This window comes from Trematomus bernacchii, unplaced genomic scaffold (assembly GCF_902827165.1).
Source record: "Trematomus bernacchii unplaced genomic scaffold, fTreBer1.1, whole genome shotgun sequence".
Lineage (NCBI taxonomy): Eukaryota > Metazoa > Chordata > Actinopteri > Perciformes > Nototheniidae > Trematomus > Trematomus bernacchii.
This window is the reverse complement of record NW_022987332.1, coordinates 2,149,501-2,281,443: the sequence shown is the minus strand read 5'-3', so window position 1 is coordinate 2,281,443 and position 131,943 is coordinate 2,149,501. Positions and strand designations below refer to the sequence as shown.

General features: G+C 41.1%; 3 protein-coding genes, 1 long non-coding RNA gene and 46 other non-coding genes across 50 annotated transcripts; 16 read left to right on the top strand and 34 right to left on the bottom strand.

Moving 5' to 3' along the window:
- Positions 1–32,164: 32,164 nt before the first annotated feature.
- trnam-cau lies at positions 32,165–32,236 on the bottom strand. Its single transcript has one exon. It is a non-coding gene; the product is annotated as a tRNA-Met (tRNA).
- A 586-nt stretch (positions 32,237–32,822) lies between these two features.
- trnal-cag lies at positions 32,823–32,905 on the bottom strand. The gene has a single exon. It is a non-coding gene; the product is annotated as a tRNA-Leu (tRNA).
- Positions 32,906–33,084: 179 nt separating this feature from the next.
- Positions 33,085–33,158, top strand: trnat-agu. Its single transcript has one exon. It is a non-coding gene; the product is annotated as a tRNA-Thr (tRNA).
- Positions 33,159–33,435: 277 nt separating this feature from the next.
- trnam-cau lies at positions 33,436–33,507 on the bottom strand. The gene has a single exon. It is a non-coding gene; the product is annotated as a tRNA-Met (tRNA).
- A 586-nt stretch (positions 33,508–34,093) lies between these two features.
- On the bottom strand, positions 34,094–34,176 carry trnal-cag. Its single transcript has one exon. It is a non-coding gene; the product is annotated as a tRNA-Leu (tRNA).
- A 179-nt stretch (positions 34,177–34,355) lies between these two features.
- On the top strand, positions 34,356–34,429 carry trnat-agu. The gene has a single exon. It is a non-coding gene; the product is annotated as a tRNA-Thr (tRNA).
- Positions 34,430–34,706: 277 nt separating this feature from the next.
- trnam-cau lies at positions 34,707–34,778 on the bottom strand. The gene has a single exon. It is a non-coding gene; the product is annotated as a tRNA-Met (tRNA).
- A 586-nt stretch (positions 34,779–35,364) lies between these two features.
- Positions 35,365–35,447, bottom strand: trnal-caa. The gene has a single exon. It is a non-coding gene; the product is annotated as a tRNA-Leu (tRNA).
- Positions 35,448–35,626: 179 nt separating this feature from the next.
- trnat-agu lies at positions 35,627–35,700 on the top strand. The gene has a single exon. It is a non-coding gene; the product is annotated as a tRNA-Thr (tRNA).
- A 277-nt stretch (positions 35,701–35,977) lies between these two features.
- trnam-cau lies at positions 35,978–36,049 on the bottom strand. Its single transcript has one exon. It is a non-coding gene; the product is annotated as a tRNA-Met (tRNA).
- Positions 36,050–36,623: 574 nt separating this feature from the next.
- trnal-cag lies at positions 36,624–36,706 on the bottom strand. The gene has a single exon. It is a non-coding gene; the product is annotated as a tRNA-Leu (tRNA).
- Positions 36,707–36,885: 179 nt separating this feature from the next.
- trnat-agu lies at positions 36,886–36,959 on the top strand. Its single transcript has one exon. It is a non-coding gene; the product is annotated as a tRNA-Thr (tRNA).
- Positions 36,960–38,630: 1,671 nt separating this feature from the next.
- Positions 38,631–41,069, bottom strand: LOC117479913. Its single transcript, XM_034127030.1, has 4 exons — positions 40,871–41,069; positions 40,377–40,544; positions 40,049–40,144; positions 38,631–39,225 (listed from the first exon to the last, which is right to left on the bottom strand). Exons 1-4 carry the CDS (start codon positions 40,997–40,999, stop codon positions 38,911–38,913), a joined length of 708 nt encoding a protein of 235 aa, XP_033982921.1. The 5' UTR covers positions 41,000–41,069; the 3' UTR covers positions 38,631–38,910.
- Positions 41,070–58,216: 17,147 nt separating this feature from the next.
- LOC117479925 lies at positions 58,217–59,017 on the bottom strand. Its single transcript, XR_004555604.1, has 3 exons — positions 58,944–59,017; positions 58,570–58,639; positions 58,217–58,269 (listed from the first exon to the last, which is right to left on the bottom strand). It is a non-coding gene; the product is annotated as an uncharacterized LOC117479925 (long non-coding RNA).
- Positions 59,018–59,691: 674 nt separating this feature from the next.
- On the bottom strand, positions 59,692–59,763 carry trnam-cau. The gene has a single exon. It is a non-coding gene; the product is annotated as a tRNA-Met (tRNA).
- Positions 59,764–60,349: 586 nt separating this feature from the next.
- Positions 60,350–60,432, bottom strand: trnal-cag. The gene has a single exon. It is a non-coding gene; the product is annotated as a tRNA-Leu (tRNA).
- Positions 60,433–60,611: 179 nt separating this feature from the next.
- trnat-agu lies at positions 60,612–60,685 on the top strand. The gene has a single exon. It is a non-coding gene; the product is annotated as a tRNA-Thr (tRNA).
- Positions 60,686–60,962: 277 nt separating this feature from the next.
- On the bottom strand, positions 60,963–61,034 carry trnam-cau. Its single transcript has one exon. It is a non-coding gene; the product is annotated as a tRNA-Met (tRNA).
- A 584-nt stretch (positions 61,035–61,618) lies between these two features.
- trnal-cag lies at positions 61,619–61,701 on the bottom strand. Its single transcript has one exon. It is a non-coding gene; the product is annotated as a tRNA-Leu (tRNA).
- A 179-nt stretch (positions 61,702–61,880) lies between these two features.
- trnat-agu lies at positions 61,881–61,954 on the top strand. Its single transcript has one exon. It is a non-coding gene; the product is annotated as a tRNA-Thr (tRNA).
- Positions 61,955–62,231: 277 nt separating this feature from the next.
- Positions 62,232–62,303, bottom strand: trnam-cau. Its single transcript has one exon. It is a non-coding gene; the product is annotated as a tRNA-Met (tRNA).
- A 579-nt stretch (positions 62,304–62,882) lies between these two features.
- On the bottom strand, positions 62,883–62,965 carry trnal-cag. Its single transcript has one exon. It is a non-coding gene; the product is annotated as a tRNA-Leu (tRNA).
- Positions 62,966–63,144: 179 nt separating this feature from the next.
- Positions 63,145–63,218, top strand: trnat-agu. Its single transcript has one exon. It is a non-coding gene; the product is annotated as a tRNA-Thr (tRNA).
- A 277-nt stretch (positions 63,219–63,495) lies between these two features.
- trnam-cau lies at positions 63,496–63,567 on the bottom strand. Its single transcript has one exon. It is a non-coding gene; the product is annotated as a tRNA-Met (tRNA).
- Positions 63,568–64,153: 586 nt separating this feature from the next.
- On the bottom strand, positions 64,154–64,236 carry trnal-cag. Its single transcript has one exon. It is a non-coding gene; the product is annotated as a tRNA-Leu (tRNA).
- Positions 64,237–64,415: 179 nt separating this feature from the next.
- Positions 64,416–64,489, top strand: trnat-agu. Its single transcript has one exon. It is a non-coding gene; the product is annotated as a tRNA-Thr (tRNA).
- Positions 64,490–64,766: 277 nt separating this feature from the next.
- Positions 64,767–64,838, bottom strand: trnam-cau. The gene has a single exon. It is a non-coding gene; the product is annotated as a tRNA-Met (tRNA).
- A 586-nt stretch (positions 64,839–65,424) lies between these two features.
- Positions 65,425–65,507, bottom strand: trnal-cag. Its single transcript has one exon. It is a non-coding gene; the product is annotated as a tRNA-Leu (tRNA).
- Positions 65,508–65,686: 179 nt separating this feature from the next.
- On the top strand, positions 65,687–65,760 carry trnat-agu. The gene has a single exon. It is a non-coding gene; the product is annotated as a tRNA-Thr (tRNA).
- A 277-nt stretch (positions 65,761–66,037) lies between these two features.
- Positions 66,038–66,109, bottom strand: trnam-cau. Its single transcript has one exon. It is a non-coding gene; the product is annotated as a tRNA-Met (tRNA).
- Positions 66,110–66,695: 586 nt separating this feature from the next.
- Positions 66,696–66,778, bottom strand: trnal-cag. The gene has a single exon. It is a non-coding gene; the product is annotated as a tRNA-Leu (tRNA).
- Positions 66,779–66,957: 179 nt separating this feature from the next.
- Positions 66,958–67,031, top strand: trnat-agu. The gene has a single exon. It is a non-coding gene; the product is annotated as a tRNA-Thr (tRNA).
- Positions 67,032–67,308: 277 nt separating this feature from the next.
- On the bottom strand, positions 67,309–67,380 carry trnam-cau. The gene has a single exon. It is a non-coding gene; the product is annotated as a tRNA-Met (tRNA).
- A 586-nt stretch (positions 67,381–67,966) lies between these two features.
- trnal-cag lies at positions 67,967–68,049 on the bottom strand. Its single transcript has one exon. It is a non-coding gene; the product is annotated as a tRNA-Leu (tRNA).
- A 179-nt stretch (positions 68,050–68,228) lies between these two features.
- Positions 68,229–68,302, top strand: trnat-agu. Its single transcript has one exon. It is a non-coding gene; the product is annotated as a tRNA-Thr (tRNA).
- A 277-nt stretch (positions 68,303–68,579) lies between these two features.
- Positions 68,580–68,651, bottom strand: trnam-cau. The gene has a single exon. It is a non-coding gene; the product is annotated as a tRNA-Met (tRNA).
- A 588-nt stretch (positions 68,652–69,239) lies between these two features.
- On the bottom strand, positions 69,240–69,322 carry trnal-cag. Its single transcript has one exon. It is a non-coding gene; the product is annotated as a tRNA-Leu (tRNA).
- Positions 69,323–69,501: 179 nt separating this feature from the next.
- trnat-agu lies at positions 69,502–69,575 on the top strand. The gene has a single exon. It is a non-coding gene; the product is annotated as a tRNA-Thr (tRNA).
- Positions 69,576–69,852: 277 nt separating this feature from the next.
- trnam-cau lies at positions 69,853–69,924 on the bottom strand. Its single transcript has one exon. It is a non-coding gene; the product is annotated as a tRNA-Met (tRNA).
- A 585-nt stretch (positions 69,925–70,509) lies between these two features.
- Positions 70,510–70,592, bottom strand: trnal-cag. Its single transcript has one exon. It is a non-coding gene; the product is annotated as a tRNA-Leu (tRNA).
- Positions 70,593–70,771: 179 nt separating this feature from the next.
- On the top strand, positions 70,772–70,845 carry trnat-agu. The gene has a single exon. It is a non-coding gene; the product is annotated as a tRNA-Thr (tRNA).
- A 277-nt stretch (positions 70,846–71,122) lies between these two features.
- trnam-cau lies at positions 71,123–71,194 on the bottom strand. The gene has a single exon. It is a non-coding gene; the product is annotated as a tRNA-Met (tRNA).
- A 579-nt stretch (positions 71,195–71,773) lies between these two features.
- On the bottom strand, positions 71,774–71,856 carry trnal-cag. Its single transcript has one exon. It is a non-coding gene; the product is annotated as a tRNA-Leu (tRNA).
- Positions 71,857–72,035: 179 nt separating this feature from the next.
- On the top strand, positions 72,036–72,109 carry trnat-agu. Its single transcript has one exon. It is a non-coding gene; the product is annotated as a tRNA-Thr (tRNA).
- Positions 72,110–72,386: 277 nt separating this feature from the next.
- On the bottom strand, positions 72,387–72,458 carry trnam-cau. The gene has a single exon. It is a non-coding gene; the product is annotated as a tRNA-Met (tRNA).
- Positions 72,459–73,044: 586 nt separating this feature from the next.
- trnal-cag lies at positions 73,045–73,127 on the bottom strand. Its single transcript has one exon. It is a non-coding gene; the product is annotated as a tRNA-Leu (tRNA).
- Positions 73,128–73,306: 179 nt separating this feature from the next.
- On the top strand, positions 73,307–73,380 carry trnat-agu. Its single transcript has one exon. It is a non-coding gene; the product is annotated as a tRNA-Thr (tRNA).
- Positions 73,381–75,895: 2,515 nt separating this feature from the next.
- Positions 75,896–75,978, bottom strand: trnal-cag. The gene has a single exon. It is a non-coding gene; the product is annotated as a tRNA-Leu (tRNA).
- Positions 75,979–104,907: 28,929 nt separating this feature from the next.
- Positions 104,908–120,779, top strand: mtch2 (mitochondrial carrier homolog 2). Its single transcript, XM_034127254.1, has 13 exons — positions 104,908–105,042; positions 109,034–109,118; positions 113,673–113,779; positions 114,279–114,305; positions 114,396–114,452; positions 116,395–116,452; positions 116,551–116,602; positions 116,695–116,754; positions 118,210–118,303; positions 118,721–118,768; positions 118,845–118,912; positions 118,993–119,068; positions 120,074–120,779. Exons 1-13 carry the CDS (start codon positions 104,956–104,958, stop codon positions 120,158–120,160), a joined length of 906 nt encoding a protein of 301 aa, XP_033983145.1. The 5' UTR covers positions 104,908–104,955; the 3' UTR covers positions 120,161–120,779.
- A 112-nt stretch (positions 120,780–120,891) lies between these two features.
- znf414 (zinc finger protein 414) lies at positions 120,892–126,920 on the bottom strand. The gene is given in 6 exon segments (XM_034127241.1): positions 120,892–121,576; positions 122,224–122,458; positions 122,460–122,730; positions 123,851–123,956; positions 126,471–126,581; positions 126,782–126,920. Coding segments are annotated over 6 exon segments (942 nt in total). The 5' UTR covers positions 126,834–126,920; the 3' UTR covers positions 120,892–121,409.
- Positions 126,921–131,943: the final 5,023 nt, after the last annotated feature.

Here is a 131,943-nt window from a genome sequence, read left to right as displayed (position 1 = left end):
ACAGTGAGGTTCATTTGTAAAAAGTTACAATTATCCTGTTAATCAAAAATATTATAATTGTTCATTTCTACAAAGCTTGTTATCTCCAACAATCCAAACCCATTTAAAAAATCCCTCACGTGTTCCATACTGTATACGTCATCCCTGCAGAACTCTTCTGTTTAATAATTCATTTTGTTGTCAGAATCCTTCTGGCTGATCAAAAGTTTGCCAATGGCCATGAAGTGAGAGGGGAATACAAGAACAAAGGTAATGAAAAAATTAAAAGAACTGCTTTGAAGTTAGTAAATGGCACACACAATGAGCCTTGTGTGGTTTACTGTGCAACGTGAGTTCTCTGATGAATTGGTTATGCTCTTTACTCATACTACTGTACTGGGCAATACAACTAATAAAATAGGCAGCTACAAGGCAGCGGTCACAGCGTTTCCAAAAAACTGTTTAAAACTGTTCAATTCATGCAAATGAAGTCTTTGAAAATCTCTCTCTGACATCACCCTGAACAGTTCTGACATATATATGTATGAATGTAAAACCCATGCATATTTACCTGTTGTTATTATTACCATTCTAGAGTTCAGCTGCACAAAAGCAGCCTTGTCATGATGCATTTCATTGCATTTTAATTCTTTCCATGCCAAACTTTTAAAATAGCCTAAGGGTAATACTCATGCCAATTGACAGACAAACTACTTAATGCAGTTGTGAAGGTGGCGGGGAATTGGGCTGTTTACTGCTTGATTGCAAGTGCTACAGCCTGACAGGGGACCGAGTGTGTGTGGGGGGGATTAAAAGTGTATTAGGTGTAAGGATTGAACAAAATGTATTACTGCTGCCAAGATGGCAGACCCATCAGTTTGTTGGTCTGTATATTGGCAAATATCAAGAGCCTAAGAATATTTCAAAGGTACTCTAATGGACGGATTGGGCTGATTGTAACGAATTGTGGTTATCATCTGGTCGTCATTTAGATCATTACAATAAGCAATCAATAATTAAGAAATTAACAGAAGAAGACTTGATCCGATGAACATGTTGGCATATTTCAAAACAATCAGCTTAAGTTAAAAGATAAGTTTAGGGAATGATTGGTTTGAATGCAACAGGAAGTTGGTGTTCAGTGTTAGAGAATTATGGTTTTCTTAACAGCTTTGTTTCCAAACCTTATTTTACAGATGTCTCAATCAAAATATACGAATCCGCTAAAAAAAGAGTAAGAAAAAAGTATTGGCACAGCATAATCATCATACCACCAAAACTAGGCAGCATCAGCATGCATACAGCAGAACACAAGGGTTTACACAGCTGCATTTCTCTGTATAGCACTTGCTTTCTTCAAAGTTAATTTATTTAACACCAGCTCATATTGAAACTGCATTGTTAATAGGCTGAAAAGATTCTGCTTCACCTGCTCAGGGTTTGCAGAGGTGGAGTAGAGAGGAGCTATATCCACCTGTCAGGACTTTATCAGTCTGAGCAGTTGACAGCACTGACTGAAACACAATGTCAGCCCCCCCTCTCTGTGTCATCCTACATGCTTACCTGCTGACAGCTGTGCTTGACTTTGGCACCTGAGGTTAGCAGCTTACCGGCTCACAGTGACTGAAGGCAGACTTGGTGTTTCCTTAAATGCTGTTTGAAGTGCATAACAAGTTAATGTACAAGGTAGCACATAATACTTTGTATTCTATTTAAAAGGGAAATATGGGGTGAATATGCCAATATAATATAAGAAACTCATATATTATGTAGATTATTTACACACAAAGTTAATTATTTCAAGCCTTTATTTGTTTTAATCTTGATGATTTTGGCTTACAGCTAATAAAAACCCAAATTTCAGTATCATTACATTAACAAAAAACAGAATTGTCGGCCTTCTGAAAATTATGTTAATTTGTCTGAACTCACTACTTGGTTGACTCTCCTTTTGCATTAATTATTGCATCAATGCGGCGTGGCATGGAGGCGGTCAGCCTGAGGCTCTGCTGAGGTGTGATGGAAGCCCAGCCTTCAGCTCGTCTGGGTCTGGTGCCTCTCATCTTCCTCTGGACAATACAGGTCAGGACAGTTTGCTGGCCAATCAAGCACATTCATTCCATGGTTATGTTTTGGTACTTTTGGCATTTTGAGCAGGTGCCAAGTCCTGCTGAAAAATGAAATCAGCATCTCCATAAAGCTTGTCAGAAGAAGGAAGCATGAAGTGCTCTAAAATGTCCTGGTAGACGGCTGTGTTGACTTTGGACTTGATAAAACACAGTGGACCAACAGCAGTAGATGACATGGCTCCCCAAACCATCACTGACTGTGGAAACTCTGGACTTCAAGCAACTTGGATTCTGTGCCACTCTGCCTCCAGACTCTGGGACCTTGATTTCCAAATGAATGCTAAATGTACTTTCATCTGAAAAGAGGACTTTGGACCAGTGAGCAGTAGACCAGTTATTTTTCTCCTTAGCCCAGGTAAGACGCTTCTCAAGTTGTCTCTGTCCTGTCTGGAATGTGACACTTGTAGCCCATGTCCTGGATACGATAATCGTCCTTCTTCTGAGGAGCTTTATAGAGATGCTGATTTAACTTTCCAGCCGGACTTGGCACCTGTCCACACTTCCATTAGTACCAACACATAGTTGAATGACCATGGAATTAATGTGCTTGATCATATCGATCCATACCACGCCGCATTGATGCAATAATGCATGCTAACAGAGGACCAACCAAGTACTGAGAGCAGAAACATGAACATACTTTTCAGGAGGCTGACATTTCTGTATTTAAAATCTTTTTTTCTTTTGGTCTTATGTAATATTCTAGTTTTCTGAGATACTGAATTTTGGGTTTTCATTAGCTGTAAGCCGTAATCCTCAAGATTAAAACAAATAAAGTCTTGAAATAATTAACTTTGTGTGAAAATAATCTACATAATATGAGTTTCACTATTTAAATAAAATTACTGAAATTAATTAACTTTTCCACGATATTCAGATTAATTGAGATGCACCTGTATTTGTTCCTTTCTCCAACAGTACACCACCATGAGTCTTTATGTGACTCATTGCCTAGTCTGTGTGTTGCAATTGTTTTTACTTGTGATATAAAGTACTCAATAAAAAGTAAAATTACCGGTTTTAAAGGTCCCCTATTATGCAAAATGCACTTTTTGTAGTGATGGGAATTACGGCTCTTTGAAGGGAGCCGGATCTTATGGCTCCGTTCCTTTCTGAGAGCCGTTCAAAAGAGCCGTTCAAAAGAGCCGTTTATTTTTTAAGGGGGCGGGGTTAAGGCGAGATACACCAGGCAAAAACATAGTTTTTCATGCACTGGTCAATTTTGAGATTTTGTGCTATTTTGATTCCATAACATGTTTTCTTTCAGGCTTTTGGAAGGAAAACGTACAAAATACACATTTAGATGTTTATTTTTACTATAGTTTGTCTATTTGCGTCTGTAGATTTCTCCTAAATTCACCAAAAGTTAGCATTCTAACGTAACATAAAGTACCGCGACCGCTGTTTGCACAAAAAAAGAAAAGAAAAGTACTCCGGTGTGAAAGCGCCTATTTCAGAGGTATCGTTGGAAAGCTCCGTCTCTTGTGCACAATCTCATCAGATCCAAATATGGTCATTTCCTTTGTATCAGCAACCAATCGTGAAAGTACAAAGGGGTCTTAAACCAAAAACGAAATCTCATTGGCTGGTGTCAATTTCTGACAACGTGATTCGTTCAGATGCGTCACGTGGTGTGCTAAAACACTTCCTGGTTTAGCTTTCCGCTGGAAATTTAAATCTCAAAATGGCAAAAGAACAGTGAAAAAAACATTCACAGAGAAGACGACAACAATTGTCACTTGCACGAAGCAAGGTTAGACAAAAAACAAATGACCTTGACTATGAAATATCGTCACGGAGTGCGTCGATGCGCAAGCTATCATCCAAAGAACAGGAGGGTTTAGGTAGCACCACACAGCAATCTTTAAAGGTCGTTTTCTCAAAATTAGTGAGGAATTTCCACTTCAGTAGCACGTACATACACCAAACCTTCCAGTTATATTCCGATCAATATTCTGAAGGTTGTTACAGAAGGGTTTGTTCATATATCATTCATAGCCTGAATTATATAACATTTTATACCTAAAAACATGGCGAAAATTGATATTTTAGGGTTGTTGACAGTATTTTCTGATTTATGGAGTGATAAAAAGAGATATCGAAAATCCCTTCTGTAAAAACTTTAGATTCTAATACTGGATAAAATGTCTACCTGATATCTTTAAGTTAAAAAAAATTAAACCTATTCACCTGTAGTGTCTCGCCTTAATAGGTTTATCTGCGAAATATTCACCAGGATAATGATTGACTGTATTGCCAGAAATCTACTTTTACTCACAGAAAAATGTATAACTTGCTACATCTCTCAGCCAGCCAAACTACTACTCAAGCAGCATGTGTTATGCCATCATTTATTGGAAATTTGCATTCAGGAAAGCAAGTTCCTTAGAGTGGATTTATGGCAGGCAGTGAACCAACGATTTAAAAAGAACGGCTCTCACCAAGTAGGACTCGGTTCCCTTCGTTCGTTACCAAAGAGCCGTTCAAAATTGGATCGTTCGCGAACGTCACATCACTACAACGGAGTTGATCTAGATTTTCTGCCGATATGACGTAATATCTGAAATGTGGGCTGGCTTTACGCTCACAGCCCTATCAGAAACGTCGGTATCAGAAACAATGCGCGACGTGTTTTGGAAGTAATATGTCTGTGTTACATTAGCAAGCATCGCTAACACCCATAGCTAACCTGTACTGGAGAGAATATGTGTAAAGAAACCGGATATAAAAAGGTACTCCACCTTGTGGTAAACCCGCGAGAGAGAAAGCATTTGAGCTCCATACTGTTTCGGAAATAATCCTTGATGTGGTTTTGAACATGATATGGCGTTTAATCACGGCAGCATTTAGCTGAGAATCTGGGTAGAAACCATCTCTCTTCACAGAGGAGAGCTCATGCATGCTCCAAAGGGGCGTGGCCAGCAGCACCTCCAAAGGGGCGGCTCGGTTACATTTAGAGGGTCAGACCCAGAATCAGCACTTATAATAGAGGGATATGAGGCATGGCTACAATGGGTGATCTTGTTTGGTATTTTGAGCAAAACACTAGATAGACATGTTTTTTGTATATCTTTTAAAAGATACTTGAAAAAAAAACAAAGTAAACAAAATGACTTAGTTTACAGTACCATAATAACATGTTATTTGTTAGGAATATTTGCTGTACAAAAAACAAAGGGAACCAACTCAGTCTGGACTTGGTGAACAGAAACCAAATAATGAGATTAAATACTCAAATGAGGGGAAGCGTCTTCACCTGTGGGTCGAATGTAGAGTGAACAATTATAACACACTCTATAGATGAAGAGCTCTCCAGCTGAGAGGGGTCAATGAGGACTGCTGCCAATTTGGTTTTCCTTTTTCCTTTAGACAAGTACCTCTAAATAGCCACAGTCATCTATGAGTCACTATAGTATGAAGGTTGCTGTGTTAAAGCACTGAAGCAAAGGCAGCTAAAGTATTTAAGAGGGTGCTAGAAGGTATAAAGACAGTTTGAAATGTACTTCTGGTTAATGGTTTAAAAATTACTTTATCTTAAGAATGTTCTAGAATATGCTACATAAAATGTATGTTGGACAGTACCTAAGTAAATGAACTTAAGTACTGTTCTTAAGTACCATTTTTAGGTACTTTTACTTTTCTTGTGTATTTCCATTTCCTGCTACTTTACACTTCTACTCCACTACAATACAAATCAAATCAAATCAGGTTTTATTATATAGCACATTTTAAAAAGATTTTGGTCGAGCCAAAGTGCTGTACATGCAATAATAAATAACACATTACTACAATCGCAAACAGAAGACAATAAATTACAACAGCAAATATAAAAATCAAACACAGGGAAATGTCATGAGTCGTGCTCCGCTCTGACTAGAAGGCCAGGGGAAGAAGTGAGTTTTTAGTGTTGATTTAAAAACCCCTAGTGTCTGGGCCGACCTCACATGGAGGGCCAGAGTGATCCAGAGCCTAGGGCCGCTGCTGCGAAGGCTCGGTTGCCTTCGGGTTTTAAGCCTGGTCTTGGGCACTACCAGCAGCAGCTGGTCAGCCGACCTTAAAGCTCTGGCTGGGGTGTAGCGCTGGAGGAGTTCAGCTATATAGGCAGGAGCCAGCCCATTTAGTGCTTTTAAAAACAAATAAAAGGAGTTTAAAATCAATTCGGAACCGAATTGGAAGCCAGTGCAATGAGGCCAGAATTGGGGTGATGTGACGCTTTTTTGTGGCCAGTGAGGAGACGTGCAGCTGCGTTCTGCACTAGCTGCAGGCGTCTAATTGACGCCTGGTCCATACACACGTATAGAGCGTTGCAATAATCCAACCTTGTGGTTACAAAGGCGTTAATAACCCTTTCTAGGTCTTTACAAGATAAAAACGACTTGGTCTTGGCCAATAATCGTATTTAAAAAAAGCAGGTTTTGACTACGCTGCTGACCTGCTTATCAAATTTAAAAGCTCTAGTGAAGGTCACTCCAAGGTTCATGACAGAGGGGAGGATGTTTTCATTGAGAGAGCCCAGAATATCAACCGGAGAGGCTGGAGGTTGTGGTCCAAAAAAGATTGCCTCGGTCTTGCTCTCGTTTGAGGGTGAGGACGTTTTGGACTTTTCGAGCCGCGACAACAGGATGCTATGGTCCACAGTGTCAAAGGCAGCTGTCAGGTCTAACAGCACCAGGACAGCTGGGCTACCTGAGTCGGCGGCTAGGAGCAGATCATTAAAAACTCTTAAAAGGGCTGTTTCAGTGCTGTGCATGGGTTTGAAGCCAGACTAAAACTTTTCATGGATGCCATGCATGGTTAAAAAAGACTGCAGCTGGACAGACTACTCGCTCCAGGGCTTTAGAGTAGCTGGGAGATGGGCCTAACATTTGCGAGAATGGAGGGGTCGAGATTTTTTCTTTTTTAAGTAGTGGCTTGACCACGGCATGTTTGAAGGCGGCTGGGACACATCCTGAGCTAAGAGAGGTGTTTACAAGTAATAAAATACTTGCTCCAACTGAATCGAAAACATCTCTGAGAAGGCGAGAGGGAATGCTGTCAGAGGTGCAGTTTGTCGGGCGCAGGTGCTTGACTATATCCGAGAGAGAAGAGAAGGATACAGGCTCAAAGTGGTCGAGGACAGCAGGGCACAGAAAAGGAGCAGGATCTGGGGTAGCACTAGTGTGGGCTAGCCTAAGAGCAGATACTTTTTCAATAAAAAATTTAAGAAACTTATCACAGAGAGTAGTCGATGGCACAATAGAAGAAACATCACAGGGATTAATGATCGAGTTGAGGACATTAAAAAGAACCTGAGATTTATGGCTGTTTTTGGAGATTAACAGAGAAATGTGCTCTGTTTTGGTTGCTTTGACTGCCGTCTGGTAGTCAGAAAGGCAAGCACGAAGGATTTCTAGGGAGACATGGAGTTTATCCTTTTTCCATTTTCTCTCTGCACGCCTGCAAGCGCGTCTGAGAGCACGAGTACAGTCATTGAGCCACGGCTCTGAAAGAGCTTTGGTGCGTCTAAGCGTAAAAGGAGCAACAGAATCCAGTATTAGTGTACATGTCGAGTCAAACATGGAGATCAGCTCATCCGCACTAAGAGCACAGTTCACCTCTAATTTACAGATCGGAGAAGTATTAAAAACATCAGAAAACTATGAGGCAGTCAAGGGGTTAATCGAACACAGACGACGCGCAGGGGCACGTGATTCGACTCCTGCGGAAGGGATGGAGGTTGTAAACAGAACCGGTAAATGGTCTGAGATACGTGTTGCTGCACAGATTTCATCCACAGAGACAGACAGTCCAAACGATAATACTAAATCTAAAGTGTGTCCTTTTTCGTGTGTTGGGCCAGCCACGGACTGAACGAGACCAAAAGAATCAAGGAGATTTAAAAAGTCCCTAACCAGAGGTTTGGACTTGCAACACACATGGACATTGAAGTCTCCGGAGATCAAAACACGATCATATTTCACCATGATCCCGGACAGAAAGTCAGAAAAGTCATTTATGAAATCCTTATTGCACTTTGGCGGACGATACACGACTGCGCAGAGCATTGGCGAGGCCGGGTTCAGTTCAAAAAGCTGCAACTCAAAGCTAGCGTAGCTAGTTACAGGGTTGAAGCAATCGGCATTGGAGGCTAGCTCTAAACACTGATGCTATGCCCCCACCATGGCCGGTGGTACGGGGGGAGCTGAAGAATGTACAGTCAGGAGGAAGAAGTTCAGAGAACGGTGTTTACTCGCCAGCGTGGACCCAGCCCTGCTGAAAAAAACAGCTATAGACCAGCTTAAGATGGTTGCTGGTTTTAGCTGGTTTTAGCTGGTTTTTGCTGGTTTTAGCTGGTGTTAGGCTGGTTTAGTTGGTTTACCAGGCTGGACAAGCTGTTATGGCTGGTTCAAGACCAGCCTGGTCAGCTAAACCAGCATAGACCAGCATGGATGTCATGCTGGTCTATGCTGGTTTTAGCTGGTAGTTAAGCTGGATGCTGGTGAAGCTGGTATTTATGCTGGTCTACCAGCAGTCTTGCTGGCTAAACTGAAACAGATACAGACAGACAGAGAGGGCGGGGGACGGCGAGACGGCAGTGGTTGAAACAAAGCAGTATGTTTTGACTGGCACTAACGGCACAACGGTCAAGGAGTGAAGAAGATCAGTTGAGCGTTTCTGTGACTCCGCCCAGCGGCTGCTCTTCTGAGAGGCACCGCTCTGACAGCTCTGTCTACTGGGAAACGCGCTAAAAGTCCTTCTGGAGGTAAGCAACACTACACAATTTCACCAAGTCTGAGAGTAAAAGCTTTCTCGAAGGTTCGTTTTGCTTTCTTACAACGTTACGTTAATGTTAACTTAATATTACGTTTGCTAGGAGGCTAGCTGTCTTAGCTATCAACAGTTAGCAGCTAACGTTTTCTGCAGTTTGTGTTTCCCCTGAAAAAGGTGATGTAGTTATTTAAGGGTAAGTTAGCTTAACGTTATCTTACAAGTTGAGAGAGTTACGTTTTGTTTAAAATTGTCAATGTAATGCCATTAGAGGTTTTGTGTTGAACATGAAGTTAGCAAACTGTAGCTCTCTACCAAAGGTTAGCATGTTAAGCTGTACTTTGTGTGGCAGCTCGCTTAATACAAAGAGGGTTTTTGTGCTTCATTGTAAACTTGTCTTACAAATGTGTGTTAATCTACCTGAAATTGTAGGGACAGTTTTTTTCTACTCAATGATACAGACCATTGTTGAGGAGATGCAAAACATACTGTAAATGAGTTGGGTCTGACATACTTTGAGTAATGTTACTTTGCTGCTAAAAAATGAAACATTATCAGAAGAGGATATCACCAAAGTGTGTGATTCTGTCAGGGGATTTGATCTGTTCTCTGCATGTCGTACAGGGCCTATGTACACACTGCTCTGGTATTAATTAAAAATATAATTGTAAAATGTAAGTCTCCCGCTCTTGTCATCGTTCAGGCTTTGCATTTGAACTCCTATGACTGGTTGCGGTCTTGAAGTGAATGACTTCCTGGCCTTCCTGACATCCAGGAAAATGGTGAGATTCTAATCCATTTCAATGCCAAAAGCAAGTTATTGTTTTAAACTTTTTAATATGATTTTTTGGGGAATTTCAGTTTTATTGGACAGTAGAGATCTAATGGAAACAGTGGAGAGGGAGGAGATGATATGCAGCAAAAGGCCGAGCCGGATGGTTGCTGCTCCATGTGGAACGTGTTCTATCAGGTAAAGCACTTTGGTACCCAGTTATTTATGGTATTGAGTTTGAATTTAGCCTTTGGAAGGTATTTTCCAACAGTGCATTGTAAAGACTGAAAAAACAGGCTCAAGTTAAAGCTTGACATGATTTGGTCTTTTACTTAAAGGTGGGGTAGGTAATTTTGGAGAAACCAGCTCGAGTGCGCTAGAATTTGAAAATACACAACCGGAAAAAATCTGCCACTTCCTTACAGAGCCCCTCCTCCAACACACACGAGCGCGCACATGACCAATGAGGACACGAGATAAGTTTGTGCACAGATGGAAGGCTGACAGGCAGGTAGGCCATCCAGTTACTTTAGCCGGGCCGGCTAAAATGATTGGTCGTGCTTTTTACAGTACTACGGCTTCCACAGATGACATTTTTTTATGGATTTTTTGTCAAAGCACTTAAGATTTTCATTGCTATCGGGATGTTAAGACCATTCCATGGAATATAACAAAAAGTGTATCTCGAGCCGGTTTCTCAAACTTACCTACCCCACCTTTATGTGGATGTTTGTACTCCTGTCTTCTTTTATTTCATTATCTTTCTTTCAGGTGTAACATCTACCGATGGTTGTACATAGACCTCCTCCACCTCTTTGCTGTCCTACTAGTCAACCCTCCTGAGCCTTTCCTAAATAGTGGTAAGTTGTTTTACAGTTCAGTGTACGTTAATTTAGCAACTTAATGCTTTACTGCTGTTCAATAAACCCTATATATATACATCCATCAGCAATCAATAAAACAAATCATCCAACACAAAATAGAATAAATCTATTTATTTGTATACAACAGCATCTATTGGGACTGCGCATTGATGTCATCAAGAGCCATTGAGTCTACCTTTTGTAGTCGGCCTCTCAGAATGTTTATAATTTCTTTGTCTCTTAACATTCCTATAATCATTTGTTTTTTTATTGTTGGTATTGTTTTGTTCTTTATTTTTGTTGGGAGAATCACTTTGCAATTGTGTAAGTGCTATATAAATAGTTATACTAATATTATTGTTGTTACCATCATTACTATTATTAAAAATGTTTTCTTTGTTTTCTTTATTCATCGCTGCAGAAAGGATCATGCCAGCCCACATCAAACACCTGATCAAGAACTTGTGAATCTTCAGGCAGAAAAGATGAAAACACCTGTTCAAAGTTCCAGTTCCCTGTACATGGAACCATGCCTGTCCTCTGTTCCACATGTCTTCAGTCAGTTCTGGACCCCATGACTCGGACACTAGTTCTACCAAGGCTCATTAGAGGTAAGCAGTGGTAGGAGAGTGGAGTTATCTTTGTATTTAGGCTGCAAGTCGACAAGAATAGATTACAAATCGCTTAAAAAATTGTTCAGACAAGAGGCACCATGTGTTACGCAGGTGTGGCGCTGTTATAGTCTATATAATATGCAGTTGAACTTTAAAATTAAATTATTTCCGGTGCAGAGACAAACACTCGAGGTGGATGTATAAAGTACATACTGGTGTTAATAAAATATAGCGTATATCCCTCAATTTATCGACAATAAGATTGACAATACATACTTCCGGGTGTAAAGTAATATATCTATCATACTGTAGCAGGGTGTCCGCGGGGTCTCAAAAAGTATTAAAAGTTGATAAATCAATTTAGCGAAAATTAAGGCTATTAAAAAGTATTAAACGGCATTTTCCAAGGTATTACATTTTGTAGCTTGTTTTCAATAAGTATATCAATTGTCCAAAGAGGTTGTATTCTACAGTCTGCCTGAATGTAATCATTGCGTAGGTGTGTAGTGTGATTCTGTGTAGTTTATTTATGGCATCCCGTTGGATTTGACGTCATCTGAACAGGACATCGCACGCTCACTGCTTGATAGCGCGCGAAGGTCCGTTTACGCCGGTTGTTAAACAACATCGTTATGGGGAAATGCAAGTTTGCGTCCAAATGGTTGGACGATAAGGAGGAAGGACAATCAATACTGTATATAGTAAATGTGAGGTAAAGTGTGTCGCCAAGGTAACCGATTAAAACTCCAAGTGGCGATGAGGTCTTAAAATGTATGGAAAGGGTCTTAAAAAAGGTCTTAAAAGGTATTACATCTGACTTCAGGATTCCTGCATATACCCTGTGTAGATCCTACACATCCACTGGAGGTAGATTCTGAAAGTAAAATATACACTTCTCACTAGAAATGTAATCATAAAGCATTATTATGGCCAAACTGTCCTACAATTCAGGATTTTCCACTGAAAAAAGTGTTGGATTCAAGATTCAAAGGTTTTATTCTCATATGCTCAGCAGCTACAGTGTAGAAATGTCAATGCAATTCTTCTGACCTGAGCTCCTCCAACAATGCAACATATACAATAAAATACAAAAATACAAAATAAAAAGTAGTGCAAAAAGTGTATATACATTTAATATAATAGAATATGATATTTACAAGAACAGAATATGAAATTAAATAATGTAAATTAAGAAAAAAATGTAATATGGTGTATTGCGTGGATAATAGACCCAATCACAGTGAATGTTCAAAACTAAATTTGATACATTTTTCTTTTTCATCTCACAGTGCACATATTTAAAGGAAACTTATCATGCTATATTTAAATGATATATTGTAGGGCCATACCTATATAAGGTATATTTATACGTTTCTGTTTTCGAAATACCAAACAGATCATGCATTTTAGCCATGCCTCATTTCGCTCTATGTGTTGTTTGCTGTCTACGGGTCTGATTTTGTGAGCTGCAGCTGACCACGCCCCCCTGCAGGAGAGGGGAGCCGCTCTGATCAGCTGCTGGGCTGTCAGAAGAGGGGGAGAAAAAGAGATCTCCGTCCTCCGTGTTTTATTATAGCCTATATAGAGTCGTTATTCATTTGTTTTAAAGCTCAATAAATAACAAAGAAGACCTTTGACCGGCACTTTTCTAATTTTGTCCGGAAGATTTAAACTTTAACGGACATCTTTGGGTATTGAGGAAAATAGAGAGGGTTGTGTTTTCTGACACTTGGTGAGTTCCCTGGAACACCGGGGACACATATTCATGTATAAAAGATGTACAAAAGTGCATTTTGCATGATAGGTCCCCTTTAAGTAATCATAACACAAAGCTAAAAGTTAATCTGTTTTTCCTTTCTCTTTTCAAGAGTGCTTCAGAGGATGGCTGAATTCACAAAACGTGGAGAAGACTGAGAGGGAAAAGTTGGCCGGTTACTACATTTCCCAAAAAATACAGGACCTTGTGAAAAGCTGAAAGAAACAGTTGAAGGAAACTGCTTAAAAATATGAAGTAATGGGTGTTTTGAAAATGTTTTCAAATTTGTGTTAATGTTCATTGTGTGTTATAAATTATTTTCCTGCTTCTAATCATTTGATGTATGAGTATTTATTTACAGACAATACATTCTATACATTCTGGTACCTTTCTGGTAAGGTAGGTGCTCTGATCTGAAATGATAGATTGAGCTACTGCAATTGGGTGAGAGTGTTTCATCATCATATATGACCAGCTTAACCATCAAGTAATCCCAGCTAAAGTTCTACTCAAGATCATACAAGTCTGACCAGCTAATGGTGACCAGCTAGAACACTGTGACCACCAGCTTTTACCAGCTATCCTGACCAGCTAATGGTGACCAGCTAGACCACTGTGACCACCAGCTTTTACCAGCTAAGCCAGCTATCCCGACCAGCTAATGGTGACCAGCTAGACCACTGTGACCACCAGCTTTTACCAGCTAAACCAGCTATCCCGACCAGCTAATGGTGACCAGCTAGACCACTGTGACCAAACCAGCTATCCTGACCAGCTAGACCACTGTGACCACCAGCTTTTACCAGCTAAGCCAGCTATCCCGACCAGCTAATGGTGACCAGCTAGACCACTGTGACCACCAGCTTTTACCAGCTAAACCAGCTATCCCGACCAGCTAATGGTGACCAGCTAGACCACTGTGACCAAACCAGCTATCCTGACCAGCTAAAGTGTCCAAAACCCCTCTTAACCAGCAAACTAATCCAGCCTAATATTGACTGGCTGGTCAGGCTGGTCAGGCGAGCCGACACAGGCGCCATCTTCCCACACACTGGTCATTCAAAGGCAAATATAGTATTTTTTTTTTACTATTTTTTACAGCTTTATGTCATAATGGTGTTAGAATATTTTGAAAGTTATATCATAATTTTGTAAGAAAATGTAAAACTTATGTCCTAATTGTGTCAGAATAATGTCAATTTTATGTCATAATGGCTTAAGAATAATGTAAAAATAAGAATTAAAATGAGAACTTGCGACAACTACCTCCCAGTCACCGTACCACTCTTCATGGAAACAACATGGCAACGACAGCGCAGAGCCCTGCTGCCGATTGTCTCTTGAATGCAGCTTAAAGGTAGGGTAGGTAAGTTTGAGAAACCGGCTCGAGATCGCTAGAATTTGAAAATACACAACCGGAGAAAATCTGCCACTTCCTTATAGAGCCCCTCCTCCAACACACGAACGCGCACATGACCAATGAGGGCACGAGATAAGTTTGTGCACAGATGGAAGGCTGACAGGCAGGTAGGCCACCCAGTTATTTTAGCCGGGCCGGCTCAGATGATTGGTCGTACTTTTTACAGTATTACGGCTTCCACAGATGACATTTTTTTATGGATTTTTTGTCAAAGCACTTAAGACAGGGACGGACTGGCCATCGGGACATCGGGACGAAACCCGATGGGCCGGTACTGAAGTGTGTGTGTGTGTGTGTGTGTGTGTGTGTGTGTGTGTGTGTGTGTGTGTGTGTGTGTGTGTGTGTGTGTGTGTGTGTGTGTGTGTGTGTGTGTGTGTGTGTGTGTGTGTGTGTGTGTGTGTGTGTGTGTGTGTGTGTGTGTGTGTGTGTGTGTGTTGCCTGCTGTGACCACTTTAAAATCACTTCAAATTCCTCCAGCTCAGGATTTAATCTCTACGCTTCTGACCTTCACTCTTTTACAACCAGAAATCTTCAGGGCAAAACAGAGTATTGTAATTCAAGACACAGAAGACGCAACTTTATTTCAGGTAGCTTTGCTTGAGATGAGAACAGTATCAGTCATGACAAAAATGAATTAGTTAAGTTGAAAGCAAAAATCTTAAGTTTAAATAAAATTAGGTTCGACAAAATATTATTGCTTTCAACTAACTTGATGCAGTTATGTGAAATTCGTTGACATAATACATTTAAAGTCAGCGTTTCAGTTTTTTCAGTGTATAGATTCAGAATCAGAATCAGAATACCTTTATTAGTCCCACAGAGGGGAAATGTACATAGTTACAGCAGAAAAAGAGCCACAGACAGCTTAATGTCTGTGCTTAAGTTATGATATAATACAAAAATTAAAAAAAACGTACATCATTTTCAAAATAAACATCCTGTAACAGTTCTTAGGATTTAGCAGCCAGGTGTATATTACACAGTTATTAACGGCATATATCGCATATATCGCACATTTAGCACATATTGTAGTTGGATGAGTATTTAACAGCAGCAAGTTACACAATTTATAAAATACACATCTTGTAACAGTTCTAAGGATTTTAGCAGCCAAGTATATATTACACAGTTATTAACGGCATATATATATATTGCACATATAGCCAGTGGCGACTGGTCATTAGGGGCAGGTGGGGCACAGCCCCACCTAGTGTCAGCAGAAAGTATTACAAATAATGATTACAAAAATGCAAAAAAATAAATAAAAAAATATATAAAATATATTTTAAGATCATGTTTAATCATCTGATTCGTCTGTACATTGCTGTTTTAGTCTGTGTTCTTCTAATTAGTGTGTCTACAGTCACAGTGTGTGCCTATTGAGCTGTTTAGAGCCATGTGGGACAAAACCTGATTATGCCCCTCCCTCTCGCTGTGAAGTCAACGGTGACTGTAAAAACTACACTGCGCATGCTCAGAGTATTTTGTAATGAAATGTGTGTGGCAAAAAAATAATGACCAGAGGGGCATGGAGCTACCATCCCCACCATACGTCATCTCAAATCATTCAGAGCTGATTGGCTGTAAGTACGTGTGCCGCGAAAAGTGTGGTGTGTGAAGAGGAGACGAGAGAGCTGCAGTGACGCGTCCTAAAACCAGGAAGTAAGCTGCGCATGGCTTCCCTCGACAAAAAAGCAATGAGATTTCTCCAGAGGATTTTAGAAAATAGCTGGAAATAAGATCTGTGGGAAACGTACCTGTTAGATAAATGCACGTTTTGATCAGCCGGATAACATCCACATGTCTACCCTACTTTTATAATTTTTTTATCATAAATCTATGGATTAGATTTATGATAGACTTTTGAAACTACAAGAACATAAGGAGGACTTTTACAAAAAAGTTATAGACATTTTTGTCCAGAAGGATAGGCAAATGGACTTCATCTTCAAGTCAAGGTAAGACCGCAATTTGATTGAAAATGGGATCTTACTAAGAGAGAACAATTCAATATTTAAATGATAAAATTACATTTTTTGGGTATCCTTTTGTTGAACTGTCTGTTTAAAATTAATCGAAGCATCAGACAAAAAAAGCTTTTGAAAATAATATTATATTTTGGTTTAGGTCAAAATATAATATTTGTAAACCTGAAGAGTCAGTGCCAGTGCCTCACCAGCCATGAACCTCACTGCACGTCACTGCAGAAGCTTATATATAGACATCTACGTTTTTTGTGCCCCACCACTTTTGTACATATAAAAACGCCACTGCATATAGCACATATTGCACGTAGTTGGTTGATATTTCACAGCAAGGGGTGTTATAGTCTGTGTTGTTGTGTGTGTGAGTGGGGGGGGGGGGGGTCTACTAGGGGCTGTGCTGGTTGTATAGTCCGACCGCTGCAGGAAGGAAGGACCTGCGGTATCTCTCCGTGAGACAGCGGGGGTGCAGCAGCCTGTCGCTGAAGGAGCTGCACAGTGAGGACAGGGTGTCCTGGAGCGGGTGGACAGTTTGGCTGCCATTCTCCTGTCTCCCACCACCTCCACAGTGTCCAGAGGACTCCCCAGGACAGAGCTGGCCTTCCTTACCAGTCTGTTCAGTCTCTTCCTGTCAGCAGCCGAGATGCTGCTGCCCCAGCAGGCCACACCATAGAAAATGGCTGATGCCACAACAGAGTTGTAAAAGGTCTGAAGGAGTGCCCCCTGCACCCCGAAAGACCTCAGTGTCCTCAGCAGAAAGAGTCTGCTCTGTCCCTTCTTGTACAGAGCAGCAGAATTATCAGTCCAGTCCAGTTTATTGTTCCAGGTATTTGTAAGATTTCACAATCTCAATGTCCGCTCCCTGGATGTTCACTGGTGTCGGGGGGGAGTGTTGGCGCCGTCTGAAATCCACCACCAGTTCCTTGGTCTTCGTTGCGTTGAGTTGGAGGTGGTTCCTCTGACACCAGAGGGTGAAGTATTGCGTCAGCTCCCTGTACTCCCTGTCATCCTCGTTGGAGATGAGGCCAACGATGGCGGAGTCGTCAGAGAACTTCTGCAGGTGACAGGTAGCAGTGTTGTGGGTGAAGTCTGCAGTGTAGAGGGTGAAGAGAAACGGTGCCAGCACCGTCCCCTGGGGGGCCCCCGTACTGCTGATGATGGTTTCTGATTGACACTCCCTGGTCCTCACGTACTGTGGACGGTTGGTGAGGTAGTCCAGGATCCAGGAGGTGAGGTGGTGATCCACCCCCGAGAGCTGCAGCTTGTCCCCCAGGAGCGGGGGCTGGATGGTGTTGAAGGCACTGGAGAAATCAAAGAACATGATCCTCACAGTGCCCTCAGCCTTCTCCAGGTGGGAGAGGGACCTCTGCAGCAGGTAGATGACAGCGTCATCCACCCCGATGGCAGGCTGGTAGGCAAACTGCAGCGGGTCCATTGACGGTCTCGCAAGGGGCCGAAGGTGTCCAAGGACCAGCCTCTCCAGGGTCTTCATAAGCTGTGATGTCAGCGCCACGGGCCGGTAGCTATTAAAGTCCTTGGGGTGAGGGGTCTTTGGCACAGGTACCACACAGGACGTCTTCCACAGTTGTGGTACCCTCCCTTGCTTCAGGCTCAGGTTGAATAGAAGCTCCACAATCCCACACAGCTGGTCCGCACAGGATTTGAGGAGCCTCGAGCTGATGCCATCTGGACCCGCCGCCTTCCTCGCCTTACACTTCTGCAGCTCCCTCCTCACCTGGTTGGTTGTGAGGGACAAGGTGTCGTCAGTGGGTGGAGGGGGAGAAGAAACAGGGGCTGATGTGAGAGGTGTCTGTGAGCTGATGGCCGGGGGCTGAGTAGAGGTGGGAGAGGTGATTTATAAATTAACTCGAGGGCCGTATCAAATGGTCTCGCGGGCCGTATACGGCCCGGGGGCCCGAGGTTCCCCACCCCTGATCTAGATAATACACTCAGCTGGAAGGCGCATGTTCAAGGTCTGTGCTCTAGACTTCAACAGCCGTTGTACTTTCGGCGTCAACTCCGGGCTTTCGGAGTCGACCAGAAGTTAATGTTACTGTTCTATCATGCAGTGTTGGAGAGCATCATGAGGTATGGTATTACTGCCTGGTATGGTAACTTGACAGTGCAGTCAAAGTCACAGATCGCTCGCCTGGTACAGACTGCTATGAACATTATGGGGGTTAAAAAACACCCATCTCTCCAAAACATATACGAGCAGTCCATTATCAGACAGGCAAAATAAATTGTGTCTGATCCCACCCACATACTCCACCCAGAATTCCAGCTCCTACCTTCTGGTAGAAGATTCAGGGTTCCCAAGAGCAGGCTGAACCGCTATAAGCACTCATTCCTACCTATGTCCATTAAGCTTCTTAACATTCACATGAAATGAAATGTAGTCAAATGTAATGAAATGTACTTTTTAAATGTTGGCCATGAGGGTTGTGCAATAGGTCGCCATTGTCAGTATGTGCGTCTGTGTATTGTGTTTGTTCAAACGGTGTATGACTGATGATATTTGTATGTCTCTTAAAGTCTACTATGTTTGTATATGTACATGTATGCGGAACTGCAGGACGGAGTCCAGAACAAATTTCCTTACGGGGACAATAAAGTATATCGTATCGTATCGTGTCGTATCGTATCGTATCTATCGCCGGTTAGCATCGCCATGCTACGGAAGGCTAACAGCTGATCCCGAGGAAACGCCGGACACGGTAGTGAACAGAAACAATACTAAAAAGAGTGCAAAAAGTACGGGCTTGACGTCCATAGTGCAAGAATAAGTTAAACAAAAGTAATAAAAATAAAAAGGTGAGATAGTTTAAATAAGTAATATAAGGAAAACTACTCCGTGTGAGTAAGAGCTGCTGTAACAGGCTGCCACTCGCCTTACTGTCTTACGGCCCCTACACACGGCGGCGTGCGTTGACGCTTCAACGCTTCTGCCCATTCACTTTGAATGGGGTGACGTCACGATTCGCCGAACTGCATTCTGGGAGCAAAGCGTAGCTTTTCTCGCGGTGCTCGCTGCAAAAGTAGAGCAATGTTCTACTTTTGAAGCTGAGGCGGAGGCGTCAGCCAATCAAATCCCGCGTATGCAAATCTGACAGTTCAAGCGCTAGCCAATCAAACCGCGTGTATGCTGGGAGAGCCAGACCGCAGTTCATTTCCTCATATGCCAAAAAATTGAGGAGAAAATAATCGTAGCGGTAGGGAATCACCCGGTGCTTTCAGTCCCTGTTCACCTACCGGGATACAAACCGGAGGAGCCAGGCATGGAGGGAGGTGGCAGAGACAGTGGGTGAAACTGGTAGGTTTTCGCCTGTTTGGGGAGTTTATATCCAGTGTACTTCGTTTGAATGGACAGCAGGCATAGACAGTATATTTAGCCACCATGCAATGTTGCATAAAATAGCACTATAGACATTAATTAAAAATTGCTTTTTAGACATTAATGTCTATGGTGAGATTCATACACGGGAGCCTTTTTAAAGCCTTTTTACCCCGCTGCAAACAGAACCCCCCCTTCCCATCACAAACTTTACACAGACCCCCCCTTCCAATTATCAACTCCTGTCTTGTTTCCGCAAACTCTTGTGTCCTGCAGCAGCTAAACGTTTTGCAAGCCCCCATTCGTTTAGTACCTAAAATAATAGCCATCGCTTTTTCCAGGTGACAAACCCGACTTTCTGGTCACTTCTTCAATTTTCCAGCCCTTGGGGAGAGACACGGGAGATTCATGTGATTGGTTGTTGGTCGCGTTGCTCGCGTAAACTCCCCAAGCTCAAGACACGCCCACCGCCAAGCGGCAACGCACGCCGCCGTGTGTAGGCTGCGTTAAAGGTAGGGTAGGTAATTCACTTCAGAAACACTTTTTGTTATATTCCATGGAATGCTCTTAACATCCCGATAGCAATGAATACATTAAAGGGCCCATGTCATGGCCATTTCCACTGATCATAATTACATTGTTGAGGTATACTAAAATAGATTTATACTGTGCAATTTTCCAAACTCACATTGGTTTCGCATACAGCATCTCTGTCAAGCATGTGTATTCAGCAGTATTCACTTTCTCCACTAAACGACTCGTTGGAGCTCTTGCCCCCCCCCTCCCTGTGAGCCTAGTGTGCTCCGATTGGTCAGCTCGGCCACTCTGTTCTGATTAGTCAACCACCAGAGAGGCTCCGCCCGCTTTTTTCGGGGAACATCAGTGTAATGGTACAGCTGAGTGTGACGGCCCCAGGGCCTTTGTGCAGGTGTGTTGCAGGGCTTACGGTGGGGTGGAGCTGAAGAGGGTAATCAGCGCGATCACGGACACCTCCGTAGCCGGTGCTATTAATCCCAGCGGCCCGGAGTCTCTCTCCAAAGCGGCTGCAGAAGGACGAACTGAGCGACCCTCTCCCCTCGACCACCTATCTCTGCATTTACCACAATAAATGTGCCGTGGTTTTGTAAACTCGTGTATGTCTCCTTGCCTTTCCGTTGTGGCCTACGAGCCGACATAACAAAGAGTAAGTTATTTTTACCTGTAATAAACTACTACTGTTTGATGAGAAATCAAATCATGGTTTGATAGGCCTACTAAGTATTTCCATTAAACTTTATTTTTAGAAATGTACAAAATGAACATAAATATACATATATACACACGGTATATCATCCATTCCTCCTCCTCTTGCCTGCGCACAGCCGGTGCGGTGCGGTGCCTTTTAGCACGAGGCCTCAGTAGTAGTAGAAGTCCCGTCCCCGTCATGGATTGTCCGCCAGGATCTGGCTGGACGAAATCAAATGCAAATCACAAAATATTAGAGAAACTTAGTTGTTTAGATTCGTTAGTAGTAGTTGTGTAATGAACAGCTTGCCTGCTAATATGCTAACCTAGCTTTGTTTACCTTGGTAGCTAACACGATATGAACGTTAGCTTGGAGGAAAGGCAACTATAATGCAGTGTAATAAAACTACTATGAACAAAAGCTAGTGGTTCATATTAGGCTAGCAATAACGTGTTTATAATTGCAATCGTATACGGGTATTCTGCTACCATACAATGTAACTTGCATGAATACATTGTTTTGCGCTAGCATACAGCTAGCCTCGTTAGCTACATGCAGTATATGTACTGTCACAATGTACGGTAAATCACCCGGACTATACTGTATGAGTATTCCGTGTGTGTGACTGCAGACATTCTCCTGCCATGACAAACATGTAAGGCCATCTGCTGACATTGTAGTTGATATATTTAAACGCTAGCAACGTAGCATCACAAAAATGTTTTTTCCGACCAAATCTAGTAAGTAAGTAAGTAAGTAAAGCTTTATTTATATAGCACCCTTCACAACACGAATGTACAAAGTGCTTTACAGTACAGTACACAATTCACAGTACAACTAAAATGTAGAATAAAAGGCATAAAAAGGCATCTAGCTCTAGCTCCGTGTGTTAGATCGGTTGCATACACGCTACGCCAGCTATAATGTAATTACGTTTCGCGACTGACCGCACGGCAAATCACCCGGAGTATACTGTCAATAGGTATTTTGTGTGTGAATGCAGACATTCTCCTGCTATGAGATACATGTATGCAAGGCCATCTGCTGATATTAGAGTTGATATATGGAAACTCTAGCAACTTAGTTAGCACAGTTAGCACTGTGTCAATGGCTTAGCAGTCCAACACAGTTTACACATTTAAACAGTCTTGTTTGATAAATACACAAATAACAATGCAAACTTACAGGTTGTATACCCGGATCTTCCCCTGCTCCAAACGGTCCAAACAAGCTGTGCATATCCGGCCTCAAACTGGGCAATGTTTTGGAAGCTTTCGTCTGTGAAATGCCGGTTCTTCGAACCTCTGGAGGAGGAACACACTGCTGCTGGTGTGGCCATAGCTCTTCGGGATTGGTCCATTTCGTTCCGGGTACCGCATGACATCAGGCGGTACCCGGAAGAATCAAATGGGCAGTGACGTGTTGATAATTTGTGATCTTCTCGCTCCCAGGAAAGAAACTTAAAATAACGAGACGAATGGAGTCTCTGAAAAGGTTCAAATGGGTAGTTTAATTAAGTAACGTGGTTAAAGAACAAGCATGGGTGAATGGAGAGACAAAGCCGGTGTGTGTCTTGAGGGAGGCTGCAGCGAAGGGAAGAGACTGAGTTATCTTTCGTCCTGCCTTTTTATCCACGTCTCGTTGTCCCCCGCTGTGCAAATAGTGGGTGGCCCCCTACTCATTTGCCGGTTCGATATCGCGAGAGCACAGATGATTTTGACATTGATATTCTCTGCCTACTTCCTTAAGCATTTTCTCCTCATTATCTCTGTCATGACTTTCTATTTAATACCTTATAAACAGCTGTAATACTTAGTTTAGAAGTCCTAGTGGTTCCGCTCCGGCACAGTTCTTATTTTACGGAAATTCCCTCTGACGTCATAGCTTCTCACGTATCTGTAAAACACTACGATCAACTAGACCTTCATTTAATATTCAGCAGTAATAATATCTTAACGTCTATCGATGTAGTGTTAAAGTCCGTACGTTTGTGTGTAACACTCCAAGTCATTTTCACTTTACATTCAGAAAACGCAACATTAGTCACAAGCTAACCGGATAAAGGATTTTTTCAGAATAAAAGCTTGGCATTGATTTCCTGAGAACTTCCGGGCTTTTCCACAATAAAACAGCTTTAAACTGACGATATGTTTTAGACTGAATTATGCTGTTTAACATTGATTTTAATTTCTAACAATCCCTCCTTTCACACCATTTAAGGTGTGAACACAATACTAAAAGTAATAAGTTCTTCATCTGACTGCTTTTAAACTGACGGTATGTTTTAGACTAAATCATGCCATAAAACATTGAATTTTAATTTCTAACAATCCCTCCTTTAACACCTTTTAAGGTGTGAACACAATACTGAAATCAATGAGTTCTTCATCTGAACTTTGCATAGTACATAACTCATATCAAAAACATACTATCAAAATGGAATGGTTCAAATAACCGTCATCAAAAATACAAACAATACATTGGTTGGTCTTCTGGTGTAAAAGTTTTCCCTGTGCATAACTTTTAGTTTTAACATTCAATATCACTTTTTAAAATAGCAGCAACTTGTGGTATTAGAACATTTCTTACTCCCTCCTTTCACAGAAACCGTTCCCATACCACATTCAGTGTTAAGGCACTTGTTTTACAAAGTATAAAAACATACTATTTAAAAATCGCATCACTAATAACAGTATAAAACATAAAAGTTAGAAACCTTTTTTGAATAGTGCAAAGTAATACCACTTTGTAGCTGGTTCTTCATTCTAATGATTTCATCATTTGAAATATATTTCATCATTTGAAATATCACATGATTTGGACATTCTTTGAACAATCTCATCATTTATCATCCATATCATTTAACATCATTTACACACTGTCTTCATTTTCATCAATATCTGTATATGGGTTGAGTCGTCTTGTTCTGCTAGCAATTGAAACTGTTCCCTTATGAGAAATGTACCCTCCCCCCTTTCATACTTTTTAAAGTATGAAAGTAATATGTTCTCTAGAAAAGGCCGTGGTGATCAATCGGTACGTTAGGGTGTGGGTACATGGAATGCAACTCCAACATCTAGCACTCCCCTGGGCCCCCCTATGCTATCCTTGTACACTGTGGAGCCTAAACTCCCTCCTTTGACTGGTCTCTTAGCCCTACTGGTTTTGGGGTGTTTCGCCATGTTGATTAACTGCCCCACTGTCATTGGTACTGCATATAAAACATCACTGGCTGTACAAGTGCACAGGTCCCAGTCTAATCCTGTGGCAAGACTGCGTACAAGGTTTTAGTTCCATGATACCATCAAACATCTACTCTGGGATACGGCATTTCAGACAGTCATTTCTGGGAGAAGATTTTGGTCAGTTACAACAATTGGAGAATTTCATCACTTATGGTTCCTACTTCAGTACCTTTGGGTGGTCCGTTCTAATGCAGTGATAAAGTTCCTTAAATGGTGTGAAAACCGGTGGAATATCAATAACTCATTATACTAATTTCTCTTCAATTCTAGTCTACTTAAAGAACTATGCTAACCCCTTTAACAGTGTGTGGAACCTTGGGCGTCCGAGCATGTAACAGTTACTCCCTCCTCTAGCAAGGATTTTAAAAACAGTAGTTATTTCATCCATGGTTTGTAGTTCAATTTAGGAATTTTCACTTATGTATATGTTTCTACTTTAAATAACATCTCTAAATTTCAGGTCATCCCTGATTAAATGGATGACCATCAGGAGGTGGTGGCGCTTGTCTTTTAAACTCATAATTTGGTGCCGTGCGCTCCCTGTGAAGCTACAAGTAAGATTTAAAACAACTGCTGGGTGGGTTGGTTGACCCCTTCTCCCTAAACGATATGGGTTGTCAAAAATATGCATCATTGCAATGAGTGATCCAAGGCCCCGCATGTATTACTCCCAATTATATTGCTTTTTCCAAAATTAAATTTGCAATCGCTCTTTGCCCAGTGTCCTTTAAAACTCTACATCTTGGACAAACAAATGTTATTTCCACCTTAACAGTTCTCCTATGGTAATAACTATGCTACAATGGCGAAAACAATACTTTAGATTGGGATACTATATTTGGCTTGGTATTAGCTCTCCCTTTAACATTGTCCAACTAACACAGATTTGTCTGCTCTTATAGAGTGGTCACTAAAACTATCCCTTTAGCTCGAGATCAATATTGTAACACATTAGATCTCTACCAAATTCAACCATGAATAAAATCTCTTAGGGAATAATTCGTTTCCATGATGGAAAAATATAAAAATATGTTCTACTCTGTACTCCTAAATCCCACAACACTCACTGCTTAAAGTGTAAAGTGTGGTGAATATTTCCATCATGTCTACCCCTTTATCTCACAGTACCCTCAGTGTGTTTTAGGATTATTTCCTCATTTTACTTTAACAGTTTCCTCTTTATTACTATTTTAATTTACCAATTTATTAATTCATGGCTAATAAATCTTTTTGTCTTTACGTATTTATCAAGTCAATTCAAGTTTGTTTGTGAATAAGTGTGTTTATGTATAAACTCACTCACTCCCGTTTTCCTTTTCTCCTCCTCTTGTTGTCTCAAGCCACGACCCCCTCACATTCTGTTAGACCATGCCAACTCCTCTGTTTCCGTCTTCTCCTCAGTCCATCAGCTCTTAAATCCTTTCGCTGGTACTCTTTTCAGTGGCCCAACTGCTTTGCATTTCATCTCCTTCTTTACAGTCTCTTCGCTGTTGTATGGAGGGCGTATTCTGCTTTCATGTCCCACACTCTGCTCTTGTGCCAAATCTCGTGGCTCAGCTTGGAACTTCATGTCCTGGGTTAGGGACTGATGAGAGTATGCCTCTTTATGTCAGCATGCTGTTCTGGTTCTGGATGCCGCAGGTGGAGAAGGTTCTGGATGCAGTCTTGTCGTTGTTGGTTCAGCTCTGGTTCTCTGTCTGTTCGATGGAGGAGGAGGAGGAGGAGGAGTCTCCTATAGAGGTCTTTGTCTGATAGGGGTCGTAGCAGTCTGACAGGCAGAGAGAGAGAGTCCAGGTCTCGGGACGCATTACCTATAGAAATTCTAACACACTGAGGTAAAGTAAATCTAACCTTCTCCACTCTATCTTCTAATCATACTATCTGTTTTAAATGTTAAATGCCATCTAAACACAATTAATGTCTACTAATAAATGTACTATATCTCTAAACATTGTTTTTTCTCCCACTGTAACACATCTACTCCAAATAACTCTTTCAGGAAACCATTTTCTTCTATAAATTGAAATACTTACATGTTTCAAGCACCACATGTTTCACACACTATAAAAGGACGTCTCCACATATTCTCCAATATTTTAAATCTCACTATTACTTAGAACAATAGTAACTTTTGTGACTGGATACATCTGTGCACAGTCGCCACAATCTGTTGGGGAATTTTGTTCATAGAGTTTGTACATACAGTTGTCCTCGTGGGTTAGTACCCTGTTTCTACTGTAATAACTTTTCAATAATTGTGCTCAGGTCACCAGTCGGTTGTCCATAGTCTTAACGGGGGTGTTTCTGGTACAGACTAAAACATGGATCCAGTGTATTTGGAGATTCCCCTAAATTGTAAATTCCCATCACTTAAATATTCCGATCACTTAAACCCATCTCATCATTTGATACAAGAACTGCATATAGGGGGGGTGAATGATCTTGATTGTAACCTCCTCATCTTTGGGAACGAGTATTTCTAACTCCTCCTCTTGTTGCTCAACTGATCTTTTGGCTCTGGGGATAAGTGAAAGTCTCTGAAACACAGCTGGTGTTTTGTTAGTGATGTGGGCATTTTCTACGAGTGAACTAATGGATCCATGTCTTTCATGATATTGTACTCCCCATCCAACCAGAAAGGTGCCAAGTGTAATGAGCACAATCAACAATGCTATTCTGACTCTTATCCCTAGGGGACCCCATAATTGCTTTGGCTTTGTTCTTGACATTTTATCCATGGTTGTGTCAGTTATAAAATGTAAATGAGTACAAAAATAACGTATACGAAAATAGAAACAAAACGTTGGACTCTTTTTCAGGTGAAAAAACAAAATAGGTTTTCACTTTAGTGTACAATCTATAAAAATCTAAAGACAATTCGTCTTTTGAGCTGTTGCTATCTTAAATCGTATTTATATTTATTGTTTTGTTCCAGCTCTGCCAAATCAGTCCTAGCTTCCAATAACTTTTCTGGAAGTTGCCAGTGAAGGGTGACAATGTGTGAGGTGGTGTCAATTTGCTCCTTTTTCTTTACCTTTAAACCGGAGCGCGTGTGAAGTTCTTTACAACTTGTCACGGTTCCGACCACCGGGGATCAGCCCACTGTGTTTTGGGAACTTTCACCCTCACCCAATCACCTGGCCGAACAGGAGTCTCTTCTGATGTCTCGTCTGGTATCTGTGCAGTCTTTCCTAGCCTGTGTAGACAAAAACTTGGAAAATATTACTCAGAGCTCTGACATATTCATCCACTTCTATTTGTCTAATATCTAAAACTGGAGCACTCCACTCCTTGGAGGAGGCCCAAGCTTTGGTATACCTTTTGTTGTTATGCGACCTATTGTTGACAACATGTTATTATTTATCAACTACAACGTTACCGAAATCCATTATCTGACTAATCATGACCTTCCCTCCTTTGAGCATAAAATGCTCAATTAATATCGCAATGATTACTCTATTATGAATAGGACATGGAAAACCCATAACGTCGTAGCAAACACATATAAATCCTCTGTGTACCCACAAGGCGTACAAAGATGTTGTGTGATGCATCGTCTTCCAATGGTATAAATGCACATTGACTAAAAATCTGCCATCAGCACAAAAATATAGTTTACTTCTTGTTAGTTCAATAATGGCTTTTGTCATGGTACTATGTATCAGTGTTGCTGCGAAAAAAAACACACTGGTGTTGCTAATACGTCTTAATAGCTCTAGGATTAGAGATTGGCTGACACTGTTAAACAAACAAATCATGACAAAATAATATGTCTTTAAACTAGTGGGAAATACGAACTACTCTCACAGAGGGTTGCACGCAGAAGAACATGAAGGGCTGATGTCCCTCACTTAAAAATAGATATTGCTTTATGCACTACTTTATAAATCAACAAATTCACTTGAACATAAATAAATGAAGACTGATTCTTGAAACTGTTGTAAAAAACCCTACAACTTCTTCATCCAAGCTCAGTGTTATGTTATTTAGTTGGCAGCTCATGCCTTAAATCAGAAACTTCAGACCTATTATAAAAATGTGTTTATGAGAGAATGTAATCTGACTCCATATATACTTCAACTTAATAAATGAAGTTCCCCTTTAAACACAGCCCCGGTCTTCTGACGGGGTCTATCTATGGTGGCTGGTAAATGTTGTGCCAGTTTCTGTCACTCTGTCACTGTTCTCCCGCTAACAGTCACTCTCTAGTTCTGCTGGGTTCTTGTTGACTTCTTCACTGGTTTGAGACAAGCGATCTTATTGAAACACCTCCCTTTGTAGCCAGACTTCACCACAGCAGAATCGAGTTTCTGTTTTTTGGTCTTAGCAGCTGCACATCAGGTGTAGCCTGTACTGCCCCTTGAACTGCAGTCGATTTAAACAGGAGGACTTGGTAAGGACCCTCCGTCTTGGGCGAGGACTAGGCTTTCATCTTCATCTTTTGGGCAAAAACCATTGTATTGACCTCTCTAGCTGTGTGGGCACAATAGTTTTCTGTGTGGGGGAACAACATCACTCGTAATCTCTTTCCTTCTCATAATTACAAAAATAGTCTGCTAAATGTTCTACTATGTTTTAATCTTCTTATACTAATCTGTGGATGATTTATATTTAAATGCAATATGCTACTCACTATTGTTAAATAACATTCAACACATTCATGTTTGGCTCTGCGGGTGCTCCTAACTTAGTGTATTTTGGCGACATATTGCTTAAGTAGTTGGATATAGTTATTAAATGTATCCAAGATGAATCACTAATCTTCTGAATAGTACCTTCGCTCCTGATAGAAAATATCCTATGTCATCCGAACTTAACTTCAATACCTGGGATTTTTTTTTTTTTTTTTTTTTTAAAGATTAATAAAGTAAAAATAAAAATATGCAAAAAAGTTTTTTAATTTTTTTTTTTTTTCTTTTTTTTTTTTTTTTTCTTTTTTAATTTTTTAATTTTTTAATTATTATTATTTTTTTTTTAACCTTGTACAGTGGCTTGGCTTTGAAATATGCAAATAGAAATCTCGTAAAAATCTAGCTTTACTGTGTATAGTGTATTCCAAAGTGCATGAAATTATGCTAATGTCATAAACTATGTTTTTACTTCAATTGTGTGGTGTTTAGGTATTCTACAGTCTAGGTTGAAAGACTTATGTAAGGTTTCTTATCTTAATATCAGGAACCACCTGTGATTCTATCTATGTGTGATGAAGTACGTGTTCATCTATAATACTTGAAAGTAAACCTTAGCATAATTATAATCAATTGGTGTTGTATTTATACGTTTGTCCTTTTACCCCCATTTCTTGTGCAACAATTCTGTACAACCAGCAGAGTGTGCTGTTGTAATTTTTCAGCTTTTTTCCACCCTTTTTTAGCTCTTCTAAAAACGGACTTCTTTTTAACAAGAAGCTTATTTTCTTAATAACTACCTTTGATATGGGAAAGAAATTGACTTTATGATTAAACAGTCAAACTTAAACCAGCGAATACACTTGCAATCACAATGTTTAGGATTAATGGACAAAGCATAAAAACAGCCATCAGCACACACACTTTTTAGGATTAATCGACAAAGCATAAAACAGCCAAACCACATCGCACAGTATAAGCATAAGCAGGTAAAACTCCTTTGCAAGGACTAATATTTCAAAAATCAGATTTGAGCTTTTTAGAAAATACAATAATCTTTTTCTTCAAAAACCAAACTCCAACGGTATAGATAACCTGATTCAGCAAAATAGAATATCTAATTCCAACTTTGACTCAAGAAGAATGATTTTTTCTACACACTATGGAGGTCATGAATATTGAATTAGCCTCATGTGAGTGACACTGAATGGATTTCAAAAAGACAACAACTGGTCCTCTGAATTAGCATTTCACAGAATGGCGACTGCCATGTCATTGTTTGTCAACATGAGGTCAAAACAAGATGGCAACTGATTTCAAATGCTGACCTGCAGAACAAAGAGTTTTTTGCAAGAAGAATGGCTGTCTCTGATGCGTTGAAATCCTGGAGGTGTTGATCTCAACAAGGAGACCTCATTCCAGGCTAAACTTCAGAGCAGTATAACAGCACGACACTCTCAATATGCTATACAATTTAAACAAGTTAATACAAAATAGTTAGAGACCATCAAAACTATTTAGCCTATGGTCGTCTGGGCAACTCTCACGCTATTATGCGACCAAATGGGAAGCCAGTCAAACACTATTAAAAGAATATCGTCTATCTAACGCACGAATGCCGCATTTCTTTCCGTAATGCACACGCAATGATTAAAGAGTATACTTCAGACTTCCACAGACTCTTATCACCAATTAAACAAGAGACCATCTCACTTATTTGGGACAATGAAACAAGACGATTCCATCTGATCTTGAGACTAAAAACGAGACGATGCCATCAACTCTCTTTAACAAGAAGATTCCATCTTTAACTTGCTAATAACGAGAAAAGATACCATCTATTTCTCTGTCAAGAAGATACCATCTGTCTTGAGAATATACAAAACGACAAGAGTCCATCTATAAGTCGTCAAACACAATATAATAAGTAGTTGGATATAGTCCTTAAATGTATCAAAGATGAATCACTAATCTACTGAATAGTACCTTCGCTCCTGATAACAAATATCCTATGTCATCCGAACTTAACTTCAATATCTGGGATTTTTTTTTTTTAATTTTTTTAATTTTTTTTAAAGATTATATAAATACCGGCTTAAAAGCACATTAATATATCCGGCTTGGAAAACACACACATTATAATCATGCAGTTGGTTTAAAAAAACATGCAGTTGGTTAATGAATCAAAGAAAGGAAAATAGACTCACCCTGCTTGCTCTAAAACAACGCCACGTGGTTTGGTTTAAATTTATATTTAACATTAAATTAACAGCTGTTCTCAGGATGTCCTGCTCGCCGCAAAACACACAAATCTAAATGGTTCTATATAAGCTATTGAAGAATTTGATATAACTGGCTTCTCCTTACCGTTCGCATATGGGCCCTTTGTGTGTCTTTTGGTTCGCCAAAATCTCCGTCGAAACTAGCGGTTTCTCTCCCAGTGTCGAGATCACACGTCGGGGTCACCAAATGTTGATAATTTGTGATCTTCTCGCTCCCAGGAAAGAAACTTAAAATAACGAGACTAATGGAGTCTCTGAAAAGGTTCAAATGGGTAGTTTAATTAAGTAACGTGGTTAAAGAACAAGCATGGTGAATGGAGAGACAAAGCCGGTGTTGTCTTGAGGGAGGCTGCAGCGAAGGGAAGAGCCTGAGTTATCTTTCGTCCTGCCTTTTTATCCACGTCTCGTTGTCCCCCGCTGTGCAAATAGTGGGTGGCCCCCTACTCATTTGCCGGTTCGATATCGCGAGAGCACAGATGATTTCGACATTGATATTCTCTGCCTACTTCCTTAAGCATTTTCTCCTCATTATCTCTGTCATGACTTTCTATTTAATACCTTATAAACAGCTGTAATACTTAGTTTAGAAGTCCTAGTGGTTCCGCTCCGGCACAGTTCTTATTTTACGGAAATTCCCTCTGACGTCATAGCTTCTCACGTATCTGTAAACACTACGATCAACTAGACCTTCATTTAATATTCAGCAGTAATAATATCTTAACGTCTATCGATGTAGTGTTAAAGTCCGTACGTTTGTGTGTAACACTCCAAGTCATTTTCACTTTACATTCAGAAAACGCAACATTAGTCACAAGCTAACCGGAATAAAGGATTTTTTCAGAATAAAAGCTTGGCATTGATTTCCTGAGAACTTCCGGGCTTTTCCACAATAAAACAGCTTTAAACTGACGATATGTTTTAGACTGAATTATGCTGTTTAACATTGATTTTAATTTCTAACAGGTTCCAGATACCCTAAGGAGTTAATTGAAACCAAAAAGTTGTCAAGCCTTGGTATTGCAACAATGTTTGCAAAAGCTTCTTGCGACACAATATAGTGTCCACTTTGGCACTAAAGAGTTAAGCAATTTCACATTTTCGATAATGGATGCTTAGTCTTGTGAACGTGTTTCCTTCTGAATAAGGATGGAAAGGACAAGGACCCTACTGACCCAAAGCTTTTACAATTAGCAGAGGATGGTTTCGATCCATCGACCTCTGGGTTATGGGCCCAGCACGCTTCCGCTGCGCCACTCTGCTCACCTCTTTGAATCCAACGCTGTCAAAAATGTGGATGACGGATTGTTTGAACATTTGGAACCTGGGAGAACCGACATTTCAGCAGCTTACATGTTGGATTTTGGAACCAGGATAGCTAACAGGTGTGTTTTAACCATGTGCTGTACGTGTCATGTTAGTGTGTTAGCAACTGAAAAAAACTGTAATCATTGAAAAAGATGACTTTTTTTCACAATATTAACAATATTATGTTACTGTTCCAAACCCAGGTTATTTGTGTTGTGTTGCTTTACTCGATATGACTATTTTTCGACTGTTGCCGGGCAGAATAGAGGTGAAAAAAAATGAACTGGTTTGGGCTAAATAAAAACAAAGTCCGCATATACTTGTTTTTCTCGGTCTATTTAGAGTCACCTTGTAGATCCTTGTAGGTTTTTCTGTGTCTTTTTTTTGTAGTAACCAAGTCAGCAGCAGCATTTAGCATTTAGCATTTAACCAATACAGCTCTTGCAACACTGGATTTGGTCATGGGCTGTCTTGTAACAATATGCTTACATTTCTTTCCCAAGATCATGTCTCACTGAATGTTACAGTGAAAAACACCATTTGTCAGAAGTGGAATTCGAACCCACGCCTCCAGAGGAGACTGCGACCTGAACGCAGCGCCTTAGACCGCTCGGCCATCCTGACTGAAAAAGACAATTCTACAGTACATTTTGCCTGAAAAATAAAACTCAGAAATGTTCATTAATTAACTGACCCATTAATGAACAGCCCCTCGCACTTCCCCGGGTTGTTTTACCTCCTTCCACAGGTAAAGCAAACTGGAATATCCCCTACTTTGATTCAAAAGAAGAGCTATTTAAAAGGGTGCTGTGGCTTAGTTGGTTAAAGTGCCTGTCTAGTAAACAGGAGATCCTAGGTTCAAATCCCAGCAGTGCCTTATTGTAGCACAGACATACTCTCTCTTTGGCCTACTTGAATAAGTCATAAAGGTTCCAGATACCCTAAGGAGTTAATTGAAACCAAAAAGTTGTCAAGCCTTGGTATTGCAACAATGTTTGCAAAAGCTTCTTGCGACACAATATAGTGTCCACTTTGGCACTAAAGAGTTAAGCAATTTCACATTTTCGATAATGGATGCTTAGTCTTGTGAACGTGTTTCCTTCTGAATAAGGATGGAAAGGACAAGGACCCTACTGACCCAAAGCTTTTACAATTAGCAGAGGATGGTTTCGATCCATCGACCTCTGGGTTATGGGCCCAGCACGCTTCCGCTGCGCCACTCTGCTCACCTCTTTGAATCCAACGCTGTCAAAAATGTGGATGACGGATTGTTTGAACATTTGGAACCTGGGAGAACCAACATTTCAGCAGCTTACATGTTGGATTTTGGAACCAGGATAGCTAACAGGTGTGTTTTAACCATGTGCTGTACGTGTCATGTTAGTGTGTTAGCAACTGAAAAAAACTGTAATCATTGAAAAAGATGACTTTTTTTCACAATATTAACAATATTATGTTACTGTTCCAAACCCAGGTTATTTGTGTTGTGTTGCTTTACTCGATATGACTATTTTTCGACTGTTGCCGGGCAGAATAGAGGTGAAAAAAAATGAACTGGTTTGGGCTAAATAAAAACAAAGTCCGCATATACTTGTTTTTCTCGGTCTATTTAGAGTCACCTTGTAGATCCTTGTAGGTTTTTCTGTGTCTTTTTTTTGTAGTAACCAAGTCAGCAGCAGCATTTAGCATTTAGCATTTAACCAATACAGCTCTTGCAACACTGGATTTGGTCATGGGCTGTCTTGTAACAATATGCTTACATTTCTTTCCCAAGATCATGTCTCACTGAATGTTACAGTGAAAAACACCATTTGTCAGAAGTGGAATTCGAACCCACGCCTCCAGAGGAGACTGCGACCTGAACGCAGCGCCTTAGACCGCTCGGCCATCCTGACTGAAAAAGACAATTCTACAGTACATTTTGCCTGAAAAATAAAACTCAGAAATGTTCATTAATTAACTGACCCATTAATGAACAGCCCCTCGCACTTCCCCGGGTTGTTTTACCTCCTTCCACAGGTAAAGCAAACTGGAATATCCCCTACTTTGATTCAAAAGAAGAGCTATTTAAAAGGGTGCTGTGGCTTAGTTGGTTAAAGTGCCTGTCTAGTAAACAGGAGATCCTAGGTTCAAATCCCAGCAGTGCCTTATTGTAGCACAGACATACTCTCTCTTTGGCCTACTTGAATAAGTCATAAAGGTTCCAGATACCCTAAGGAGTTAATTGAAACCAAAAAGTTGTCAAGCCTTGGTATTGCAACAATGTTTGCAAAAGCTTCTTGCGACACAATATAGTGTCCACTTTGGCACTAAAGAGTTAAGCAATTTAACATTTTCGATAATGGATGCTTAGTCTTGTGAACGTGTTTCCTTCTGAATAAGGATGGAAAGGACAAGGACCCTACTGACCCAAAGCTTTTACAATTAGCAGAGGATGGTTTCGATCCATCGACCTCTGGGTTATGGGCCCAGCACGCTTCCGCTGCGCCACTCTGCTCACCTCTTTGAATCCAACGCTGTCAAAAATGTGGATGACGGATTGTTTGAACATTTGGAACCTGGGAGAACCAACATTTCAGCAGCTTACATGTTGGATTTTGGAACCAGGATAGCTAACAGGTGTGTTTTAACCATGTGCTGTACGTGTCATGTTAGTGTGTTAGCAACTGAAAAAAACTGTAATCATTGAAAAAGATGACTTTTTTTCACAATATTAACAATATTATGTTACTGTTCCAAACCCAGGTTATTTGTGTTGTGTTGCTTTACTCGATATGACTATTTTTCGACTGTTGCCGGGCAGAATAGAGGTGAAAAAAAATGAACTGGTTTGGGCTAAATAAAAACAAAGTCCGCATATACTTGTTTTTCTCGGTCTATTTAGAGTCACCTTGTAGATCCTTGTAGGTTTTTCTGTGTCTTTTTTTTGTAGTAACCAAGTCAGCAGCAGCATTTAGCATTTAGCATTTAACCAATACAGCTCTTGCAACACTGGATTTGGTCATGGGCTGTCTTGTAACAATATGCTTACATTTCTTTCCCAAGATCATGTCTCACTGAATGTTACAGTGAAAAACACCATTTGTCAGAAGTGGAATTCGAACCCACGCCTCCAGAGGAGACTGCGACTTGAATGCAGCGCCTTAGACCGCTCGGCCATCCTGACTGAAAAAGACAATTCTACAGTACATTTTGCCTGAAAAATAAAACTCAGAAATGTTCATTAATTAACTGACCCATTAATGAACAGCCCCTCGCACTTCCCCGGGTTGTTTTACCTCCTTCCACAGGTAAAGCAAACTGGAATATCCCCTACTTTGATTCAAAAGAAGAGCTATTTAAAAGGGTGCTGTGGCTTAGTTGGTTAAAGTGCCTGTCTAGTAAACAGGAGATCCTAGGTTCAAATCCCAGCAGTGCCTTATTGTAGCACAGACATGCTCTCTCTTTGGCCTACTTGAATAAGTCATAAAGGTTCCAGATACCCTAAGGAGTTAATTGAAACCAAAAAGTTGTCAAGCCTCGGTATTGCAACAATGTTTGCAAAAGCTTCTTGCGACACAATATAGTGTCCACTTTGGCACTAAAGAGTTAAGCAATTTAACATTTTCGATAATGGATGCTTAGTCTTGTGAACGTGTTTCCTTCTGAATAAGGATGGAAAGGACAAGGACCCTACTAACCCAAAGCTTTTACAATTAGCAGAGGATGGTTTCGATCCATCGACCTCTGGGTTATGGGCCCAGCACGCTTCCGCTGCGCCACTCTGCTCACCTCTTTGAATCCAACGCTGTCAAAAATGTGGATGACGGATTGTTTGAACATTTGGAACCTGGGAGAACCGACATTTCAGCAGCTTACATGTTGGATTTTGGAACCAGGATAAGTAACAGGTGTGTTTTAACCATGTGCTGTACGTGTCATTTTAGTGTGTTAGCAACTGAAAAAAACTGTAATCATTGAAAAAGATAACTTTTTTTCACAATATTAACAATATTATGTTACTGTTCCAAACCCAGGTTATTTGTGTTGTGTTGCTTTACTCGATATGACTATTTTTTCGACTGTTGCCGGGCAGAATAGAGGTGAAAAAAAAATGAACTGGTTTGGGCTAAATAAAAACAAAGTCCGCATATACTTGTTTTTCTCGGTCTATTTAGAGTCACCTTGTCGATCCTTGAAGGTTTTTCTGTGTCTTTTTTTTGTAGTAACCAAGTCAGCAGCAGCATTTAACCAATACAGCTCTTGCAACACTGGATTTGGTCATGGGCTGTCTTGTAACAATATGCTTACATTTCTTTCCCAAGATCATGTCTCACTGAATGTCACAGTGAAAAACACCATTTGTCAGAAGTGGGATTCGAACCCACGCCTCCAGAGGAGACTGCGACCTGAACGCAGCGCCTTAGACAGCTCGGCCATCCTGACTGAAAAAGACAATTCTCCAGTACATTTTGCCTGAAAAATAAAACTCAGAAATGTTCATTAATTAACTGACCCATTAATGAACAGCCCCTCGCACTTCCCCGGGTTGTTTTACCTCCTTCCACAGGTAAAGCAAACTGGAATATCCCCTACTTTGATTCAAAAGAAGAGCTATTTAAAAGGGTGCTGTGGCTTAGTTGGTTAAAGTGCCTGTCTAGTAAACAGGAGATCCTGGGTTCAAATCCCAGCAGTGCCTTATTGTAGCACAGATATGCTCTCTCTTTGGCCTACTTGAATAAGTCATAAAGGTTCCAGATACCCAAAGGAGTTAATTGAAACCAAAAAGTTGTCAAGCCTCGGTATTGCAATAATGTTTGCAAAAGCTTCTTGCGACACAATATAGTGTCCACTTTGGCACTAAAGAGTTAAGCAATTTAACATTTTTGATAATGGATGCTTAGTCTTGTGAACGTGTTTCCTTCTGAATAAGGATGGAAAGGTCAAGGAGCCTACTGACCCAATGCTTTTACAATTAGCAGAGGATGGTTTCGATCCATCGACCTCTGGGTTATGGGCCCAGCACACTTCCGCTGCGCCACTCTGCTCACCTCTTTGAATCCAACGCTGTCAAAAATGTGGATGACGGATTGTTTGAACATTTGGAACCTGGGAGAACCGACATTTCAGCAGCTTACATGTTGGATTTTGGAACCAGGATAGCTAACAGGTGTGTTTTAACCATGTGCTGTACGTGTCATTTTAGTGTGTTAGCAACTGAAAAAAACTGTAATCATTGAAAAAGATGACTTTTTTTCACAATATTAACAATATTATGTTACTGTTCCAAACCCAGGTTATTTGTGTTGTGTTGCTTTACTTGATATGACTATTTTTCGACTGTTGCCGGGCAGAATAGAGGTGAAAAAAAATGAACTGGTTTGGGCTAAATAAAAACAAAGTCCGCATATACTTGTTTTTTCATAAAGGTTCCAGATACCCAAAGGTGTTAATTGAAACCAAAAAGTTGTCAAGACTCGGTATTGCAATAATGTTTGCAAAAGCTTCTTGCGACACAATATAGTGTCCACTTTGGCACTAAAGAGTTAAGCAATTTAACATTTTCGATAATGGATGCTTAGTCTTGTGAACGTGTTTCCTTCTGAATAAGGATGGAAAGGACAAGGACCCTACTGACCCAAAGCTTTTACAATTACACTGTAAGCCCCAATAAGTAAACTTAACTCCAAAAAATTAGGGCAACTGATTGCCTTTAGTATTTTAAGTTAATGAACTCAAAATTTACAATTTTCAAGAACTTAAATGATTGGATTAAATGCTATATGTACCTATTGATTACAGTCAATTTAAAAATGGCTTATTAAGTCAACTCAAATATATTCAGGTACTGTGACTTAAACATTTGAATTCACCTCTACTAATGGATTAAGTTACCAGAACTTAAAAAAACAAGTACTCAAACAGTCTTTTTTGGGTAAACAGAACTCAATATTTATTATTAATTCAACTTTAATATGTTCAGGTACCGTGACTTAAACATTTGAATGCACCTCTACTAATGGATTAAGTTACCAGAACTTTAAAAAAAAGTACTCAAAGTCTTTTTTTTTGGGTTAACAGACCTCAATATTTATTATTTCAACCAAACCAAACACATTGACTTAGTCAACTCAAAATCACATAACTTAAAACTTAAAAACATTGAGGCAACTGATTGCCTAAATTAAATCGAGTGCGACTAACTTGAACAGCTTTAGTAAATGTCTTATTTTCTAGCCCTCCTATTTAACATGCTGTCCTGTTAACATTTACAAGACAGTAAAATAAGTAATCATAAAAAAAAATAAAAAAAATGCAAAGGCAATTGTACTTCTGGCACATTTTGGTTAAAACCTGAATAGGGCAACAGGGCAACAACTTCAAATCACAATGACAGTCTGAACCCTTTAACTGTAAAACTCTAAAATGTAAATGAATTACATTAACAAGTATCAAATCTTCACCTGGATGAGTTAAAGTGCAGCAACAACAACAAACAAACGCATAAACACACATTCACATTATTAATGCCGGTTTATCAGAAATAGCAACTTTTTTAAGGCATTTTTTTTTTTAGAAGGAAATCACTTTGAAGTAGAGGGAAAATGCCTTAAAATGCCGCACTCCACACCTGTTTTTCAGATGGATTTCTACACATGCATCATCAAGTCATTCTTGAGGGTCTGCAACTTGGGCGACAATTTACGATCTTCCAGACCAAGTAAAATCTTCTGAGTGAACTCGAAAGTGTTTGTCAGTCCTTTGGGATAGCTGAGGTGTAGTGCATAAATTAGTCCAAACATTACCAGGAATGCATCTGCAAGTCTGGGGAGGCTGACCACAATGTCATTTTCGATGACGACAGAGATGGTCACAGGCTGATATTGCACTTGACTTGTGCCATTGTCACTGATGACAGTAAGGAGGGCCACTGCAACACCTCCAAGCTCTGGTTCGGACTCTTCCTAAATTAATGAAAGAGAGATAATAATCACAAACTGGGTGTTGGTCATGCATTACATTACATTACATTACATGTTACTTGTTATATGTCAGATTCCTCCGCGTACCACCAGTGGTACAGGTTGAGAACCACTGGCTTAAGGGATTAGACTGTTTTAATTTCTTAAACAAATGGCCGGAACCAGATACTAAAGCTGCATTACATTACATTACATTACATGTTACTTGTTAGACGCTTTTATCCAAAGCGACTTACATACTCAATACTGTGGGCAATCCCCACAGGAGCAATTTGGGGTGAAGTGTCTTGCCCAGGGACACAACGACATGCTGACTGCAGTGGGGTTTGAACCTGTGCTCCCTTGATCCGAACACCAATGCTCTATCCACTGCGCCACAGGCAAATCTTGATTTTCTGTGTGGCAATATCTTTTGACTGCAACTCTTGGAGATATGTTTTCTAAGTTGTTCATATTTTAGTTAGAACTATGTTTTAGAGAGTTGTTTTGTCAACAGACTACACATTTAAAGGTGAAAAACAGGTGTTCTACACCAAATAATCAGACGAGCGACCAGTGAACCCAAGTGCCAGGAGATAAAACATATCCAATAAATGTTTTACTTAACTTCAGTATCGCTTCAAACTAAAAAACAGATTCAGTTCATTTGTATTTGGGTGAAGGAAAACAGACCAAAACCTCTGCAAATCACACAAACTATATGGATGGATAGACAGAACCAGGATAAGTGCCAACAAATATTTGTATTTTAATGAACTCTTCACTTAATATAGAGTGGTACTGTTAATTAATTAAGGAGACTCACTGTGCAGGTTCGGAAAAATCCAGAGGTGTCCTCTTGCAGATACACAGGAAGGGCATGGATAACGGTGGTACGCCTGGTGTTGATGTCATGTAATTCCTATAACGATAAAAATATAAGCGTACAAACTGTTGAGTTTACTGAACAAACCTGTCAATCCAACAATCCAATCAGAACATATATCCACAGATAACCTGTTCACATCTTTAATGCAATCAGACCAATAGCAAAAACAAAGTGGGCTAATTGTAAAATTCAAAAGATATTTTTTTAATCTGTCGACTATCAACGTTAGATGTTCAACCTTTGAATTGTAAAATAATCTCTTTACCTGTTCAGCGTGGATTTTGAAAATTTCAGCCAAAGCCTCAGCTGTCTTCCCAGTTTTGGACGCCTTCTGTCTAAATATGACCATCAGTCGAGGAAGATGGCGGTCAAAAGCAGCGTAGAACGTGTTCGGCAGATTCTGGTTGGTAATCCGTTGGAACTCTGCATACACCTATTTAAAAAACAGAGCAGTAGGACAATACAGCAATGTCAATTAGTCAGTTCAAAATAAATCAAACTAGGTTAAAGTGGTATCCTCCTTACAAATGTAATAGATCCTCCAAGTTTGACCAGTCAGTTCCTTCCCTGTGGCAAGAACAAGAACTTCAGCTGGACTGTTCTTTTCCTTGCATTACATTACACCACAGGGAAGGAGCTGGAACTTTGAAGATCTATTACACTCCTATATACAGCAAATAGCCACTATAAGAGTCACAGAATGTGCCATATGTTATCAATAAAGAAGAAAACAGGAAAAAGAGAGCTAATCCATATTACCTCAGACTCCATTTTGAGAGCAGGCCAGAGGTCCATGAGCTCGTTCACTGGCGGGCACGTCCTCACTATGGTCTGTCGCCGCAGTGCAAATGTGGTCTGCATCATCTTTTTAATGAGGGGTAGGTCCATCTCAGTCTTCCTCAACAATTGTCTGCCTGAAGTGCTCAAGACTTGAGGGATCCTCTCCTTGGGGAAGGTTGGGTAGAAAGTTGACTTTGGCTCGCTTGGGTCTTTTAATGTTGGATAAATGAAAAATATTCACAGTTAATACATTTAGTTTATTATTTATCGAGTATGATAGATTATTTCTTTCTTTCAGAAAGAGAAAGAGAGAGAGAGAGAGAGAGAAAGAGAGAGAGAGAGAGAGAGAGAGGTTTGTCTCCTTCAGACTAAAGCTGAACAAATCCTATATTTAAAATGTAATGTAAGCTACTGCCTAATAACTTCTTAAACATCCATTGAGATATTGTTAGTATGGTAAATGAATTCATGGACAAGAAATGGACAAGCGTTAGTAGTATTACATATCCCGCTTCAATCTCATTAGTATGCATAAAAAAGTGACAGGTCACACCTTCTAAGTCCCGCCCCCTAATTATGTTAATGACCCCCCTTTGATATGCTAATGAGCCCCTTTGTTCGAGGTGTTATCGCGTACAGGTGTTACATCCTCCCCGGTAGCCCCCACCCCCCTCAGCCCACCCCCCCCTCTCCCTCACATACAGGTGCTACATCCTCTCAGGTAGCCCCCACCCTTCTCAGCCCCCACCCTTCTCAGCCCCCACCCCGCTCAGCCCCCACCCTCTCAACCCACCCCTCCTCCCCCTTACAGCAGGTTTCACATCCGCCCTCCCAGCCCCCACCCCTCTCAGCCCCCACCTCCCGCAACCCACCCCCCTCCTCATCCCCCTCCTGTCCGGTCAGCAGGGCCGTTACAGTTTAAATCTTACGGACAAAATTAGATATGATTCGATATTAAACAAACTAATTATAGTAGATTAATTAACTATTCAAACGTGTACAGTAATTTACAATAACACGGGAATAATAAAACGGGGGCGCTCTCCCTCCTCTCATGACAACACGCCAGTATCATGCAGCTCGCGGGTCCAATAATGAGGGACTCGACAGTAAAACTAAAACATATCTATAACTAGTTTAAGTAGTTTGAGAGGTAATTAAAATAGCTACGTGTGATATCTACGAGTGTGTTTTGTTCCGCTCAACGCATGCAGAGATGCATGTCGAATAGTCCGCAGCACCGGTTCTCCCGTCAGCAACAGCACAGGGTCTCTCCCGTCACGTTACTAGCGTTTATGTCCATGCACAATCAGCCCCTACAGGACATCTTTTGTCGGTCACACACTATTCTTGTATGTCACATAAGAGGTGCAATTGATGCGGTATTGCGCTAAAGGGGATATCATTCTGGCCGGAGAGATTTCCCTCCACACACACACACACACACACACACACACACACACACACACACACACACACACACACACACACACACACACACACACACATATATACCCGTATTCCCCTCCTACCCAGCCTTTTTTTTTTTTAAATAAGAGTTGGGTTAATAACTAAGGAGGCTCTCTTGAAGTGTACGGATGGTGAACTAATGTTTAATTACTATACTAACTATAAGGGCCTCTCTTATTGAAAGAAGGGGTAATCTGGTAATAAATGCAACAAAGTCTCTCTGAAGAGGTTGGCATTAAATTAAAGATCTTAATGACCCCATGGTGTTTGGTTTTTTGTCTTTATGTTTAATTACATCAATCCCTTAATAAAATAATCCTTATATGAAGTTATATGAGATTAGAAATAGCTGCAGGTATGGAGGAAAGAGAAGATTTTTTTTATTTTTTAAATGTGCTCACCACAGATGTTAGCTGTAAAAACACTTAAGAATGCACAGACTTGAAGGTGTGACCCGAGATGGCTCTTGCCAGTTCCTCCCACACACACACACACACACACACACACACACACACACACACACACACACACACACACACACACATACACACACACACACACACACACACACACACACACACACACACACACACACACACACACACACACACACACACCACACACACGCACACACGCCGTGTGAAATCGGGGGTGTCCCCCGACCCCGATAGAATCTTCCCTCCCCTCAGCAGTTCTGGGCGACCCCCAACACCACTGCAGTCTGAGAGCCAGGCATATTTTTGAGCTTCTCAGTGTGGCCGTAGAACAGCTCTGGATGACCCCATCCCAGACAACGAGTTGCCATACAGGTAAATTACTTGTGGTTATTTTTATAAGATGATCGCAAAATGAATTGTTGTTAAATGTAATATTTCAGTGTTTTCAAATACTTACCTCTCTGTCTCTTTTCTGTACAGATCTGCCTCACGATCGCAGCGCTACGACCGTCAACTTTATGGTTACACCAACTGAATAAGCTGGAGCCATCTGATAGCGGTGTGGTTTTCTTCAGCAGTGAGAAATGTATTTTTGATTTCCTTTCCATTTTCTTGTGATGGGATGATTTCATAAACGGTCAAACATGGGTGATTTAGCAGCTGCAGAAACGTCGTTTCTGCATTGTTTGAATGGTATAATTCCCCTAAGCGAAAATGAATACATATATAGTGAAATGTCATTTCCTCAGTGTTCAAACAATATTGGCGAGTTGAGTGACGAAGAACTAGATGTAAACGACCATTGCGCCCCCTCAGAAACAAACTCAAGCTACCCAACAATATTAGATAGCGCACTGAAAGCAGTTTCCCCCGTGCAAGACGGTGTACACAATGATCAAAACAGCATCCCGAATGCTCCCGAGTTAGCAGGCCCGTCGTTACAAAATGGTGGAAATGTTAATGACAGTCGGAATGCTTCAACACGTGTTGTGTCTCGACCTGTATTCAATAACATAGAACTGAGTCAGTCTTTAGTCCTACCCCGTCCTAGCGCCGAGGCAGATTACACATCGTATCACGGTAGTATGATGGTCAGTGTACATGATATGCTGGATGAGGCTTTTTTACTAGCAGAGAGGGAAGATCTTGTACAGATTGAGTTAAGGGGGGAGCAACTGCAAGGTAACGTGTCAGCCATTTTGAATGCCAACCACGACAGTAATCTGAATGATTTTGATGAAGCGCTCTTCAACGCAGTGCAGTCAAATTGGGCTGTTATGGCAGATAGCGATCTTGAATTAGTGGTGCAAATTGTTCATTCCCCTCGGGGTGGTGGGGAGAAACGATTAGCTAGTAAAATGTTGGACAATGAAATTGTTAAAAAGAAGAAGCGCTTTCTTTACATTGTTCACAACCAGCTGTGTTTTGCTATTAATTTAGCACTGTTGCTGCATGACAACCTCACTGATAACGAAGGTATTGAACGCGGTAGAGAGATTCAGAGGGGGGTGGGTTTGACAGACCAGACAGCGGTGACGTTCACTGACATTGAGAAATTCGAAGAGAGTCTAAATTGCAAGATTGTGGTGTTTTACAGAGGCAATGAAGATCGGACCCTCTGTAAATTCCAGACAGACGGTCCCAAAAGAGATAAAACTGTTTTTTTGTTTCTCTGCAAAAGCCATTACTATGGGATTAAGAACTTGAAGGGTTTTCTAGGCTCTTCTTTTGTCTGTGAACACTGCTACACCGGCTACAGCTCGCGATGGTTTCATTCATGTAGTGGCCATTGTTTTGTCTGTCTTGACCCCTCATGTACTCTGGATGAGTTTAAACCCATCTTTTGTAAAGACTGTAACAAAACTTGCCGTACGGTCGGCTGTCATGCTCGACATAAAAAACAGACACAGAGAGCATCAGCCATTGCCAGTAACTGCGATTTACACAAAAAGTGTGTAGATTGTCAACTTTCTTACTACATTCCCCAGAATAGTGCAGATAAAGCACACAAGTGTCAGGTGAAAAAATGTAAGACATGTAATGAAAACCTGCCCGCTGCTTCTACAGGCGAGGGTGTAAAACATCTGTGTTACATTGGTGTGCTACCCAAAGAGACAGAACACAACGACCACATTGTGTTTTATGATTTTGAAACAATGGCGGGGGCAGACGGTGTACATGTCCCCTTCCTGGTGTGTACAAAAACCCTGGCAGGCGAAACTTGGGTCGCTGAGGGCACAGACTGTGCACTGCAGTTTCTGGCCCACTTTAGACGCCCCAAATTCAAGAAAGCAACCTTCATTGCTCACAATGCCAAGGGTTTTGACAGCTATCTCATTATCAATGCAATGATTGAACAAGGGTTAAAACCATCTTTGATAATGCAGGGAAGTAAGGTGATTTCTTTTACTGACCAAGATTTCAGACAAAAGTACATAGATTCTCTGTCTTACCTCTCTATGCGGCTATCCGCAATGCCCAAAGCGTTGGGATTTGAAGATAAAATCAAAGGGTATTTCCCTCATGGTTTCAGCTCTAAGGCCAATCTGAGTTATATCGGACCTTACCCACCAGCACACTGTTATGGGATTGAACGCATGACAACTGATGAAAAGAGTGACTTTTTCGCATGGTATGAGACGGTACGCACGGGTACTTTTGATTTTCGAAAGCAGGCATTGCTTTACTGCAAAAACGATGTTGACATTCTTGCACGGGGTTGCACTTTATTCCGAAAAGGATTCCTTGAAGAGACTGGTGTAGATCCTTTTAGTCGTGCGACCATTGCTTCGGCCTGTATGAAAGTTTTCACCACAAACTTTCTGCCTCTAAAAACCCTAGCCATCCCCCCGCCCGATGATTACCGTCGTGAAAACAAGACATACTCCAGCGCTGGTATCCAGTGGTTAGATTGGGTGGCTCATACTGAGGGGGTATTTATTCAACATGCGTTGAATGAAGGTGAGAAACGAGTGGGACGTTTCGTCGTAGATGGTTTTGCTGAAGTTGAGGGAGTAAAGATTGTCTGGGAATTTCTGGGGTGTTTTTATCACGGCTGTCCATCGTGTTATAAGGGGCATGAGAAAAACCCCTTGACAGGGGGGACATTTGAACGGCTCCATGCGGCTAGTGAAGAAAAGCTGCATGAACTACAGTCTGTTCACGGGGCCAAAGTGATCGTTATGCGAGAGCATACATGGGGTGAGATGAAAAAATCCAATCAAGATTTGCAGGCTTTCCTCAGGGAATACAAAGCTCCAGAACCGTTGACCCCCAGGGCTGCTTTATACGGGGGAAGAACGTGTGCAGTGAAGTTGAGGTACACGGCAGCGGCAGATGAATTGATTCATTATTGTGATTTCACCTCCCTGTACCCCTTTGTAAACTGCACAGGCCTATATCCGCTAGGCCACCCTCAGATCATCTTCCGAGATTTCAAAGATCCTCAGAGTTATTTCGGGTTAATCAGAGCCACCGTAGACCCTCCCCGCGGTCTTTACTTTCCAGTTCTGCCTTACAAAACTGCAGCGGGTAAGCTTGTGTTCACCCTCTGTCGTACATGCGCTGAGCTTAACAACCAACAGGGGCCCTGCACGCACAGCAAAGAGGAAAGAGCATTAACAGGAGTTTGGGTGACAACAGAATTCAACAAGGCTCTGGACATGGGTTACAAGCTGACTCAGATCACAGAAGTGTGGCATTTTGAGAACAAAAGTGACAGCATTTTTGTAGATTATATACACACATTCTTGAAGGGTAAACAAGAAGCATCTGGTTATCCTTCAGAAGCAACAGATGATGAGAGCAGACAAAAGTATGTGACAGACTACCATGCTAATCAAGGCATACAGCTCGACGCAGCTAAAATCATATCAAACCCAGCCAAAAGACAAGTGTCAAAGCTATGTCTCAACAGTTTCTGGGGTAAATTTGCTCAGAGAAGCAATCTGACACAGACTAAGATTGTGACCAAACCAGAAGAATTTCTTAACCTCTTGTTTTCAGCTAAACATAAGGTTAAGTATTTCTCATTCGTCAATGACAGGACAGCTCTGGTCCAATGGTGTTATGGCGACGATGGTCACTCCCCTCCCAACAAGGTGGATAACATATTCATTGCAGCATTCACCACTGCCTATGCCAGGCTAAAACTGTACAGTGAATTGGAGAAATTGCAGCACAGAGTCTTCTACTACGACACAGATAGTATCATATATGTAACAAGACCTGGAGAGACTCCATTGCCTATGGGGGTTTATCTGGGAGATCTTACAGACGAGTTGGGCGGTGATACAATCAAAGAGTTTGTTTCTGCAGGTCCTAAAAGTTATGCATACCAAACCAAAAATCAGAAAAAGGTTGTGATGCGAGTGAAAGGGATTACACAGACGCATGAGTGCTGTGAGCGGGTGAACTTTGACAGTCTTACAGATCTGGTGGAAGGCTACGTTCAAAACACTGAGAGGGGGCAGGTTCTTGAGGTCCCACAACACAACATTGTACGAAATAAAGAGGGTTTCGTTTTGAGAAATGTGTCATTCACCAAAAAGTTCAGAGTGGTGTTTGATAAAAGACGTCTGCTAGGCGGAGGAGATACTTTGCCTTTTGGGTATTGAGAAATAATAAGAAGAGACAAAATGTTTTTACCTAGCCAAATTGATTTTGAACCCAGACTGCGTGTCCCTTTTTCATGTATAATAGTCGGACCCAGCGGGTGTGGAAAAACTTTTTTTGTCAAGAATGTATTGCAAAATTGTATTCATGTAATGGATGTACAGCCTCAAAATATTGTATGGATTTATACTTCTTTCCAACCCATGTATGCAGAACTGCAGGAGCAGAATAAAAATATGAAATTCATCAAAGGTCTCCCTGAATCATTTGAAGATGAATCTCTATTTCCTCCTGATCAAAGTCATTTGATTATATTGGACGATGTTATATTTCAAGCCTCGGAGCATCCGGAAGTAGTCCGACTTTTCACCCAATACCGCCATCACAGAAATATGAGTGTTATGATGCTCACCCAAAATGTGTTTCATCAGGGGAAGAATAGTCGAACAATTAGTCTGAATACTAATTACATGGTCTTGTTTAAAAACCCCAGAGACAGATTACAGATGAATATACTTGCTCAGCAAATATACCCTGGTAATAAATCATTTTTCCTACAAAGTTTTGAGGATGCCACCAAGGACCCCCATGGATATTTAGTCCTGGACATGACCCCCAGCTGTCCAGACATCTATAGACTTCGGTCAGGAGTACTACGTACACAGTGGCTAGTTGTTTACGTACCAAAACCGAAAACTTGAAAACAGTATGTCTGCTCGTTTAAAAAGAAACATGCCACTGCTAAAGGCATTATGTCAGGCCAGGCCTTCGAAGCGTAAGGATATTCTCAACAACTGCTCCACGGATTTTCTTCAATCACTCTGTGAACTGTCTTTAAATCTCTTAAAGGGGAACATACCGCTATCTGGTGCTCAGTATAAGAAACTCAAAAAACAAAAGAAAATTATCAAACTATTGGCCAGTAAAAAGACCAACATAAAAACTAAACACAAGGCCTTAAGAAAACAATCTGGGGGTTTTCTTCTGCCTCTGCTAGGTGCTGTGATCCCCATTTTAGGACAGCTTTTAGGAGGGCTTATTCGACCAAAGTAAACCATGAGTCAAAAGATGTTTTTATTAACACCTCACCAGTTTAATCAGCTCAATCCGACTGGTGTAACTACCCCCCACAGCAAGGAAACAATGAGACGCACAGCAGAAGATGTTCTGGATGAAAAAATGAGAGCCGTACTAAACGAAACAGGAGTAACCCCATATGAAAAAATAAGAAAATACAACGCCTTGCTGCAGAGATACCTCAATTTACTCAAACAAGCAGGGCAAGAGGAAAGACATAATACTTTAACTCTACCTGAAGACCCGGGACTGCAAAAAGGAGAAGAAAAGAAGAAGGGCATTTCCACTGATGGAATAAAGAATGAGGTACTCCAGAATCTTCCAAAACGTTACCATAAGAATGCAGAGTACATTATGAATAAACTAGTCCAAAGCAGCGGTGGATGGAATGAAACGGGTGAATTTATAGACAAGGGCAGAGCTGTGAAAGGATCCCATATGATGGATTTATTAAAAAATCTCTCCTGGTCGTATAAAAATACAGAAGAACCTAAAGGCTGGACGGTTTTCCTGAATACTCTCAGGGGGCTAAATGTTCCGTCGACCGTTTTTCATAACCGCCTAGCTCGTGAACAATACAGTTTACTTAAATCAGGTGAACTGCATGGAGAGCATAAGACTGTAGAGCGTAAGACAAAAAGAAGAAGAAGAAGAGGAGGAAAAGACCAAGCAGAAGAAGAAGAAGAAGAAGAAGAAAGTAAATTAGACCCTCCTTCGACTGTAGTAAAGAAGAGATCAAGGAGAGCTGTACAGTTAAGCCCTCGTTGGTTAAATTATTCCATTTAATAAAGACAGAGTCATTTGAAATAATTTTGTCTCCAGACCTTTTTTATTTTAAAAATGTCATTGAATTACATTTTGTAACAATCTTTAAACATTTGTAGAGAACAAACACTGTGGTTAAAATGAGTGTCTTTATGACGTCTCTCCCACCGTTGATATTTTTTCACAAAATTTGTTACAGTAGCATCATTTTTTATCACATCATCTTGATACAGAGATAACACATCTTCGTAAGACAGCCCAGACGCTCTTTTACATAGGTAGAAAACACAATGCTGACCACAGGCTGTAGACAGGACATTTTGAAGCTGACGATTGTGATGTAAAATAGTTTTACATTGTTTTTCTAGAAATTGTAGAATGCTTTTAGGATAATGACTAAAATTGGGAGGAAATCCAAAAGAGTCGAAAAAAGTCCCCACATTGTCTCCTTCTAAAGTCATTGCTAGCCAGTGTTCCCCTGGCATGTGGGAAGGGTGGGTATTTACAATCATGTATACAGGGTATCTGAATAATTGTTTTACTTGGGGTAACTGATCTGACGCCCATACACCCCCAAACGAGTCCCCCACCATATGCCGCAGGAGACTGTCCAATTGATGATTATTCATTCTGTAATATTTTTCTTAGTAATAGTCTACCAGCACTTGACATTTTGAATTAATCTCCAGAATTGAATCAAAACAAGAATATACGATTAAAGTTGTAGTCTGGGGCAGCGGTACTCGGAATCTCATTTCCAGTCTTAAACTACCGCTGGTGATTGGTGATAATGCGTCAGCATCTTCCCCTGCAGTGAGATTAAATACGAATAAGGAGTATCCTTGTTCGAAGTCCTCTCGGTCAATACTCAGAGGGAGATCTTTCATGTGTCTCCCTGTAGCAGTGAACATATTATAAAACTCTCTGACTGAAGACCCCCGGTTAAATTGAGGTTGGAATGCTTTGGCCGGTACTTGTCTGCCATCCTGACACAATGCCAGATATTCCATATCATTATGAAGGAAATTAAAAGGTGAAAGCGTTCTCCTTCCTGTGAACGCTTCGTGATTTACCATACCCAAAACTATGTATTTAGGCATATTACCCAGAAAGAGATTTTCTTGATTGCATATTCTGGAATTCACCGGAATGCTGTATGTTTTGATATTTACACGAGATAGAGGGTAGAGAGCGTTGCCTCTCATCAGTGCAGCAGCATGACCTAACCGCACGGCTGGGGCAATGGTCGCTTTCTTGATAAAAAGCGAGGCCCCCAGTATTTTTAGACGGTATGTGGAGTCATTTGCACACATGAGAGTAAAGGCATCGTTAGATCTGGTGAGTTTGATTCTCAAATCTACAGAGTTCAGGAGAAGCCTCTCGCTGAAAAATATATCGGTATGCAAAGCCCCCATCAGATGCAGCTCTCTTGACTCTGCGGTGAACACCGCTCTCTTTACGAGACCCTTGTTTGGCCCATTGGCGATCACTATAGAGTCCATAGCTCCTGCAGTGTCTTTATAAAATAAGCCAGCAGTGAATTGAGTTTTTAAAGTAGAATCAGAGTAATTCAATAAAGTTTCAATCATCGCTCTGTAAGGCTGTGTCGAACTGGACTGAGAAATCAGCCTGTCCCCTAGAATAACGTCGCATTGACTAAAAATTGTGTTTAGAGGATAATTAACAAGTGCCACGGGGGCATCGACTGCCAGATTAGTCCCATCGGCGTTGGTTATTTTGACCCTGAGATGCATCAGTGTGTCGTTCATATCAAGGTATTTATCCCCGTCCCCTGGAATGAAAAATTCAATGGGTCCATCCTCGGTAATGGCAGACAACGGAAGGACCTCTGTGTAGTGTTTTTCATCTATAGAAAGCTGCGTCATGGGAGCCGAAAACAAATCCAACTCTGCCATGCTACATTCAGCAGATTTGTGATGTAAAAGAGCCATATTTAACACTCTAAAATATATCTCTCCCCAGTGTGTTCCTTCTTCGTGGGTGCTTTTTCCCTAATGATTTTCTCTTGGTTGAGCGCTTCCCCTTTTTAAAGCCTGCCGGAACCCATTTTCCTGGAGGTCTCTTTCTGGCCCTTCTTGCTAAAACCATCAGACCTCCGGATCCTTCTTGAGACCCGTGATCCGATTGGCCGCCAAATTTATGAACCGCCTTACTGATTACATCAGATGCAATATTTTTAGCCGCCGATTTGAGATGAGGTTTAGCTATGGCAAACCCCCTTCTCACCAATGGTGCTACAAAACGAAATAATCTTGAGAATATAGAACCAATGCCTCGACCGTACATAACTGGTGCTCCATAAAAACCAGGCAATGACCCTCCAGCCTGATTTTCATAGTAGCTAACAAAACGTTGCGGATCCTGATTAATCATCGTTTTGCAAATGATTGCCCCGCTTTTGAAGGTCGGAAATGAAGTTTCACTACACTCTTGCCGTAGGTAAACTTTATTGGTTCGTTCTGATCGTTTTTTATCTCTATCTGTATATTTTCGATATGCGTTTTTGTTACCGGCAGATAATATGCAGGACTAAAATACTGGGTGATGGTATCACCGAATGTCCCTTTTATATCTACGGTTCTCAGGAGAGGAGCAAACGCGTCACCTACTCTCTGATGACTGACAACGTTACTATAACAGTAGAGATGAGTTGCGCCTGCATTTATATCCGCGGGGTAGGTTGCTGATTTGTCATCAAATTTGATCCACTGGTCTGGTTTTATTCCTAGCATATAGGCGAGGGGCTTTGGAAAGCGAAAACGATGTTGGCCACCACCCTGAAATTCGATTTTCCGATGAATTGGACTATAGTAGAAATGGACATCAGAATCAATTTTTCTGAAGCAGGACTCCAGTTCCGCCTTGAGCTGACTTATGGTGCTATAGTAACCCCCACTGAACATTTGAAGCTTTACCTTGCTCACTATCTCGGGGGATTTTGATTTCTTTATCCATTCAAAATATGCTACATCTAGAGGTAAGTTATACCAAGTGTGTGGGTATGACATTTCTGTCATGGCTACCTGCCACGAACCGTCTAAATGCAAAGGTTGTGCCAAGTTTACCTGGTAGCTAGAGCTTGTATTGTTTTGAAATACATCAAGGCTGGCATTGGAAGGCAGCGTAATATAAAACCCTTCATTAATCTCCATGGCTGTAATGAAGGACTGAGCGTTAAGTCTGTTGTTTTTATACATCTTTGATCTCCCCAGCATCAACCCAGCTGTTGAATTTCTCGGGCCAGTTCTTCCAGCATACATACATCTGTTTTTTCCCCCTCATCACACGTCTTTTCAGAATTTTCTCAACTTGAAAAGCCTTGTCATTAGATACCTTCACTTTTTGTAACTCTTTCTCATAAAAAGTCCCCTTGATCTCCTCTCCATCATAATCTTTGAGTTTGTAAACAGGGGGCTGACGAGGTATGCCTTCAGACACCGTAAATAATTCATCGGTATAACTCTGTTCATATTTTTTATCAAAGACCCCTCTCAGCTTAGATATTCTTACAAGTTCCCCCTCCTTAAAGTTCATTTTCGTAGCAGCTTTTTTACGATGGATGGATGGGGTATACAGGTTACGATACACTTGAGCCGCATTTTCCTTTGTCACCTGCAGAGGCGTCATTTTAATACTTCGGTGATAACTATTATTGTAGCTTTCAATTAGTTCAGGCAAGACGTCTATGTATCTATGCGTGTTTTTAGCTGTAAAATACCTCCACATTTTAGTTTTCAGCGTACGGTTAAATCTCTCTACCACACACGCCTTCATATCACTGGCTGTTGCATAATGTGCAATACCTCGTTTCTTCAATAAGGCTTGAAAAACTTTGTTAAAGAATTCTTTCCCTGCGTCTGTTTGCATCTTTTTAGGAATTTGACTGTGTGTTAAAATTCTATCAAAGGCTTTCGCCACTTCTGCACCAGTCTTCTTCTTTATTGCCTGTGCATAGGCTTTTTTCGAAAATACATCTATGACTGTTAACAAATAATTAAAACCGTCATTATGTTTGGATAACGACTGCATATCGCAAAGGTCAGCTTGAAATTGCTGTAGCGGTCTGAGTACGAAAACTCTGTTTCTTACAAAATGTACCCTTGACGGCTTGTGTAAAGTATAAGCATCTTGTTCAGATAAAAATTCTCTGACTTTCTCTACATTTATTTGTTTACCCATCTCATTCTGTACAGCCCTATGGAGTTTATCAACGCCCCCTAAACTCCCTGGATTAGAAGGAGTGTAATATACCCTCTGCATGACACGTTTCTCAGACATGTTCTCTGTTACCGTCCCAATGAGGTAATGAATACAACAGTTTTTCTTACAACACATTTTATTGATTTGATGCATATACCAACATCAGATTTAAAAAAACTTTTTTTTTTTTTTTTTTTTCTCCAGGCAGAAAATCAAAAACAATTTAAATCAAAAAACATGATTACAAAGAAGGACACACTAGATCAAGTAAAATAAAAATAAAAAAAGTAAAATAAAAAAACATGGTGGTACTTTTTTTTTACAAATAAGTTTCAAGCTCTTCCTCTCGCTGCCAAAAGTCCCATGCGTCTTCTATATTCTTCAGCTGTGACTCGTCGTTTTCAACAAGCTTTTCGTATGCTTTTATAGCCTCAAACCGTCTTGTGCTTCTGAGATTGTGAAGAATCGCCTCGGCAGCTCCAAAGATCCTGCTCTCCGACACATAAAGCTTGCACGAATGTAGAGAACCCCGTATGGCTGGAATGAAACGGTCGGTCCACAGTCTCTTTACCACTTCATCATAGTTTCGCTCCAGATAATATTCTGGCATCTCAAACAAACACTCATGCTGCATTTGACTGGGATGATCGACTTGACAGCCATAACATTGTTCCTTTCTGTACAGATGCACGACCTTATCCAATAGATGAACCACCACAGCTTTTACCGTATTCAGGAATGAAGCGGCCCTTGCCCCGTCCACAGCATCACACGCTGAAGTATAATCCTCGCTACAAGCAAAGCATGTATCGCCATCGGGGAGGTCGTCTTCTGTGTCTGAAGAATCTGCTGTTTTCCTTGGGGGGTATGGTGAAGTAGATGGAGGTTGGTACATATCATGCCAGCCAGTAACATCAACGCCAGCAACATCAATGTTGAGCTCGGGTGTCCAGATTGTTGGAGATGATGGAGGTCTGTCAGGAGCTTGTTCCAGGCTGCAGCGCGCGGGGAGAGACTTGTTTTTTCTCAGATCCAGGGGTTGTTCCAGGCTGTAACTTGCGGGGGGAGACTTGTTTTTTCTCAGATCCAGGGCTTGTTCCATGTCGCGGCTCGCGGGGAGAGACTTGTTTTTTCTCAGATCCATGGTTAGTCTTCAACGGTTGTCTAGGGGGTCTTAGCTTTAAATGATCTGGTGAGGGGTGGGACTTATTATGTTGAGGAGGAGGAGGAGGAGGAGGAGGAGGAGTCATCTGCAAAAGTGAGAGTTTTTTTCACCATTATAATGTCTATCGCTGTTTGACTCTGTTTAAAAAGTTATTTAACCTGTTCCACTCTGAGCCTGTTTTTCAGGTCTCAGGCTCGAAAATGACATTCCCAGAACAAATGACCATATCTTCCCTTCTAAAAGGGTTAAATTAATAATCTTTTCTCAAAGTAATGATAAACCTGTGAGTTGGATGTAGAAGTGTCAGAATCAATATAAATGTTTTTTATTTTAAAGAAAATTCAGATTTTACATAGTAAAAAACTGTAAATTATAGTGTCCGTCCAAAAATTATTTTTTACAGATAGTGAAAACTACCCTTGGATGATGGGTTAGTAGACTAAAAGCTTTAGGAATCCAAAGTACAACATATAATAAGTACCCTGTATCAAGATTGATGCAAAACAAGTGAAATTTGACCTTTTTAGAGAGATTTAGCCAAAAACTGGGCCATCTGGGGTCATTTGGGTGGATTTGACCTATCTCTGGCCCCCCTTGCTCGATCTGGTTGGTTGACATACCCTTGTGACCGTTAGAGCCAATAGAATCGAAGGAGGATACTCACATAGACACACATTGTAAAGAAAAAATGTTGCCGCTTCGCGTGTGGAAAGCGAAACTAAACTGGAGGAATGTCTCCTTCTGGAGTTTGGAAACTAAAACGCAGTTGTATTGCTTATGGATTATCAGAAATAATTTCAAAGAAGGCACAGACACATAGGATGAACCTATGGATTAACTGCAGCATCGTTTTTTTATCGTTTTAATGCCATTGAAGACCACTTTTGACCAAGGTGAGCCATATTTACATGTTTAGCTTCTTGGCTCCACATGTGATGATGTACGCTTTCGTTGATAGCGTCGCGAATGTTTATCACTGAGTGTTGAGGTGGGCACCGTTAGATTCAGTGTCTCCAGGACACCAAAAAATAGTGTTTGGTTGTGCATCTAGGATAAGTAATAAGGGAGTTCTGAGTGAGTTTATGTGCCTTTGTCGGTCCCGTTTTTTCGATCGAGGCTAATTCAGAGGCTGAGTGCTAGCATTGTGGGTTTTTTTTGAAAAAAAAAATTAAAAAGATCAGTTAGCTGAGTTTCTTCCCGTTACATGGATATAACACATTCATAGTTTTATTCAATATTAAGATTCCTTAGACGTTGTTTCCTGCAAATGACGCGTTTATCCGCCCGGTACCGGGGGGAAGGCGTGAAACAGGTTAAGCTTTGTAGATTTTTCATCGATCATTTTCAGCCAAGCAGCCAGAGGCACACGCAAAGATGTTTGAAAAACCCCACATGTAGAGTTGAAATACTCCAAAACAAAATCATCAGAGGGGTCCTTCCCCCGTGTCACCAAACGGCTTGAGCGGTAATACCATCTACCAGACGGGCCGCTTTTAGTTTCCCAGACGGTGCTTGTCAGGATTCTTTTCACTGGCGGCGGCGGGTGAATCTTTTCTTCCTCTTCTTCCACATGGATGGGTTGCGATGAAAACTCTTCTTTGATCTCGACCACAGTTTGCGTTTCTTTGCTTTTTGATGCAGGTTTCATAGACATTGCACGTACAAGGGATGAATGATTCCATAATGGATCCACGGTGGTTTCTTGATGCACTGCTTTTTCTGATACAACGGTTGCACGGAGATCTCTGGAAGACACCAGAGTTAACACAGCCCAATCTGTTGAGGTCAACGTCGCTTTAACACTGCTGGGTCCATAGGTTTCGCCATTCTTCAGATTGTAGAAGTGCAGTTCGTTCGCCATATAGTTGAACACAAAACCCCAAACATCTCCATTTTCCAGACTCCATTTTTCATGAAGAGCCTCTGCGGGAGGGGTTTGAACCCGACACAGATACTGCATCCGTTTCTTGACCGGCGCTCCCGACGGATGGTGGTAAGTTGTTACCGGCGTCTCGCTGATTAAACCCATATCGATGCGTCTCTTTGCCATTTTTCTTTTCTGAAAGATTAGGTGACTTGTTGAGTGGAAATGACTGGCTTTTATCTAGTTTTGCATAGATTTCTTTTTCATGCCTGACTCCACCCCCTCACTATCTTCTGGCGGGAATATGGAGGGAGGGGTGGGGGCGACAGGGCAGATGTGACACCTGCTGTAAGGTGGGAGGAGGGGTGGGTTGAGAGGGGTGGGGGCTGAGAGGGTGGGGGCGGAGAGGGGTGGGGGCTACGGGGAGGATGTAGCACCTGTATGTGAGGGGAAGGGGGGTGGGCTGAGGGGGGTGGGGGCTACCGGTGAGGATGTAACACCTGTACGCGATAACACCTCGAACAAAGGGGCTCATTAGCATATCAAAGGGAGGATGTAACACCTGTACGCGATAACACCTCGAACAAAGGGGCTCATTAGCATATCAAAGGGGGGGGGGGGGGTCATTAACATAATTAGGGGGCGGGACTTAGAAGGTGTGACCTGTCACTTTTGTATGCATACTAATGAGATTGAAGCGGGATATGTAATACTACTAGCGTTCACTACCGAGCCTGTTTATAACCAGGGATGCAAACTCATCAGGTATGAAAAAGGTGACAAGGATCCGAGCCCCCCGAATATCGGCTTTAAAATGAGGAATAATAGATGATTTTAGCAGTCAGAACAACTAAAGCAGTTAATAACAGAAACGCCAAAGAGTCACATCTAATAGAAATATATAAAATCATTTACTTTAATTGTGTAGCAGTCAGTTAACTAAGTCCATAAACTCAACAAGTACTATACTTACAATTTTGAGATACTTGTACTTTACTTAAGTATGTAAATGTTTTGCTACTGTGTACTTCTACTCCACTACATGTATTGAATGCCTTTAGTTACTTCACAGATGTGGATGAATGATGTGAAATATAATCAAGTGTTAAATCAGACTTTAGTTCCACCTGGAGTAAATCCACAAGCTACCCTGCAGTATACAAAGTCATTCAAACTAGCTGCACCTTTACCAGCTTTGAGAACACTTTAATGATCAATCATTATAAAACATATCATATATATTATTCTGAAATGGACCAATCTGCACAATGACTACTTTTACTGTCGCTACTTTAACTATATTTTGATGATAATACTTTTCTACTTTCACTTGAGGAACATTTTGAATGCAGGACTTTTACTGTAACAGAGTATTCCTACACTCTGGTACTTCTACTTTTACTCAAGCTGCTGAAGTTAGACCCTCATCGGGGAGCAGCAGAGTTCGGCCGACAGGCAGGAAGACTCGAGCACACAGCTCGTGCCCATTATAATATATACAAAAATAACACCATGCTCGCAGCCGCAGATTACTCCCCCCCCCCCATACCCCAAAAATATTTGTATTGCAGATCTACATGAACAACACAAACTACCTATTTTGGATTCAAAACGGCGAATTTCGCCGAAAGGTGACAAGTTTGCATCCCTCGTTCCCTCGTACATCATTATATTCACTTTAACATTACCTTTCTCTGCTCTGCCCCATGTGTGTGTGTGTGTGTGTGGCCTCGCGCTCGTTGAACCCGTATACAGAGGTTGAAACCTGGGTGAAGAAGAGTGTTAAACGTTAGCAGCGGCTCTCGTAATTCAGCAGCGAGGAAGGGAACACAAACACACACAACCCTCCGCGCCTCGTGGTTTACAGTGTGGTTTATCCCCTTCAGACTAAAGCTGAACAAATCCTATATTTAAAATGTAATGTAAGCTACTGCTTAATACATTCTTAAACATCCATTGGGGAAATGTTAGTATGGTAAATGATGAATTAATGGACAACAAATGGACAAGCGTTCACTACCGAGCCTGTTTATAACTGACATCGTTATATTCAATTTAACATTACCTGTCTCTGCTCTGCTCCGTCCCGTGTGTGTGGCCTCACGCTCGTTGAAACCGTATAAAGAGGTTGAAACCTGGGTGAAGGAGAGTGTTAAACTTTAGCAGCGGGTCTCTTAATTCAGCGGCAGCGAGGAGAGCACGGAGGAAGCACACAACCCTCCGCGCCTCGTGGTTTACAGTGGATGAAAACGTTAGCTTGCTAACTGTTAGCAAACAGCTAAATGTTAGCAAAAAGTTTCGGTTTGAGGAGGTGTTAAATAGTGACTTTCAGTCCAATGCGTTCGGGGTTGCTCGTAGTAAATGGTTGGGGATATTATGACACACATTTGAGTATAAATTGATTAAACTAACATTGAAGGCTTTTATTAGGAAACCTACCTGTTCTGTTAGTGTTTCAACAGCTGCCGTCACTACGAGCATCCACAACCACAATGCATTTGGCTGAACTTTTTGAATACATAATTAGCTTAGGGGCAATGACATTTTTCATCATGTTTTAACGAACATTTCAACGTACAACAAAAAGTGACAGCCCTACTTTGGCACCAACAGTTTCCACAACTACATCTGTTACTACAAGTTAACATTATACAGTAACTGTGCAAATAATTCAATTTCTGTGAATCTGCTGACTCAACCTCTGGCTAATAATGCTAGCTAACATGCATGTATCTGGCTAACATCAACACTCTCTTTCACATGTTTAATCTCAAAATATTTGAAAAAGTGAAGAAATATGAAAAAGTGAAGAAATATGAATATTGCACTCACCAATGATGCTGATTACCACCAGAAAGTGTGGAAATTAAGTGTGAAGATCCACCTTATTGCAGGTATTACCCGCGTGCTGCATCCCGGTTTCGACAGTAGTGACGGTTAGCGACGGTTAGTGACGTCAGACACACAATAATGATTAGAAATTAGTACAGTTCAATGTATATGTTTAAGTGATGCTTACTTAATCTGCCAAATAGTTCAAGTTAATCAAAGATTATCAGTGTAATTAAGTCAAAAAGGAAGAACAGTCACAGGAACTGAATATATTGAAGTTAGTAGAACCTTTTTTTTTATTTAAGTTTACAATAATTAATCTATTTAATTATTTTGAACATTCGGGTTTACAGTGTAGCAGAGGATGGTTTCGATCCATCGACCTCTGGGTTATGGGCCCAGCACGCTTCCGCTGCGCCACTCTGCTCACCTCTTTGAATCCAACGCTGTCAAAAATGTGGATGACGGATTGTTTGAACATTTGGAACCTGGGAGAACCGACATTTCAGCAGCTTACATGTTGGATTTTGGAACCAGGATAGCTAACAGGTGTGTTTTAACCATGTGCTGTACGTGTCATTTTAGTGTGTTAGCAACTGAAAAAAACTGTAATCATTGAAAAAGATGACTTTTTTTCACAATATTAACAATATTATGTTACTGTTCCAAACCCAGGTTATTTGTGTTGTGTTGCTTTACTCGATATGACTATTTTTCGACTGTTGCCGGGCAGAATAGAGGTGAAAAAAAATGAACTGGTTTGGGCTAAATAAAAACAAAGTCCGCATATACTTGTTTTTCTCGGTCTATTTAGAGTCACCTTGTAGATCCTTGTAGGTTTTTCTGTGTCTTTTTTTTGTAGTAACCAAGTCAGCAGCAGCATTTAGCATTTAGCATTTAACCAATACAGCTCTTGCAACACTGGATTTGGTCATGGGCTGTCTTGTAACAATATGCTTACATTTCTTTCCCAAGATCATGTCTCACTGAATGTTACAGTGAAAAACACCATTTGTCAGAAGTGGGATTCGAACCCACGCCTCCAGAGGAGACTGCGACCTGAACGCAGCGCCTTAGACCGCTCGGCCATCCTGACTGAAAAAGACAATTCTACAGTACATTTTGCCTGAAAAATAAAACTCAGAAATGTTCATTAATTAACTGACCCATTAATGAACAGCCCCTCGCACTTCCCCGGGTTGTTTTACCTCCTTCCACAGGTAAAGCAAACTGGAATATCCCCTACTTTGATTCAAAAGAAGAACTATTTAAGAGGGTGCTGTGGCTTAGTTGGTTAAAGTGCCTGTCTAGTAAACAGGAGATCCTGGGTTCAAATCCCAGCAGTGCCTTATTGTAGCACAGATATGCTCTCTCTTTGGCCTACTTGAATAAGTCATAAAGGTTCCAGATACCCTAAGGAGTTAATTGAAACCAAAAAGTTGTCAAGCCTCGGTATTGCAACAATGTTTGCAAAAGCTTCTTGCGACACAATATAGTGTCCACTTTGGCACTAAAGAGTTAAGCAATTTAACATTTTCGATAATGGATGCTTTGTCTTGTGAACGTGTTTCCTTCTGAATAAGGATGGAAAGGACAAGGACCCTACTGACCCAAAGCTTTTACAATTAGCAGAGGATGGTTTCGATCCATCGACCTCTGGGTTATGGGCCCAGCACGCTTCCGCTGCGCCACTCTGCTCACCTCTTTGAATCCAACGCTGTCAAAAATGTGGATGACGGATTGTTTGAACATTTGGAACCTGGGAGAACCGACATTTCAGCAGCTTACATGTTGGATTTTGGAACCAGGATAGCTAACAGGTGTGTTTTAACCATGTGCTGTACGTGTCATTTTAGTGTGTTAGCAACTGAAAAAAACTGTAATCATTGAAAAAGATGACTTTTTTTCACAATATTAACAATATTATGTTACTGTTCCAAACCCAGGTTATTTGTGTTGTGTTGCTTTACTCGATATGACTATTTTTCGACTGTTGCCGGGCAGAATAGAGGTGAAAAAAAATGAACTGGTTTGGGCTAAATAAAAACAAAGTCCGCATATACTTGTTTTTCTCGGTCTATTTAGAGTCACCTTGTAGATCCTTGTAGGTTTTTCTGTGTCTTTTTTTTGTAGTAACCAAGTCAGCAGCAGCATTTAGCATTTAATTTAACCAATACAGCTCTTGCAACACTGGATTTGGTCATGGGCTGTCTTGTAACAATATGCTTACATTTCTTTCCCAAGATCATGTCTCACTGAATGTTACAGTGAAAAACACCATTTGTCAGAAGTGGGATTCGAACCCACGCCTCCAGAGGAGACTGCGACCTGAACGCAGCGCCTTAGACCGCTCGGCCATCCTGACTGAAAAAGACAATTCTACAGTACATTTTGCCTGAAAAATAAAACTCAGAAATGTTCATTAATTAACTGACCCATTAATGAACAGCCCCTCGCACTTCCCCGGGTTGTTTTACCTCCTTCCACAGGTAAAGCAAACTGGAATATCCCCTACTTTGATTCAAAAGAAGAACTCTTTAAGAGGGTGCTGTGGCTTAGTTGGTTAAAGTGCCTGTCTAGTAAACAGGAGATCCTGGGTTCAAATCCCAGCAGTGCCTTATTGTAGCACAGATATGCTCTCTCTTTGGCCTACTTGAATAAGTCATAAAGGTTCCAGATACCCAAAGGAGTTAATTGAAACCAAAAAGTTGTCAAGCCTCGGTATTGCAACAATGTTTGCAAAAGCTTCTTGCGACACAATATAGTGTCCACTTTGGCACTAAAGAGTTAAGCAATTTAACATTTTCGATAATGGATGCTTAGTCTTGTGAACGTGTTTCCTTCTGAATAAGGATGGAAAGGACAAGGACCCTACTGACCCAAAGCTTTTACAATTAGCAGAGGATGGTTTCGATCCATCGACCTCTGGGTTATGGGCCCAGCACGCTTCCGCTGCGCCACTCTGCTCACCTCTTTGAATCCAACGCTGTCAAAAATGTGGATGACGGATTGTTTGAACATTTGGAACCTGGGAGAACCGACATTTCAGCAGCTTACATGTTGGATTTTGGAACCAGGATAGCTAACAGGTGTGTTTTAACCATGTGCTGTACGTGTCATTTTAGTGTGTTAGCAACTGAAAAAAACTGTAATCATTGAAAAAGATGACTTTTTTTCACAATATTAACAATATTATGTTACTGTTCCAAACCCAGGTTATTTGTGTTGTGTTGCTTTACTCGATATGACTATTTTTCGACTGTTGCCGGGCAGAATAGAGGTGAAAAAAAATGAACTGGTTTGGGCTAAATAAAAACAAAGTCCGCATATACTTGTTTTTCTCGGTCTATTTAGAGTCACCTTGTAGATCCTCGTAGGTTTTTCTGTGTCTTTTTTTTGTAGTAACCAAGTCAGCAACAGCATTTAGCATTTAACCAATACAGCTCTTGCAACACTGGATTTGGTCATGGGCTGTCTTGTAACAATATGCTTACATTTCTTTCCCAAGATCATGTCTCACTGAATGTTACAGTGAAAAACACCATTTGTCAGAAGTGGGATTCGAACCCACGCCTCCAGAGGAGACTGCGACCTGAACGCAGCGCCTTAGACCGCTCGGCCATCCTGACTGAAAAAGACAATTCTACAGTACATTTTGCCTGAAAAATAAAACTCAGAAATGTTCATTAATTAACTGACCCATTAATGAACAGCCCCTCGCACTTCCCCGGGTTGTTTTACCTCCTTCCACAGGTAAAGCAAACTGGAATATCCCCTACTTTGATTCAAAAGAAGAACTATTTAAGAGGTTGATGTAGCTTAGTTGGTTAAAGTGCCTGTCTAGTAAACAGGAGATCCTGGGTTCAAATCCCAGCAGTGCCTTATTGTAGCACAGATATGCTCTCTCTTTGGCCTACTTGAATAAGTCATAAAGGTTCCAGATACCCTAAGGAGTTAATTGAAACCAAAAAGTTGTCAAGCCTCGGTATTGCAACAATGTTTGCAAAAGCTTCTTGCGACACAATATAGTGTCCACTTTGGCACTAAAGAGTTAAGCAATTTAACATTTTCGATAATGGATGCTTAGTCTTGTGAACGTGTTTCCTTCTGAATAAGGATGGAAAGGACAAGGACCCTACTGACCCAAAGCTTTTACAATTAGCAGAGGATGGTTTCGATCCATCGACCTCTGGGTTATGGGCCCAGCACGCTTCCGCTGCGCCACTCTGCTCACCTCTTTGAATCCAACGCTGTCAAAAATGTGGATGACGGATTGTTTGAACATTTGGAACCTGGGAGAACCGACATTTCAGCAGCTTACATGTTGGATTTTGGAACCAGGATAGCTAACAGGTGTGTTTTAACCATGTGCTGTACGTGTCATTTTAGTGTGTTAGCAACTGAAAAAAACTGTAATCATTGAAAAAGATGACTTTTTTTCACAATATTAACAATATTATGTTACTGTTCCAAACCCAGGTTATTTGTGTTGTGTTGCTTTACTCGATATGACTATTTTTCGACTGTTGCCGGGCAGAATAGAGGTGAAAAAAAATGAACTGGTTTGGGCTAAATAAAAACAAAGTCCGCATATACTTGTTTTTCTCGGTCTATTTAGAGTCACCTTGTAGATCCTTGTAGGTTTTTCTGTGTCTTTTTTTTGTAGTAACCAAGTCAGCAGCAGCATTTAGCATTTAGCATTTAACCAATACAGCTCTTGCAACACTGGATTTGGTCATGGGCTGTCTTGTAACAATATGCTTACATTTCTTTCCCAAGATCATGTCTCACTGAATGTTACAGTGAAAAACACCATTTGTCAGAAGTGGGATTCGAACCCACGCCTCCAGAGGAGACTGCGACCTGAACGCAGCGCCTTAGACCGCTCGGCCATCCTGACTGAAAAAGACAATTCTACAGTACATTTTGCCTGAAAAATAAAACTCAGAAATGTTCATTAATGAACTGACCCATTAATGAACAGCCCCTCGCACTTCCCCGGGTTGTTTTACCTCATTCCACAGGTAAAGCAAACTGGAATATCCCCTACTTTGATTCAAAAGAAGAACTATTTAAGAGGGTGCTGTGGCTTAGTTGGTTAAAGTGCCTGTCTAGTAAACAGGAGATCCTGGGTTCAAATCCCAGCAGTGCCTTATTGTAGCACAGATATGCTCTCTCTTTGGCCTACTTGAATAAGTCATAAAGGTTCCAGATACCCTAAGGAGTTAATTGAAACCAAAAAGTTGTCAAGCCTCGGTATTGCAACAATGTTTGCAAAAGCTTCTTGCGACACAATATAGTGTCCACTTTGGCACTAAAGAGTTAAGCAATTTAACATTTTCGATAATGGATGCTTAGTCTTGTGAACGTGTTTCCTTCTGAATAAGGATGGAAAGGACAAGGACCCTACTGACCCAAAGCTTTTACAATTAGCAGAGGATGGTTTCGATCCATCGACCTCTGGGTTATGGGCCCAGCACGCTTCCGCTGCGCCACTCTGCTCACCTCTTTGAATTCAACGCTGTCAAAAATGTGGATGACGGATTGTTTGAACATTTGGAACCTGGGAGAACCGACATTTCAGCAGCTTACATGTTGGATTTTGGAACCAGGATAGCTAACAGGTGTGTTTTAACCATGTGCTGTACGTGTCATTTTAGTGTGTTAGCAACTGAAAAAAACTAATCATTGAAAAAGATGACTTTTTTTCACAATATTAACAATATTATGTTACTGTTCCAAACCCAGGTTATTTGTATTTTGTGTTGCTTTACTCGATATGACTATTTTTCGACTGTTGCCGGGCAGAATAGAGGTGAAAAAAAATGAACTGGTTTGGGCTAAATAAAAACAAAGTCCGCATATACTTGTTTTTCTCGGTCTATTTAGAGTCACCTTGTAGATCCTTGTAGGTTTTTCTGTGTCTTTTTTTTGTAGTAACCAAGTCAGCAGCAGCATTTAGCATTTAGCATTTAACCAATACAGCTCTTGCAACACTGGATTTGGTCATGGGCTGTCTTGTAACAATATGCTTACATTTCTTTCCCAAGATCATGTCTCACTGAATGTTACAGTGAAAAATACCATTTGTCAGAAGTGGGATTCGAACCCACGCCTCCAGAGGAGACTGCGACCTGAACGCAGCGCCTTAGACCGCTCCGCCATCCTGACTGAAAAAGACAATGCTACAGTACATTTTGCCTGAAAAATAAAACTCAGAAATGTTCATTAATTAACTGACCCATTAATGAACAGCCCCTCGCACTTCCCGGGGTTGTTTTACCTCCTTCCACAGGTAAAGCAAACTGGAATATCCCCTACTTTGATTCAAAAGAAGAACTATTTAAGAGGGTGCTGTGGCTTAGTTGGTTAAAGTGCCTGTCTAGTAAACAGGAGATCATGGGTTCAAATCCCAGCAGTGCCTTATTGTAGCACAGATATGCTCTCTCTTTGGCCTACTTGAATAAGTCATAAAGGTTCCAGATACCCAAAGGAGTTAATTGAAACCAAAAAGTTGTCAAGCCTCGGTATTGCAACAATGTTTGCAAAAGCTTCTTGCGACACAATATAGTGTCCACTTTGGCACTAAAGAGTTAAGCAATTTAACATTTTCGATAATGGATGCTTAGTCTTGTGAACGTGTTTCCTTCTGAATAAGGATGGAAAGGACAAGGACCCTACTGACCCAAAGCTTTTACAATTAGCAGAGGATGGTTTCGATCCATCGACCTCTGGGTTATGGGCCCAGCACGCTTCCGCTGCGCCACTCTGCTCACCTCTTTGAATCCAACGCTGTCAAAAATGTGGATGACGGATTGTTTGAACATTTGGAACCTGGGAGAACCGACATTTCAGCAGCTTACATGTTGGATTTTGGAACCAGGATAGCTAACAGGTGTGTTTTAACCATGTGCTGTACGTGTCATTTTAGTGTGTTAGCAACTGAAAAAAACTGTAATCATTGAAAAAGATGACTTTTTTTCACAATATTAACAATATTATGTTACTGTTCCAAACCCAGGTTATTTGTGTTGTGTTGCTTTACTCGATATGACTATTTTTCGACTGTTGCCGGGCAGAATAGAGGTGAAAAAAAATGAACTGGTTTGGGCTAAATAAAAACAAAGTCCGCATATACTTGTTTTTCTCGTTCTATTTAGAGTCACCTTGTAGATCCTTGTAGGTTTTTCTGTGTCTTTTTTTTGTAGTAACCAAGTCAGCAGCAGCATTTAGCATTTAGCATTTAACCAATACAGCTCTTGCAACACTGGATTTGGTCATGGGCTGTCTTGTAACAATATGCTTACATTTCTTTCCCAAGATCATGTCTCACTGAATGTTACAGTGAAAAACACCATTTGTCAGAAGTGGGATTCGAACCCACGCCTCCAGAGGAGACTGCGACCTGAACGCAGCGCCTTAGACCGCTCGGCCATCCTGACTGAAAAAGACAATGCTACAGTACATTTTGCCTGAAAAATAAAACTCAGAAATGTTCATTAATGAACTGACCCATTAATGAACAGCCCCTCGCACTTCCCCGGGTTGTTTTACCTCCTTCCACAGGTAAAGCAAACTGGAATATCCCCTACTTTGATTCAAAAGAAGAACTATTTAAGAGGGTGCTGTGGCTTAGTTGGTTAAAGTGCCTGTCTAGTAAACAGGAGATCCTGGGTTCAAATCCCAGCAGTGCCTTATTGTAGCACAGATATGCTCTCTCTTTGGCCTACTTGAATAAGTCATAAAGGTTCCAGATACCCTAAGGAGTTAATTGAAACCAAAAAGTTGTCAAGCCTCGGTATTGCAACAATGTTTGCAAAAGCTTCTTGCGACACAATATAGTGTCCACTTTGGCACTAAAGAGTTAAGCAATTTAACATTTTCGATAATGGATGCTTTGTCTTGTGAACGTGTTTCCTTCTGAATAAGGATGGAAAGGACAAGGACCCTACTGACCCAAAGCTTTTACAATTAGCAGAGGATGGTTTCGATCCATCGACCTCTGGGTTATGGGCCCAGCACGCTTCCGCTGCGCCACTCTGCTCACCTCTTTGAATTCAACGCTGTCAAAAATGTGGATGACGGATTGTTTGAACATTTGGAACCTGGGAGAACCGACATTTCAGCAGCTTACATGTTGGATTTTGGAACCAGGATAGCTAACAGGTGTGTTTTAACCATGTGCTGTACGTGTCATTTTAGTGTGTTAGCAACTGAAAAAAACTGTAATCATTGAAAAAGATGACTTTTTTTCACAATATTAACAATATTATGTTACTGTTCCAAACCCAGGTTACTTGTGTTGTGTTGCTTTACTCGATATGACTATTTTTCGACTGTTGCCGGGCAGAATAGAGGTGAAAAAAAATGAACTGGTTTGGGCTAAATAAAAACAAAGTCCGCATATACTTGTTTTTCTCGGTCTATTTAGAGTCACCTTGTAGATCCTTGTAGGTTTTTCTGTGTCTTTTTTTTGTAGTAACCAAGTCAGCAGCAGCATTTAGCATTTAGCATTTAACCAATACAGCTCTTGCAACACTGGATTTGGTCATGGGCTGTCTTGTAACAATATGCTTACATTTCTTTCCCAAGATCATGTCTCACTGAATGTTACAGTGAAAAACACCATTTGTCAGAAGTGGGATTCGAACGCACGCCTCCAGAGGAGACTGCGACCTGAACGCAGCGCCTTAGACCGCTCGGCCATCCTGACTGAAAAAGACAATTCTACAGTACATTTTGCCTGAAAAATAAAACTCAGAAATGTTCATTAATTAACTGACCCATTAATGAACAGCCCCTCGCACTTCCCCGGGTTGTTTTACCTCCTTCCACAGGTAAAGCAAACTGGAATATCCCCTACTTTGATTCAAAAGAAGAACTATTTAAGAGGGTGCTGTGGCTTAGTTGGTTAAAGTGCCTGTCTAGTAAACAGGAGATCATGGGTTCAAATCCCAGCAGTGCCTTATTGTAGCACAGATATGCTCTCTCTTTGGCCTACTTGAATAAGTCATAAAGGTTCCAGATACCCAAAGGAGTTAATTGAAACCAAAAAGTTGTCAAGCCTCGGTATTGCAACAATGTTTGCAAAAGCTTCTTGCGACACAATATAGTGTCCACTTTGGCACTAAAGAGTTAAGCAATTTAACATTTTCGATAATGGATGCTTAGTCTTGTGAACGTGTTTCCTTCTGAATAAGGATGGAAAGGACAAGGACCCTACTGACCCAAAGCTTTTACAATTAGCAGAGGATGGTTTCGATCCATCGACCTCTGGGTTATGGGCCCAGCACGCTTCCGCTGCGCCACTCTGCTCACCTCTTTAAATTCAACGCTGTCAAAAATGTGGATGACGGATTGTTTGAACATTTGGAACCTGGGAGAACCGACATTTCAGCAGCTTACATGTTGGATTTTGGAACCAGGATAGCTAACAGGTGTGTTTTAACCATGTGCTGTACGTGTCATTTTAGTGTGTTAGCAACTGAAAAAAACTGTAATCATTGAAAAAGATGACTTTTTTTCACAATATTAACAATATTATGTTACTGTTCCAAACCCAGGTTATTTGTATTTTGTGTTGCTTTACTCGATATGACTATTTTTCGACTGTTGCCGGGCAGAATAGAGGTGAAAAAAAATGAACTGGTTTGGGCTAAATAAAAACAAAGTCCGCATATACTTGTTTTTCTCGGTCTATTTATAGTCACCTTGTAGATCCTTGTAGGTTTTTCTGTGTCTTTTTTTTGTAGTAACCAAGTCAGCAGCAGCATTTAGCATTTAGCATTTAACCAATACAGCTCTTGCAACACTGGATTTGGTCATGGGCTGTCTTGTAACAATATGCTTACATTTCTTTCCCAAGATCATGTCTCACTGAATGTTACAGTGAAAAACACCATTTGTCAGAAGTGGGATTCGAACCCACGCCTCCAGAGGAGACTGCGACCTGAACGCAGCGCCTTAGACCGCTCGGCCATCCTGACTGAAAAAGACAATGCTACAGTACATTTTGCCTGAAAAATAAAACTCAGAAATGTTCATTAATGAACTGACCCATTAATGAACAGCCCCTCGCACTTCCCCGGGTTGTTTTACCTCCTTCCACAGGTAAAGCAAACTGGAATATCCCCTACTTTGATTCAAAAGAAGAACTATTTAAGAGGGTGCTGTGGCTTAGTTGGTTAAAGTGCCTGTCTAGTAAACAGGAGATCCTGGGTTCAAATCCCAGCAGTGCCTTATTGTAGCACAGATATGCTCTCTCTTTGGCCTACTTGAATAAGTCATAAAGGTTCCAGATACCCTAAGGAGTTAATTGAAACCAAAAAGTTGTCAAGCCTCGGTATTGCAACAATGTTTGCAAAAGCTTCTTGCGACACAATATAGTGTCCACTTTGGCACTAAAGAGTTAAGCAATTTAACATTTTCGATAATGGATGCTTAGTCTTGTGAACGTGTTTCCTTCTGAATAAGGATGGAAAGGACAAGGACCCTACTGACCCAAAGCTTTTACAATTAGCAGAGGATGGTTTCGATCCATCGACCTCTGGGTTATGGGCCCAGCACGCTTCCGCTGCGCCACTCTGCTCACCTCTTTGAATCCAACGCTGTCAAAAATGTGGATGACGGATTGTTTGAACATTTGGAACCTGGGAGAACCGACATTTCAGCAGCTTACATGTTGGATTTTGGAACCAGGATAGCTAACAGGTGTGTTTTAACCATGTGCTGTACGTGTCATTTTAGTGTGTTAGCAACTGAAAAAAACTGTAATCATTGAAAAAGATGACTTTTTTTCACAATATTAACAATATTATGTTACTGTTCCAAACCCAGGTTATTTGTGTTGTGTTGCTTTACTCGATATGACTATTTTTCGACTGTTGCCGGGCAGAATAGAGGTGAAAAAAATGAACTGGTTTGGGCTAAATAAAAACAAAGTCCGCATATACTTGTTTTTCTCGGTCTATTTAGAGTCACCTTGTAGATCCTTGTAGGTTTTTCTGTGTCTTTTTTTTGTAGTAACCAAGTCAGCAGCAGCATTTAGCATTTAGCATTTAACCAATACAGCTCTTGCAACACTGGATTTGGTCATGGGCTGTCTTGTAACAATATGCTTACATTTCTTTCCCAAGATCATGTCTCACTGAATGTTACAGTGAAAAACACCATTTGTCAGAAGTGGGATTCGAACCCACGCCTCCAGAGGAGACTGCGACCTGAACGCAGCGCCTTAGACCGCTCGGCCATCCTGACTGAAAAAGACAATTCTACAGTACATTTTGCCTGAAAAATAAAACTCAGAAATGTTCATTAATTAACTGACCCATTAATGAACAGCCCCTCGCACTTCCCCGGGTTGTTTTACCTCCTTCCACAGGTAAAGCAAACTGGAATATCCCCTACTTTGATTCAAAAGAAGAACTATTTAAGAGGGTGCTGTGGCTTAGTTGGTTAAAGTGCCTGTCTAGTAAACAGGAGATCATGGGTTCAAATCCCAGCAGTGCCTTATTGTAGCACAGATATGCTCTCTCTTTGGCCTACTTGAATAAGTCATAAAGGTTCCAGATACCCAAAGGAGTTAATTGAAACCAAAAAGTTGTCAAGCCTCGGTATTGCAACAATGTTTGCAAAAGCTTCTTGCGACACAATATAGTGTCCACTTTGGCACTAAAGAGTTAAGCAATTTAACATTTTCGATAATGGATGCTTAGTCTTGTGAACGTGTTTCCTTCTGAATAAGGATGGAAAGGACAAGGACCTTACTGACCCAAAGCTTTTACAATTAGCAGAGGATGGTTTCGATCCATCGACCTCTGGGTTATGGGCCCAGCACGCTTCCGCTGCGCCACTCTGCTCACCTCTTTGAATTCAACGCTGTCAAAAATGTGGATGACGGATTGTTTGAACATTTGGAACCTGGGAGAACCGACATTTCAGCAGCTTACATGTTGGATTTTGGAACCAGGATAGCTAACAGGTGTGTTTTAACCATGTGCTGTACGTGTCATTTTAGTGTGTTAGCAACTGAAAAAAACTGTAATCATTGAAAAAGATGACTTTTTTTCACAATATTAACAATATTATGTTACTGTTCCAAACCCAGGTTATTTGTGTTGTGTTGCTTTACTCGATATGACTATTTTTCGACTGTTGCCGGGCAGAATAGAGGTGAAAAAAAATGAACTGGTTTGGGCTAAATAAAAACAAAGTCCGCATATACTTGTTTTTCTCGGTCTATTTAGAGTCACCTTGTAGATCCTCGTAGGTTTTTCTGTGTCTTTTTTTTGTAGTAACCAAGTCAGCAACAGCATTTAGCATTTAACCAATACAGCTCTTGCAACACTGGATTTGGTCATGGGCTGTCTTGTAACAATATGCTTACATTTCTTTCCCAAGATCATGTCTCACTGAATGTTACAGTGAAAAACACCATTTGTCAGAAGTGGGATTCGAACCCACGCCTCCAGAGGAGACTGCGACCTGAACGCAGCGCCTTAGACCGCTCGGCCATCCTGACTGAAAAAGACAATTCTACAGTACATTTTGCCTGAAAAATAAAACTCAGAAATGTTCATTAATGAACTGACCCATTAATGAACAGCCCCTCGCACTTCCCCGGGTTGTTTTACCTCCTTCCACAGGTAAAGCAAACTGGAATATCCCCTACTTTGATTCAAAAGAAGAACTATTTAAAAGGGTGCTGTGGCTTAGTTGGTTAAAGTGCCTGTCTAGTAAACAGGAGATCATGGGTTCAAATCCCAGCAGTGCCTTATTGTAGCACAGATATGCTCTCTCTTTGGCCTACTTGAATAAGTCATAAAGGTTCCAGATACCCTAAGGAGTTAATTGAAACCAAAAAGTTGTCAAGCCTCGGTATTGCAACAATGTTTGCAAAAGCTTCTTGCGACACAATATAGTGTCCACTTTGGCACTAAAGAGTTAAGCAATTTAACATTTTCGATAATGGATGCTTAGTCTTGTGAACGTGTTTCCTTCTGAATAAGGATGGAAAGGACAAGGACCCTACTGACCCAAAGCTTTTACAATTAGCAGAGGATGGTTTCGATCCATCGACCTCTGGGTTATGGGCCCAGCACGCTTCCGCTGCGCCACTCTGCTCACCTCTTTGAATTCAACGCTGTCAAAAATGTGGATGACGGATTGTTTGAACATTTGGAACCTGGGAGAACCGACATTTCAGCAGCTTACATGTTGGATTTTGGAACCAGGATAGCTAACAGGTGTGTTTTAACCATGTGCTGTACGTGTCATTTTAGTGTGTTAGCAACTGAAAAAAACTGTAATCATTGAAAAAGATGACTTTTTTTCACAATATTAACAATATTATGTTACTGTTCCAAACCCAGGTTATTTGTGTTGTGTTGCTTTACTCGATATGACTATTTTTCGACTGTTGCCGGGCAGAATAGAGGTGAAAAAAAATGAACTGGTTTGGGCTAAATAAAAACAAAGTCCGCATATACTTGTTTTTCTCGGTCTATTTAGAGTCACCTTGTAGATCCTTGTAGGTTTTTCTGTGTCTTTTTTTTGTAGTAACCAAGTCAGCAGCAGCATTTAGCATTTAGCATTTAACCAATACAGCTCTTGCAACACTGGATTTGGTCATGGGCTGTCTTGTAACAATATGCTTACATTTCTTTCCCAAGATCATGTCTCACTGAATGTTACAGTGAAAAACACCATTTGTCAGAAGTGGGATTCGAACCCACGCCTCCAGAGGAGACTGCGACCTGAACGCAGCGCCTTAGACCGCTCGGCCATCCTGACTGAAAAAGACAATTCTCCAGTACATTTTGCCTGAAAAATAAAACTCAGAAATGTTCATTAATGAACTGACCCATTAATGAACAGCCCCTCGCACTTCCCCGGGTTGTTTTACCTCATTCCACAGGTAAAGCAAACTGGAATATCCCCTACTTTGATTCAAAAGAAGAACTATTTAAGAGGGTGCTGTGGCTTAGTTGGTTAAAGTGCCTGTCTAGTAAACAGGAGATCATGGGTTCAAATCCCAGCAGTGCCTTATTGTAGCACAGATATGCTCTCTCTTTGGCCTACTTGAATAAGTCATAAAGGTTCCAGATACCCTAAGGAGTTAATTGAAACCAAAAAGTTGTCAAGCCTCGGTATTGCAACAATGTTTGCAAAAGCTTCTTGCGACACAATATAGTGTCCACTTTGGCACTAAAGAGTTAAGCAATTTAACATTTTCGATAATGGATGCTTAGTCTTGTGAACGTGTTTCCTTCTGAATAAGGATGGAAAGGACAAGGACCCTACTGACCCAAAGCTTTTACAATTAGCAGAGGATGGTTTCGATCCATCGACCTCTGGGTTATGGGCCCAGCACGCTTCCGCTGCGCCACTCTGCTCACCTCTTTGAATCCAACGCTGTCAAAAATGTGGATGACGGATTGTTTGAACATTTGGAACCTGGGAGAACCGACATTTCAGCAGCTTACATGTTGGATTTTGGAACCAGGATAGCTAACAGGTGTGTTTTAACCATGTGCTGTACGTGTCATTTTAGTGTGTTAGCAACTGAAAAAAACTGTAATCATTGAAAAAGATGACTTTTTTTCACAATATTAACAATATTATGTTACTGTTCCAAACCCAGGTTATTTGTGTTGTGTTGCTTTACTCGATATGACTATTTTTCGACTGTTGCCGGGCAGAATAGAGGTGAAAAAAAATGAACTGGTTTGGGCTAAATAAAAACAAAGTCCGCATATACTTGTTTTTCTCGGTCTATTTAGAGCAGGGGTCTCCAACCTTTCTTCATCTGAGAGCTACTTTCAAAAAATGAAAGTGGCCAAGAGCTACTTGCATCACATCGCTTACATTTATTCACATAGCCCTCATCAGTTGAATTAAGCTATACTTTTGTACACGTGTGAAATTGCAATAACTAAAGCTTATCACAAATCTTAACTTCACATCAAGGTCCAAGAAAACGAAGATTTCTCACATATTATTATGGCCCACATAATAAGTACATCACTGAACATTCACATAAATGTCCTTAATCACCACCTTACAAGCATGTCACTCTTTTGTTAGTGAGATGAATGGCACTGCATGGAGTCCACCATACAGGTGTATGCTGGACCCACTTAGGTTCACTCTAATAGAGTCATTTAAATGTTCATCAGTCAGTATTGTTCTGTATTTAGATTTCATGACATTCATGTCAGAAAAAGCTGCTTCACAAAGATATGTAGAACAGAACCAAATAAAGCAGACATTTTCAGTGCTGCTTGGTGAATGTTCTATAGTTTTCTGGGTCTACAAGGCTCCAGAAATGTTGTGAGTTTTGCTGAGACTTAAGCTGAACATTATTTTGGAGATCTCCACAGGATTGACACTGAACAGTTGTTCAGCCATCTTTTTCTTCTTCTTCTTCGTCTTGACATTAAATTATAAACCATAATAAATCAATTGTATAGGTCTAGCCTCCCTATATCTGTGTGTGAAAATGGTTCCATCCTCAAAAACAAAAAACGAATACTTCTGCAGTCTAGCTGCAGCTTCTAGCAACGGTCTTCTGTTAAAAAAAAAAGACACTGAATGTCTTGAATGTGGCATCACACACAGGACTTGAGTCTGAACACAGCAGACAACAGGAGTATTTAAAAAAAAAAAAAAAATAGTGCATGTGGGTGCACACTTACATTCTCTGTCTTACTGTTACATAAATCCCATGAATGTATGAGATTAAGTTAGCTTCATCATATCTCAATCAGTGATTAAGTGAATAATAAAGTTTCTATCGGGTCACTATCAGCCTGTCACTCATTATTTTCAGGGAGGGGGCGGGGTTTGGAGGAACAGAGGAGACGGTGATCGCGGAAGCTTTCCTCCTGCCTTCACAAACTTTACACAAGTATTTATCAACTGAAAATAGCAAGAGGACATTCATACTCTGCAATCCAAGACTTGATTACATCCACCAAAAACTTGACATGACGATAACGAGTGTTTTTCAAAAAACACAAATCCCTCCCTGTGTGTCTCTGAGCCGCAGCGACAGGGCCTGATTCAGAGCGGGTCATTCTGCTGTTGGTTCTGGACTGGTGCTGGTGGAGAAAGCAGACTGCTCCGTGTGTGTTGTCGCTGTGGTGCTGTCACGTCTGTTCCTTGATCTCTGCGTCACCGACCATTTGATATTCGTGTGACAGAAAAAATTCTAAAATAAAAAAACTTTATTGTCCACCCGCGGCCGAAAAATCAATAAGCAACCATACGCTATCATCGATAATCGAGCGGCGAGCTACTGAAAAGCTGCCCGCGAGCTACCGGTAGCTCGCGATCGACGTGTTGGAGAGCCCTGATTTAGAGTCACCTTGTAGATCCTTGTAGGTTTTTCTGTGTCTTTTTTTTGTAGTAACCAAGTCAGCAGCAGCATTTAGCATTTAGCATTTAACCAATACAGCTCTTGCAACACTGGATTTGGTCATGGGCTGTCTTGTAACAATATGCTTACATTTCTTTCCCAAGATCATGTCTCACTGAATGTTACAGTGAAAAACACCATTTGTCAGAAGTGGGATTCGAACCCACGCCTCCAGAGGAGACTACGACCTGAACGCAGCACCTTAGACCGCTCGGCCATCCTGACTGAAAAAGACAATTCTCCAGTACATTTTGCCTGAAAAATAAAACTCAGAAATGTTCATTAATTAACTGACCCATTAATGAACAGCCCCTCGCACTTCCCCGGGTTGTTTTACCTCATTCCACAGGTAAAGCAAACTGGAATATCCCCTACTTTGATTCAAAAGAAGAACTATTTAAGAGGGTGCTGTGGCTTAGTTGGTTAAAGTGCCTGTCTAGTAAACAGGAGATCATGGGTTCTGAAGTAAAAAGATATGATTCTAAACCATATTGAAGTAAACATGTATTATTTTGAATTGTATTTTAGTAAACATGTATTGTTTGAACTGTTTTAAGTAATCACATATATAGAAATGATATTCTCACTTACAACTCACTGACCCAGAGATCCTGTTTCACACACACACAGCTCCTTTTCACCAGAGCGCACACACATGTTCTTTTTCAAGGTTCCTTATGGGCATCATTATATCTGTGTACAAGGTTTAATTGTATGAGAAAGAATAGTTTATGTGAAAGATCCCATGGGAAAGTAAGGGAGTGGATATCGGGGCAGAGATAAGATTGACTTTGACCTTGTGAAACTTTAGAATCTCACGTTCTGGTCAGAACTCTGATTCGCTGTATTGAACCCGACCAGAAGTGAATCCAACCAGTAAAAACACCTGGGGGATGTGAGCAGCTCACACAGCTCCTCCTCACGGACTCTCTAATTCGCTTTGGAGTAAAAGGGGAAGGGAAAAGTCAACAAATCTCCGCCCCAAAATATGAATATGAATACTGTTGTTTTTTAATGTAAAATGCTTCTGGTTTGTTGAAGGCTGGTCTAGAGACGTGTAAACCGCATCCCAAACCTGAAGTCTGTACTTCTCGTTTCTTGAAGGCATGGTCTGTCTACCTGTAAACAGCATCACAAGCCTGAAGGCCGGAGTACTCTGTATAACTTTTATATGTGTTTGGTTTCCTACCAGAGTAAACTCAGATAATTGTTATAACTTTTGATTCCGGTGTTTTCAATTCCTTTCTTTATTTAATAGAGATCAACCTCATTCAACGAACGGCGCGGAGAGGGGGCTATCAGCCACCAGATAGGTATTCTGCTCCAACAAGTGGTGACCTGCCCGACGTGATGAGTGCTTATCTCTAGAAAGGAACACCGACAGCCAGGGGACGGAATCCAGTCCAGGGGGAGGACACAGAGATACTGTTGACAACTAAGACCATGGCAATATACAAAAGGTGAGCAGACACCTGTTTTGACTATCAAAAATCTGTGATTGATTATACTAAAACATTTAGAGTTGTCAGCAGCGTTCTCAGTGTTCTTAGTCACGGTGGGAAATACAATACATATTCTAGTTGGGATATTGGGGTAGTGCTTAGAGTCGGGTATTCAGTCCTGTACCTAAGGCACAAAAGTGTTCGGAAGAGGCGGGTAGGTCAGTCCGGCCCTTCACTCACTAAGTACGAACGCTGCAACGCTGTAAAAGATGTATGGGTTAAATTCCCCGTAAGTCAAAATAACATTGATTAATACGGTTAGCTTGCAGTGCTTCAATTAAAGACTACGGAGGTGTAAAAAACAGAAGGGTTAAATTCCCCGCAGATCATGATAAGATTGATTAATGCGGTTACCTTTCGTGGTGCTTTAAATGTATAACATTTCTGTAATTGTTATATGGTGGGTGATACAAGAGGAGAGAGACGCGACCTCCAACTAATTATTTGGAACGACCGAATCTCATCACAACTCTTGCTGTGGGGTTAATCAGGCTCATTAACCTGTTCCACTCTGAGCCTGTTTTTCAGGTCTCAGGCTTGAAAATGACATTCCCAGAACAAATGACCATATCTTCCCTTCTAAAAGGGTTACATTAATAATCTTTGTTCTCAAAGTAATGATAAACCTGTGAGTTGGATGTAGAAGTGTCAGAATCAATATAAATGTTTTTTATTTTAAAGAAAATTCAGATTTTACATAGTAAAAAACTGTAAATTATAGTGTCCGTCCAAAAATTATTTTTTATAGATAGTGAAAACTACCCTTGGATGATGGGTTAGTAGACTAAAAGCTTTAGGAATCCAAAGTACAACATATAATAAGTACCCTGTATCAAGATTGATGCAAAACAAGTGAAATTTGACCTTTTTAGAGAGATTTAGCCAAAAACCCCCACTTCTGGGGTCATTTGGGTGGATTTGACCTATCTCTGGCCCCCCTTACTCGATTGGGATTGTTGACACACCTTTCTGACCGTTAGAGCCAATAGAATTGAAGGGGGAGGCTCACACACACACTCGTTGTAAAGAGAAAATGGATTTGCAGATTTTCTCCTTCTGGAGTTTGGAAACTAAAAATCCGTTTTATTGCTTATGGATTATCAGAAATAATTTCAAAGAAGGCACAGATACATAGGATGAACCTATGGATTAACTGCAGTATCGTTTTTTTATCGTTTGAATGCCATTGAAGACCAGTTTTGACCAAGGTAAGCCATATTAGCGTTTTTAGCTACTTAGCTCCACATGTTATGATGTACGCTTTCGTTTATAGCGTCACGAATGTTTATCACTGAGTGTTGAGGAGGGCACCGTTAGATTCAGTGTCTCCAGGACACCAAAAACGAGTGGTTGGTTTTGCATCTAGGATAAGTAATAAGGAAGTTATGAGTGAGTTTAAGTGCCTTTGTAGGTTACGTTTTTTCGACGAGGCTAATTCAGAGGCTGAGTGCTAGCATTGTGGGGTTTTTTTGAAGAAAAAAATTAAAAAGATCAGTTAGCTGAGTTTCTTCCCGTTACATGGATATAACACATTCATAGTTTTATTCAATATTAAGATTCCTTAGACGTTGTTTCCTGCAAATGACGCGTTTATCCGCCCGATACCGGGCGGAAGGTGCGTAACAGGTTAAACGTGACGATAAAGAGATTTTGTTGACTGAGTTCTGACTCCTTGCCTGAAGCCGCAATCGCCGTGAGGGGGTTGTAGAAGCTTGCTTCAGGAAGTCACGCTATCTGTTGAAATATACATCGCACAATAAAAATGTGCCTGACTGTACGGATAGAATGTGTGTAAAAACTGCAAACATAATTTAAGAACACCACTCTGTACACAGTACATACTTAGAAAAGAAGTAGTACCCGGAGATAGAATTCAGATAGTACGAAGTCATAGTCTGGAAGGCTGAATGTGACGATAAAGGATTTTTGTGGTTTGGGATTAAACTCCATGTAAGCGTCGCATCTCTAAAGAGGGGTGTCGAAGTGCGCTTAAAAACCGCAATTATCTGTTGGAATAAACATCGTACAAAAAGCCTGACAGACTGTATAAGGGAATAAACTCTGTGTGATTTTTTACGTCAAATCTGTGTAATAATTAAGAGAAAAATCTAGAAGTACTCCAGTGGAGACAGATTTGCATAGACACAGAGACAGAGGCAGTTCATTCATGGTCAGATGCTGCCCCCTGGTGGCGAACAGGGAGTGTTACAATATTCTGAAAAATTACATACTGAAAATGTAGAATTAAAGACAATAATTGCCCAGTATATTAAATAAATACAAACGAACACTTATCAACATAAGTCAAATAATATAAACGAGGTCAATCATGGAAGAAGGCTGACATTTAATGCCTGATATATAAGTAATAATAATATATAATATATAGCTGATATTTAATAACTGATGTATAAGGCTCGATATTTCTGAAAATAAGAACACCGTTAACGGCATTCTATTTCAGAAAAAGGGGGGATAGGATATACATCAGACAATATGTATGTGAGATTATTACGTTTTTAAGAGAAATTTATCAATTTAAAATACTAGCTTTGGCTATTTTTTGTTTTGTTTTGTTTGTTGCTTTTAAGAGAAATTGATACATTTAAAATAATCTAGCTTTGGTTATTTTTTATTTTGTTTGTTTGTTCCTTTTTTGTTTTAATTTAAATTTTTTATTTTTTATTTTTTATTTTTTATTTTTTATTTTTTATTTTTTATTTTTTATTTTATTTTTTGTTTATTGTTTTCTGCATAGTCTCTTGTCCACACTCCAGTCTAGTTGGTGCCGCCAATAAACACTAAAGAAGTAGAAGAGATGAGTTCAAAACCATATTTCCAGCAACTTAAGGGCTTGGTATGAGACTTCTCCACACAGGTTGCTGACGCCAAAGGGGGACCCGAGAAACACGAGGCCAACACAGCAGAGTTCGTCTGGCTGAAAGTCATCAGGCCTAAGTGACTCAACCCCAGGTTTTCCGGTCCCTACCGAGTGACCCAAAGGACCTCCCATGCCGTCCGCCTAGATGGAAAGGGAGACAACTGGTACCACTGGAGCCAGTGTGCGGTCGGGAAAAACACCTGCGAGGACCCTAGACGACATCAGGACAGATTTGGCCCTCGTCGCGAGGACCCTAGACGACATCAGGACAGATCTGGCCCTCGTCAAGGCAGTCGAACCGGAAGCCGCCATCAGCGGGCCGGAGGAGGAGGATCGGGACATCTCTCCAGCAGTCGAACCGGAAGCCACCATCAGCGGGCCGGAGGAGGAGGATCGGGACATCTCTTCAGCAGTCGAACCGGAAGCCGCCATCAGCGGGCCGGAGGAGGAAGATCGGGACACCTCTCCAGCATTGACCCGGAGGCCGCCATCAGCGGGCCGGGGGAGAACAATCCGGCCACATCTCTCTAGCAGGCAGCCCAGAAGCCGCCGTCAGCGGGCTGGGGGGACAAAGACACGGCAAACCAAGACGGCACAGGGAACTCCACTTCCCGCTGAAACAGGTTGATATAGCCGGTGTGGAACTTTGTCTGAACAATCCATTTTTTGGAGGAACTTTGAACTTTATTTTATATTCCCATTTGTTTAAGGGATTTGTATTTTTTTTTATTCTACAGAACTATGTGTTACCAAAAGAGGGAAAAGTTTAATAATGTCTTTTCTAATTTCTGTGGCTACTTTTATTGCCATTTTGGTGACATGTGGTTGTTGTTGTGTGCCTTGTATCCGCTCATTGTGTGTTAGACTCATCAGTTCCACCATTGAGGGAAAAGCTGCCCCTTCCCCTTCATACCAAATGCCCTTGTTGGCTTATGCGTCGGAGGGGGAAGAGTACGATGACTCAGCCGACAAGGACGAACTTTTTTAGACATATTTTATTCTCCCTCCACTGTCATAAGAAGTTGTTGTTGTGGACTGTTCCTAAAGGTTTAAAGTGCTCTAAATCCCAGCTTCTGATGGATTTATATAAATGTTGGGACAGACACAGTAGAAAAGAATGACAGTGGTAATGTTTCAAATGCTATATGTTGATCTCGTGAGGTGAGATCAAAAGAGGGATTGAAGTAAAAAGATATGATTCTAAACTATATTGAAGTAAACATGTATTATTTTGAATTGTATTTTAGTAAACATGTATTGTTTGAACTGTTTTAAGTAATCACATATATAGAAATGATATTCTCACTTACAACTCACTGACCCAGAGATCCTGTTTCACACACACACAGCTCCTTTTCACCAGAGCGCACACACATGTTCTTTTTCAAGGTTCCTTATGGGCATCATTATATCTGTGTACAAGGTTTAATTGTATGAGAAAGAATAGTTTATGTGAAAGATCCCATGGGAAAGTAAGGGAGTGGATATCGGGGCAGAGATAAGATTGACTTTGACCTTGTGAAACTTTAGAATCTCACGTTCTGGTCAGAACTCTGATTCGCTGTATTGAACCCGACCAGAAGTGAATCCAACCAGTAAAAATACCTGGGGGATCTGAGCAGCTCACACAGCTCCTCCTCACGGACTCTCTAATTCGCTTTGGAGTAAAAGGGGAAGGGAAAAGTAAACAAATCTCCGCCCCAAAATATGAATATGAAAACTGTTGTTTTTTAATGTAAAATGCTTCTGGTTTGTTGAAGGCTGGTCTAGAGACGTGTAAACCGCATCCCAAACCTGAAGTCTGTACTTCTCGTTTCTTGAAGGCATGGTCTGTCTACCTGTAAACAGCATCACAAGCCTGAAGGCCGGAGTACTCTGTATAACTTGTATATGTGTTTGGTTTCCTACCAGAGTAAACTCAGATAATTGTTATAACTTTTGATTCCGGTGTTTTCAATTCCTTTCTTTATTTAATAGAGATCAACCTCATTCAACGAACGGCGCGGAGAAGGGGCTATCAGCCACCAGATAGGTATTCTGCTCCAACAGTTCAAATCCCAGCAGTGCCTTATTGTAGCACAGATATGCTCCCTCTTTGGCCTACTTGACCCTAAGGAGTTAATTGAAACCAAAAAGTTGTCAAGCCTCGGTATTGCAACAATGTTTGCAAAAGCTTCTTGCGACACAATATAGTGTCCACTTTGGCACTAAAGAGTTAAGCAATTTAACATTTTCGATAATGGATGCTTAGTCTTGTGAACGTGTTTCCTTCTGAATAAGGATGGAAAGGACAAGGACCCTACTGACCCAAAGCTTTTACAATTAGCAGAGGATGGTTTCGATCCATCGACCTCTGGGTTATGGGCCCAGCACCCTTCCGCTGCGCCACTCTGCTCACCTCTTTGAATCCAACGCTGTCAAAAATGTGGATGACGGATTGTCTGAACATTTGGAACCTGGGAGAACCGACATTTCAGCAGCTTACATGTTGGATTTTGGAACCAGGATAGCTAACAGGTGTGTTTTAACGATGTGCTGTACGTGTCATTTTAGTGTGTTAGCAAATGAAAAAAACTGTAATCATTGAAAAAGATGACATTTTTTCACAATATTAACAATATTATGTTACTGTTCCAAACCCAGGTTACTTGTGTTGTGTTGCTTTACTCGATATGACTATTTTTCGACTGTTGCCGGGCAGAATAGAGGTGAAAAAAAATGAACTGGTTTGGGCTAAATAAAAACAAAGTCCGCATATACTTGTTTTTCTCGGTCTATTTATAGTCACCTTGTAGATCCTTGTAGGTTTTTCTGTGTCTTTTTTTTGTAGTAACCAAGTCAGCAGCATCATTTAGCATTTAGCATTTAACCAATACAGCTCTTGCAACACTGGATTTGGTCATGGGCTGTCGTGTAACAATATGCTTACATTTCTTTCCCAAGATCATGTCTCACTGAATGTTACAGTGAAAAACACCATTTGTCAGAAGTGGGATTCGAACCCACTCCCAGAATAGAGGTGAAAAAAAATGAACTGGTTTGGGCTAAATAAAAACAAAGTCCGCCTATACTTGTTTTTCTCGGTAGTCAGTGTATTACCTAGAGTCGATGATGGCCGACAGGGGCGGACTGGGAAACGGTGGACCTCTGTCGCCTGTCAGCGCAACTTCAATGATGCCGTTTAAAAACAGCGAACCTACCCGGCCGTTCGGTGATTCTACAGATGCCCCTGCCGGTACCGAAGTGGGCCAGTCCGCCACTGATGGCCGGTATGCCCCGAGCTTGGAGATGCAGACAGGAGCAACCACCTGGAAGCAAAGCAATGTACTGCTCTGGACAGGGTCAGCAGAAAAACATATTTTAGCCACCTCTTGATGATTTCCATATCCTTTCACTGTTTGCATAGCAATACCACATAGGACATTGAGAATTGATAAAACTTGTAATATGGCAAGAAATCTTACTTGAGGATCTCTGGTTGCTGTTTATTCTTGGTAGGTTGCAATTACTGGTACTGCGGCCAGTGGCGGCTCCAGAGTATTTGTGTTGGGTTATCTATGGTAGGGCTAACCCATACAGTGGTGGGGCTCAAATCAGTATTTGCAATGTAATTACATACACGCTATATCGCCCCCCTTGACAGTGAAACGCCACGCGTGAGGTTTAGATTATTTCCCTGTCTCAATCCAAATTGAACTGTATTAAATAAAAAGGCACATTTGTCTTGTAGTAAATAAAAAGGGCGACCTGGAGCCAATCCTGCAATTTCCCCACAGGTGAAAGAGTTGACATGCTGAAAACCCAACCCCTGCAGGGGGGTCTGGGGGGATTCTCCCCCAGGAGATTTTTTTAAATACTAACATAAAATACACATTCTGGTACACTCTGAGAAGAAAAATAAATAAATCTATTACTACACGACATATTTAAAAAAATGAATGCCATTTTTGTTTTTTGTTACTTTGTTCTGAAAGCTGAACCTGCTGCTGAAAGGGGAAGAGGCTGTGTGAATTACATTGTGGATAAGGGTGGATAGCCCCCATTGTCCTGTGTGTCAAAATGAAAGACAGCCCACACACCTATCAATCATCAAACCGTGGGGTCTTATTTCACGTAATGTTGTATCGATGTATATAGAGATGTACTACCGCTAAACTATTCTCCGTCGGTACTTCCTGCAACAACACCACGCCGTTATCGTGATTCTGATTGGCCAGAAGACATTATCAAAGATGTTTTATTGAGAAGAAGATCACTACGTGACAAAAGTTTTCAAAACCGTTTCTAGTCTTCTGTATTTCCAGACAAGTGGCTGCTGAAATCAATCTTACTAACTGCTGTCTGTGCAATTTACTCCGCGCGAGTTGGCGGACTTTATTTTGCTTACTTTAACATCATTTTTCATAGTGGGGCTAAGGTGGGGCTAAGCCATTTCTTGGTATGGCTGTAGCCTACCCCAGCCATACCCTGGCGCCGCCACTGACAACAAGTAGGCTATATTTAGGTGTTTTTTTGTAAATAACCGACGGTATCAAGAGGAAGTAAAGTCCCCTGGTTTGTCCCTTATACCCTAACTGCCATGATGAGACAACTCAAAATTAAGTTTCCAAAATCCGACACTGAGGTGGTCTTAACGCACCGGCAGATGACAGCGCTGACAAAGTGTGTTTCGCGCAGCGATACGCTACAATACTAATTGTGGGCTTATCATATTGATTGGGCCACAACAGAAAAAACAAAAACAAACTCTCGCTCTCTCCAGAGGGGCAGGTCAGCCAAAAAGGGCAAACGGGCCGTTGCCCGGGCAACATTAGCCCGTACCTGTGCACGTCCCTGGTGGGTGCGTATGTGTGTGCGCGTCTGTCGGTCTGTTGGTCTGTCTCGCGATCTGTCTATCTGGCTGTCTGTCTTGCACTGTCAGCCATGAATCCCTATCTTATAAAGTAGAGTATCTCTCTGTTTGATGTTACTGACACTGCTGAATTGATGCGGCCGTATTTCCCGTTTGCGTGGTCAAGTCAGCATCGAGGTTTTTTTCTTCAAATCTATATTAAAATAGCTTGGAGGTTGAGGATTGATAAATATTATTTAGAGTACTTTTACTGTGTACTCTGTCAAACTCCCCTCTTGAGTACAATAATGCATGTTTTCTGCTATCTTTGATGAGAGATAAAATGATGTTCTGTCATAAATTCTTAATGAGAGTGATACTGTTTGACTCAGTATACTAATTTAACTACACCAGCAAGTACTTTTTCAGGTATTCTTTTTCAAATTCCCCTCCTTAGTACAAGAATGCATCTTAAATAAAAATGTGTCATTAGACTTATATTGTTGGACAGAGTATTTTAAGAGGATATGGTAGACATGATATCAGCACTACTTCCAGTCAGTACTCCAGCAGCAGCTTTTACCCCTTGGGAAATCTTCAGAGAATATCCAGCTGGTCTATCCTTCAGCAAAGTGACACACCCTGTCACTCTTGTTGGCCTCTTATGATGATGCTGTCTTAACCTTTAGCAGCCAGCGCCACCATTTGGTAGAGCACATTTTGTGTTTTGATATCTTGTTGAAAAATAAATAAAAAAGTGTAACTCCATCTGATTCAGCCAGCTCTAACCTTTGGTTGACATGTTATGCACAAAACAACCTCTAGATATCACTGTGGTTCGAACAGAATGCCCTTCAGCTAGCTTCCACTGAGAAAGTTGGCATGCTAAATATCACTCCTGAAGAAATCACTCTTTTTGGTCAACTTTTGTAAGGTAACCATATCATTTTTGACATATCTTAGTGTCAGAGCACTGACTGAACATTATTATATAACTTGATGCACAAAACATTTTTGTAACAAGGGTGTAATTATTTTTTTGAAAATATGCTCAACCAACCGGTCGAATTGGCCTAAAATAGCAATACGACTTTTTCAGAGTTTCAGAGATGTCTTCCAATAAAATATGGTAAATAAATGGCTAGATTCATGGTAATATTACTAAATCTAGTACTGCCTTATGAGTCTCAGAGTGAAAGAGCGATAATAATTTATATAGCACCTTTCATGCATGAAATGCAGCCCAAAGTTGCACACACATGAGCAAGTTAGTCCAACACAGGATATAGACATTTGCTGTTAGGCCAGTTGTTTGTTGTTAGGCCAAACTTTTTATAATGAAAAACACTTTCCATTACTTTTTTCCATTTCTTTTTTGTTTTACAATTATAATTTATTATTCTTTATGAATATATCTGGTTGTATATATTGCTCATCTTCCATAAAAGACATTTTTTTATTTGAGTTTGTGTTTTATTTGAGTTTGATGCATACAAATACTGTACTATATGATGATTGTTGAAAATGCACTTTTGCCAAGGCCAGCTCGACCAGTTGGTATAAAACCAAAACTGTGTGGTCAGTAAAAAAAATAAAAATGGTTTGTGGTTATTTGTCCTATTTGATAAAAAAATGCAAAGAAATAATTTGTCCATAGATTTCTTCCTGGTCTGGCAATTAAAGGGTTAAAATATGATTATTTCTCTGCCCCTAGTTCGTTCCTCGCAGATTCTTCAGTCTCATCAGCCTCATCTTTCCATCAGTCCCAGTCAACGCATCAGCCTCCAGCACACTTTCAGTGTCTGACTCCATAGAGATATTGTCCTGATGCCCATGATCACAAAATGACCCATGTAGAGTCTGAGTGCCACTGACCTCTACATGTCACTTGTTAGTTGCTTTTACCTTAAAGCGACTTACTCAATACTGTAGACAATCCTCACAGGAGCTATTTGGGGTGAAGCCCAGGGACACAACGACATGTTGACTGCAGTGGGGATTGAACCAGCCCCCCCTGATCCGAAGATCAACACACGGTCAGCCACAGCCTCCCTAGCCATATTATGTCTGTCATTAATGTTACATCACCCCTTATAACAATTTTCTTTCCTTTCTTCTCTTTTCTCTTCTCTGGACTGAATTAAAAAGTCCAGTCTTTAAGTAATATTTGAAGTCCTTTTCCTGCACCTTTTTAAGGCTATGTTTGCAATATGTATTCAAAGGTCACTTATTTAAATAAATCAATATCTGAGGTTAGCAAACAGATACTGCCTTTATCTAGAGAGCCAATGACACCCATGAAGAATTGCAAATCTTTTCATCTGCTGTATTAATAAAATTGCCATGTGTTGGCACTGTCAGCCCAGAACATTATACGAAATATATATATATTTTAAAAGGGACCCGTAAGGCTTAATCAATGTTATATATATAGATCTTTATAGAATATGAATATTATAATAAACTTCAACCAAAGTCAATTTCAGGAGTGGTGTTTGACATAGTTTACGTTCAATTTCAACTATTCAACCTTTTTAAATAATTTACTTTAATTTAGAAAAGGTTTTTCTGAGAAAAATGTACTAACAAATTGAAAAACACAAGTTGAATAGGACAATGTGGATTTATTTTCTCTCACCTTGTAATTACACAATGAGAGAATCTATAATACGGCTTTGGACTTCACTCACCAACCATTTTTTTTTTTTTATGTTTTGCATTTGTACTATTTTGTAGTCAATTTGGACAAATATCTTTCGAACTAAAAATATCCTATGATTGCATATGGTGTGAATATGTATACCCTGCTCACTCCGTATTATTTTAGGTACAATTTATATTTTAAATGTAATGAAAAAGCCAACTCAAATAGACTTTAGGATATTGTAAAACAAAAAACTGCTATGTATTCTTAACCCTCCTTTATCTTCACATTTGCTTTACACCCTCTATCCTTGGTGGTCATTTTGACCCCAGGAGTTTAAAGCTCAAGAAAATGATCATATTCAAAATTGTTACCAAAATAGTACTTTATGTTTCTTAGTTGACTATCTAAATATCCATTTAAATAAAACACTACTAGCCATTTTCATTACATTAGCAGCACTAAACTTACCCTGTTTTTCACGTGGGGAGCCGGACCAAGATAACTTTCCATTTTTGGAAAGTAATGTTTCTGCTTGTGTTTGACAGACAACAGGAGCATCTGCATGGGGTATTCAGGGTGGACAATTTGACAGAGGATTTCTCTGAAAGTACAAAAGAAAAGTATTTTATAGTCTTTGCGCTAGTAGTCTAACTACTGAGTCCAAAATGATCAGTCTTCGAACTTAAAAGTATTTGTATTGCTCGTCACATATAGCAGCAAGACAGGCATTGTTGTACCATGGAGGGGACTTTGACAGGAGAGTATCAAGAAGTACACAGTAAAAGTATTTCATAGTATTTGGGATAGTTGTAACTACAACTGATTCGAACTTCATCAGTCTTATGAAAAACGTATGGCCAAAAATAATGTTATCGCTCATCAAAGATAGCAGAAGCTAGTCCTTTGTAAAGGCAAAGAGTTAGAACCTTTATTTTGAAGAGTACAGCGGTGAGGGCCTAAGATATTCCAAAAAATAATATTTAAAAACATTAAAAAAATATATATTTTTTTAAAATATATATTTTTTTAATATTATTTTTGTTATATTTTTCATTAGTTTTACCGAAAAAAAACTTGATTTAATAAAATAACATTTCCAAATAAATAAATCCTTCGAATCTGCCTGTTCAGTCTCTGTTTGAATGTCAGTTACTATAGCGGGCCTCTCTGCGATTCACAGAGGGCCCGCTATAGTAACTGAACGAGAGAGTAATGTCAAATGACAGTACAATTGACCAATCATATCTTCCCTCTAAATGGGTGGGTTTTATTATCGCGGACTTTATGACGAGTTCCACCCGCTGTGAAACTTTTCTTGTTTCCATAGCAACAACAACTTCCTGTCAACAGCGTGAACTCGCCTTCAAAATAAAAGCATGCCAAATTACACTTAAGACATACAACTGCAACGAAAGTAACAAACACAATGCAATATCATTTTCAATGTCAAAGAACACAAATTGGGTTCACAGGTGTTGTTTTGTGTGGTAGAGGGTCGCTGTCATTGATGCGTTTTGCACCCTGGGCCGTTGTTTTGATATTCCGCTGAAGTATACGCTGTGACGTAATAACTCTTTTTTCTTTTTTTTTTTCGAGGGAAGGGGTGGGGGTCAGAGGGCCTAGGTATAAAGCTCACGGCTCGCCACTGTGAGAGAGAGTACCTAAGTTAAAGAACTCAGAAAATAATCTCTTATCGAACTGAGGCTCCAGTAAAACACACTGACTGCGTCTCTACATGGACATCAGTAAGCCGTTTATGAGTATTATCCAGGTTATGATCATATTGGGGATATGGTGTTTACATGAGCACAGAGAGATCGGCTTATTCATGTTCCCTGTTTACATGATAAATACTAGTAACCTGGCATTTCGATGCCTTTTCTCATCTAAACTATTCAGTATTTGTATCTCTCTACCATGACATAAAGACGAAACTCCTCTCCAGAAGTGAGACGCCGCCATCACTGTTAACTGATTAACTGCTACCAGCTGATGACTTACTTTCCTCTTCTTTGAAAAAAATGTTCTTATGTCCATGTTGTCTGGGGGAGAAAACATATCAAACCAAGAGATCGTCAGCTTTGATTTTCGCTGTATTAACCATTTCCTGAACATTTGGTGTGTGTGCCTTACCTCCGCTACCGGCATCGCTTCATACAACAGATCTGAGCTGTCCAACTATGACAACACTCCTTGAACATGCGCGCGCTATGTGAGAATCTGCCTTGGTACAAAGTAGCAGTGAAAACATGGTACGGAGTTTCATTGATTTGGGCATTCTCTCATTCGCAAGTGGAATGGATTTCATTTGATAGTGAAGCACTGACACAGCGCTCTACAAAGTGCGGCGAGTGGATAGACCGATTCACGGACTTTCCGCATAGTAAAAGTGGGGGGGTCTAAACTAATTATTTGAAAAATTGGGGGGGACTTGTCCCACCCTCATATAATGGCTGCGACGCCCATGGATTGATAGAAAAACGAAAGATACTATTTACTTTCTCTCTTTTGAATGATATATTTCCCATCAGATTAAACAGCAAACGGCTGAATAAATAATGTGCATACAATTGCGTGGAGGCTCGTTTTAAGGACACTTTTCAGATCTGTCACAATCTTCGTATTGGAACAAACTTCCGTTTTTGAGTCCACTCTGTTCTGTTCCTCCTTCCTACAGAACAGACAATGACAGGATAATATGTCATTTGTCAGTATAGTCCTATTTTTTAAAACCTTCCCTGTTGTTTAAGTGTCTGATAACCACGAATAGTAAGTGTTAGAAATTAAAATCAATGTTAAACAGCATAATTCAGTCTAAAATATATCGTCAGTTTAAAGCTGTTTTATTGTGGAAAAACCCGGAAGTTCTCAGGAAATCAATGCCAAGCTTTTATTCTGAAAATCCTTTATCCGGTTAGCATGTGACTAAATATTACGTTTTCTGAATGTAAAGTGAAAATGACTTGGAGTGTTATACACCAAATCGTACGGACTTTAACACTACATCGATAGACGTTAAGATATTATTACTGCTGAATATTAAATGAAGGAACAGTTGATCATGGAGTGTTTACACATTACGTGAGTAGCTATGACGTCAGAGGGAGCTACCGTAAATGAGAACCGTGCCATAGAGGCGTTTTTAGGACTTCTAAACTAACGATTACAGCTGTTTATAAGGTATTAAATAGAAAGTCATGACAGAGATAAGGAGGAGAAAATGCTTAAGGAAGTAGGCAGAAAATACCAATGTCGAAATCATCTGTTCTCCCGCGATATCGAACCAAAACAGATGAGAAGGGCGGTCCCACTATCTGCCCAGCGGGAGACAACGAGACGAGGATAAAAACAGATGAGAGACGACGACTCGCTCTCTTTCCTTCGCTGCAGCCCACCCTGAAGACATCACCGGCTTTGTCTCTCCATTACCCATGCTTGTTCTTTAACCACGTTACTTAATTAAACTACCCATTTGAACCTTTTCAGAGACTCCATTAGTCTCGTTATTTTAAGCTCCTCTCCTGGGCGCGAGAACATCGAATACTTCAATATAAGCAATGATATAACAGTAATTATATAACATATGTCAGACACTGTGTTAATTTCAATCAAGCCTAAAAGATTATAATATGTTCAAACTGGCTTCACTCGCTTGAATTGCTCCTTTGAATGTAATGTTCCTCTGTGGTTTCCTACTCAACACATGTTTGTATTGTAATGCCACTCATATTTTATTTTTTATTGTATTTTAAGGTGACATTGAATGCTTTGAAAGGTGCCCTAAAATAAAGTGTATTATTGATCTTATATCTGTGCCTATATCACACTATTAATGTTCCTTATTTTAGACTAGGTTAATCCTGGTGTCAATAGGGAAGATCTGCACTGTTCTCTACATAACATGTTCAGCAGAGCAGGTATTTCTCCTGCCAGATTTGGAACCCCCCCTATCATTTTGTCCAGGATGGTCATAGACTCACCAAAATCATACTGGTGTTTGCTGTTCCCCTCTAGTTTGTGCTCGCAAAAGCATTTTACTCTGGGCCCAGCAGGTGAAAAACTAAAGAGGGGCTTCCAAATCCGGCAGACCAGGTGCTGCCAGATATGGCACCCCCCCTACAACTTTGTCCAGGACAGTCACACTGTCACCAAAATCACACTGGTGTTGCCTGTTCCCCTCTAGTTTGTGCTCACTAAAGCATGTTACTCTGGGACCAGCAGGTGAACAATTATAGGGGGGCTTCCATATCTGGCAGCCAGCCACAACACCTTCTCTGCCGGATATGGAAGCCCCTCTTTAGTTTTGTACCTGCTGGGCCCAGAGTAAAATGCTTTGGTGAGCATAAACTAGAGGGGAACAGGCAACACCAGTGTGATTTTGGTGAAATTGTGACTATCCTGGACAAAGATATAGGGGGGCTTCCAAATCCGGCAGCTACAACACCTGGTCTGCCGGATATGGAAGCCCCTCTTTAGTTTTTTACCTAATGGGCCCAGAGTAAATTTTTTTTGTGAGCACAAACTAGAGGGGAACAGCAAACACCAGTGTGATTTTGGTGAATCTATGACCATCCTGGACAAAGTTGTAGGGGGGGGTGCCATATCTGGCAGCACCTGGTCTGCCGGATTTGGAAGCCCCTCTTTAGTTTTTCACCTGCTGGGCCCAGAGTAAAATGCTTTTGCGAGCACAAACTAGAGGGGAACAGCAAACACCAGTATGATTTTGGTGAGTCTATGACCATCCTGGACAAAATGATAGGGGGGGTTCCAAATCTGGCAGGAGAAATACCTGCTCTGCTGAACATGTTATGTAGAGAACAGTGCAGATCTTCCCTATTGACACCAGTATTAACCTAGTCTAAAATAAGGAACATTAATAGTGTGATATAGGCACAGATATAAGATCAATAATACACTTTATTTTAGGGCACCTTTCAAAGCATTCAATGTCACCTTAAAATACAATAAAAAATAAAATATGAGTGGCATTACAATACAAACATGTGTTGAGTAGGAAACCACAGAGGAACATTACATTCAAAGGAGCAATTCAATCAAGTGAAGCCAGTTTGAACATATTATAATCTTTTAGGCTTGATTGAAAATAACACAGTGTCTGACATATGTTATATAATTACTGTTATATCATTGCTTACTATTCGTGGTTATCAGACACTTAAACAACAGGGAAGGTTTTAAAAAATAGGACTATACTGACAAATGACATATTATCCTGTCATTGTCTGTTCTGTAGGAAGGAGGAACAGAACAGAGTGGACTCAAAAACGGAAGTTTGTTCCAATACGAAGATTGTGACAGATCTGAAAAGTGTCCTTAAAACGAGCCTCCACGCAATTGTATGCACATTATTTATTCAGCCGTTTGCTGTTTAATCTGATGGGAAATATATCATTCAAAAGAGAGAAAGTAAATAGTATCTTTCGTTTTTCTATCAATCCATGGGCGTCGCAGCCATTATATGAGGGTGGGACAAGTCCCCCCCAATTTTTCAAATGATTAGTTTAGACCCCCCCCACTTTTACTATGCGGAAAGTCCGTGAATCGGTCTATCCACTCGCCGCACTTTGTAGAGCGCTGTGTCAGTGCTTCACTATCAAATGAAATCCATTCCACTTGCGAATGAGAGAATGCCCAAATCAATGAAACTCCGTACCATGTTTTCACTGCTACTTTGTACCAAGGCAGATTCTCACATAGTGCGCGCATGTTCAAGGAGTGTTGTCATAGTTGGACAGCTCAGATCTGTTGTATGAAGCGATGCCGGTAGCGGAGGTAAGGCACACACACCAAATGTTCAGGAAATGGTTAATACAGCGAAAATCAAAGCTGACGATCTCTTGGTTTGATATGTTTTCTCCCCCAGACAACATGGACATAAGAACATTTTTTTCAAAGAAGAGGAAAGTAAGTCATCAGCTGGTAGCAGTTAATCAGTTAACAGTGATGGCGGCGTCTCACTTCTGGAGAGGAGTTTCGTCTTTATGTCATGGTAGAGAGATACAAATACTGAATAGTTTAGATGAGAAAAGGCATCGAAATGCCAGGTTACTAGTATTTATCATGTAAACAGGGAACATGAATAAGCCGATCTCTCTGTGCTCATGTAAACACCATATCCCCAATATGATCATAACCTGGATAATACTCATAAACGGCTTACTGATGTCCATGTAGAGACGCAGTCAGTGTGTTTTACTGGAGCCTCAGTTCGATAAGAGATTATTTTCTGAGTTCTTTAACTTAGGTTTGATTGATTGATTGAAAAGTTTATTAACAGCTTGTATATTGGGTACAGTACAGTACAGCTCAAAACATACAATTGTTAAGGGGATGCAGACCAGAGAAAGACTTTCGTCTTGTTTACATCAGGGTCCCCCATTTCCAATTCATCATATCATTTAAGACATATAAGACATATTTGACATACAGATGGCTTATTTACAATTTACATACAGGTGGTTTTTTACATACAGATGGCTTATTTACAATTTTCCTTTTAGATTTCGTTCTAATACATCCTAACCGGACATTTAAGACATACCAAGTCTACAGATATACAGTTAGTAACAGAGTCTAAAATGCGAGTATATACATAGATGGGGGGGGGGAAGCTGTCCATTGTACGACAGGTTGAGATTTGTACCATTACCGGGGCCAGTTTTGCAATGCTTTCCCCCGAAGGTGCTCTTTAAGAGAGGTTTTGAAGGTAAGTATAGTTTTACTTTCCTTTACAGTTGTGGGAAGAGCGTTCCACCTTGATGTGGCATAATTGCGAAACGTGTATTCCCCTTTTTTTGTGCCAAATCTGGGTTTTACATGATTTGTGGAGCTCCCTCTGGTGTTATGATCATGGTATTCCTTGACCTTTGGGAAGAATTTTGACATGTACATGGGTACCATAGAGGTGTAGTGGATCTTGTAGACCAGGCCCATTGCAAGTAGCTGTACTCTGTCATCTACTCTAAGCCATCCTAGGTTGTCAAAGTGGGCAGAGGTGAGGTGGGTTCTAGATGAAAGGTCAAGCAGTAGTCTGACCAGTTTATTTTGCGATGTTTGAAGTTTTATTTTTAGCGCCTTGGAGGTGCTATGGTACCATGACGTGCAAGCATAGTCATAGTACCCTTGAATGAGTGCTCCTGCCAGAGTTTTCAGGGTGTTTTTGTTTACCAGAGAGGAGATCCGGTATAGGAATCTAGTTCTTTGATTGACTTTTTTTATTACATTGGATGCCATTTTGTCACAGGAGAGGTTTGCCTCAAGAATAGATCCTAGGTATGTAATTTCCTTCTTACTTGTGACAATAATGTCACCCACTGCAACTGAGAAGTCGTCGGATTTGCTGAGATTATGTTTCGAACCGAAGAGAATGGACTCTGTTTTACCCAGGTGTAATGATAATTTATTATCGGCGAGCCAGGTGCAGATTCTGCCGAGCTCGGAGCTGAGGGTTTTTTCAACCTGCAATCTGCTCCTGTCAGAGACCAGCAGGGCTGAGTCGTCCGCGAACAGGAACAAGTTGCAGTCACATGCTGATGACATGTCATTTGCATAAATTAGGAACAGTAACGGACCTAATATGCTTCCTTGTGGAACACCACAGCTCACTGGGAGGGGGGGGGACAGAGTACCGTTTACCTCCACCATCTGTTCTCTCCCCTCCAGGTAGGATTGCATCCAGCTCACCGATAGTTTATCAAAACCAATTGCTTTTAGCTTGTCAATCAGAATGGGGTGATTGACAGTGTCGAAAGCCTTTTGTAGGTCCAGCATCACCATGCCGCAGTATTTACCCTCGTCCACCTCTTGTTTGATGTGGTCGTTCAAATAAAGAAGGCATGTGTCAGTGGAGTGGGATGTTCTAAAGCCAGATTGAAATTCATAGATTAGTTTCTTTTCTGCGAGGTACTTTTCGACCTGTTCATATACTATTTTTTCCATGACTTTCGAGATGGAGGTAAGTATAGAAACAGGGCGGTAGTTGCCTGGGTCCAATTTGCTGCCCTTTTTGTGCAGGGGGGTTACTCTTGCAATTTTGAAGTCTTTGGGTACTTTTCCCTGTTTTATGGAGAGGTTAATTATGTGAGCTATGACTGGTGAGATGGCGGTTGCTGTGTCTCTGAGGAATTTGGAGGGGATATTGTCGTGGCCAGTGGCCTTGTTAGGTTTGAGGGCGCTCAGTTTAATGAGTACCTCTGCTGTTGTTACCCTTGCTAGACTGAAATCATCTTTGCGTACCCCTAGGTTTTTGTAGTAGGTCATGATGTGATCTACTCCAAAAAGCCCTGAGTGGGAGGGTAATTTATTTACAAGAGTTGTGGCTATGTTTGTGAAAATAATGTTCAAGTACTTGGCCACATCCAGTTTGTCTGTGATGAGCCTGTTATCTGTCTTTATGTTTACGTTTGAAAATCTCGTTTTGAGTTTTTTACTGCAGCCAAGCTGGTTATTGAGTAATTTCCAAAGTTCACGGGGTTTATTTTTGTTTTCCTCAGTTTTGTCATTGATGAAATTCTTTTTGGCAGTTTTGATCATGGAGCTTACGTCATTTCTTAGTCTGTTTCTTTCAATTTTTAGTTCAGTCACGTGGGCCTGGAGTTCACTGCTCGTGCTTTTGGAAAGCATTGACTGACTTTTATGAAACTCAGAGCATTTTTTGTCTCTGGTTTTCATGGCGGTCAGTATGCCGGAGTGCATCCACGGCTCAGCGCGATTTTTTACCCTGGTTGTTCTTAGGGGGGCCAAATCATTGAGTATTGCAGAGAATTTGTTTTTGAAACCAAGCCATGTTTCTTCAACTTGTGTACCACTGAGCTCATCTGACCAGTCCAGGCTCTCCAGTTCTAGGTTAAAGGCCTCGCTAGAGTAGTTTTTGAGGTCTCTAGATATGACTGTTTTGTGACAGCCGGCCTTTTGTTTTAGCTTTTTGCGGGTACAGAATATCATATAATGATCACTTAAACCGCATGCTATAACCCCTTTACTGGAGATCCTGGACCTGTCAGAGGTCAGAATGAGATCAATGGTAGTTTGTGTTGTTTCACATACCCGGGTGGGTTGGGTGATTAACTGGCTGAGGCCGTGCAGATCACAAATCCTACTGAAGGACTTGAAGACGGACGTGTCTTTACGTTGCATATCCGTGTTCCAGTCTCCAATAATAATTGTCTCTACATCCCCCACATCAGCCAAACACCCATCTAATGTATCATAAAAGTCACTCTGTTCCGGTGGTCTATAGATTGTCCCGACTATTACAGATTTAGCATTGTCAAAAAGAATTTCAACCCACACAGATTCAATATTTTCATGATGCAGGTCAGTACGGTTTTTGAAATTGGTGTCTTTATGTATGTACATGCAGACACCACCTCCATTCACGTTCCTGTCCCTTCTCACTACAAGATAATCTTCAATTTCAATCTCTGAATCTGTAATGGAATTGTCCAATTTGGTCTCAGAAAAGCATAATATGCTTGCCTTACCGTTCATGAACAGTTGCCTGAGTTCAGCCAGTTTGTGTCTCAGGCTGTTAGTGTTCAGATGAAAAATATGTAGTCCATTTTTGTTGTTTAAATGCATAATGTCGTCAGCTTGAAGATATTTGTCTTTGTCCGTTACAGCAAACGGCTTGCGGCCTGCCGTGGTGCTTGGAGCGGTGGGGTGGTGGGGGGAGGGAGGCTCCGTTGTAGCTTTAGCCGTCGATATGCTAGCAGGGTGGCTAACAACATGGTGGATATTTGTTCCCTCGGATCTCGGTTCTCTTCCTCTCGTCACTGCCTCATGCGTGTCTGTCTGCCGAGGCGTCCCCGGGGGAATGTCGAAGTCTCCGTTGATTCCTCGGTCTCCGCTGTCTCCATGGTCTCTGTTGTCGTCGCGTAGTTGTTGCTGTAGCGGAAGAGATGCTAGTTGTGATGCTAGTTGTGATGCTAGCTCCTCGAGCATGCAGGAATGGCTTCTTGTCTGCACCGGGCCCGGATTCAGATGGATGTCTCCCGCTAACAATAAGACCAAGACGATCATACTTCTTCGGTCTAGTTTGCCTGACGGGGGTAAGTACTTTCGCGTCGGGTTTGCAGTTAATAATGCATGAATGCTTGCACTTCCAAAAGCGAGGTGTTTCCTTTCCCAGCCGTTGAGAAGGTAAAAGTCATTGTGGTTCATTTTATCCCTGCTTTCACTACTCTCCTTCTCTAAGTGATGTTGCCTCATTGATGAGTTGAGGTAGGAGTCCATAATCCATATTGTCAGGAGGATGAAATATGTAAAAAATCGTGAGGAATAACCTCCAAAGCGGGAGCTCTCGAAAATGCGACCACTCATAGCGAAACCGGAGGTACTCTCTCTCACAGTGGCGAGCCGTGAGCTTTATACCTAGGCCCTCTGACCCCCACCCCTTCCCTCGAAAAAAAAAAAGAAAAAAGAGTTATTACGTCACAGCGTATACTTCAGCGGAATATCAAAACAACGGCCCAGGGTGCAAAACGCATCAATGACAGCGACCCTCTACCACACAAAACAACACCTGTGAACCCAATTTGTGTTCTTTGACATTGAAAATGATATTGCATTGTGTTTGTTACTTTCGTTGCAGTTGTATGTCTTAAGTGTAATTTGGCATGCTTTTATTTTGAAGGCGAGTTCACGCTGTTGACAGGAAGTTGTTGTTGCTATGGAAACAAGAAAAGTTTCACAGCGGGTGGAACTCGTCATAAAGTCCGCGATAATAAAACCCACCCATTTAGAGGGAAGATATGATTGGTCAATTGTACTGTCATTTGACATTACTCTCTCGTTCAGTTACTATAGCGGGCCCTCTGTGAATCGCAGAGAGGCCCGCTATAGTAACTGACATTCAAACAGAGACTGAACAGGCAGATTCGAAGGATTTATTTATTTGGAAATGTTATTTTATTAAATCAAGTTTTTTTTCGGTAAAACTAATGAAAAATATAACAAAAATAATATTAAAAAAATATATATTTTAAAAAAATATATATTTTTTTAATGTTTTTAAATATTATTTTTTGGAATATCTTAGGCCCTCACAGAGGGCCTAGAGGGCCCTGACGGCTCGCCACTGCTCTCTCAAAAATGGTAATGTGCATTATGTTTTAATTATACTTCTTATCATTCAGAAGCTTTTTGTGTGTGTTTATGTTTTACTGAGTGCTTATAGGCTATTTCCATCCCAGTATTCAGTTAACTATTTATTTTCTGTGCACATTACATAGACTAGCTAATATTCTACCTACTGCTTGGGACTTTGAGTCTTCAAAATGTCCAATGTCACAGACTGGGACTTACTTTAGAGTCAGTTGTATTTACATTCAGTATGACTTGTTATGATTCAATGTGAAAGAGTATACTGCTCAATAAATAATTATCACTTCACCACCTCTCTTGACATCTAGGCACTTGAGAGTGAGTCAGAGGCAGAATACAGGGACATTGGAGAGAGGTCCATTGCTGAGGTGAGTGATGAAAGGGAAATGACAGTTGAGAGTAAATTGTGATGTGGACTCTCATCCCAGGATTTTAAGGAAATCAGTGGGGATATTGAACAGGAAACATTTCAGTCAAGGGGCATCATATGACCAATATAGACAGAAGAGCAACATTTATTTGAACATTTAAGTCAATGATACCATTCCTAGGTGAACTTAACATCTGTATGGAGTCAGATCAGTCTCAATATTAATAAATGCTCACAGAAGGATTCACAAATGTATTTTGCGATTTATATATAAATGACTCTCCACAACAATATCTCTCAATGCACTCACAAATATTTATTGTTTAATATAAATGTACAAAAAATGGGCATTTAAACTGCTTTTTATTAATTCAAAGACAGCTCTGAATTAATAATCAAATATGTTTTCTTTCTTTACTACTGGATGAAATTACAAAATGTACCCATCATTTTCCTCATGCTAGTATAGCCACATAAAAGTATCAAACCACCTGTTAAAATGCACCAGAATACAGGAAATCTATTTTTTTTTTTCACCCCCCGTTAAAAATGTCCCCCCCACATTCAGGATGCTTCCTACGCCCATGTATCAATCAGGATGTTACTGATGTGGCGCGGAGTGATATTGTGTATGTAAGCCCGCATCTAGTACGCATGTATGTACCATGGCTAAAGACCTGTTTGGTAAATAAAGATGTCTCATAGAAAGGTCTACGGATACCTTATTACACTGCATGACCTGCGGTCAATTATATAGGATAAAGGACTATTATGGTGTCAGAAGTCGGTCCAGTTCGTCATTTTGCCGGAGGTAAACAGATGAAAGTTTTGCTAGCCTAAAGCCAAGCTAACAGGTGCTGTCCCCAGAGAGCGGGAGTCGCTATTTTTTTTTAAAGAAAGAAAAAAGAGAGAGATAGATCGATTCAAATTATCATCCCCACTGGTACTCACTGGCAACTTGGGAGAAAACTGGCGACGATGGGATCTACGCTTCCAAACATAGCCAGGGGGGAGGGGGCTTGCCGTGCCTACACGCATTTGCGGCTCAGTTGAAGCTCCCTCCGCAAGATGCGGCTCCCTCCGCGAGGTGAGGCCTCCTCCGCGAGGTGAGGCCCCACTGCGTGGGGAGCTAGTGAACAGTCAACAGGGGGGGGCAGGTAGCCTCGCTGCAGGGGACACAGTGGACCTCTGTCGCCTGTCAGCGCAACTTCAATGATGCCGTTTAAAAACACATTAAGGGCGGTGCCGGCCGTGAGCGAACCGAGCTGGCCGTCAACGGCCCTTGACGACCGGTCGTTCTGTGATTCTCCAGATTCTAGGGGGTGCTGCAGCACCCCCAGCACCCCTACTTCCCGCGGCTATGCTTCAAAATCTACATGACCGTTCGCGAGTGGTGCAGACGGTGAGGACAGGAAGATTAAGATTGTAGGGCCATACCTATATAAGGTATATTTATACGTTTCTGTTTTCAAAATACCAAACAGATCATGCATTTTAGCCATGCCTCATTTCGCTCTATTTGCTGTTCTCCAGCCCTGTTTTTGCAGGGGGCTGATTCTGTGAGCTGCATCTGACCACGCCCCCCTGCAGGAGAGGGGAGCGCGCTCTGATCAGCTGCTGGGCTGTCAGAAGAGGGGGGAGATCTCCGTCCTCCGTGTTTTATTATATTATTATATAGAGTCGTTATTCATTTGTTTTAAAGCTCAATACATAACAAAGAAGACCTTTGCCCGGCACTTTTCTAATTTTGTCCGGAAGATTTCAACTTTAAGAGTAATTTAGTTTTGTGTTGAGCTTTGGTTTGAATAAACCTTTTTTTGTTAAAACCTGTGTGAGTCGTGCATTTGAGTTCAAACCCGTTTATTCAGTCGTAACAGTTGGCACCTAGGTTCGTAGGCCCATTCCCTGTGACCAAAGTAATTAACCCTGTCTCTGTCCGCCTCCCCAGGTCTCTGAGGGTTCATCCCACTTTCCATGTGGGACAACTGAAGCCTGTAAAGCAGGGGTGTCAAACTAAATTTCATCCCGGGCCACATCAGCATTATGGTTGCACTCAAAGGGCCGGTTGTAATTTATATAAATATACATATGTAAATATATAATATATAGTAAATAATGTATTACATTACATTGTTGGCCCTGCATTGGATTATTATCAGATCTGGTAATATCTTCCTAAATAACTACGTCTGAAAGCAGAAGTCTAGGGCAAATAATTGAAAGTAAATATTCAACAATTACACCAATTGTATTGTATATTATATTCTTTGCAAGCTCTTGCGGGCCACATAAAATTAGGTCGCGGGCCGGATTTGGCCCCCGGGCCTTGAGTTTGACACCCCTGCTGTAAAGGAAAGCCCCATGGTTCCCGCAGCCAAACCCCCTCCACCCCCCCGAATGCTCGACGGCGGCCTGGTCTATACGGTCAAGCGCCTGTTGGCGGTCCGGAACAGAGGCAAAGGGAGACAGTTCCTGGTTGACTGGGAGGGTTATGGACCAGAAGAATGCTCCTGGATCCCATCAAGATTTGTCGAGGATCAAACTCTCATTAATGACTTTTTTCGCCAGCACCCTCAGGTTCCTGGGCCGTCAGGCGTCGTCCCTAGAGGGGGGAGTACTGTCATCTCTCGCAAATTATGTTGGTTTAGTGTTTTTGTCTTTGTCTAGTGATTTTCCCCTTTATTTTTGAATAGTAACCTTCCCTCTCGTTTCAGATACTCCAGGCTCGTCTCAATACCCCTCCTCGACTCCTCTCTTCCCCTCCTCCGGGACTTGACCCGGAAATCGATCAAGACACGCCATGTTGAAGGACGTCCCAATAGCTGAAATGCACACGGAGGAGTCGAGGAGGGGTGAGGGAGGAGGGGTGCAGGAGGAGACGAAAGGGAGGATACACGAGAGCAGACTACGCGGAAGTGTTTTCACTACTCGCGTATAAAAGCCCCGCCCCCACCTTCACAGCTGGTCGATTTCAACACAGGAAAACGGAGAACTGGAAGAATGAGTGGAAAAGCGTCACATAAATGTATAAGTGCTCACAGCTCCGTGGAAATTATTATGTGCAATTCATTTCTTAAGGTTATACTAACAATTTAAGTCATGTTTAATGATCTTGAACGTCACTAAAACATAGCTATTAAGAAAGCTATTTCATAAATGGCTAGATCTTGATAAATAACAATTATTTGTTTTGTTTTGTGTTAAAATATTGAGTAGTTAAATGATTTAAAATGCACAGTCCTGAATGTGGGTTTGTGGTGAATGTGGGGATCTACAGGACACACATGTTCAGAGTAAAGGCTTTCACATTATTATAATTATAATTTTATTGAAATGTACATTTTACACCAAAACGGAACACAAAAGCAGGACCAACCATCATACATTGAATTCCTTGACTAACAAGAGAAAGATTCATAATTTAAATACATATTTAACAACAAATGGGCCGGTTCTAAAGGTTATTCAGTTAAGCCCGATGAGAGGGGATACAGCTGTGCACATGTCATCATTAACAGACGTCGTTTAAGAGTGACGTTTGAGTGAACGAGGACATCCCAATTAATACCTGAGGACTCCTCTGTCCTCGCGTCTCCTCCTCGTGTCTCTCGCTCGCATCTTACGGAGGCAGAGCTAAGATGCAAGGAAGGGACGAGAGTGAGGGAAAGGAGGAGTCGAGGAGGGGTATTGAGACGAGGCTTCTGACCTCCCTTCCTTGTGTGTCTCCCACTCCTGTGATTGTCGACCCCGCCCCTGATTGTTTCCACCTGTTTGTTCCAATACGAAGATTGTGACAGATCTGAAAAGTGTCCTTAAAACGAGCCTCCACGCAATTGTATGCACATTATTTATTCAGCCGTTTGCTGTTTAATCTGATGGGAAATATATCATTCAAAAGAGAGAAAGTAAATAGTATCTTTCGTTTTTCCGCTTAGAAAACTAGGCGAACGCTCAATACAGGCGATGACGTCACCTTTGCTCGTCCCCGCGAACAGGGCTTCAATCTACGGCAAGGCTTCAATCTACGGCATAACACCTGTACCGAAGTGGGCCGGTCGGACAATTCACTAGTACCCCCCCCCCCTCGTTGACAATTGACTAGCGGTACCGAGTTGGGCCGGTCGGCCGGTCGAGTTTCCCGGGCTGATTTTTAGTCCCAGTCCGCCCCTGCACTATACTACACCCTTAAGGTCTAATTATTGGACAATCCCCCCCCCCCCCCCCCCCCCCCTCCCCCCACCTCCACACAGAGCCCCCAAACATTAGAGATGGGCGAGTCCTGATTCATCCGGATCATTAACCCGGATCCTAGAAATGAGCTGGTCGTGACGAGTCTCCCCTCTCCATTAACCCGAGTCCTTGAGTCCCACACTTGCTGTGACGTACAAATTAAAACTATAAATTGCGTCACTCGCTACTCTCTTTATAACATGTAAAATCACATTACAACGTACCCCAGTCCATCTGCCTACCCTTTAGCAAGTATACAGGATAGCTGCCTGCCAGAAGTTATCGTTTGGCTCAGGGGAGGGGACGCGGATCAGTGAAACTTCCTGCAGACTCGTGGGGACTCAGAGGAGCCGACGGCTCCTAACCGTAATAGCATAGCAGATCCAGCAATCCATACTCGTCATGTGCACGAGCATAGCCCCTCCTCCAGCACCCGGCTCCCGCGCTATCAACAGCAGACTCGCAGTCAACAGCAGACTCGCAGACTCGCAGATTCGCAGACTCGCAGATTCGCAGATTCGCAAATCCTGACTCGCTGCAACACACAGCAGAGCAGACTCGTGCGGACTCGGAGCCGTAACCATATAGCAGCAGATCCAGAGATCCAGCAGACTCGTCGTCATGTACGAGTCAACAGCAGACTCAGATTCGCAAATCCTGACTCACTGTGCGCAACACACAGCAGAGCAGACTCGTGCGGACTCGGAGCCGTATATAGCAGCAGATCCAGAGATCCAGCAGACTCGTCCTCATGCACGAGTCAACAGCAGACTCAGATTTGCCAAATCGCAAAATAACCCTTTTTTTTGTGATCAACATTTTTTATTAAAGCAAAATACACTGTGTAGCGGAGGTTAATATAACGTCAGTTTAATAGATAGATAGATAGATAGATAGTACTTTATTGATCCCAAATTGGGAAATTGTTGTTGTTACAGCAGCATAAAAGGCATTTTACAATAAAACAAAACTACAAAATATACAAGAATAGAAAGAAAAATAAAATAAAATATAAAATATAAAATATACATGTCGAAATAGAAAATATACATGCAGATATTATATATATATATATATATATATATATATATACAAATATATATATATATTCAAAATATATGGAATAATAATATGCTCGTGAAATGCATCAACTTTTCGGTTTCACCGATAGGATTTCTACGGTCTTGGTGATGCTGACTCATATGACTCAAATGACTCGTATGATCCGGATCTCTTCAATGACTGACTCAGAAGACCCTGAGTCCGTAAAAGGATCCGGATTTGCCATCTCTACCCCACATATACAATCCCAATGTAACCCCTGCTGATACTACTTGTTTACTTTCACTTACGTACGATTTCGAATATAGGACTTTTACTTGTAATTAAGTATTTTAACAATAAAGTATTGGTACTTTTACGCAAGTAACGCATCTGAAATATTTTTCCACCAAGGCTGTCAAGTAGAGAAAGCAGAGTGATTTGATTTATGGACAGGGTCTGATGCTGAGCCATGGAAGAACACTAGATGGCGGTACCGTAATAAATAAGGCGGGATCGCTTCCTCTGACGCAAGACGAAAGTGAAGGGCTTCCTATCTCCACTGTCTCTCCAAAAATGGCGGACACGTGTGGCCAAGTATTGCTGGGATCAGGGCTCACCGTCCTCTCCCACCCTTTGATGTACATTAAAGTCCTGATCCAGGTAAGAGGGGAGGGGTCGGTGCAGACGCTGGGAGGTGTTTCTGCTTTAGGAGCTGCTTTGGACACTTTTGGCTCGCATTTGTAAACAACATTAGCTAGTAGCCTGAGGAGGGACCTGTCAAACTCCATTTACAATAGCGCAGTTCAATTTGCCTCGCCTGTCAGTAAATGAATATAAATGCTCGTTCGTCAATAATTATTATGGACTATTTGATTCAGCTAATACATACAGCAGCAAATATTCCTCTGACAACATCAACTACATTATGCTCCGTCTGTTGTCCCTATGACCTTCTGTTTCCAAATACTCTGTGTAGGCGGAAGTTAGTTGTGTTAACCAATTTTTGAAGTTCATACTATATTAATATATAGTCCCGTTTCTGTATTGTTGGTGTATGCATAATTTACTTGAACACTTAATTTCCCAGTAACATATTCTCACGCACACATGCTGTTATTTCTAACCTGGTTGACATAGCTAGGAATAACAGCTAACTAGCTGTCAGCCGAGCAGCTCTGCTTTGCTAGCTAACCTCGGACCTCCGGGGAATTGTATTCATACAACACAAAGTGCCTTCCTAGTTTCCATTCAGAAACAGTGGCTTTGTTTCTCTGTTTCACAGTAAAATGCCCTTAGTTGTCCGTACAGTTAGTTTTACACCACAGGGTGCTGTTGGCTCACTATCGTCGTGTAATTTTAATAACTCATTTGCAACAGTACTGTTATCTACAGCCCGGTCTCATTTAGCCCAATGAAAAAGACAGTAAGCTAACAATAGGTGTTACTAAGTCAGCGTTGACCAGTGATGGAAGAAGTACTCAGGTCCTCTAGGTGGAGCTGAAGTGCAAGTCAAAACAACATTTCAGAAAACGCCACAGCATTTCAGAAAACACTACAGCATTTCAGAAAACACCACAGCATTTCACAAAACACTTCAACATTTCAGAAAACACCACAGCATTTCAGAAAACGCTACAGCATTTCACAAAACGCTTCAACATTTCCTAAAACACTACAGCATTTCACAAAACAACTACAGCATTTCACAAAACGCTTCAACATTTCCTAAAACACTACAGCATTTCACAAAACAACTACAGCATTTCACAAAACACTACAGCATTTCAGAAAATACCACAGCATTTCACAAAACACTTCAACATTTCAACTTTTACGGAAAGGGTATTCCTTTAAGGGCAGTGTTTCTCAAACTTTTTCATACCAAGGACCACTTAACCAATAAAAAAACACTCGCGGACCACCTAACTCCACAAATATCCAAAAACACATAGTTTTTCTAGAACAGATTACAAATCGCCTGAAAATCGTACAAACAAGTGGCAACATGTGTGATGAAGGTGTTGCGCTGGGATATATCATGCAATCGAAAGTGAACTTAAGCTTGATCCATTGCGGAGATATCCCCGCGAGAGTGCGGAAAACTTAAATAAATAAATGTATTTCAAATGTGAAACTTTACCAATATACTCACGGACCACTAGGGGGCGCTCACGGACCACCAGTGGTCCGCGGACCACACTTTGAGAAGCACTGCTTTAGGGAGAACACTTCTTGTTTGTAATTGGACAGAGCCAGCCAGAGAAGCACTGCTGTGATTGGTTGTTTTTGCTGCCAGTCAAGAAATGACGCTTCGTGATTGGTCAGCACCCGACAGCGCAACATGTCCCAAAACATCAGCTGTTAGCTGTTGGCACACAGAGCTCACAGCTCCTCATATCTGTTCAGAAACTGGACCAAAGTTAAACATGAACAAAACACGTCTGTGTCATGGAGAATACAGTCGCTGCTTTATTTCTGTCTGTATCATGTTCAGTGTTTCCACTACCATTGTCTTCCCCCCTGAAATTCAAGGTGTTTGAATACATTTTTTTAAATACATTTTTTATTTTTTAAAATAAAAAAAAAAAAAAAAAAAAAAAAAAAAAGAAAAAAAAAAAAAAAGAGATATATATATATATATATATATATATATATATATATATATATATATATATATCTCTTTTTTTTTTTTTTTATTATAAAAAATTAATTTAAAAAAATGAATTCAAACACCTTGAATATATATGTATATATATATAGCACCAAATTGCAACTAATCTATATCTACTGTCACTTTTCACATTGAACATGTGCTCTTTTATTAAATAAATGAAACACTTTCATTTTAAGTTGTGAGTTTAGTGTTTTTGACCCTAAGAAACACTGATGCATTAATCAATAACAATAATCCACAGCTCCTCTCTCTGCTCCAGAGGATTACAAAAATTATGTATCGCCTGCCGTCTTGTCTGCACACTTAATTAATTGATGGTTTTTACTAACCGGTATCAGTATGTTGTTACTTCGGCATCATTTTGAAACGTGTATTACAATTTTTAAATCACGGTAAAATATGTTCATTTTGTTGTAGTCTACCACAGTATTTACATGGAGATAAACCCCGAATATTCGCATCGCTCGAGTTTCACCGCGGCTGTCAGCAAACAAGACGCGCTGGAGAGCGGGCGGGGCTTATATCCATGAAAATACTATGGTAGATACCAACTACAACAAAATGAACATATTTTACCGTGATTTAATTGTAATACACGTTTCAAAATGATGCCGAAGTAACAACATACTGATACCGGTTAGTAACAACCATGAATTAATGCTCTGACAAGTGTGCAGACAAGACGGCAGGCGAAACACTTTTTAAAATGCGTGTTTTCTGAATGGAGATCGGATCGATCAGGATAAACCAACCTGTAGCTGCTCCGTCCAAACTCACAACATGATACAGACATAAATAAAGCAGCAACTGTATTCTCCATGACACAGACAGTCTGTGGTTTGTACATGTTTAACTTTTGTCCAGTTTCTGAACAGATATGAAGAGCTGTGTGCTAACGGCTGATGTTTTGGGACATGTTGCGCTGTCGGGTGCTGACCAATCACGAAGCGTCATTTCTTGACTGGCAGCAAAAACAACCAATCACAGCAGTGCTTCTCTGGCTGGCTCTGTCCAATCACAAACAAGAAGTGTTCTCCCTAAAGGTATTCCTTTACAACTTCCTTTCCGTAAAAGTTGAAATGTTGAAGTGTTTTGTGAAATGCTGTGGTGTTTTCTGAAATGACGTTGTGTTTTATGAAATGTTGAAGCGTTTTGTGAAATGCTGTGGTGTTTTCTGAAGTGTTTTGTGAAATGCTGTGGTGTTTTCTGCTGTAGTGTTTTCTGAAAGGTTGTTTTGACTTGCACTTCAGGGCCACCGTGTCTACTTAAGTACAAGTAGTAATGCCACAGTCTAAGCATACAGTAAAGTAAGTCCTGAGTTTTAAATGTTACTTAAGTAAAAGTACAGAAGTATTATCAGCTAAATGTATCCAGTGTGAAAAGTGAAAGTACTCATAGTGCAGAATGCCTGTTATATGTATTTTCTAATAATAAAATCTGAATAATATTCTATAATATTTCTAAGAGTTTTTAACTTCTTAAATATGGAGCACATTTTGGGAAGTAGTGAGTAAATTAGTAGTAAATATATATTATATAAACACGTTATGTAAAAGTAACTACACGTGCCAAATAAATGTAGTGCAAAAAGTACAATATTTCCCTATGAAATGTATTGAAGTAGAAGTACAAAGTAGCAGAAAATTAAAATACTCAAGTAAAGTACAAGACAGTCCAATTATACTTAAGTACAATACTTGAATAAATGTACTTAGTTACTTCAGACCACTGGCTTTGACCAGTGAGGCAACTCATTGATGGTTTACAGTTGTTTAAAAGACAAAATGAAGTAGTGGCCAGAAAAATGTTAGGATAGTTTGTAGAATAAACAAATTCCACTGAGGCAAAATGTCAACAACTTGACTATAATGTATCAAAACACCAGGAAGTGTGGGGGAGCCACAGTTGCTAAGACATAAAGTGCATACAGTTACAGTGCATATTGCTTATCACTCTCTTATCACTGTGTGTCGTTAGGTAGGACATGAGCCACTCGCTCCAACCCTGGGCAGGAACCTGTTTGGCAGACAAGTCTACCAGCTGCCTGGACTGTTTGCTTATGGTGAGTGTGTCTTTCACATTAAGCCCTGCTTACAACTGTATCCTTTATATTATAACATTAGGCGCTTTCACACCGGAGTACTTTTCCCCAGTATAGTTCCGATAGTTCTTGAAATGTTGCGTTCACACTAGTGTTAATTTCGTTGACTAAAACTATGACGAAATGTTCGTCAACGACCTTTTTTTCCATGACTAAAACGAGACGATGACGAGACGGCACCGACGGCAGTAAACAATAACTGTAACGAAATCATCATGCAATATCGTTGACGAAAAGTGACGAGACAAAAATGTAGTTTACTAAATAAATACTTTGCCAACATTTCTCTTTACTTTCGTTGAGGAAAAATGAAGAGACGAAATATTATCAAAGATAACGTTACATCTCTGATAGTCAGTTTTTCTCCCAGCAGTTCCATTTCCGGTGCTGCGGCTGGGCAGCAGCTGTGTGTCTGTGCTGCGCGCGGCGGTACATTTGAATTACACCGGGCTAGCGGCACACTGTGAACTGTCAGGAAGACTCGGGTCTAACTCATGGTCTAACTAACCTTATTTAACAGAAAATAAAATGGCAACAACAGGGCTTGGGAGCAGTGGTCGCGTTAACCCCCCCCCCCCCCATTATTGGTTTTGGCTAGACTAGTTTGACTGAAATGTTCTATATAATCTGATGACTAAAAAAGACTCAACCGTTTTCTTTGACTAAAATAAGACTAAAATGCTCAGACTTTTAGTCGACTAAAACTTGACTAAATAAAAACAGGATGAAGGTGACTAAATATGACAAACTAAAGGAAAAACTAAGGAAATTTAACACGGGACTAAGACTAAAACTAAATAAAAAAATAGCTGACAAAATGAACACTAGTTCACACCAAAGAAATCCGGAACTAGAACATAGTTCATGAGAACCTTTTTAGTCCCTGCTAGAGAGCAGGTACTTTCATGGGAGAAAAAGGTTTCCATTTCTGATTGGCTGGGCGGATTGCAAACCACGCCCCGTAAAACTCGGAAAAGTTTTGTATTTGCTGCCATTAGCATTATTAGCTTTAGCATTAGCCCAGTGCACCAACGGAGAGAGACTAACTTATGGCAACACAAAAAAAAACATGGGAGCAGTGGAGTGATGAGGAGGTTCTGGCGATTTACTCGAAGGCTTCAGTAGAAGCCAGTCCCCAACTCCGGGGATTTCCGGCCGGGGACTTCGGGTGGCAGTATACGCCGTGAAGTTGTTTGCGGCCTGCCAGTAAACCCAAAGCAGAAGAAGAAGAAGGGACGTCAGCAGCTTCATTTGCCTAATCCTCCCTCAGGGACTTATTCCGGTGTGAACGCAATCTGCTCTTTAGTTCATCAGAACTAAAGAGTTCTGATGAACTAAGTACTGGGAACTGCGTACGGCAAAGTACTGCTCTGCAGAAAGCAGGGAAGGACGTGCCCTTATTGTCTCTGTATGGGCATTGAACATAGTGCTGCTGAAGCTCTTACCTTTTTTAAATGTATTTGTTCTACGCTGTGTCTGGAAGAGTTATTGTAATTGACTGAGATCAGATTCCATTTTGATTATTCAAAATTAACTGTTATATTGGGGTGTAACAATACATGGATCTGGATCAAAACATATATTCCATGGATGATGTTCCAATATCATTTATAAGAAGTGAAAACATCAATAACTGTCATCTTTAAGATTTACTTTTATTTTGAAATTCTCAAAAAATATTCCCGGTTGAGTCACCATTTCTGTCCAAGCATGTAAACAGGAAGTGTCTACAAAGCCTGGTAAAAAAAAATTGTAAAATCATAATCTTGTTGTTTTGTCATGATGTAAATCGGATTGTGTTAAATGAGGCCCTTAAAGTAACATTGTTCTTAAAGGGGACCTATCATGCAAAATGCACTTTTTGATGTGTTTTATACATAAATATTAGGGCTGTCAGTTGATTAAAATATTTAATCGCATGATGTCCATAGTTAATCGCGATTAATCACACATTTTTTATCTGTTCTAAATGTACCTTAGAGGAATATTTTTCAAGTTTTTAATACTCTTATCAACATATGTGTGGACAAATATGCTTTATGCAAATGTTTGTTTATCATTGGAACAATGATAAATATTCTCCTGAATATTTTCAATACAACAACCTGGAACCTCTCTCTCTCTCTTACACTATCTCCCAACACTGTGTGGCTTGTCTGTTTGAGCAACTGGCTCAGTGCCTTTGCACTGAGCCAGTTGCTCAAACAGACAAGCCTGTTTACAGTTGTCGGTGAAATGCCGCTCCTCTGTCTTCATAACAGTCAAAGCATGAGACTGAAGTTCCCACTGTGGGTCAAAATAATGCGCTGTGATTGCAGTCGACACGTTGGATGCGATCCGAATTATCTCACACAGTCCCTCGTCCTCCACAATGTTAATTGTCCTGCAAGCTGTAGCCACCCATTTAGTTATCGCTGTTGAAAGCTTGCTGCTCATAGACGTGTCCAGGCGTCTCCCCGGCAAACTTTCAACCGTGGTCTGCCGCAAGCGAGCGGCAGGAGCAGGGCTGTCAGCATCAGCTGTGTGCTTGGCTTGCTGTTTAAAACACCTTTTTTTGTATCCATATCTCTCGCTAGAATCTCCCACCATCCAACTAACAACAACAACAACGTCAAGCCTTTGGGCTCTGAAACTACGGGGCGGGCCGAGGACAAATACAAATGTGTTAATCGCAAGTTAAAATAATGAATGGGGCTAAAAGAAATGTGCGTTAACACGTTATTAACGCGTTAACTTGACAGCCCTAATAAATGTGTCCCCGGTGTGCCAGGATACTCACAAAGTGTCAGAAAACAAAACCCTCTCTCTTTTCCTCCGTACCCAAATCTCTAAAAACGGGGGTACAACGGAGCTGATCTAGATTTGCTGCGGATATGACGTAAATCACGATGTCTAAAATGCATGATCTGTTTGGTATTTTGAGCAAAACACATCATAGACATGATTTTTATATATCTGAGACTCATAATATATGCCTAAAAATAGCATAATAGGAGACTTTTAAAACACTGATGAGAGCATTAGTGTTTCGATTTCCATTAAGGTGCCCTGTGATACAAGTAAACAAAGTGCTATTCAGCTAATAGGCGCGTTCACACCGGAGTACTTTTCCCAGTACTTTTCCCGTTTAGTTCCGTTAGTACCCCTTATGTCGCGTTCACACCAAAAAGAGTACTATTTTTAGTGCCTGCTGAGAGGTGGAAAAAAGTGCCCCAGTTCTGATTGGCTGGGCGAATTGCAAACCACGCCCCGTAAAACTCTGAAATGTTTTGTAGAGCTGCCATTTTATTATCCTGGCATTAGCATTATTAGCATTAGCATTCGCCCAGTGCACAAACGCAGAGCGACTAACTTATGGCAACACAAAAGAAAACATGGGAGTGGTGGAGATGAGGTGTCGGCGTTCTGGCGATTTACTCGGAAGGCTTCAGTAGAAGCTGCTGGGACTCCCAACTCCGGGGACTTCCGGCCGGGGACTCCGGGTGGCAGTATACACCGTGAAGTTGTTTGCGGCCTGCCAGTAAACCCAAAGCAGAAGAAGACGAAGTGACGTCAGCGACTCGTTTGCGTAATCTTCCCTCAGGGAATTTATTCCGGTGTGAACGCGATCGGCTCTTAGTTCCATAGGGGAACTAAGTGCTGGGAATTAAGTACGGCAAAGTACTTGGTGTGAACGCGGCTAATGTTTCTTGCAGAAATGCATCATGGTCCCCTGAGGTCGAGTGCATTTTATCCTCCATAGAACACTTGATAACAGTGTACTTCTTCTTTGCCTTTTGTTGGCTGATTTATTTAAGCAAACCCTTTTTTACTAATGTAAAGGGGGTTTTAATATAAATGTTTTAAATCATCATCTGCTGAAAGTGTCTTAAAGTTCAAAGGTTTAAACGATTTATTTGTCATATACTCGATAAATATCGTTTGCAGGCTTAGACAACAATGCAATATACACTTAACATAACAGTTAAAGATATAAAATAGTGCCATAGCAAAATGGTTCAAGTAATTTGAAAAGTGTGTACATATAAACGGTGCGGTATAATAAATACTGTTAACTGTAACAATATATAAATCAGTGGATATGAGGGACAAACAGATACACAAATAACCAGCATATTATTAATATGCATAAGTGGTGATGCTTCACAGAGCTCAGGAATTGAACAGACTTATGGTCTGTTGGATGAAACTGTCCCTGAGTCTGGTGGTTTGGTTCAGATGCTGCAGGACCAAACAGCTTGTTGCTGTGGAGATCTGACAAATACAGCTTTGTTTTTTTATTTATTTTGTCAAACTACCTCTAAAAATACTCAAGAACCAGTCCCACTTGGAAAAATGTGTTTATTTGTATTTGACTGCTGCCTACCTTACAGCGACAAATTCTCACGTACAAACCATGGGTCATATAGATAACTAATATTATATTAATCCTTTCTAAAATCTGTAACTATGTATTTGTGGTCTACTGTTTTGAGAAGGTCATTTTCCAACTTTTGTGTATTTTCTGACTTTCAGCAAAACACATCATCAAGATTGATGGGAAAGCAGGACTGTTCAAAGGGCTCGGTCCCAGGCTCTGTGCCGGCTCCATCGGGACCATAGTGCACAGCAGAGTACTGCAGGTAGGACTGAATACATCGTACTGTAGCACACATTTAGCTGGTTCTTCAGATAGAAGTAAGGATACAGTAATGGTAATAATACAACACTTTTTTGTATAGCACCTTTCATTCAAGGAAGAAGCCCAAAGTGCGACAATAAAAGCAATAAAGCCTAATTAGCCCAATTTTTAAATAAAATAAAAAAGATGGGTCTTAAATACTTTTAAATTGTATTTCAAGTGAGGTTGTTCCACATTTATTAATTAGGCTTTTCTTTGCATCATTTATAAACTGATTAGACTCGATGTTTGTAGGTTGATGTTAACCGCTCATCTAATTTTAAATCAGGATTTCTATGCAGCTAATACAAACTGATATCTGAACATCCTGAGTGATTACTGATGCCTGATAAATGGATTTCATTTAATGTTATTCAAGAAGGTTAAACTCATTTCTTAATGTAAAGTTGTAAATTCATGAATCCTTCAGTTGTATCATATTAACCTCTAGTTTCTTACAGAAATGTCAAGAAGAAGGCACACTTCAGGTAAGAGTTTTTAGTCGGATTCATTGTTTGTGCCATTACAACATACTGTGATGTGATGTGGATGGTTCTGAGGTTTGTTCTGTTCTCCAGGTTCTGGGAGGTCAGCAGAAAGCTGCAGAGGGCTCCCTGCAGCACGTTGTTAATGAGGTACCACTCTCACACACTACACTTATACTGTGGGACTGACAGAATGCCATACTCTGTCTGTTTAATCTATAACACTGTTCAAATAATGACAGCCTATCAGAGTGTATTGAAGCCGGGCAAAGTCCTCCCACAACTCTCACTTCTCTCGATGTAGTCGGCAAAAGGTTAGAAAAACTCAGGGTTTCTCACAGTGCCAAACACAGTGACATCTGGTGGTTTGGAAAACGTATAGCAGCCGTATCGTAACACTCATTTTTAATTGTCTTAGTTTGTGCTATAAAATTCCTGCAAGCATGTGTGTTCTTATTAAATCTGTAATACTTTAGTTCTGTGCTGCGTTAGCCCCCTAAACACACAACCCGCTAGCAGGTTTGAATGGCATGCTTGCTTCAAAACAATTTACCAAATGACTCCAGACCATTTGTCATAGCCAAAGAACTATAATAAAATACATTATTGTGAGATTTTCATATTTTTGACGGTTATTGCGCGCATAATGTTTCACACATGCTCCTATCAGGAAAAACAATCAAAATATAAGCTTTAAATAGTGATGTTCCATTAAAATCACTTTAGTTTTCATACGTCTTTGCAAAAAATGAATTGTTGGCATCAACCAGATTCAGTAAAAACATAAATTAAAACACAAAAGCACAACATAATGAACTTTTCTACATTATTACCACCACCACTACTTTAATATTGCAAAAAATAATGTTGTATATTGATAACCTTTTTTCCAATCTTTGTAAAATAATTATTAAAGAAATTCAAATTGCAACCTTTTGAGTTTAGCTCTCCCCACTGCTAGCATGGTTGTGCGGTTCCCATTGCGGAGGAGCAAACTAAACATTTGTCTGGAAGGAAATCTCAAAGATACGTCTAATGATAACATCATCTCGATCATAAAGAAGAAAACTGAAAATGAACTCAAAATAAAGCTGCTATTTTACACAGCGAACTGTTCTAATGTCGAGGCATTGTGCCTTTTTATTCCAATGATCCAAATGAGTACAATGAACAACAGTTTTACCCATCTTGCCCTTATTGTTTCCTGTGGCCTCCTTGTGTCTTTTCCTGGTAAAAAGAAATGTGTTCTCTTTGCGCCAGTCCCACCCCAACCTGTCTCTAATGCCTCATCACCCAGGCCCAAAGCTGCCTTCAAAATAAAAGCATAAACACAACTTAAATTAATTATAATACTTAAACTAAATAATGTGTGTACTATTAACAAAAACAGCAAGAAAATAAACGTTTAAATAATATCAACATAAAGCTCATTAGGCGCGTTCACACTGGAGTACTTTTCCCACTTTAGTTCCGATATAGTTCCGAAATGTTGCGTTCACACCAAAAAAATCCGGAACTAAAATTAGTTCATCAGAACCTTTTTTACCCCCTTTTTACGTCCCTGCTAGAGAGCAGGTACTTTCGTGGGAGAAAAAGGTTCCTATGTCTGATTGGCTGGGCGGAATGCAAACCACGCCCCGTAAAACTCCCAAAAAGTTTTGTGAAGCCGTCATTTTATTATCCTCGCATTAGCATTATTAGCATTAGCATTAGCCCAGCGCACAAACGCAGAGAGACTAACTTATGGCAACACAAAAGAAAACATGGGAGCGGTGGAGATGAGGAGGTGTCGGCGTTCTGGGAGTCCCAGCAGGAAGTTGTTTGCGGCCTGCCAGTAAACCCAAAGCAGAAGAAGAAGAAGTGACGTCAGCGGCTTCATTTGACTAATCCTTCCCCAGGAACTTATTCCGGTGTGAACGCGATCTGCTCTTAGTTCATGAGAACTAAAGAGTTCTGATGAACTAAGTTCTAATGAACCTTTGTGGGAAAAGTACTGCGGTGTGAAAGCGCCTATTAACAATATTCTGATAAGGTTTACTTAAATGTTTTATGTGATTATATGAGTTCATTATTTTTTCCTTATTTTCCTCAGACAACCAAAGAGATGGTGGCTCGGTCCTGTGCCACCATAGTCACACATCCCTTTCATGGTAAGAGGATGTATTTCTGGCTTGTGATACAGCATACGTTTGTTTGATTTGTGTGTGGGGAGACATGTCAACTCTGTTTCCCTCCACTTGTTTTTCAGTGATTACTTTGCGATGTATGGTCCAGTTTATTGGGAGGGAAACAAAATACAGGTAATGTTTTCATGATAGACACACACCTCAATGAAATGACCTTAACATTTATTAAAAACTTAAACAAATAAATATATATCTTCTATCCTCAGTGGGGTGTTTGACTCCATCGTCACAATCTACAGAGAAGAAGGCATGCTGGGATTCTTTGCGTAAGTCTCACTCTCCTTGTCTTTCCTTTTCTCCTTATACTCCTCTGGTTATAGACTTTCTGCGAAAGCATGAACATTTCTAGCAAGGAGTCCAAGCGTAGCAACTCTGAGCGAGAAAGGGACAGAAACTTTGAGCTTTAAGTGGGGTGTGAAAATATGTTGATCAATCCCAAAAAAGTATAAACTATGTAATATCAGCTGTAGAATGGACAGTGAAATGAATACGTGTAATCATCATTAAAACATTACAAACAGGACGTTTATCTAGAGTTAAACCCACATAGTTAAACAGCCTGGAGAAAGGAAGACTTGTATTTTTCATTTCTTCTCTCACAGTAGTATAATGTATATCCAGCACGATTATTGTTCCTAATATTGCTGATGTGTTAATGAGTCATATCGAGGCACTCAACAGAGCTCAGCTGTTTAACAGTCCGTTATTTGGATAATTAGGCCATAAGGCCTATGGACAGTTTTACCCCACAGGCCATAAGGCCTATGGACAGTTTTACCCCACAGGCCATAAGGCCTATGGACAGTTTTACCCCACAGGCCATAAGGCCTATGGACAGTTTTACCCCACAGGCCATAAGGCCTATGGACAGTTTTACCTCACAGGCCATAAGGCCTATGGACAGTTTTACCCCACAGGCCATAAGGCCTATGGACAGTTTTACCTCACAGGCCATAAGGCCTATGGACAGTTTTACCCCACAGGCCATAAGGCCTATGGACAGTTTTACCCCACAGGCCATAAGGCCTATGGACAGTTTTACTCCACAGGCCATAAGGCCTATGGACAGTTTTACCCCACAGGCCATAAGGCCTATGGACAGTTTTACTCCACAGGCCATAAGGCCTATGGACAGTTTTACCCCACAGGCCATAAGGTCTATGGACAGTTTTACCCCACAGGCCATAAGGCCTATGGACAGTTTTACCCCACAGGCCATAAGGCCTATGGACAGTTTTACCCCACAGGCCATAAGGCCTATGGACAGTTTTACCCCACAGGCCATAAGGCCTATGGACAGTTTTACCCCACAGGCCATAAGGCCTATGGACAGTTTTACCCCACAGGCCATAAGGCCTATGGACAGTTTTACCCCACAGGCCATAAGGCCTATGGACAGTTTTACCCCACAGGCCATAAGACTGCTAAACACCTGATTTCTGTAAAGTGCCTCCATAAACATTCATCTGTTTGTCATCTTGCAATCTACTTATCTAAGTAGTTATCACCGCAATAAACAGTTCACATTCTGTTCTTGTATATATCATATTCTATTACATGTATATAGACTTCTTGCACTATTTTGTATTTTTTTGCATTGTTGGAGGAGCTCGAGCTCGGGTCATAAGATTTTCATTGCCATTTCTTCACTGTAGCTGTACTGTAACTGTATGACAATAAAACCTTTGAACCTTGAATCTTATCCTGTTGTGTTCCTCCAGTGGTTTGATACCCCGCCTGCTCTGTGACGTCCTGTCTCTGTGGATCTGTAACCTGCTAGCCCACGCCATCAACACGTATGCCATCGACGACTCGGTATGCTTTCTCTCACACTCAGGACTCAGTCATTGCTTCTGTGTTCTGTAAAGGGGGGGGGGGGGGGGGTACCTATCAGGCAGGATTTACCCTGTAATGGAGATTGACTAGTGTTATGGTGTGTACTCTCACCATCGCAATGTTTCAACAATTCTCAATCCTACAGAAATAATTATCCAAAAAACGGTCCATTTAATTTAGTCGCCTGCAACAACTTATCAGGCTCAGTGTTGTTTGCCTGAAGCTGGCGTAAATTCACAAATAATACATATAAAATGAGTAAATAAATTAATACATTTGTATCCACAAATCTTGGTTTTCTGTTTCAACCCCACTGCTTCCGCTCCATGCACAGGGTTTGTTTTGTCTCCACTCGGGCTCACAGATAACTAACTGCTGATGTGTTCCTCTTTACAGATGAGTCACACAGGAGAAATCAAGAACTGCTCCCAGGCAGTGACGGGGGTGAGTTTAACCAACATGGCCGCCTGTCAGCCTGCAGTGTGTAGTTTCTTCATGCTGCTCTGCTCTTCTCTTCCAGTTCTTCGCCAGTATGCTCACATACCCTTTTGTCCTGGTGTCAAACCTCATGGCTGTTAATAACTGCGGGTGAGTGCTCCGGTTATCCTCTGCTTTAAATCCTCAGGAGAGTTTGATCCTACAGACTTTAATGAACTGTGTTTCCACAGGCTGGCTGGAGGTCTGCCCCCCTACGCCTCAGTATACCCCACCTGGGTGGACTGCTGGAGGCATCTCAGCAGAGAGGTACACGCATCATATTTACTATATATTATTCAACTCAATATAATGCACACAAATCCTGGGATTCATCAGAGAGTGAAAACGTGTTTACATTTTTAATTTCCTATTACTTTTTAAGTAATTATATATCGCTGAAACATTACATTACAAGGCGCTGCTTTTTTGTCCTACCTGGTTGTTTTTTTTAAATCATGAACGGTGGTGGACAGTTAAGTAAATATACTCAAGTACTGTACTTGTTACTTGTACTAGCTCCATCTAATAGAGATGAGTGCTTGAATTTATATATTTCAAGCCAGAATAAAAAAGAAGAAGTTTGTAATATGTATAATTATGCTAACATGAGTGCTGGGATTTGTCAGTCAGTGAAAACATGTTTTTGTTATCTCGTTAAATGTTTCAGTAATTATATTCTCATGAAACATGTCCCATTTTCTACCTGGTTGTCATTATTCATAACAAATATAGTAACAAGTATATTTACAATTACTTTACTACAGTGCAATTTTAGGTATTGTCTGCTTCGTTATACTTCTTCACTACATCTCATAAGAAATAATTATTTTTTACTGCATTTGTTTGAAAGATTTTGATACTTTTGACGTTTTCAGATGAATGCAATTTGTAAAGAAAAAATATAAATAATCAGTAATGATGCAATTATTTTATGTTAAACCATCCAGCATTAAAAAAAAGCTCCACCAGCTGCAACATCAGTGGATACTTTTGGTATTTTCAGTATATTTTGATGCTATAAAACCTAGATTAGTACTTTCCCATAATCATTTCATCAGGTCCAGCTGCAGTCTGGACTAATAATGTTCATAATGAAGTCATTTCGTCATTAGCTGTTTTTGTGATATTGGTTCTAATATGAGTTCATGTAGCTGCAGGATGACATCACTTATCACCTTCTCGTTACTAAATGTTTCCTTGAAAAGATCAACCGTTTTCAACATTGTACACACCAGACACTTCTAAGCACTTCTTATCTTCTCTTGTTTCCAGGGCAACATGAGCAGAGGCAACAGTTTATTTTTCCGGAAGCTCCCGGCAGGAAAGATGTACGCAGTGGACCAGCAGAGATTTTTTTAAAAAGCCTCAAGAAACTGAACATAGTTGTGATAATAAAACTAAAAACAAATCATCATTGCCTGATCTGGGGGTTGGACAGTCGGCACTTAATCTTTTTTTTGTATGCACTTGTTTACCATGAGGGTTCTTTTCTTGACAACCGGCCATCATGTGAAATAAAAACACTTTAATTTCCAGTTAATTTTCAGCAGGCTTTGTTTGGTAACATAAATGAATAGATTGAAACTGCAGGGCTGTAAAATAATGGAGCATTAATTTCGTTTTGAAAACCCACATGTGTCTGAATAGTGTTGACAGACCAATGTGTAAGAGCCCCCCTTTCCCATGTTTTTTTAAAGTATAGATTAATGTAAATGCCCCCCCCCTCCTCCATCTATGTGATGGGACTTGTTTGTTGAAAACAGCACTACAGTCTGCATGTGGTAACGTAATTATTGACATGTTGGTGATGAGTGGGACCCTTGTCATGTGGTTTGTCTCGATGTGTTCATGGTCATATTATACAGGGGAGGGGCTGGATGTTCAGGAGCATGTTTTGGATGTACAGAGGCATGGAGGGAGCCTGAGTGCTTGTATCAACTCATTCTGACCCCAATAAAAACTGTTTTTTTTTTTTTTACCCTGTCTTTTCTTATTAAGGTATTTCATGGACAATTCACTGGGAAACACATGAATCATCCAGTGCACACAAGTACCTATCACAGGTCCTTATAAAGTGGTACAAAAAAAAATCAAGGACTAGAACATTTTTATAAACAGATAATAATAATTTTGATACAATATAAATTGAAGTTTCAAAAAATGACAACTTAAGGTTCGTAAATAGGCTAGGTCCTGCATGTCTCTTGCAGTTTTTATTCTCCATCTGTCTCGAGAATGGCCTCCTGCACTGAAGTCAAATGATTAAAGGGGCCATATTCTGCTCCTTTTCTGGTTCATATTAGTATTTGGTGCCTCTACGGTGACATGTCTCCATGCTTAAAAAAGCTCTTTATTTTTCACCAATAGTGAGATTAGTAATGAACTGTATTTAGCTGAAAAGTCTTCAAAGATGAGCAGGAGGACATGTGGCAGCAGTCTGAGATTTGGTGAAAAGTCGTATGGTTTCCTGGAAGCAATAAAAGTGCTTTGTGGCAATCAATGAAATATATACTCAGTTCATGAATCACTGCTGCAGGCTTTCAACGCAGAATAAAAAGGGTAATGTACTTTAGTTCCTGAGGAGAACAAGAGACATGTTGCCTCCTCTCTACGTGTTGGTGGCAGCGCTCCCTGTGTCTTCTGCAGCTTTGTTCCTGCTGTGTTTAGTGGAGATGTGCTGAGTCATCTCTTTACGGCTGATCACCATGTGGCCACACTGCACACACGTGTAGCGCCCTTTGGTGTGCTCCCACAGGATGCGGCTGCTGCAGGACCCTGACAAAAGGAACGACAAATGAATGTCTTGACAAAATGAAAAATACAAAAAAATCTTATTTCTTCTGTCTTTACAGAGGAAGTTGATGTCAGCCTGAGTGAGTCTGCAGCTTTTGATCTCACACGTACTCTCCAAAGATGTGCATGCTGTTCCATTTACAACTGAATGTCTGCCTGTGCCAGGAGTATAACGCCATATGGCTGCCTTTGTGTTCCACAGAAGACTGCTTACACAACCTCTCTTTAAAACAATACATATTCTTTTCTTATTCTTGGCTACAGGTAGGACAACATTTGTCGTCAAGTGTTCAGTCTGCAAGGTAACAAAATCTATTGTACCTTTATTTCAGAAACTCCAGATTCTTTACTATACTATACTAAATACGTTGTTTTATTTAAGAAATACATTTGGGCCTCATCCTGCATTGTAGGTTATTTTTGTATTTGTTATGTATGCCCCAAATGTATACAGCTTTGGGGCATACATAACATTTTGGATGAAGTCATTTGAGTGATGAGGACCACAGTGGAACCTGGCAGACACACACACTCAGAAAGTATGAACTGGCCTTCAATGATGTTAACATGGTGCACTTTAAGGCGGTTTGAAAGTTAAGGTGGAGCCACATCTGCCAGGTTATGCTCACCTTGATTCTTCCTCCACACAGCCGAGGGCCCAGGAGGAGAGCGAGGAGCTGATGCTGGAGCTGATGCTGGAGCGGGGTGGACGTCCTCAGGGGACCTGGTCTGTGTCGGGTGCTGCCCCTGGGTGGGAGTCAATGGTGGGGCCCCAAAGTGTAAGGACGGAGTCAGATCAGAGGCGTCACTCCTGATGGGGGGCTGTGGAGCCGCCTCTGTGAGCTTTGGAGGAGCAGGATGGGGGGGGGGCGGGCTCCAGGTTAGACATGAAGGGGGGGCCGAGGAGAGGGGGGCCATCGGGCCCCGGCTTCACCGCAGCTGGGAAGGAGGGGTCTGGGTTCAGGATCTGAGAGGGGGCAGATGCTGCTTCCAGCCAGGGGGGCTTCTGATCCACCTCCATGGGGGCCATGTTTGGCTCAGTGGGCTTGGCTTTCCCCCGCATCACTTTGGAGCAGGTGTGCAGGTGGGTCAGGAGGCCGCGGTAGGAACGCAACTTTGTGCGACAACTCTCACACCTTCACAGAAAGAAGATGTTAGCAGCTGACACACAATGCAACACATTCAGGCGTTGGGTGGGACAGAGGTAAGGTATCAGGTCATGATTATCCTCCACAAAATAATCTCAATTCACTACGTTATCTTGAGAATCTTCAAACATATGCCCAAGCTTGTGAAACGGCTATAAATCCTACTGGAATTACTTTACATTTGATTTATTGAAGGAACAAGTATTTGTATTGCATCACAGATAGAAAACACCTTTGTTAGTTAACGTCTTAAATAATTTCCCAAATTGGGATCAATAAAGTATTTATCTATCTATCCGTTTTAGTTAAGAATAACTTAAAGGGGACCTATCATACAAAATGCACTTTTGTGCGTCTTTTCTACATGAATATGTGTCCCCGGTGTTCCAGGGAACTCACCAAGTGTCAGAAAACACAACCCTCTCTCTTTTCCTCCATACCCAAATCTCTAAAAAAGGGGCTGCAACGGATCTGATAAAAACTGATCCAGATTTGAACACTTTCCTGACGTCAGGACGGTGGCGCTACGGCTATTGGGCCAACTCTCCACCTATCAGGGGAATGAGAGGTTGCCGTGGCATGGTAACAGCATGGTTACACTCGTAACTCGGCCCCCTCCTTTGCAGGGGGGCGTGGTCAGCTGCAGCGCATGCAAAGACAGGGTGGAGGAGAGCAAAATAGAGCGAAATGAGGCATGGCTAAAATGCATGATCTGTTTGGTATTTTGAAAAAGAAAACGTATAAATATACCTTATATAGGTATGGCCCTACAATATATTATTCAAATATAGCATGATAGGTCCACTTTAAATAGGGTAACCATTAATCATAAATAAATTATTCGAATCAAGGGAATTATTTGAGTTTGTTCTTTCTTATTATTCGAGTATTTTTAATCATGCTCTATTTGACCCTTTATTACCATGATTTTTCAAGTCACTTGCAAGGATGTTTACAATAATCCTGATAATGGAGTATTTTTTTATTGTGATTTGCGATAAAATCCTGTATCCTCCCCTCCCTATGTTTTCCTTCTGAATACACAGGATGAAACATTTCTACTAATGCACAGTATGTCAGCTGAGAGTGCATGGCCAGTCAGACTCACACGAAGAATATGTTGGGTTTGTGGTGATGCCTCATGTGTTCAATCAGCTTCTGCATGTTGGGGAAGGAACCACTGCACCCCACCGTGGAGCACAGCATCACCTTTCCTGAGGGGAGGACACAGTGAGAACATGATGAAGGTTCTCTCACTATGCAGCCATGCAGACCTTCCATTCTCATCTCCAACCAAAAACTCAATAAAACTAAAAAGTACAGCCGGAATGGACCTTGTTTGAACCAATATAACTACTTGTTTAAGGTAGTGTTATCTTTATTGTGTTTTTTCTAACCACACATTGACAGCATCTATGTTCTCATAAGTAGGATTTTAGAAAAAACACGTGGCCTTTTTTTTTAATCTAAAGTGTCTGCACACATTATGCCCTTTACAGGAGGTTGTGCCACTACTACTACTACTACTACTAATCTGAATGACATGTAGCATTCATCTTGCTCTCTGGGATTACAGGTGCCCCCCGGGGCGAATTACCGCTGGAATGAAGTCCTTAATGGGATGTGACTTATTCTGTCAAGTGTGTCAAATGTATTAATTAACATGGAGTACTAGTGTAATGAATGTGCTAATAGATAGGATAGCTCGTGGTCAAGTTACATACAACTACTAAAATGTTAAAAACAAACCTTGCCAACCCCTTCTCCTTTAGACAGAGGTTGGAGAAGTACTCAGATCTTGTACTTAAGTAAAATGAGAAGTACCAGTGTGTAGGAATACTCTGTTACAAGTAAACGTCCTGCATTTGTAATGCTACTTAAGTAGAAATACAATAGTATCATACCTGCCAACCCTACCGATTTGGGCGGTAGTCTACCGCTTTTGACATGTTTCTACCGCCTACCGACTTAGCTGGCTTTCCCTACCGATTTTCAATCTTCCTAAACTATAACAAATAAAAATGACACTACATAGACACTGGACTGGACTTTTGGCGGACACTGTTTGCAGCGTGTCTGTGATCCCATCATACAAACAGTGCTCTGTGGCCGTTTCTCAATGTCGAGTAAACCTGCTGCAGAGCAGTATTTCAAGTATACTACGTCATCGAGTGGCGCCGAAGGACTGTTTAAATGCATGTTAAATGCCCAGCATTCGGCGCCACTCGATGACGTAGTATACTTGAAATAGTGGCTCTGCAGCAGGTATACTCGACATTGAGAAACGGCCATGGCCAGTGTTTCTGAAAGAGAAACAACGTGCAGAGGAAGGGCAGCGTTACCCCTGGGGCTGATGGGTATTCACTCCCAAATGAGTTAGGGGAACAGAGACGAGGCATTTGAGTCCTGCAGGGTTTCCCCGTTAATTATCAGTGTCTCGAAAACACATGTTGGCGACTGAAAGACATCCAGTGTTTGGTCTTTTCCTGAAGCATCCTTCACCTACAGTGTCTCAACTGAAAGAGGACCACAAACACACACAACATATAATACAATTTTGAGATTTTGGGATATTTATCTCCCATTCTTTCACTTTTTCTGACATTTTCAACACCAAACATGTCGTTAATGTCTCTGTTTAGTGAACTACAGCAATCTGAAAGCCTGTACATTATTTATAATCACACTTTATCAGTAGAAAAATGCAGGAAATGACTTTTAATGCATTATTTTCTGATTTATGGCGTAACACAAAGATATTTCGCTCTGTGCAAACCTTTGACTCTAATATGTCAACAACATGAAACAAGAATATGAACCTGGCTTTATCTGATGTTCACACAAGAGTTCTACATCCTGACACATCCTTCATCTCCACTGTCTCAACTGAAAGAGGACCAGAAACACATTAAAAATATAAGAAAATGTGGAGACTTTGGGATATTTATCTCCCATTCTTTTACTTTTTGGGCATTTTACAGACCAAACATGTCGTTGATGTCACTGTTTACCAAACTACCACTTTTTCTGAAAAATGCATAAAATGCATAAAATGATGCAATATATGTTAAATACATGGTTTATACATGTAATTTCTTCTAATTACCTAATTTGGGCGTGCACATTTGCCGCGCGCAAACCTACCTCTTTTGGATTTGGAAAGGTTGGCATGTATGTAGTATTGCATCTAAATATACTTAAAGTACCAAAAGCAGAAGTACTCATTCTGCAGATTGGTCCTTTTCAGAAAAATATATATGATATGTTTTATAATGATTGATCATTAAAGTGTTCTCAAAGCTGGTAAAGGTGCAGCTAGTTTGAATGACTTTGTATACTGCAGGGCAGCTTGTGGATTTACTCCAGGTGGAACTAAAGTCTGATTTAACACTTGATTAGATTTCACATCATTCATCCACATCTGTAAAGTAACTAAAGGGATTAAATACATGTAGTGAAGTAAAAGTACACCATTTACCTCAGAATTGTAGTTCAGCTGTTTTTTGATACACAGTAGCAAAAAGTAGAAATTCTCAAGTAAAGTACCCCAAAATCGTACAGTACTTGAGTAAATGTATTTTACACCACTGCTTTGGGAGTCATTCATCTGCATTAAGTTGCTATTGACTTAAATTAAAATAACTAATCTATGGTTGATAACCCGCTGAGTGCTGACCCATGACCCACTCAGAGAGCGGTCTCCTCACGTCCACCCTGAGCCTCCTCACCCGGCAGAGACTGCGCTGCGATCTCATGGTCCTTGATGTGGCTCTCCAGAGCGGCCGGGTCTGTGTATACCCGCTTACAGCCGTGTAGCGGACACGGTATCCTCTTGTTTCCTGAAAAAGAAAAAGAACTCTTTAAACATTCCGTGAATTTCGTATCTAGTTGTGACGGTGACAAACGTCAGGAAATTAGCGACAGAACTCAAGCTGCGAGCTAGTTTGCATGCTAACTTAGTTAGCTAGCGCCGCTAAGCACAATGGGACAGCACATAGCAAGTTTGCATATTGTTTAGTGTTTGAGTTCAATTACAAACCTCCCATTCCAGATTCAGGTGGTTGTAAGACTGAGCTGCCCGAATACATCATAGTGGCGGAGCAGTGCAGCTCTGCAGAGACAACAACAGAGGAAGGTAGAAAATGGACTACAAGAACCAGGACGCAATGCGAAATAAACACGGGACACACACACGATTTTCCGTTTGTTACTGAGGTGAAGTCCCTCCCCTTCCGGGGACCTCCCTGAGACTCGGGTTGCGGTCGAATACTCCAAAAAAAACAGCTCCTAAGTTCTAACCATAGACTGTATATATAAGTCTAACCCTATCGTCTATTCCTTGACCTCGGAGTGAAACGTCATGGGGTTAAGGGATAGTGGATAGGAGAATTCAAAAGGATTTAGGAGAAGAGACTGCAGTACTTTAGAGAATCGACTGCACTTTCACTATCCGACGTGTTTATGATGCGCCAGCGGAGGTCATAAATGTGCGCCTGCTGCTGTGGGGAAACTATGGAAACTACAGTTTTCTATACAGCGGACTACAACAGGGATGTTTAATAAGAACGAGGGACTACTGTAAACTCTGCACCGTGCTCTGATGGTGTTGCTTTATGCTTTATGAACGGGGACAACAGAGAAACATATTCTTCATGACCAAAGTTGGAATTGACATAAAAAAGGAAAGTGAAACTTATGCTCGTCACCCTCTCCCTCCGGTCCACATTAATACAAATGATCCCAATACGTATGATCAGTGGCGTTTCTATGTGTACAAAACTGGGGGGGCAGAGAGAGGTGGGGGAGAGAGAGAGAGGTGGGGGGAGAGAGAGAGAGGTGGGGGGAGAGAGAGAGAGGGGGGGGGACAGAGAGAGGGGGGGGGGAGAGAGAGAGAGAGAGGGGGGAGAGAAAGAGGGGGGGACAGAGAGAGGTGGGGGGGGAGAGAGAGAGAGGGGGGGACAGAGAGAGTTGGGGGGGAGAGAGAGAGAGGGGGGGAGAGAGAGAGAGGGGGAGTGTCAAATTACATACTGAAGACCACACGGAGCAACACTGTCAGCGCATACATTTACGTACACTGTGTACGTACACTGTGTACGTAAATGTACGGTACACAGCGTGGGGATGTCATATTGTAATGCACCTTAATACATAAGTAAAGGGCACCATCACAAAGCAATTCTTAACAACAACAACAACCACCATAATGCTTTAGCATTAAAACACCATAGACTGTAAATATAAGGAAAACACAGACACTCATCACCGAGGTCACAATATCAATCGATCCAGCAGAGGCAAAACACAGAAGATCAACAAAATATATGACATAAATGAACTTACCAAAGCTGAAGGCTCACTTGAAAAGAAAAGCGGCACGGCGGTCCTTCCTCTGACAGAATGTTTCTATCACTTTGGGGATGAAGTCCTGTAGTTGCTGGATCAACTGGCTTTCAATTGAAAGCATGGCCAATGCGTTAAGTCGCAGCTGTCCCATGGTGTTGCGAGTGAAAGTCTTTATCCTTTTGAGGGTGGAAAAGTTCCTCTCTGACTCGGATGTCGTCATCGGAGTTGTTACTATTATTTTGACCAAAATAACAGTCTCAGCAAACGTATCCTCCAAGTTGTTCTCGTGAATGGATTTCAACAGAGACAGGGCAGTGTTTCCAGTGTGAAGTTCACTGTGGCGGTAGAGCGTGGTCAGCTCAGACTTCAACTTCTCCTTGTTTCCCAAAGCAGGCCACAATTTCACTGCGCAGTCAAGCTCAGGTGTAGGAAATGACAGGACATGCTGTGGGAAGAATGAGCTGTCAACGAGCTTTGCAGCGATCAAATGGTCACTCTGTGAGAACCTCTGTTCCACCTGTGAGATGACTGTGTCACATGCCTCCTTCATTACCGGCGCTGTGCTGCTGACTCGTCGGCCTGGCTCGTCTGTTCCATCATGAGTGGTGGCGGCCAATGCATCAGTTTGCTGCCTCATTTTCTGGACATTTTCCTTGAAGCGGCAGAGCGCGCTGTTGATCCCAGGTGCATCGATGGTTCGTTTTTGCAGAGTGTTGTATAAAACATCCACTTCTGGCATAAGCAACGAAAAAAACTCCAGGAGCTGCATAAATGCTCGGTCCCGCAGTTTCTTTGACAGGCCGTATGCCTCACTTATGGTGACCGCTTCCCATCCTGGTTGTGTGCGTATATGGTCCATACACTGAAGAAGTGCTTCTCGGGTCTCCCAAACCGCGTTCACAGTTCTGCTTTTAAAGTTCCATCTCACAGCCGGTGGCCGTGGTATGCGTCTCTGTGTTGCCTCTGCAAGAGCTGCAACACGTTTTGGAGCACCGGAGAAAAAAGTGGAAAAAGCAGTTAGATCTGCAAAAAACACCTTCAGGATGCTCATCCTTGCTGAACACAGTTGCTGCAGGGTCAGGTTCAGTTGGTGGGCGTAGTAGTGAACAAACTGAGCGTTTGGGTACGTCTCCTTCATGACCGTCTGTACCCCGCGCACGTTACCGCTCATGACGGCCGCCCCGTCATAGGTCTGAGCGATTAGCTTTTCTTTCAGCTTCAGGGGTTCAAGAACAGCCTTGATGCTGTTAGAGAGACCTACACCAGTTTTGTCCTTTACTTCCACAAACTCCAAAAAACGCTCTGTAACTGTGAGGTCAGGCATAATGTATCGCAGCACAATCACCATTTGCGATTTACATGAGACATCGGTTGGCTCGTCGGCCTGAACGGCAACAAATGATGTGTTGTCCACTTGCTTGGATATTTCCTCCCTGTACACATCATACATGCAGTCCAAGAGTTCATTCTGTATGGTGCTTGATGTCCCTTTGAAAACGGGCTGAGCTTCGTAGTGCCGTCGAAGCCTGGAATCGCCCTCACACATTGTCTCGAAAATTGACCTGAATATCCCTGGATTCAGAGAGTCCGCCGACTCGTCGTGGCCCCGCAGTGCTGTCTCACATTTCCCACACAGTTTAATACAGGTGATGATCCGACCCAACACGTACCTGTTTTCTTCCACCTTTCTATTATGATCATCAATGCCGCGTCTGTAGGCGCTGTCAATCTGAGCTGCAACATTCACCCTTCCCAGTAATCCCAATTTTACGGCATTTTCCAAGTGACTGTTGCTGCTCTCATGCTTCATTGTCCTCTCCGAAAGATGCTTTAAGTCCTTGTAACCTGTCCTCGACCAAGTACCTTGATCTTCACCAAAAAGCAGGCAAGGAAAGCAAAAGAGGGAATTCTTCTGGATGCTCGCCGTTAGCCATTTCTTTTTAGCAAACCACTCAGCATTAAACCCGCGGTTCACTTTGCCCGCAGTCTGGACCATTTGGAAATCCGGTGGATGGTGGGCACCGAGGCGCTTTACCTCCAGTTTCTCTCCGAGACTAAGTGTCTCAAATGTGTGCTCCAGTAAATGGTCAACTTCATTCATTTTCTTTCCGTTTTTTACTTATTTTTAATCGCTGGTGATGTTAGCTATATGCTGCTCTCTCGTCTTCTCTTCACACTACACGTGACGTTTCGCAGCACTGCACACGTGACATATTTACAGCCAATCAGTTCTGAATAATGTGAGCTGACGTATGGTGGGGATGGCAGCTCCGTGCCCCTTTGGTCTTTTTTTTTTTGCCACACACATTCCATTGAAAAATACTCTGAGCATGCGCAGTGTAGTTTTTACAGTCACCGTTCACTTAAACAGTGAGAGGGAGGGGCAGAATCAGGTTTTGTCCCACATGGCTCAAAACGGCACTGTAGACACTAATTAGAAGAACACAGACTAAAACAGCAATGTACAGACGAATCAGATGATTAAACATGACCTTAAAATATATTTTATATATTTTTTTATTTCTTTTTTTGCATCTTTTTGCATTTTTTGTTTTCATTATGTGTAATACTTTCTGCTGACACTAGGTGGGGCTGTGCCCCACCTGCCCCTAATGACCAGTCGCCACTGCGTATGATTGTATGAAAAGATCTTAAAATCAATACAAATGTATTTATTATAAATGTTAGTCCTTAACATCTATCACTGTGTATATCACCATTCAAACATCTTTTAAAAGTTGAACAAACCCCACACAGCTGTTGACTTTATTTGATCATTTCTTTTTGATTACAGTATAATACTGATGAACGTTCAAAACAAAGCACTTTGGCAACTTACCACATACGTTTTAAAATGCTTAATAAGCACCGTAACTTTCATGATATCATTTCTTGTTCATAATCGGTTGTTTCCGTGAACGGCCGACTGTTGTGACAGCAAATGCCGCGGCCGCAAGGCATTGTGGGGCAGCATTTTATCCTCTCCTTTCGGTTAGGGAGGTCCAGTGGTTCCTAAGCTAAAGGAGGTTATAAAGGAAGTTTGAAACCTCCTTTCCTTTTAATTTAGAGAATTCGAACGGCACTTATCATCAATATGGTCTAGCTGCCACTGAGGGACTTCCGGGTCATTTCACTCCGTTAGGAAGGTTCCTAAGCTAAATGGACTATTCGACCGCAACCCAGGGGTGTTTCTCAATCGCGAGTACGCTTGCTTGGTAGCACATGTCTGCCGAGCATCTTGCTTCAGAAGCGAGTCAAGAATACTTCCTGGCATTCGAAAAACGAAGTGTGGAACACGCTAGGAAGTGTGCAGGTGTGCGTCATATGAGAGGCCCCGCCTTACATCTTCCGCCACAGATTTGGGGAAATTGGTCCGTGCGCAAAGCATTGTGGGGATTTTAAGACCGCGGAGTCTACTCATGTGCAGCCTCGATATTTCTCCAAACGGAGTACGCCGGGCTCGGTAGATTTCCAAGTATGCTGGAGATTGGAACAGTACTTCGGCGGCACTCGATGACGTAGTATGCTTGAAATAGTGGCTCTGAAGCAGCTTTACTCGCGATTGAGAAACACCCCCGGTCTCGGTCTCACCGGAAGTTGATTTGTCTGCGCCATCTTGAGTAGCGTCCCAATGGCCTTATTTTTGCCGGAGGAGCGAGGAGCGATAACGGAGGAGCTATAATCGAGGAACCACCAGACCATCCTTCGATGAATCCATTTAACTGAAGTGAAACGCAGCCCAGGGTTGCGGTCGAATAGTAAAAAAAACAGCTCCTAAGTTCTAACCCTATCGTCTATTCCTTGACCTCTGTGTGAAACGTCACGGGGTTAAGGGATAGTGGATAGGAGAATTCAAAA

Bases quoted from the DNA above. Each gene is read 5' to 3' on its own strand.
- mtch2 (XM_034127254.1), top strand. From the start codon at position 104,956: ATGGCGGACACGTGTGGCCAAGTATTGCTGGGATCAGGGCTCACCGTC. The intron at 114,453-116,394 runs GTACCACTCTCA...TATTTTCCTCAG, and splicing joins TGCAGCACGTTGTTAATGAG to ACAACCAAAGAGATGGTGGC. The intron at 118,304-118,720 runs GTATGCTTTCTC...TCCTCTTTACAG, and splicing joins CGTATGCCATCGACGACTCG to ATGAGTCACACAGGAGAAAT.
- LOC117479913 (XM_034127030.1), bottom strand. From the start codon at position 40,999: ATGGACCTACCCCTCATTAAAAAGATGATGCAGACCACATTTGCACTG. The intron at 40,545-40,870 runs GTAATATGGATT...TTTTTTAAATAG, and splicing joins CTCTCAAAATGGAGTCTGAG to GTGTATGCAGAGTTCCAACG. The intron at 40,145-40,376 runs GTAAAGAGATTA...TTATCGTTATAG, and splicing joins TCAAAATCCACGCTGAACAG to GAATTACATGACATCAACAC.